The 143,881-nt window shown below is 44.8% G+C and overlaps 4 protein-coding genes and 1 pseudogene across 14 annotated transcripts; 2 read left to right on the forward strand and 3 right to left on the reverse strand.

Moving 5' to 3' along the window:
- Positions 1-9,184: 9,184 nt before the first annotated feature.
- OTOP1 (otopetrin 1) lies at positions 9,185-53,275 on the reverse strand. The gene is made up of 6 exons (XM_027103363.1): positions 52,732-53,275; positions 40,313-40,449; positions 35,084-35,142; positions 28,713-28,843; positions 24,808-25,736; positions 9,185-10,584 (listed from the first exon to the last, which is right to left on the reverse strand). The coding sequence occupies exons 1-6, from the start codon at positions 53,135-53,137 to the stop codon at positions 10,414-10,416; spliced, it is 1,833 nt and encodes a 610-aa protein (XP_026959164.1). The 5' UTR covers positions 53,138-53,275; the 3' UTR covers positions 9,185-10,413.
- TMEM128 (transmembrane protein 128) lies at positions 40,364-70,543 on the reverse strand. 4 transcript variants are annotated; one of them, XM_027103360.1, is made up of 5 exons: positions 70,413-70,543; positions 68,631-68,772; positions 65,289-65,447; positions 63,119-63,227; positions 40,364-40,449 (listed from the first exon to the last, which is right to left on the reverse strand). In XM_027103360.1, the coding sequence occupies exons 1-4, from the start codon at positions 70,507-70,509 to the stop codon at positions 63,128-63,130; spliced, it is 498 nt and encodes a 165-aa protein (XP_026959161.1). In that variant the 5' UTR covers positions 70,510-70,543; the 3' UTR covers positions 40,364-40,449; positions 63,119-63,127. The 4 variants fall into 4 exon arrangements, with proteins under 4 accessions (XP_026959161.1, XP_026959160.1, XP_026959162.1 ...); XM_027103359.1 differs by lacking the exon at positions 40,364-40,449 and adding an exon at positions 61,224-61,877; XM_027103361.1 differs by lacking the exons at positions 40,364-40,449; positions 63,119-63,227 and adding an exon at positions 61,224-61,877.
- LOC113618952 (transmembrane protein 126A pseudogene) lies at positions 65,456-66,039 on the forward strand (annotated as a pseudogene).
- A 20,969-nt stretch (positions 70,544-91,512) lies between the features above and the next one.
- Positions 91,513-109,895, reverse strand: LYAR (Ly1 antibody reactive). Its single transcript, XM_027103364.1, has 9 exons — positions 109,751-109,895; positions 104,751-104,926; positions 103,249-103,363; positions 100,065-100,172; positions 99,865-99,948; positions 96,243-96,669; positions 95,277-95,363; positions 92,334-92,419; positions 91,513-91,836 (listed from the first exon to the last, which is right to left on the reverse strand). Exons 2-9 carry the CDS (start codon positions 104,870-104,872, stop codon positions 91,702-91,704), a joined length of 1,164 nt encoding a protein of 387 aa, XP_026959165.1. The 5' UTR covers positions 104,873-104,926; positions 109,751-109,895; the 3' UTR covers positions 91,513-91,701.
- A 76-nt stretch (positions 109,896-109,971) lies between these two features.
- On the forward strand, positions 109,972-133,954 carry ZBTB49 (zinc finger and BTB domain containing 49). 8 transcript variants are annotated; one of them, XM_027103367.1, is made up of 9 exons: positions 109,980-110,071; positions 113,147-113,266; positions 115,577-115,747; positions 117,904-119,006; positions 121,967-122,013; positions 128,070-128,143; positions 129,614-129,696; positions 129,788-129,949; positions 132,886-133,550. In XM_027103367.1, exons 2-9 carry the CDS (start codon positions 113,193-113,195, stop codon positions 133,548-133,550), a joined length of 2,379 nt encoding a protein of 792 aa, XP_026959168.1. In that variant the 5' UTR covers positions 109,980-110,071; positions 113,147-113,192. The 8 variants fall into 8 exon arrangements, with proteins under 8 accessions (XP_026959169.1, XP_026959168.1, XP_026959170.1 ...); XM_027103369.1 differs by lacking the exon at positions 109,980-110,071 and adding an exon at positions 116,034-116,062 and having other exon boundaries at positions 112,460-113,266; positions 132,886-133,954; XM_027103368.1 differs by lacking the exon at positions 113,147-113,266 and having other exon boundaries at positions 109,972-110,071.
- The last annotated feature ends 9,927 nt before the right edge of the window (positions 133,955-143,881 follow it).

Consider the following 143,881-nt stretch of genomic DNA (forward strand, 5'->3'; position numbering starts at 1 on the left):
AGGAGAGGATCTATAACAGATCACATCAGATCAGGCCATATATGCAGTAGAGACATGGTCAAGAACAATTGGTGCATCTGGGTAAAGGGTAAATGAAAGTTCTTTGTCTTATTACTCTTCTGTAAGCTTGAAATGATTTCAAGATAAAAAAAATTTTACGGAAGCAACCTAAATATCCATCAACAGATGAATGGATAAAGAAGACGTGGTACATATACACAATGGAATATTACTCAGCCATAAAAAAGAATGAAATTATGCCATTTGTAGCAACATGGAGGGACCTAGAGATTATCATACTAAGTGAAGTAAATCAGACAAAGACAAATATCATATGATATCACTTATATGTGGAATCTAAAAAAAAAATGATACAAATGAACTTATTTACAAAACAGAAATAGACCCACATAGAAAACAAACTTATTACCAAAGGGGATGGGGGAGGGATAAATTGGGGATTGGGGTTTAACAGATACACACTACTATATATAAAATAGATAAACAACAAGGACCTACTGTATAGCACAAGCAACTGTATTCGATATTTTATAATAACCTATAATGGAAAAGAATCTGAAAAAATATATGTATGTATGTATGTATAACTGAATCATTTTGCTGTATATCTGAAACACTGTAAATCAACTATACTTCAATTAAATTTTTAATTAATTAATTGTTTTAAAAAGAAATTTTAAATAAATATATTGATTAAGGGTGCTATCAGCTGTGCATAACGGAAAGCCTGACTATTCGTGTTTTATGCACTCAAGACATACATAACAGGAAATTCAGAGGGAGCTGGCAAGGGCTGGTACAAAAGCTCAGTGATACAACTGAGGACCCAGAATCTTTTCATCTTTTTATCCAAATGCTCCACCTTCTCAAGGCTGTGGCTTTGTGCCCTTGGAGCCTCATGGCCACAGGATGGCTGTTACAGCTTTAGGCATCATGACCAAGTTCAAACTCCAGGAGAAAAATGGGGGGAGACGATGTCAGCAGGACTTTTCTTGATGTGTCTCTCACCTGTCACCAGTGAAGAAAATCTTAGAAGGACCTTATGTCTCCTTAGCCAGAAGGGAACCACGTGGCCACCCCTAGCTACAAGGCAGACTGCAAAATGTTTCCAGTATCAGGGTAAAGGGAAAAAACTGCCCATGCTAGGCTTCAACAGACCGTGAGTCATCACCTGAGACCGGGCACTTTGAGTCCCCAACCAAAGTCAGGGTTTTCTTAGCAAGCAAAGGAATTGTTCTCGGAAAGCAATTAGCAGTGTGTGTCATCATTGATATTTGCTAAATACCTGCTCGGTCGACATTGTACTGAACATCAGAGATGAATTAAAGAGATGAAGACTCAGTCCCCATCCCTGGAGCTCACAGTCTGTAATTCCCCCATCACAGCCCTCCATCTGGAGTGTGGAAGCCCCTTCACAGTTCAGTTAGGAAGTGGTACCAAGAAAAGGTGACCTCACAAAGTTTATCTGAGTTTTTCCATAGCAAATAAGTAAATAACTTTTTAACCGTCCTAGCCAAATATCAAACAAATACATGTTTTCTTACTGAGTTTTCCACAGTATTGAAACTATCTTCCAGTTCCCCATTTTTGTCTTAAAAGATCTTTAAGCATTCATTCATTTATTTTTTCATTTGACAATGATTATGGCGCTCCTCCTTTCCTGGACTGAGGACACAGTCCTCAGGAAAAAAAAAAAACTCTCCCTCTTGAGGCTTACAGTTAAGTGGTTTTAAAAAAAAAGGACCACTGTTCAAACAATCTTACACATAATTGTATGATTAAAAGGTACGATAGACACAGTGAAGGAAAGCTAAATGGTGTTGCAAAAGTTCATAGGGACACCAGACCTGGTCTAGGGATGAGTGAAGACTTCCCTGAGAAACCATTGTTTGGATGGAGATCTGAAAGATGAGTAGGAATTAACTAACTGAAAGGAAGAGGAAGCAGCAAGTGCAAAGGTCCTGGGGCAGGAGGGAACATAACACATTCAAAACACTAAAGAAGCTAGTCAGTGTGATGGAGCACAGAGGAAAAGTGAAGCACAAGGAAAGTGATATGAGATCAGGCTGGAGAGGTGGTCAAGAAAGACCATGCGGGACCCGGGGCCAAGGTAAATTTCTCTGTCTCAGCAGTGAGGGGAGGCCACCGGAGGATGTTGGGCAGGGGAGGGACAGGAGCATCTTGGCCTTTCTCAAACACCACTCCTGCCATAGCATGAAGGACAGACTGGTAGAGGCAAGGGATGCACTGGAGAAAGGAGTGAGGAAGCTACTTCAGAAGACCAAGATGGAGACGATGGTGGCTTGGAGTAGGTGGTGGGGTTGGAAGTGGGGAGAAGTGGATGCAACCAAGGTATTTGGGGGTAGAAGTGACAGGTGTGGCCACTGATTGGAAATGAGGCATAACGGTGGTGTAAAGACAGCCCTTGTATGTCTGACTTGAATAACAGACAGAGGCTGGAACAATCCATGGGGATGGAAAATATGAAGGGAGAAGTAGCCAGAGGAGTGGGATATCTTGAGTTTGGTGTTGGACACATTCAGTATAAAATACCTTTGAGACATCCAAGTATGCTGCTAGAAATAACCAGCCTGCAGTTGAGAGGTCAGGCTGAAAATGTGAATTTCAGAGCCAACAGTACCTGTACAGTAGGCAAGCCCTTGGCCATGAACTAGACCACCAAGAAGAGCAGTGAGAAGCCAAGAGGACCCAGTATAGCCCCGCAGAAATTCCAACACCAAATGGCCAAGAAGAGGGCCATGAGCCTGCAAACAGCTCTGAGAAGGGAGGCCAGAGAAATAGAACCAACCCAGAGGAGGTGTGTCATTGAAGCCAAGACCCGATTCATGCTGCTCACCCACTCCATCTGCAGACAGCGAAACCAAGACACAGACGGCTCGGTAGTGCCCTGGACCATCCAGCTTTTTCCGGTGCAAAGGGAAAAAGCATTTCCTATGCATGCTATAACGAACTGCCACAAACTTTGTGGCTTAAAACATAAATTTATTATCTTACCGTTCTGGACATCAAAAGATCAAAATGAGTCTTACAGGACTGAAATGAAGGCATTGGCAGAGCCATCAACACAGGCCTGAAGGAGAATCCCATCCCTGCCTCTTCCAGCTTCTGGTGGCTGCTGGCACTCCTTGGCTTGTGGCCACATCAGTTCAATCTCTGCCTCTGTGATCACATTGCCTCCTCCTCTTCCATAGCCAAGTCTTCCTTTTATAAGGACATTTGTGATTACACTGAGGGCCTGCCCTGATATTCCACGAGAATCTCCCACCTTAATATCCTTGACTTAATCACATCTGCAAAGTCCCTTTTGCCTTCTAAGGTGACCTATTCACAGGTTCCAGGGATTAGGACGTGTGGACATCTTTAGGGGGCATTGTCTTTCCTCCTACGGGCTCTCTGGGCCATGTTGAGGACCAGCAATCTGAGAATTCTCGGAGCAGCGCTTGTGTGCAAAGAGAGACATCTGGTCCACACTCGGCAGCATCCCTGGAGGCAGAGACCTGAAATTGTCCGTGTAGCCAGAATAATAACTTGCTGCCAGGGCTTCCCTGGTGGCGCAGTGGTTGAGAGTCCACCTGCCGATGCAGGGGACACGGGTTCGTGCCCTGGTCCGGGAAGATCCCACATGCCGCGGAGCGGCTGGGCCCGTGAGCCATGGCCGCTGAGCCTGTGCGTCCGGAGCCTGTACTCCGCAACGGGAGAGGCCACAGCAGTGAGAGGCCCGCGTACCCCCCAAAAAAAAAAAAAAAAACTTTCAAAAATGTAAAAACCATTCTTAGCTCACAGGCATAGGTTACCCCCAACTGGTCTAGAGCTATTCACATGCCCACCTCCATACCGTCCATACCGATGCCCAGCGAAGGGGAGGAGGGTGTCACTATGCTTGGCCTAGACCAATCACCCAAGACGGGTGTTCTAGAAACATCTGCCAAGACATGTAGGCAGCCCTTGCGGCTGTCAGTCTGTCGGGGAGACGGTCGGATCACTTCCTGTCCCGGCGGGAAGAAGCGATTGGCCGCTGGTTCCTCCCTACGGAGGAGAACAGACCCCACCTACAGGCCTCCGCAGAACTGGGTGCCCCTGCTTAGCTCCTGATGCAGAGCAGGAAGAGGTGAGCACATCCTAATGCACGGTCTTGTCTGGACCCTTTATCAAGCACCAGGCTTAAAGCGCCCTCTTGTGCCTTAAAGGCGAACGAGGGTCCGCAGATGTGGACTAGAATCGGGCAGAGAAGTTCTGCCAGGTCTGAAACAGGCCAATCACAAGCCTTCCCGGGGTCTCCCCACGCCCTGCGATAGTCTGGGGTCCTGAGAGCAGCACATGTGGTCATGCAACCCACGTGGTGAGGCCCTGGGAGAGAAAGAGGCAAAGCCCCACCCTCCCAAGAGAAAAGCACAAAAAAACGAGTAACTAACTATGCAAGTAACCGTAAAGGGCACCGAGGTGAAGCACAACAGAGGGTCTGTTTAGACAGATGATCAAGGAGGGGTGGGAAGCACTGCAAAAGTCCTGAGGAGCAGAAGAGCTTGGAATATTCAAGGACGTGCCCTGGGAGACGGCTGTGGCTGGAGCAGTGCAGGCAGGCGGGGGTGGCTGGGGGAGGGGGAGGCAGAGGGAGGGCCTGGCTTGAGAAGAAGATGGAGCTGCAGAGGCCAGCTCCTGAAGATCCCAACAGACCACGGTTAGGAGTTTGTACATTCTTCTAAAAGCAACGGGAAGCCGTTGAAGGGTTTTTAGCAGGTGACTTGATTTGATTTACTTTTTTTAGACAATTAACATACCGTCATCACTGTGGTGTTTCCTATGTTATTAATGCAGCTGAAACACCACACCAGAACTACCATCCGTTTTGAGCATTAAAACACTACACTCATCATTCTCCTGTCTCCTCACCACGGTCCCCTCGGCTCTGCTTTTAGGACAAACTAATGTCTCGGTCATTCCCCATCAGACCCCACAGAGTGCCCTCCCGCCAGCTGCCCTGACCAAGTTGCACCCCAGCCTCATAACACCCTGCATACACCCTGTTCCTCCAAACCTCCCCCAGGAAGTGGGAGGTGGTGAGGGCACGTGGAAGGAGCATCCTCGTTGAAACGAACTAGTTCTCAGCTTCCCTGTGAGAACTCAGAATTTTCCCAGCCCTCCGCTAGGATGGTGACAGCCATCTCTGACACATCGCAGGAACCCAGAGCTATGGATAGAGTACAATCGGGGCATTTTTACCCTTAGGCTGCTACCACAACATCTCCCCTCACTTTGGCCTGAAAGTGCAAGTGAAGTGGGCTCAGAAGGAAAGGCACCAGCGCCCCCTGCTGGTCACCTCTTCCACAGCAACGTTCGTAATCCCAGGGAACAACCAGCTGTTTGCAGCAGCTTCCGCTCACTCTTCACCCTGTGAAGCTAAATGTAGCAATTTACAGCTGGGAGAAAAGGGAGATGTTCTGTCCGTGGATGCATTGGCCTGTACACACATCCTCAAGCAACTGTTTGAATGATATTTTTACCGAATTGGCTGTCTTTTTTTTTTTTTTTGGGGGGGGGGCTTTCTTTTTAAGATGATATGTCTAATAGAGAGGAAAGGCAATGGGTTTTTAAAAGGCTCAGTGGTCCAAATGCTACAACTTCCTCGTGATGTAGGAATGGTCAAAGGTTCCCTGAATTTTTTTTGGCCGCACCGCGTAGCATGCGGGATCTTAGTTCCACGACCGGGAATCGAACCCCATGTCCCCTGCAGTGGAAGCACAGATTCTTAATCACTGGATTGCCAGGGAAGTCCTACCCCCCATTCTAATACAGTAGTAATGCTTATCCAGTGAGGTCAGCTGGGAGCTGAGACTTCATAGACAGAGACAGACATGAGGAGCTTGGTGAATTTGAAGGGTTATGCAGTGAGCAGGCGACAGTAGTAATTACTCCAACTGGGCTTCATGTTCCCTGTGGGGAGACAAAGGAGGCTAATTTGACCTCCAGGCAAGGACGACTAGGCAGATGCTGGTGCGGTTTAGTCCAGCAGTTCATAAAAGGTCTTGTGGAAGGGAAATCTTTTCTAAGGCACACCCAGGTTCCATGGGGCTAGTTGTGACCCTGGGTGTCCAGCTCCAAAGTTTTTGCCCTTCGATTCAGCCTCACCAAGAGCCATGGTACCCAAAACTCATGAGTTCAAATCCTGCCTTGACCAGGGTCAGGGATGAATGAGCTCAAGCTACCAAATGCATAGGCTCTTCCCTGATCAGGTTGCCACAGGTGGGAACAGATGAGAAAGAGATTATCCTGGTAACTTGAGCGCCAAAGGCACCGGTTCCCACAGTTCAGAACCACATGGGAAAACAAATCCATGTCGGGTTTCCTGACGAGCAGGGAATCATCCCTGGGGAGCGAGTCGGGTGATGTTTACAGCTAATGGCATTGAGTTACTCCACCTCTGGGATCTACCTGCCCAGGAGACCACACAGCAGTAGCCTTGACACCCTCGTCCCAGCAATGGTGGATGAATATTGCAAGTTCACCTTCTCTGATGACTCTGAGTTCATCTTCCTTAGGTTGACTTTCTTTTCTCTTTCTTTCAAATGTTTTTATTATGAAATATCTTGTGCATATCAAAAAGCACAGAAGAAACTATAATGAATACTTTTATACCGATCACTTTGTCTAAGACATCAAACATTTCAGGCACTGCATGCACTCAGCCGTTTGTCTCCACTCCAGACCTCCCTCCCAGCCCACAGGTAACCACCACACTGAACTTGGGATGCATCCTATCTTCATGTGTGTTTATAATTTTACTGTGTACGGATGTATCCCCTAAATACGAGGAATTGTTTTGTCTGTTTTGAAACATTATATTAAGGGTATCATACTAATTATACCTTCATGCTACTTCATTCTTAATTCAGCATTGCCTTGAGGGATTACCCAGGTTGATACATGTTTTTCTGGCCCATTCATTTTTTTCACTCCTGTGAAAAAATATTCCATTGTAGGACTAGTCCATAATTTACCTATTCATACTCCTAACTGATGGACATTTAGGCTGTTTTCAGTTTTTCCCAATGACAAGCACTATTGCTGTAGACATTTCTGAACACATCTCCTATGTGTGACGAACACGTGTGAGTGAGGGTACCTCTGGGGCACACACACACCAAGTGGTATTGCTAGGTCTTAAGGAATATGCACCTGTAGCCCTAGTCAATATTGCCAATTGTTCTTCCACGTGGCTTTATCAATATACTCTCCTACCACCCGTGTATGTGAATTCCCTTTCTTTCACATCTTGCCAACCAACCCTTGCCAATCTGATGAATGGGAAATAGTATCTCACTGTTATTTTAATTTGCATTGCTCTTATTCTAGCCCTGAGATCTGGACACTTGTTAACTGCACACTCTGGTTCCTTTTCTGTGAATTGCATTAAGGTAATAAATTTTCCTTGGTGCCTCAACTGGTGAGTCGGGATGCTTAACTACTTGTGGGTAGAAGCTGCCTGGCTGGAATAGCCACCCTTGAGGCTGTGGGCTCTTCTTGTTCAGGGACATCTTTAAGATCCCTCCTCAAAAGCCCTGAGCCCAGCAAGGCTATGCTGACTTTTCTGAGCTCTGATGGTGCCCCATGCCCACCCCAAAACCACCACACCTGGACCAGTTGTTCCCAGCATTACTGTGATTCCCTATATCTCTTTGGCAGGGCCTAAAACTCACAGGCTGAGGCCCTAGGGCTGTACTGATGTGCTTAGAACAGGGGGAAATTAATAATGACCAAAATGGGATCTTTTGGAGAAATTGGCATTCACGTGTAGTAATCTCACACAGTGTCGTTTACCAATGTGCACAAAAACTCAGCAGAAGATGCTTGCCATGGTGTCATTTATAATAGCAAACAAACAAAGAAGCAAACCACTTAAATGTCTCTAAATGTCCAACATCAGGGTTTCACTACATGAGGAATGGTACCTCCCTCCAGGGAATGTACTTTGAAGCCGTGCAAAGTCACATAGCAGAAGAGAGCACAATGTCGAGGAATGTCCTTCAGGAGTCTTAACTTGAGGTGCGTGGACTCCTGAGATGCTTCTGGAAGGGAGTTGGCATCACCTGAGATGCTTATTTAAGCATCCAGGACCCTGCTGTAGACCAACGGAAGCTGACCTTCTAGCTGGGAAGGCAGGAATCCTAACAGGCTCCCTAAATGATTCTAATGCATTCAGAAGTGTGAGAATCAATGCCGGAGGACCCTAAAATAGTTACAAAGCTTGCTGGTGTATTAAGATTTCAAAAGCAAGTTACATGCAAATACAATATATATAAAAGCAATCCCGTTTGGGCCTGTGTGACTGTGTGTGTGTCTGTGTGTGTACTTATAGGTACCAAAAATTAACAGCAGTAACCTCTAGATTGTAATTTCTCAACCTAGGCACTGTTAACATTTGGATCAGAATAATTCTTTGTGGTGGAAACAGTCCCGTCCTGTGTACTGGAGGATGTTTAACAGCTTCCCTGGCCTCTACCCATTAGATGCCAGTAACGCCCCTAGCGGTAACAAAAATATCTCCAGACATTGTCGAAAGTCCCCTGGAAGACGAGATCACCCACGGTTGAGAACCACTGCCCTAGATGGAAAGTATGATAGATAATGTTTTACTTTGCTTTTAGTCTATCTGCCCATTTCCTACTTTTTCCAAAAATGAATATAAAGTATTTCAGTTATTTAAAAATTTTGGTGTTTCTTATGTCCCTCTTTGTTGTCAAAAAAAAAAAAATATATATATATATACACTCAGATGAAAAGATGTTCACATTAGTACTTACAGTAAGTTAACTAATTTTATTATGATTTTAAAAGAATTAAGAAAAAGCATATACAAAGCCACCCCAAATGTCAATATTCCTTCAGAGGCTTTAAACTATTTATAACCTTTGGATATGGCATCCTGATTTTAAGGATATATCTTTTTTTTTTTTTTCTTTGCGGTACGCGGGCCTCTCATGGTTGTGGCCTCTCCCTTTGAGGAGCACAGGCTCCGGACGCGCAGGCTCAGCGGCCATGGCTCACGGGCCCAGCAGCTCCGCGGCATGTGGGATCTTCCCGGACCGGGGCACGAACCCACGTCCCCTGCATCGGCAGGCGGACTCTCAACCACTGCGCCACCAGGGAAGCCCTTAAGGATATATCTTAAGAAGCAATTCTAAATATAGAAAATGTTTTACATATATGGTGGATTTTTGCAGAGTCACTGATAAAAACAAAAAGTTATAAACACTCTAAAACCAACAATAGGAAACAAAGTTAATTACGGTACTCAATAGAATAGAATATAGTATGAAAATTATATTTACAAAGAGTTTATAACAGTGTGGGTGGGAAGGTTTGTGCCATATTGTTGAGGGGAAACTGCATACAAAATTGAATATGTCGCATCATCTCTGGCAAGTATAACAAAACAACAATGAAAAGAATCCTGTGCATCCAACACGGTTAAAAGAAACACATCAAGATGTTTAAAAAATGACTGTCAAGATCCTTATCTTTAATTTTACATCTATATGAGATGACGAGTGTTCACGAAGCTTATTGTGATAATCATTTCATGATGTAAGCCAAATCATTAATGTACACCTTAAACTTATACAGTGCTATATGTCAATTACATCTCAATTAAACTGGAAGAAAAACATGACTGTCAATTGAACAATGGCATCTTAGGGGATTTTTCTCTCTACTCTTCTGAAATGTCCTAATTTTCTAAAATAATCATATATATATATTTATAGTGAAAGATACTAATGTATTAAAAAAAACTTTACAAATGAAAATATACCAAAATTTCAGGTGAGAAATATGTCTTTATATTGATCTATACACAAATTTCCATCCAGACGATAAAAATAACTTTGTTCAAAAAATGAAACGTATTCAGAAAGTACAATATAAACTAAATGTGATTTTAGCTACATTCATCAGCTCTGGGAAAGATAAAATTTAAAGGTGATTAGACTATGCAGATGGTCAGGAAAAGGTTGTATATAGTAACATGATAACAGAAAATATTTTAATGAAAAACAAACTGGATATATTTTTTTCCAACCTGAAATCACATTATTCTAAAACAGAGGATCTCATTTCAAAGGAGATCAAATAATTTAGGTTCAATTAGAATTAACTAACCAAGGGCAGACTTCAGCCATCTCAGATTTTGATCTAACTGGTTTACACTCATCCAGGGTGATGGGCAATTCCAGCTCATGGGAAAAACAATTATCACAGACAAAAGGCAGCCCTTCTCACATTAGTAAGGCAATATTTGCCCGACCTCACCTTTCCCAGGTGGCTCCACTGAATTCTCTTGTTAGCTCTCTCCTCAGTCTTTGATGTGGACACAGATTATATCTTACAATAGACCTCAAAGAGGGAGGCAGCTGCGTGCATTCGGTAGAAAATAGAAAAAGGCATGGCCAGGTTGACCACTATTATCCAGGGTTCAAAGCCAAAGACAATTTCCTCCAATCCGTTGTCATACTCGGGGCGGCAGCCAAAGGCGGGAGGGATCCAGAGCTGCAAGAGAAGAGGAGGTGGTCCTAGCAGCCGCCCGGGGGGCCCCCACAAACCCAGGCGCTGACTTGGTGGACTCAGGGAGACCAAGTCACACCTGTCACAGGGGTAAGCAGCCCCTGCGTGTTTCCCATCTCTATGGAGTCCACTGAGCCAGTCCACTGAGCCCCGATCCTGCCTGAATGCTCTTCACACCTACCTGGTTCTCTCCATCCCCACAGCCCTCACCTTGGTCTGGTCCTCCGTCTCCTCTTCCCCGAACTGCTGCAATGCCTCCCATGATCCCCCCGACTACGGTGGGTGCCTTTGATTCCCCCCCCCACCCCGCTCCAGCACATCACGTGGCTTCAGAGTGATCTTTATAAAGCACACATCTGACCTTGTCACTGCTCTGCTGACCACTCACCAGGGCTCCAAATGCCTTCAGGAGACAGTCCAAATTCCCTCAGTGATCGGGAACACGTCCACGTCTCCACATCTCTCGTCACACCCTTCACTCTGGCCCTCCCGGACTGTGCACAGCCCCCAAATGTGCCTTTCCCCAGCCTTCAGGGTTTTGCTCCTGCCTCTTCCTCTATCAGGGACTCCCTGTCTTCCTTCTGCTAAGTCCTACCTTCTTCCAAGTCCTGAGACACCTCCCCTTCCAGGAAGCCCTCCTTGATCTAACCAGTCAGGCAGGAACTCCCTGTGTGTTCCCATAGCCCCCAGTGTTTTCCTACAGTGGTGCTCCCTGTTTCCCACACCCGTCTTTACATTTCACCATTGGTGCTCGGGGGTCCCAGCCACGTGGGTCTGGGCTGGTGAGTTCCGTGGTCCTTTTTCTGCCTTGTTCTTGGCTTAGAGAGGCAGCCCAGGCCCTGCCCACATCCCCCTGATCGGGAAGAGAAGCACATGCCGTGGAACCAGCCCTGGGTTCCTGCCACTTACAGACTATAATTTAACATCTCCAAGCCACAGTTTCCTCACCTATAAGATGGGAATACTAACACCTGTCTCAGAGGGCTCAGGTGAGAATAAGATGGCAACTAAGTCTGCAAAACATAAAGCAATAACCTATTATTTTTGGTGCTCATGGAACCTACACACTGGTTCCCCCTTCTCAGCCTCCCTGTCCCAGTTCCTCCTCCTCTACCTCCCCCTAAATTGTTGGGCTCCTAGACCTGCTTCCCTCTTACAATGACATTTCTACAACTTTCTCCACCCCTACACTGTGGCAGGCAGCCTCTCGGGTGACCCCCAATGGTCCCACCACCTGGGAATCTTGTGGAGCCCTGTCCCCTTGAGTTGGACTGAATCTAGTGACTCTCTTCTAACCAACAGAATATGACACAAGTCATGGGATGTCACTTCTGAGATTAGGTTACAAAAGGACTCTGGAGTCCATCTTGCTCACCCCCTCTTGCAAGAGAGGAAGCTGGCTGCCATGTGAGCCAGCCTATGGAGAGGCCCCATGGCCAGGAACTGAGGGGGATCTCAGGCCCGCAGCCAGCAAGGAACTCAAACCCTCAGCCTAACAGCCCACCAGGAACTGAATCCTTCCAACAGCCACATAATCGAGTTTAGAAACAGAACCCCTTCCCCTCCAAAATCCAGCCATGAAATGACTGCAGCCCCAGTGGGCACTTTGACCACAGCCTGTAAGGGACCCTGAGCAGAGCCACCCAGCTAAGTCACACTCAGATTCCTGACCCAGAGAAGCTGTGAAATAAGAAACGTCTGTTGTTTTAAGTTGCCAAGTTTAGGGCTCATTTCTTACACAGCAATGGGTATCTGATACACGTGGCTTTCATTAACATCTCCATATAGAACACTCGTGGGCTTATATCTCTAGCCCACTGTGTTCTCTGTGTCCTGGGTCCTTAAGCATCATCCTCCCACGCCAGCTGGTTCTTCCCACCCTCCTTAGCTGGTTCCTCCTCCTTTGCTCAGTCTCTTAATGTTGTCTGGTCCCAGGGCTCATTCATTCCTGGGTCCTCTTCTCTACCCTATACCCATGATCCTTGATGATCCCACCCAGTTCTGGTTGTAAATACCAGCTATGGGCCTACGACTTCCCAATCTAAATCACCAGCCTGGTCCACCCTTGAGAATTGCAGGCTCGTATATCCCACCGGCTACTTGGTTGTCTAAAATGCATCTCAAACTCAACATTACATTCCCATTTCTCCCCGTCTCCTCAGCAACATCTTCCTCCCAGAGGCTCAATCAAAATTTCAGGCATCATCCTCATCTTCTCACTCATTCTCATAACAATCCGCCTGCCACCCAATCCATCAATTCTCAATCCACCCGTTTCTCTCCACTCCACCTGCCAGGCCACCACCCCCATCTCTCACCTGGACCATTGCAGTGGCCCCTTGCTTAAGCTCTCAGCCTACAGTCTATTCACCACTCATCGCCAGATTAATTGTTTATGTAAGATGGTGTCCCTTTCCTGGTTAAACACCCAAGGGCTTCACAGCACATCTAAAATAAAATCTACCTGCTACATGGGATGGCAGAGCCCTCTGTTAGATGGTCCCTTACCACCCCCCAGCCCAGCTCCCCAGATTGTCCCCCCCCCACCCACCCCAGTCACATGGCCTTCCTCCTCTTCTCAAAGGAGGAAAGCTCCTCCCACCCAGGGTTTTGCACCGGCTGATTCCTCTGCCTGGAGCACCCATGGCTCCTTCTGCCATCCAGCTCTGGTCTCTAATCCCACCGCCTGAGAAAGCCCTTCCCACCAACTTGGCCATGTGATCTACCATGGCCATCCAAGCACCACCTCACGCCCATCTTTTCTTACTTCCCTGCAGGGCACGCAGCACTATAGGCATTTCTGCTGTTTGATTTTTTGTTGCTAGTCCTGCCATCTGGTTTATAGGCCCCATAGGAGGAAGACCAGAGCTCTGGGGCATGTTGCACCCTCATCACTCACAGCACTGCTGGCCCTCAGTGGGCACACAGAGGATATATTGTCAAGAAGCCAGGGAAAATTAGAAGAAAAGGAAGAGACCTTCAAGATGGCAGACGAGTAAGACGTGGAGATCACCTTCCTCCCCATAAATACATCAAAAACACAGCTGCATGTGGAACAACTCCTACAGAACAACTACTGAATGCTGACAGAAGACCTCAGACTTCCCAAAAGGCAAGAAACTCCCCACATACCTAGGTAGGGCAAAAGAAAAAACAGAGAGAAAAGAATAGGGGTGAGATCTGCCCCTCTGGGAGGGAGCTGTGAAGGAGGAAAGGTTTCCACACACTAGGAAGCCCCTTCGCGGGCGGAGACTGCGGGAAGCGGAGTGCGGAGCTTCGGAGCCACGAGGAGAGCGCAGCAACAGGCGTGCAGAGGGAAGAGTGGAGAGATTCCTGCACAGAGTATCGGTGCCGACCAGCACTCACCAGCCCGACAGGCTTGTCTGCTCACCCGCCGGGGAGGGCAGGGACTGGGAGCTGAGGCTCAGGCTTCGGAGGTCAGACCCCAGGGAAAGGACTGGGGTTGGCGGCGTGAACACAGCCTGAAGGGGCTAGTGCGCCAGAGCTAGCTGGAAGGGAGTCCAGGAAAAAGTCTGGACCTGCCGGAGAGGCAAGAGACCATTGTTTCAGGGTGCACAAGGAGAGGAGATTCCTCCCCTGTCTGCACACAGGGGGCAGAGCACCACCTAAATGAGCTCCAGATACAGGCGTAATCTGCGGCTAACAGCTCAGACACCAGAGACAGGCATGAACCACTAACACTGCTGCTGCTGCCACCAAGAATCCTGTGTGTAAGCACAGGTCACTACCCATACCCACCCTGGGAGCCTGGGCAGCCCGCCACTGCCAGGGTCCCATGATCCAGGGACAAGTTCCCCAGGAGAACGCACGGCACAGCTCAGGCTATTGTAACATCACACCAGTCTCTGCTGCCTCAGGTTCGCCCCACATCCCAATTATGACTACTGTACCCCTGCCTCCCCCTGTCTGGGCGGGTAACAGACTCCTGAGGGCAGCCTACACACAGAGGCAGGGCCTAAACCAAAGTTGAACCCCAGGGGCTGTGCTAATAAAGAAGAGAAAGGAAAATTTCTCCATGCAGCCCCAGAGCAGCAAATTAAATCCCCACAATCAACTTGATAAACCCTGCATCTGAAGAGTACCTGAATAGACAATGAGTGTTCCCAAAATTGAGGCAGTGGATTTTGGGAGCAACTGTAGACTTGGAGTTTGCTTTCTACATCTAATTTGTTTCTGGTTTTATGTTTATCTTAGTTTAGTATTTAGTACTTATTATCATTGGTGGATTTGTTTATTGGTTTGGTTGCTCTCTTCCATTTTTTTTTTAATATATTGGTTTGGTTGCTCTCTTCCTTTTTTTTTAATATATATATATTTTTTCCTTTTTCTCTTTTTGTGAGTGTGTATGCTTCTTTGTGTGATTTTGTCTGTACAGGTTTGCGTTTACCATTTGACCGAGGGTTCTGTCTGTTCATTTTTTGTTTGTTTTTGTTTTTGTTTTTTTTCTCTCTTCCTTTTCTTCTGAGCCATGTGACTGGCAGGGTCTTGGTGCTCAGGCCAGGTGTTGGGCCTGAGCCTCTGAGGTGGGAGGACCTAGTCCAGCACATTGGACCACCAGAAACCTCCCAGCCCCACGTAATATCAATTGGCAAGAGCTCTCCCAGAGATCTCCATCTCAACACTAAGACCCAGCTCCACCCAACGGCCAGCAAATTCCAGTGCTGGACACCCCATGCCAAACAACTAGCAAGACAGGAACACAGCCCCATCCATTAGCAGAGAGGCTGCCTAAAATCATATTAAGTTCAAAGACACTCCAAAACATACCACTGGACATGGCCCTCCCCACCAGAAGGACAAGATACAGTCCCACCCACCAGAACACAGGCACCAGTCCCCCCCACCAGGAAGCCTACACAGCCACTGAACCAACCTCACCCACTGGGGGGAGACACCAAAAATAATGGGAACTAAGGACCTGAGGCCTGCGAAAAGGAGACCCCAAACACAGTAAGTTAAACAAAATGAGAAAACAGAGAAATAGGCAGCAGATGAAGGAGCACGGTAAAAACCCAGCAGACCTAACAAATGAAGAGAAAATAGGCAGTCTATCTGAAAAAGAATTCAGAGTAATGATAGTAAAGATGATCCAAAATCTCGGAACTAGAATGGAGAAAATACAAGAAATGTTTAACAAGGACCTAGAAGCACTAAAGAGCAAACAAACTATGATGAACAACACAATAAATGAAATTAAAAATACTCTAGAAGGAATCAACAGCAGAATAACGGAGGCAGAAAAATGGATAAGTGGCCTGGAAGATAAAATAGTGGAAATAACGACTGCAGAGCAGAATAAATAAAAAAGAATGAAAAGAATTGAGGACAGTCTCAGAGACCTCTGGGACAACATTAAACGCACCAACATTCGAATTATAGGGGTCCCAGAAGAAGAAGAGAAAAAAGAAAGGGACTGAGAAAATATTTGAAGAGATTAGAGTTGAAAATTTCCCTAATATGGGAAAGGAAATAGTCAATCAAGTCCAGGAAGCACAGAGAGTCCCATACCGGATAAATCCAAGGAGAAACATGCCAAGACACATATTAATCAAACTATCAAAAATTAACTTCAAAGAAAAAATATTAAAAGCAGCAAGGGAAAAGTGACAAATAACATAAGAGGGATACCCAATAAGGTTAACAGCTGATCTTTAAGCAGAAACTCTGCAAGCCAGAAGACAGTGGCAGGACATATTTAAAGTGATGAAAGGGAACAACCTGCAACCAAGATTACTCTACCCAGCAAGGATCTCATTCAGGTTCGATGGAGAAATTAAAACTTTTACAGACAAGCAAAAGTTAAGAGAATTCAGCACCACCAAACCAGTTTTATCACAAATTCTAAAGGAACTTCTCTAGGCAGGAAACAGAAGAGAAGGAAAAGACCTACAATAACAAATCCAAAACAATTAGGAAAATGGTAATAGGAACATACATATCAATAATTACCTTAAATGTAAATGGATTAAATGCTCCAACCAAAAGACATACACTGGCTGAATGGATACAAAAACAAGACCTGTATATATGCTGTCTACAAAAGACCACACTTCAGACCTAGGGACACGTACAGACGGAAAGTGAGGGGATGGAAAAAGATATTCCATGCAAGTGGAAATCTAAAGAAAGCTGGAGTAGCTATACTCATATCAGACAAAATAGACTTTAAAATAAAGACTATTACAAGAGACAAAGAAGGACACTACATAATGATCAAGGGATTAATCCAAGAAGAAGATATAACAATTGTAAATATTTTTGCACTCAACATAGGTGCACCTCAATACATAAGGCAAATGCTAACAGCCATAAAAGGGGAAGTCGACAGTAACACAATTATAGTAGGGGACTTTAACACCCCACTTTTACCAATGGACAGATCATCCAAAATGAAAATAAATAAGGAAACACAAGCTTTAAAAGACATATTAGACCAGACTTAATTGATATTTATAGGACATTCCATCCAAAAACAACAGAATACACATTCTTCTCAAGTGCTCATGGAACATTCTCCAGGATAGATCATATCTTGGGTCACAAATCAAGCCTTGGTATAAATTTAAGAAAACTGAAATTGTATCAAGTATCTTTTCCAACCACAACGTATGAGACTAGATATCAATTACAGGAAAAAAAAAACTGTAAAAAAAACAAACACATGGAGGCTAACCATTACACTCCTAAATAAGCAAGAGATCACTGAAGAAATCAAAGAGGAAATCAAAAAATACCTAGAAACAAATGACAATGAAAACACGATGACCCAAAACCTATGGGATGCAGCAAAGGCAGTTCTAAGAGGGAAGTTTATAGCAATACAATCCTACCTCAAGAAACAAGAAAAATCTCAAATAAACAACCTAACCTTACACCTAAAACAATTAGAGAAAGAAGGACAAAGAAAACCCCAAAGTTAGCAGAAGGAAAGAAATCATAAAGATCAGATCGGAAATAAATGAAAAAGAAATGAAGGAAATAATAGCAAAGATCAATAAAATTAAAAGCTGGGTCTTTGAGAAGATAAACAAAATTGATAAACCATTAGCCAGAATCATCAAGAAAAAAAAAGGGACAGGACTCAAATCAGCAGAATTAGAAATGAAAAAGAAGTAACAACTGATACTGCAGAAATACAAAGGATCATGAGAGACAACTACAAGCAACTATATGCCAATAAAATGGACAACCTGGAAGAAATGGACAAATTCTTAGAAAAGTACAAACTTCCAAGACTAAACCAGGAAGAAATAGAAAATATGAACAGACCAATCATAAGCACTGAAATTGAAACTGTGATTAAAAATCTTCCAACAAACCAAAGCCCAGGACCAGATGACTTCACAGGTGAATTCTATCAAACATTTAGAGAAGAGCTAACACCTATCCTTCTCAAACTCTTCCAAAGTATAGCAGAGGGAGGAACACTCCCAAACTCATTCTATGAGGCCACCATCACCCTGATAGCAAAACCAGACAATGATATCACAAAAAAAGAAAACTACAAAAAAGAAAGCCATTATCACCAATGAACATACATGAAAAAATCCTCAACAAAATACTAGCAAACAGAATCCAACAACACATTAAAAAGATCATAGACCATGATCAAGTGGGGTTTATCCCAGGAATGCAAGGATTCTTCAATACACACAAATCAATGTGATACACTATATTAACAAACTGAAGGCTAAAAACCATATGATCATCTCAATAGATGCAGAAAAAGCTTTCAAAAAAATTCAACACCGATTTATGAAAAAAACTCTCCAGGGCTTCCCTGGTGGCACAGTGGTTGAGAGTCCGCCTGCCAATGCAGGGGACATGGGTTCGTGCCCTGGGCCAGGAGGATCCCACATGCTGCGGAGCGGCTGGGCCCATGAGCCATGGCTGCTGGGCCTGCGCGTCCGGAGCCTGTGCTCTGCAACGGGAGGGGCCGTGGCAGTGAGAGGCCCGTGTACCGCAAAAACAAAACAAAACAAAACAAAACAAAAAAAAACCTCTCCAGAAAGTAGGCATAGAGGGAACTTAACTCAACATAATGAAGGCCATATATGACAAACCCACAGCCAACATCACTCTCAATGGTGAAAAACTGAAACCATTTCCTCTAAAATCAGGAACAAGACAAGGATGCCCACTCTCACCACTATTATTCAACATAGTTTTGAAAGTTTTAGCCACAGCACTCAGAGAAGTAAAAGAAATAAAAGGAATCCAAATCACAAAAGAAGAAGTAAAGCTGTCACTGTTTGCAGATGACATGATACTATACATAAAGAATCCTAAAGTTGCTACCAGAAAACTACTAGAGCTAATCAATGAATTTGGTAAAGTAGCAGGATACAAAATTAATGCACAGAAATCTCTTGCATTCCTATACACTAATGATAAAAAATATGAAAGATAAATTAAGGAAACCCTCCCATTTACCATTGCAACAAAAATAATAAAATACCTAGGAATAAACCTACCTAAGGAGACAAAAGACCTGTATGTAGATAAGACACTGATGAAAGCAATTAAAGGTGATACAACCAGATGGAGAGATATACCATGTTCTTGGATTGAAAGAATCAACATTGTGGAAATGACTATACTACCCAAAGCAATCTACAGATTCAGTGTAATCCCTATCAAGCTACCAATGGCATTTTTCACAGAACTAGAATAAAAAATTTTAAAGTTTGTATGGAAATACAAAAGACCCCGAATAGCCAAAGCAATCCTGAGAAAGAAAAACGGAGCCGGAGGAATCAGGCTCCCTGACTTCAGACTATACTACAAACCTACAGTAATCAAGACAGTATGGTACTGGCACAAAAACAGAAATATAGATCAATGGAACAGGATAGAAAGCTCAGAGATAAACCCACACAAATATGGTCACCTTATCTCTGACAAAGGAGGCAAGAATATACAATAGAGAAAAGACAGTCTCTTCAATAAGTGGTGCTGGGATAACTGGACAGCTACATGTAAAAGAATGAAATTAGAACACTACCTAACACCACACACAAAAATAAACTCAAAATGGATTAAAGACCTAAATGTAAGGCCAGACACTATAAAACTCTTAGAGGAAAATATAGGCAGAACACTCTATGACATAAATCACAGCAAGATTCTTTCTGACCCACCTCCTAGAGAAATGGAAATAAAAACAAAAATAAACAAATGGGACCTAATGAAACTTAAAAGCTTTTGCACAGCAAAGGAAACCATAAACAAGACAAAAAGACAACCCTCAGAATGGGAGAAAATAGTTGCAAATGAAGCAACTGACAAAGGATTAATCTCCAAAATATACAAGCAGCTCATGCAGCTCAATATCAAAAAAACAAACGACCCAATACAAAAATGGGCAGAAGACCTAAACAGACATTTCTCCAAAGAAGATATACAGATTGCCAACAAACACATGAAAGGATGCTCAACATCACTAATCATTAGAGAAATGCAAATCAAAACCACAGTGAGGTATCACCTCACACCAGTCAGAATGCCCATCATCAAAAAATCTACAAACAATAAATGCTGGAGAAGGTGTGGAGAAAACAGAACCCTCTTGCACTGTTGGTGGGAATGTTGATACAGCCACTATGGAGAACAGTATGGAGCTTCCTTAAAAAACTAAAAATAGAACTACCTTATGACCCAGCAATCGCACTACTGGGCATACACCCTGAGAAAACCATAATTCAAAAAGAGTCATGTACCACAATGTTCATTGCAGCTCTATTTACAATAGCCAGGACATGGAAGCAACCTAAGTGTCCATCGACAGATGAATGGATAAAGAAGATGTGGCACATGTATACAATGGAATATTACTCAGCCATAAAAAGAAACGAAACTGAGTTATTTGTAGTGAGGTGGATGGACCTAGAGTCCGTCATACAGAGTGAAGTAAGTCAGAAAGAGAAAAACAAATACCATACGCTAACACATATATATGGAATCTAAAAAAAAAAAGAAATGGCTCTGATGAACCTAAGGGCAGGACAGGAATAAAGACACAGACATAGAGAATGGACTTGAGGACACGGGGAGGTGAAAGGGTAAGCTGGGATGAAGTGAAAGAGTAGCATTGGCATATATACACTACCAAATGTAAAACAGATAGCTAGTGGGAAGTAGCTGCATAGCACAGGGAGATCAGCTCGGTGCTTTGTGACCACCTAGAGGGGTGGGATAGGGAGGGTGGGAGGGAGACACAAGAGTGAGGAGATACGGGGATATATGTATATGTATAGCTGATTCACTTTGTTATACAGCAGAAACTAACACAACATTGTAAAGCAAATTATACTCCATTAAATATGTTAAAAAGGAAATAAAAAGAAAGAAAATGAGAATAAAAGAAGAAGAGTTTATGGACTTCTTTCCTGAAATCCAGATCTTTCCATCTGCTGTGAAGTTGGCTATAATTCTTGCTACTCATCCCCTTGAAAGGCAACCTATGCCCCCTTCCCTTGAATCTGGGTGGACGCTATCACTGCTGGACCCATAAAATATGGCAGAAATGGTGCCGTGCAATGTCCACGCCCAGACCTTAAGAGACTGGCACTTCCAGTCCTTTGGAAGCCTGGCTCTGGGTCCTAAGCCATCACCTAAGAAGTCCACCTCCCCTGAGACCGCCGTGCTGGAGAGTCCCCATGAATACATTGCAGCCAGAGTCCCCACTGAGTCCAGCCTTTCAGCCTCCCCAACCCAAGGCACCAGATCGTGGACTTTCCAACCCACGCAGCCCATCCAGTAGCTTCAGTCAGTTTCATTAGGAACAGAAGTGTCCAGCCAAGCCCTGCCAGAATTCCTAACCCACAAGTTCCTGAGACATAGTAAAATGGTGGTTGTTTTTGTCATGCATTTGGGGTCACTGGTTACACAGCAATAGAAAACCAAAATATCTGCCTGTTGGTTATGTCCACTTGGATGTCCTTACCACCGAATGTGTCCAGTACTAAACTCACGTGCTTCCTTCCCCTGAGCCCCTCCCAAGCCTGCTCCCCCTCCAGAGACCCCAATCTCCATAAGCAGCATCACCATGTGTCAGGAACTCAAGGCAGAACCTGGGAGCCGCTCTTGGCATCCCTCTCCCTCCGCAGCCTACAACATGGATGAACCCGAAGGTCCTTGCACCACGTGAGATAAATCCCGTATGATTCCACTTATATGAGATACCCAGAGTCAAACTCATAGAGAAAGAGAGTAGAACGGTGGTTGCCAGGGGATTGGGGTGGAGGGAATGGAGAGTTGTTTCATGAGTACAAAATTTTGGTTTTGCAAAGTGAAAAAGTTTTAGAGGTGGGTGGCGGTGATGGTAGCACAATCATGTGAATGCACGAAATGCTACAGAATCGTACACTGGAAAATGGTTAAAATGGTAAATTTTAGGTTATGTGTTCGTTACCACCATTAAAATTTAATTTAATTTAAAAGAATAAAAACACGAATCAGATCTTGTCACTCAGAGCATAAAACCCTTAGATGGTTTTCTGTTGCATTTAGGATTAAGTCCTGGCTTGTGGCCATGGCTTACCAGGCCACGCCTCTCTCTTCTTGCTCTCCGAGTTCTAGCCACATGGGTTTCCTTCCAGTTCTTGAGCACATCCAGCAAGCCCTACCTTGCTCTGCATCCGTGCCTTCCCCGTACCTGCTGCTTCGCCCAGACTGCTCCACTCCACCAAGAGGAGGCCTCCCCTGAACCCCAGTGTTCCCACAGCACCCAAAGTCTTCCATCATCACACCCACCACTCTTTACTGTCCACCCCACAGCTGCCAATTGCCCCACGTGGTCGTGCACACCAGCACCTCCAGCTGCTGCCTCTGCGCCAGCTCCTGGTCCCGGACAGAAACAGTTCCTGCCTCTGCCTGATGCCTTTGGCACAACATGGGATGAAGTGCAGGGTTCCACAGTGCTGCCCGTGGAGTTGGCTCAGGTCATCCTAAGACATCAGCCTACAATGATTTCCGTCCTCTGGCTCACTCCCCAGGGAACGGAGGCAGTGCCTGGGGCCATCAGGGGCAGAGCACAGAGATGAAGAGATAAAACGTGTCCTTCTCCTGGTCCAGAGCCCTGGACCTGGCCTTCGGGTCCCAAGAGACCCTCAGTTGCCACTCGATTCTAGTATAGCAGTGCTATTCTCGGTCAGGCTGGTCCAAAAAAGCAAGCCAAGTATACAGCCTGGTGATCAAGCAAAAAACCAACACAGGGAAAGTGGTCTTTCTGAACTCACTGAAAAGAGAGATCTTCATACTTTGGGGTGCATAAAATAAAATACGCTTTAGGGGCTTTCTAGAACCAACTCTGACTTTATAAGAATCTAAGCTGATACACCCCTCTCTGGAATGTAAGCCTTATATAAAATGCAGCCCCATTGTAGTTATTAATATCTCTCTCTCTTGTTTTCCTGTTTTAAGTCCTTTGTTCACTGCTGCACCCACATAGTTCCTGACACAGAGCAGGTGCCCCATAAATGTCTATAAGATGAAAGAAGAGGGCGCACCTGGAGCCACACTCTTCTGGGACCCCTTCTCCCTTCAGAACTCCCCATAACTGTCTGCCAATCTGGAGGGGGACCAAGGTCCAGGTGACCCAAAGCAAGAATCAGATTAGGTTGGCAGACACATGGCCCTTTCAGCTTCAGATGGAACCCCCAATTTTGTGGCCTTAGGGTAATATCAAAAGTTGCAGTCCCTGGACATGCACCAACTGATATTAGGGAGAGGAAGCTAAAAATCAGTAAGCTTCTGGGGAAACAGAGCAGCCCTGATGATACGGAGGCTGGTAGCAGAGAGTTGGCTGCGATGATGGGCGGGCCCCGTGGGCTGCAGCATCGTCACCATTCCACCAGCCACAGTCACTGCCGATGCCTGTGTGCACCAAAGGCTGCTTCTCCCTCCTTTTTACCCAGACCTGCCACCCTTCTATGTACCTCTAGAACAAATCCCAACAACACACAATGCTTTGTATTCCTTTTCCTTCTCACCATCCCCACCAGCACTGCCCTGGTTCAAGTTTCCATCATTTCCTATCTGGGCAGCTCTGTGGGGCTTCTGTTCCGGTTTCCCTGACTTTGATCTTACCTCCCTCCATCCTTCCTGCACGTTGCTGCTAGATCATTCTAAAACACAAATCTGAGAGGGTCCTCTACTGCCCTCAGCGTGAAGACCAGACTCAGGCAGGCTTATGAAGCTCTGCTCAAGCCAGACCCGTCTAACCAGACCCTCCATCCTGCTTCCCGCCCTGCTTCACGTGTATGGAATTCACGACAAGCTGCTCGTGCTACTCAAATAGGCCATGGTGTCCTTTGCCTCTGTGTCTTTGCACAGCACGTGCCCTCTGCCCCAAGCCTTTCTTTTTCTTGCCTTGATCACAGTTGGTAAATTTCCAACGGTTCCTTGAGGCTGAGGCAGACAATATTGAGTGGCTGATTGCACACCTTTTTCTACCTTGTTACCGTCCATTATAGAGGCTAGAAAGCAAACCATCCACTTCCCCCTCCTCCCTTGCAGTTAGGGGTGGTCACATCAATTGTAGACATTGCCTGGCACCAATCCTTCCCTCTGTCTTCCTGTCTTGAACCCAGATGTGATGCCTGGTGCTGCTGCAGCCATCCTATGACCATGTGCCAACCACATTCCGTAGAAAGGTGAACAGTGCCTGGATCCTTGATGATAGGGTTCAGCAGCCAGGCCAACCCTGAATAGCCAACTTCCAGAATTCTTGTCTTTAAGACTGAAGATACTGCTGATCAAGCTATCTGTTATTTGCAGCCAAAATCACTCCTAATTGAGTCTCTGTCTCACCGCAAGTATCCCCTACTTATTGAAGTCCCTCTTTGACTCCATGCTCCCATTCCACCTTGCAGATAGCCCTGTCCCAGCATTTGCCATATTCACTCTATTATATTTTTTCCTTGTCTCCCTCTCCCACTAATACTGTGACCTTTTTGAGGAAAGAGATTACGTCTTCTCACCTTTAATTCTTAGTTCCCACCCCAGTCCATGGCATATAGATACTCAGTCAGCAAATTTGTAGAATATAAGCCTATGTTCCAGTCTAATATTTTAACCTTACGTTTAAATTATTTTGATTAAAAGCTGCCTTTATTCCTTATTTGAAAACGGCAAGGAAAACAGATTAATCAGTATTTTTAAATAAAGAAATAACTTGCAGATTACCGAAATATTGCAGAGGAACAAAAAGGCTGCAATATTCCTTAAGACTCTTCTCTGGGCATTGCCCTGCAGGAGATGGGCGTGGCAGGCTGGGCCCAGGGCCCCTTCCCAGCTCTTCTCCTCTTCCTCTTTGCTACCAACTTCTCTCAGACACATATTTCCATTGGCCGCATGTGGCATCTCACTGTCCTGGGGAGCCATGTCCCCGGCTGCAGGTCTGCTCTCGAAGCAAGAAGAAGGGAGGGATGTGGCATTGCCATTGTAGACTGTGACCACCTGCAGGGTTCTGATGTCCTTGGAGAGCTTCTCTGGCTCTCGGTGAATGGACTCAATGATGAAGAGGTTCTGGATGTACTTCTCAACAACCACCAGGATGGAGTAGGGCAGGTTGTACCAGGTGTACAGGGGGCAGGACTCGGCACAGAGGATGGCCAGGATGGAGCCCCAGGAGATGAGCCAGGAGCCGGAGGCAGTGCCCACCAACAGGTCTGCGTCCAGTTTGCGGGCCGGATTTTTGGACTCGTCTAGTGATTGCTCATCTAGCCTATAAATCCGGATCCCAGCCAGCCCCGCCGCCCCCATGAGTACGAGCAAGATGATGGCATACAGGTAGAACATGATGAGTGCTGACTCGCTCCCGGTTTTGGAACGCCCGATCCAAATCAGATACACCACCACGACCCCAATGGTGGCAGCCAGTGCGGTCAGGCCCAGTACCGAGCCCAGCATGACCCCGTGAGACCTGAACTGCATCTTCTGACGCTGATGACTGTCAACTTTGCGCCCGATGTTTTTCCACAGGACGTAGAGCATCGTGGAGGCCAGTATCTGATATTCTATGTTGAAAGGGTAGAGGTAGTAGATCCCGTGGGAGATGGCAGAGCAGAGGGTCGGGGGTGTGCAGTTACATGGAGGCGTGTGGTCATCTAAAACTAGCGGGGAGACAGACCACAGGGGAGGACAATTAGAACATTCAGTGGCGAAGCAGAAAACCACAAACAAATACTCTCACTGTGGATTCATGCTTGGGTTTGCCATTGAATTAAAAGCTTTATTTCATGGCTTTTTGTCATGTTTCATATCATGGCTAAATTGACAGCCATGAATACTCCCCAAAGTATTACACGAATTAGATCTTATCCATACATCAGAATATTGTCCAGCCATTGCAAATGGTATTTTAGAAATTTACTCATCAGCATATAAAGACGTTCAGAAGACACTGTTGAACAAAAGCAGCTGCGAAAGAGGCTGGAGTACGGCTCCGTTTTTATCAATTATAGATATCTTGGTGATGTATACATACAGAGACAGAGAGATAGGGAGGTAGACAGACACAGAAAAAAATTGGAAGGACATAAACTAAAATGTTAACAATGGTTATCTCTGGGCGGGAAAATGGCAGGTGAATTTTTTTTTTCAGCAAAAGAAACTTCTATTGAGATATAATTGACATACAACCTTCTGTAAGTTTCCCTCTAGATTTTGCTTCGCTGTATTTTCTAAACTTTCTATATCAATATGATTGACCTGTGTGGTTTTTAAATTACTTTTTAAAAACAACTTTGTGAGGGAAAATGCCCCTTATCAGCAAAAATTTTCCTCTTGAGAATATCCGAAGCCAGCAAGTGTGGCACGAGACAGGCCCCACCTTCTGAAAGACACTTGGCAATGGTATAAAGGACCATTTCATAACAAGGAGGGGAAAAGCTGTAAGTAATTAATGAAATATGCAACAAAAGCCTTAAAGATGATATAAAGTCTCTGGCCTATAATTCCAATCTATTCTAAAGGACAAGTCAAAAATATAGTCAAAGCATTAGGTAAAATTTTGTTGTGAGTTTTTGAGAAAGAAAGAGAAACACCTCAATGTGTAACAATTTAGAAAGTGTTAAATGAATTTTGGTACATCCTTACAATAGAATAGTAGGCAGCCATTAAAAATTATAATTGTGTTTTAATGATACAAGAAAATAACTGTTACAATAACAATGGGAAAAAAGTAAGAACAAATTGTATATCCAGTATTTTTAAATGCATACCACAACACAGAACTCAGTTGTGAAATCAATTTAGAGGGTAGCGACCAATATATTTTTTAATGGAATTGCAATGGAATAAAACAGGATTGAATGAATGGAATCAAATACAATAGAAATTTGAGTGTCTCTGATATAGTAAGATTGTTATTTCATGTGTACACACAGGTATGTGTTCATTTGGGTTGCAATGTAAAATCTATTTCTTATTGTATGTTGTAGAAAAAAATGATTGAATATGTACAGTATGATCTCAACTATAAAAAAATAAATAGCACAAGGACCAAAAAATAACCAGATGTTAACAGCATTTAAGTGCACTTCTGTGTAGGTGCTATTGTGGATTTTTTCTTTACGTTTTGTCATTGTTTTAATTTATGATATGTTTTAATTTATATGATACTATTTATAAAATCAGACAAAAAAGCTTAGCATTAATTACCCTCACTTTTGCAGAATTAATTACCTTAGTATTAATTACCCTCACTTTTGCAGAATACTGCAATTTTCAATTCAAAAGGAGTTTCCCCAACACTTGTAACACAATACAATACAATGCAAAAGACAAGGGAAATACTCAGGAGAAAAGGTTCAGATTAACAGAATGTTAGAGCTGACAGAGTCCTTTTTTATAAATTAATCTAATCCCATCTTCACCAAGGTCTCTGGAGCCAGATTGCTGGAATTCAAATCCCAGCTCAATCGTCCATCTGCTGTGTGATCTTGGGTTAGTCACTTAACTTCTCTCTGGCTCAATGGCTTCACCCATATAATGAGGTCACTGTTGCCTACCTCAGAGTGTTGGGACAAGAGTTTAATGTGCCAGCCACTCAGAAAATGCTTAACAAAACTTTTTGTTATTGTCGTCACTGCTGTTACTGTTATTGATACCAGTGAGGAGACAGGTCCCAAAGAGAATGGCCTTCCCAAGAGTGGGCTGCTTGTTAGGGGTGGTGAAGAAATGTAGTGTGTCCCCCTAATTTTGTCATCCCCACCGCACTGGTGAGGAAACGGGTTTAAAATTGCTCTCTGGGACTGACCTGGGTTTGTGCAGAGAGGATAGATGTGCATTACATTAAAGCTGGAAGGACTCATGGAAAGTACATGGTTCAAGTCCCTTCACTTCATAAAAGAGAAAAGGGAGGCTCGGAGTGGTTGAATATTTTCCAAAGGTCACACAGCTAGAAGGTGATGGGAACAAGACCCAAACCTGAGACATCAGTCCCCTGTACATTGCACCTTCCCTACCCCACATTCTTCTCAACCCCAGTGCTCTAATATAGAAGCAACAGGTCACAAATGCTAAAGAATTTTGGAAGAAAATGAAGAGTCATGAGACAGGCACTCCAATAGGAACAAGGGGGGGATAAAGATGGGCCAAAATTATAAACTAAGTAGAGTTAAATAAAAACTTCAAATGAACGAAAACCAATTAACCACAACATACCATTAGACTTCTATGGACTTTTTAAAGCTATACTTTTAGTAGAAAGAACTGGTAATAGAAGTTTAATTAAAAACACAAACAGAAACAACCACCAATCTTCCAAGGTTGTAAACAAAGACATTCATTTCCATACCAAACTGGACCATGAGAAATGGTGATCAAAATGATGACCCCTGGATCTGACAAGTCCCTGAGTCACTGAAGAAACCTTTAATTATGCTCAGCACACCCTACTTATGGAAGCAGGATGAGAGACTTAGGAGGTTTTGAAAGATTTTCAACAACAGAGGATTGTCTGGCCGATGTTGCATTGGGTGGACCCTGCAGGTCTTTGAAACCCGTACCTCCATCTATGGACATTCTGGTCTCTGCAGGTTTCCGAGCTGTTCCAAGATGGCAGCTGGGCAACTCTTGCCACTCACCTATTGTTATGTTCCCGAAGCCCAGGGTGATGAGCCGTTCCTTGTGCTCGTTAAGTTGGTGCTTTGACTCATTCAGGATGCTGTTCGCCCAAAGAAGCAGGTTGGTGAACACTGAGTGGATCACCCCAAACCTGAAAAACACAAGGACCCACTTCCTGAGCAGCCCTGGGAAGCTCCTAGCCCCGTGAGGTGAGATGGAGGCACTGCACACATGTACACGGGCACACACACAAGCCTCCTTCTTAGCAGTGATTGTGATGTCATCTGGCAGCTCAGGCTCTGGTCCTGAGGGTCCCCTGTCTGGCAGTTCCATGGGACCTTCCAAAACCACAGCCTTGGCATCCTGCCTTAATCTTGAACCTGCCAGTACTCAACTCATTGTCTACGGGACAAAACAAAACAAATAAAAATCTGGGTCTTGGAAGCAGGGATACAGGGATGGAAATTTACTAAAAACGGGCAACCTACCCCACCATACCCCGAACCCTTTCTTCCAAAAGGGAATAGAACAATGAAGGAAAGATGAAAGGGCTACTTTGGAAATCTGGAGAACGGGGTACGCCTTTACTGTTGGGTTGCCAACCCAATGATCATTATCCACGCCCTCTGTCTTACCACTTACTTCTAAAGACACCAAAACCAACCAGAAGCTCACCATCTGGCCTCCCTTGAAGTTAAGCATGGCCACTGTGGCCAGTAGGATGTGAGACGAGGTCTACTGGGCACTACTGAAAAGCTTTTGCTTTCTTGATGGAAGAGATCAGAATGAGAAAAGCCTACTTCTTCTTCTCCCCCTTTTTTCCAGCCTTCAATGCAGACATGAAGGCTGGAGTTTTGGCAGCTATCTTGTGACCATGAAGCAACAAGCATGGGATGAAACCCTCACCCACTGAGGGTGGCAGAGTGGAAACATAGAAAGATCCTGCTCTGTGACGACACTGTTGAGCTGCTGGAGTCTCGGACAGGTTCAGGAATTAGGCCATATTATTTACAAACAGAATATGTAGCTGCATTTGGGGTTTGAAAGTTAGGAAGCGACAAGGCTGTTCTAGTCTGACCTCAGAGTTCGGTCCCTGCCTCTGACCACACTGCCTCCTAAAGAAGAAGAAAAGAAATGACATGGAGGGTGGACTCTGGAGAACAGAGGAGGGATCTGGGGCAATATGGTTCCAATGGAGTCACTGTCTGCTTCAAAACCTCCAAAGATTCCCCATGGCTGCCAGTTTAAGATGTATTCACTTTGGTAGCTTCCAGGGTGCTTAACAATGGGCCTTGCATGGAGCAGGTGCAGCAAGTACAGGTGATTTGAGAGAGGAATTCCTTGAAACCTGTGTGTAACTGATCACTTCTCAGTTGGAGAGCAGAGGCCCAGAGGATGTGAGCCCCCTCCCCATGTAACCAAGAGCACCCTTGTGCATAATCTCCCTACAGGAAGAATGGTACAGTTGGGTCCTCAACCCTGACCTTGCCTCTCCTCTGAGTTTTAACCCCAGATGACCCCCTGGGGTTCCCACAAGCAACCGCAAGCAAAGTCTTTCCTCATTGGAACTCCAGCTTCCTTTGGCAACTTCCCAGTGTCGAGGCACAAGTGGGGAAGGAAACAGCCACCTGGGGGTGTCTGAGTCAGCTGTTTGCCCATCTGCTTGCCCCTCATGCTTGCCCAGTTGCTATAGATTGTGGCCAGCCTTCCCCGGGACATCTGGGAGGCATTGTATAAAGCCTTTGACAAATGCAGACAATGCTGTTTGCCTCCGGCTGGCTGGCTTTTCTTTTACTTATAATGCACACAGCTCCCCTTTCTTCTCCTCTTTCCTGGTCCAAATGGCGTTGTCTCATCCCAGGTCCACTGAACCTGAGCAGGTAATACTAATGCCGCCCACAGCTGCTGGCTGTTCTGCCACAAACGCTCCCTGCGAGCTGGCAGCCTCCTGTTGATTTGATCTGGAAATTGTCCTACCAACTAAAGGCAGGCGTTGTTTCCTCATGCCAAGCTGCCTTTCTCACACTTGGATCCGATAACCCCAGACCACAATAAAGAAGGGTTCTGTGAGCCATTCTCTAATCTCAATTTATGTTTCCAGGTCTTTTTTCAGAACTGCTGCTCCTCAAAACTTCACTCTTGAGAAAAGAAAAGGACTCAAACCAGTAAGAGGAATTCTCACACCAGGAGAAAAGTCCTTGTATGTACTAAAAGCATGGATAGTGGAATATTGGCTCGAAAGATCAGAAAAAAGGGTAAGTCCAGGAGAGGGAAGTTTTGAAAACTCCAGGGCATAGCAAGAAATGTCAATGAATAAAGCAGGCCTGGGATAACATTAGGGAGTGCTGGGGACTGTAGCTAACTGAGCAGCCACCACCCCCCCCCCATCTGGAGGGAACAACCCCAACTTGGCTCTAGCTCTTTGTTGCCATGCACATTTTGGATTATCAAACCTCCCAATTTTTCTAGAGACATCTAAATCTAAAACTGAAAGGTGGGATTTCCCTGGTGGCGCAGTGGTTAAGAATTTGCCTGCCAATGCAGGGGACACGGGTGCGAGCCCTGGTCCAGGAAGATCCCACATGCCGCGGAGCGGCTAGGCCCGTGAGCCACAACTGCTGAACCTGCGCTCTAGAGCCCACAATCCACAACTACTGAGTCCGCGTGCCACAACTACTGAAGCCCACGTGCCTAGAGCCCGTGCTCCGCAACAAGAGAAGCCACCGTGATGAGAAGCCCATGCACCACAACGAAGAGTAGACCCCACTCACCACAACTAGAGAAAGCCTGTGTGCAACAACAAAGACCCAGTGCAACGAAAAATACAAATTAAAAAAAAAAAACTGAAAGGTAGTAACTCAAAAATGGTTAACACTTTGCCCTATTTAAAAAAAAAAAAAACAAAAAAACAGGCTAAATCAAGTTATAAGCATATCTGGTTCAAACCACTCACTATCCAGTTTAGGAAAGATGCCCAGAGACAGGAAGAGACTTGTCTCCAATTGCTCAACAAGCAAGGCCAAGGCAGGACTAGGCCCCAGTCCTATAGGGACTTTTTCAGATGAAAAATCCTGGTAGGAAATGTCTGCGTACATGGCCTAGGACAGCATCATCCCCCAAAAGATAATGCAAGACACTGATGTGAGCCACATATGTAATTTTTAATTTCTTAGTAGCCACATTTAAAGAATAGTAAAAAGGAACAGGTGAAAATAATTTTAATGATATTTTGTTAATCCCAATATATCTAATATACTGTGATGTCAACTAATCAAAGAGAAAGATTTCACCCAGCAAACCCTGCTGGCCACTGCAGCCACTGCAATGCCATGGAAATAGCAGTAGATTTAAAGTCAGCATTCAGATCCTGCCCAGCTATGCACAGGGGAGCTGCCTGACCTTGGACATTTACTTCATTTCTCAGTTTCCTCATCTCAAAGTGGGATCATGATCATACCTACTGTCCCTGACAGGGCTACTGTGAGAGGTTCTCATAAGTAACACATGTAAAAGAAAATGCTTTATGAATGGGAAAGCCCATTTCATTCAGCCAGGAGTTCCCAGTAGGTCAAACTACCCAATATACATTTGTTGGAAACATCTCACCCTTTATCCCCACAATCCTACTTCTAGGAATTTAACTCAAGAAAATAACCAGAGGATAAACAACAAGGTCCTACTGTATAGCACAGGGAACTACGTTCAATATCCTGCAATAAATTGTAATGGAAAAGGAATATACACAACTGAATCACTTTCCTAGACAGCAGAAATTAACACAACATTGTAAATCAACTATACTGCAATAAAATAATTTAAAAAAAGAAAAGAATCAGAGAGGTTCAAAAATATTTTTAGCCAAAGATGTTCATCACAGTACTATTTATAATAACAACAAAAACTTTCAGAAAAATTCGATGTCCAACAAGATGTGTTATGGACTGGATTGTGGCCCCTCAAAATGTATATGTTGAAGCCCTAACCCCCAATGTGACTGTACTTGGAGATGGGGTCTAAGGAGGTAATTAAGGTTAAATGAGGTCATAAGGGTGGGGCCCTGATCCAATAGGACTTGTGTCCTTATAAGAAGAGGAAGAGACACCAGAGAGGTCTCTCTCTCCCTGCCCAGAGAAAAGGCCATGTGAGGACATGGCAAGAAGGCAGCACCTGAAAGTCAGGAAGAGAGCCTCACCAGGACCACAATTGTAAAAAGGAAAAAAGAAAAAAATGTATATATCTATTCACCAAAAAAAGACTGGAAGAAAACAGACCAAAGTGTGAATAGTAGTGACCTCTGGGTAGCGGCTGTCTGAGCTGTGGTTGCTATAACAAAGCAACAGATATTTATTTCTCACAGTTCTAGAGGCTCAAAGTCCAAGAGCAAGGTGCCAGCAGAGTTGGTCTCTGGTGATGCCTCTCTTCTTGGCTTGCACATGGCTGCCTGTCACTGTGTCTTCACGTGGCCTTTCCTCTAGGTGCGCTTTGTGCAGGGGTCGAGGAGGGGGGAGATCTGGTGTCTCTTCCTCTTCTATAAGAACACTAATCCCATCATGGGGAATTAGTGGGACCTAATGACCTAACTACTTCCCAAAGGCACCACCTAATACCGTCACATTGGGAGTTAGGGCTTCAACATATGCATTTGGGGGGGACACAAACATTCAGTCCATAACAGTGGCATTATGATGATTTTTAATTACACTGTACCCTTACAAGTTTTATCAGGAAAAAAAAAAGTGACATTTTTTTAAAGAATGTCTATGGAATAGATGAAGTGAAACCCATGCCCCAGAACAAAATCAGCAAGTGTTCTCCTCAAGCTGCGAGTGGAGCCCAGGCTCACTGATGGAAGGAGGACCAGGTCACCTGGTCCAGCACACAAAATGGGAGAAACTAGATGGGAATCCCCAGCTGGCCACTTGCACTCTGGAGACCCAGCTAAGTCCCCTAACCTGCCACATCCATTTAATGCAGAGAAGAATAGTTACCATAGTTACCCTGGCATTTAATGCAGAGAAGAATAGTTACCATAGTTACCCTGGCAGAGCCTGGATTAAATGTGAGGATGGATGTGGAAGTCTTTGTCCTGCCCTAAGGCACAATTAAAGCTGCCTTTGCTGGGTCATCGGGGCCTGGACTTCATTTGTCCCTGACTTATCCATTGGACCCCATTTGTCCATTCTCCTCCCCTGGAGGCAGAGCAGTGGTGCCTTCTGCCAGGAGGCGTGGCTTCTCGTGTTAAGATGGGAGTTAAAGATCACTGCCAAGGCCACTGCTTGGGGCTGCACAGGGGAGAGCACAGGCTGCACATTCCTGGAATGATGCTCAGATGCCTGGATATCTCAGCCCATTACCTCTGCATATCACCACCAGTGCCTGGCAGCAGGCTCTGCACACAGTAGGAGCTCAATAGATGCCTCACTCCTTGTCGAAGCTGATCCTTTTTGCGTAATGAGGTTGGTGAAAGTTATTTCTAATTCAATAGTCTGTTAAAATAGTTCCAACCAGTGGTCTTACATAAGTCACTCTCTTAAATAGCAGATTTCATTTCAAAAGGTACTGGGGGACTTTTCTGTTCCTCACTGACAGTTTATATGATGAGGGATCTTTCTAGAAACCAAATAGTGATCCCTTGATTCCCCTGTATGTGTGCACAGAGGCTTTCTTACATGATAATCATACCATGCGTTTAGGTAATTCACCCTCTTATCCCGTAGATTCTCTGCCTTGATCTTCACAATCATCTCGAGGGAGAGGTGACCAGAGATAATAATAGAGCCAACACTTGCTGAGTCCTTGTTCTATGCCAGGAACAAGCTTCACATCAGTTATTTCATCCAGTCCCCAGAGGTTGGCTATGCTATTATCTCCATTTTACAGATGAGAAAAACTGAAGCTCATAAAGGGGAAGTTTCTAAGACAGCAGAAGTGAAATCCAACCCACAACACCCTACTTCCAGAGATGTCCCAGAGAGGGCAAAGCGGAGGGTCCCCTTCCCAGGCCACAAATGAAGGCTTTGCTTGTCAGGATGGAGAGGAGCTTCGGTCTCATTTAAAACCCAAGCAAGCTAGTTGGCAGAGTCCAGACTGTTGCTTTTTCGCCACGGCTGACACCGTATCATAACTCAGAAGACACAACGTCCACCAGTGACCAGGAAACCGAGGGCTTGCAGTGTGCTCAGAGCCGTTTCAGGAGGTGAAATCCATTACAAACAAACAAGAAGATGTGATCGTTCATTATAAAGCACTTTGTAAAATTCACATTTACAGAATAATAAAGTCAGTTCAAACCCCACCCCCCCAAAACCCCAATCAAGATGGCAGTGATGAGTTTTGTTTGTTTCAAATGAACATTAAATTCAACACGTAAGCAATTACCCATGATTTTTACCTTTCCAGTGTTTTGAAAGATTGGATGATATCCTTTGCGTGCCCCCAAAGAAAGTACACCTAAACGGAAATAAAGGAAGAAAAGAAGGATACATCAATGGGAAAGCCATCACTGTATTTGCACCCTTGAGAAGCTATAAAACCTAAGGGAGGGCTTCCCTGGTGGCGCAGTGGTTGAGAATCCGCCTGCCGGTGCAGGGGACACGGGTTCGTGCCCCGGTCCGGGAGGATCCCACGTGCCGCGGAGCGGCTGGGCCCGTGAGCCATGGCCGCTGAGCCTGCGCGTCCGGATCCTGTGCTCCGCAGCGGGAGAGGCCAAAACAGTGAGAGGCCCGGACACAAAAAAAAAAAAAAAAAAAAAAAAAACCTAAGGGAAAGGTGTGAAAAATTTTGGGAAAGTCAGTGCAGTGACCTCCCCCGCCCCCAAATGGCAAGTCACTATCCTCATCTCAGGTGGCAGTGCCATTCCCGGGGCTGTTGGGGGGAACAGTGCTGCAGGGGCACTGCCATGAGAATCAGATGAGGCCTCCAGGTTTAGGAGGAAATAGTGACGAGTCTGCCGTGGGGTGGGGCTTGGGGAGTGGCAGCCTGCCTACCATAACCCCTGTTCACGTGTTTATGTCATCCTTATCGGGCTTCATTTGAGAAATATTCACTGAACTGTTACTACGTCAGTGGCCGGAAACCAGATTCTGAGTGCTTTCAATGAGGAACAGAATTAGTTCAAGCTGATCTTTTATTTCACTCTGTTATATACGCTGCCCAGGGCCCTGGCCACGCAGTCACTAGAAGCAACTCAGGATGGGGGCCGTATCGGACCCATGTGCAAATCCTGGCTCTCTCGGCCTCGGGCAGGTTTGTTTTCCCATCTATGAAATGGGTATGATAGTGGAACCTACCTTGGAGGGTGCTGTGAGCAGTGAAATAGGATAATCCATGTCAACTACTTAGAACAGTGCCTGGAGCAGGTACCTTTTCAGGAAAATCTCTCTGCTCTCAACTCATTCATTTGTGGACATTGAATGAGCACCTCCTCTGTCCCAGGCACTTTCTGAGCTCTAGAAGCATGTGGGGCCTTATTTAGACACAGACACATGTTGAGCACCTACTACGTGCCAAACACAGCTGGGCACTTTATAAATTTGTCTCATTTAGCCTTCATTTCCAATTAAGTGTCATAAAAAAGAAAATCAAACAACACACAAGAAATTACACTTACACATACTCTCTCTTCCACATCGTTTCACCTAAGATTTACTATCCTGCTCTGGAAAACACTTTCAGGCATGATTCTCAAAACACCTAACAATTTAAAAAACAGATAGTAGTGACTCCTGGTAAAGAGGACATTCAACCCAACAATAGGGAAACACTGAAGTGAATTAGCTTTTATCTATGAATTCTAAGTTAGAGGACCACTTATCTGATGCCTTGATAAAGACTACATAGCAACACAAAAAATGTTTATGATTTTTTAAGTGAAACACTCAAAACAGTAAATTCTGCACCTTACATGTAGAACTTTGCCCAGAATGTACACTTGAGTACAAAGAATGGAGGGAACACATAAAGACAGCAACAAATATTTCAGTTAATGGGCTTACAGACACTTTTTTAGTCTCTTTTTCAATTTTTTGAGTAATGTTATACTTCTTTTTTTTTTTTTTTTTTTGCGGTACGCGGGCCTCTCACTGTTGTGGCCTCTCCCGTTGTGGAGCACAGGCTCCGGACGCGCAGGCTCAGCGGCCATGGCTCACGGGCCCAGCCGCTCCGCGGCATGTGGGATCTTCCCGGACCGGGGCACGAACCCGTGTCCCCTGCATCGGCAGGCGGACTCTCAACCACTGCGCCACTAGGGAAGCCCTATACTATATTTTTTAAATAAATATTTTTTTAATTACCATACAACCCAGCAATCCCACTTCTGGGTACAAATCCAAAAGAACTGAAAGCAGGGTCTCAAAAAGATATTTGTACACCCATATCCACAGCAGCATTATTCACAATGGTCAAAAGATAGAAGTAACCCAAGTGTCCACACAACACGTGGTCCATCCACACAACGGAATAGTATTCAGCCTTAACAAGGAAGAAAATTCTGACACATTACGACATGGATGAACCTTGAGGACATTATGCTAAGTGAAGTAAGCCAGTCACAGAAGGACAGATCCTGTAGGATTCCACTTGTCTGATTCAAAGAGACAGAAAGTAGTCAAATTCATAGACATGGAAAGTTGAATGGCAGTTGCCAGGGGCTAAGGGTGGTGGGAATCAGGAGTTAGCGTTTAAAGAGGACAGAACTTCCTTTGCAAGATGAAAGAGTTCTGCTGATTGGTTGCACAGCAATGTGAATATACTTAACACTGCTGAACCATACACATAAAAATGGCTAAGGTGGCAAATGTTATGGTATGTGTACTCTACCACAATTTAAAAATAAATAGTATGTTTTAGAAAGTAATGTTTTGTATTCTCCCATCATCTAATGTCGCAAATGCACGTAGTAAGTGTCCAATAGGTATAGGAAGATTGATTAATTGACCTACTGACCAAATGCCTTAACTAAGGAAGAGAGAGATCCTCAACCCACCAAGTAACAGTTTTTGAAAACTCACTTCTGTCCAGGTCCTTCCTCTGCCCAGAACCTTCAATGGCTCCCCATTGCCCTCAAGGTAAAGTCGAAGCTGCTAAGTGGCTGTCAGCCTTGACCAAGCGCTCACTGCAAAGTGCTCTACACACAGCACCTTAATCCTCACAACGACCCCGTGAAGGAGGCATTTTTACAGATGAGACCCATGAGGCCTAGAGAGGTTAACACATTTGCCTGAGGTCACACTGCTGGTGTGAGCCAAAGCCAGGTAGTCTGACCAGAGTCCATGCTTATAAGCCCTGCACTAAACCATGGCTCCAGTCCGGGCCCGTCACCCCTGCTCACCACCCCCCACAGGCCACACATCTTCCCCCCATCTGGTGGAGAGACTTCATAGCCCCAGATGTCCTTTGTAATAGTGTCTGACACACCACACCCCTCTCTCCTTGACAACCACCCCGTACCCCAAAGCTAGTGAGAGGCCCTCCCTGGCACCTGCTCTGGGCGATTATGTCAAAGCATTGACAGTGCAGACAGAGTCTGTTTTGGTGATTGTCTCCCGCTCTGACACCTCCACAGGGCACAGACCACGGCTTTTCAACCCTGGACTCACAGTACTGAACACAGGGTTTTGCCCCGTGTGGAAGGAAGGCAGGGAGGGAGAGAGAGAGAGAGCAGAGTGGAAGGAGGGAGGAAGCGGGGGGAGGAAGGAGGGAAGCGGGAAGGGAGGGAGGAAGGAAGTTCTTTCTGGTCCCCTAAGGCTTTCCATGTTGTCACTGGCATCACTATAAGACTGTCATCATGGGATTGGACGCCCCTGGAATAAATAACCAGTTAACTCTTGTATTCCTTTACCGGCATTTCCAGAACAAAGTACCACAGACTGGATGGCTTAAAACAACCAAAATTAATTTTCCCATAGTTCTAGAAGCCGTAAGTCCGAGATCAAGGTATTGGCAGGTTGGTTCCTCCTGAGGCCCCTCTCCTTGCCCTGCAGATGGCCACCGCCCTCCAGCATCCTCACACTGTGTGTCTGGGTCCTTCCCTCCTCCTCTCATAAAGATGCCAGTCCTACTGGATTAGGGACCACCCTCATGACCTTATTTAGCCTTAATTACTGCCGTCAAGACCCTATCTGCACACAGTCACATTGTGAGGTCCTGGAGGTTAGGACTTCAACATCTGAATGCAGGGGACACAATTCAGCCCTCAACAACTCTCAAAACGCAAGGCGACCCGTTCAAACAAGTCTCCCTGGAAGCTGCCACCCTGTTCCACCAATGTTGCCACCCTGTTCCTCCTGCAGAGGCAAACTGCTGTCAGGCTCGTCTCTCACAGAGCTTCACTTGTGAGTGTGTTGATCTCAAGAAACACCGTTAAGGTCACCAAGAGCTGACTGGCAGTCACCTGCGTGCAGAGCGGAGACCACTTTCTTATAAAAGACTGAGATTAAAAATGGCATCCTTGGCATTCGCAGGTGAGAAATTGGTCCTGGAGGATGTTCCTAAATTGGGAATGCAGAAATATTTTGAGCAATAACAGTATGCCTGGACCAAGTTCATGGTCTTTCTGGGTGACTTCTGTGGAGAAGAACCATGGACAATGTAATATATATATATATATATATATATATATATATATATGCTTAAGATTGTGTGTGTGTGTATATATATATAAAGAACGTATTCAATATGTCTGTAAAAGAATGTGTGTATATATATATATCAAGAATGTATACATATATATGTATAACTGAATCACTTTGCGGTACAGCAGAAATTAACACAACGTTGTAAATCAACCATACTTCAATTAAAAAAAAAGAATCACGGCATCTTGGCTGTGACTTAGGGCAAGTCATTTGTCCCCTCTCCTTCCTTAGTGTGACAATCTGACAGTTGTTCTCGTGGTGTTGTTGAAAGCATTACACGAAGTGAAAATGAAAAGTACTTTGCAAAAGTCCTATAGACATACTACTTATTACTTTTACTGTTATCTCAACTCTGATAGCCATTTCCAGGGATTTCTGCCAAGGATGGAAGCTACACTGGAGATCCATCTAAGGTTTTTTTCAAACATGAGATTTTTCTGATTCTAAGCTATAGGTTTAAATTATGTATCAAATCCTTATTTCTTACCCACACCAAGTTGACCAAGGCTGAGAATGAACCTCTCATTCATTTCTAAAGAATTTAATCCATAAGTAAGCAAACAACAAATGAACAAAGAAAAGGTCTCAGTGACTCAGAGGAGGGACTGTAATGGCACAAAGTTTCTTTTGGTGGTGATGAAAATGCTCTAAAATGGACTGTGGTAACGGTAGCACAACCCTATGAAAATACTAAACCACTGAAATGTACACTTTAAATCAGTGAATTGTATAGTATGTGAATTATATCTCAATAAAACTGTTAATTAAAATTCCCCAGAGCCTTTTCTGGTGGACTCTGACTTCGCCGAGTTTCCTGATTCTTCATCAGTGTAAGTTCTGCCACTTAAGATTCCCACAAAAATGGCCAAGAGGACACAGTCCCACTTTACAGTGCAGGCAGCTGAAGGACTGTTTTATATACCCTGGGATACACTTAACAGGAATCCAGGCAACAACGAACAAGCAACAAGTGTCGTGTGGTTTACCTGCAACAGAGTATGTACCGCATGGGTAACAGGGAAAACTCCTTCTGTGGCTGATAAACATTCAGAAAATCCAACGAAGTACCCAATTTTAAGGCATCCCAGGATGACGGTAATGACTGCAAACAACGTGATACTACCTAAATTGGGGGAGGGGGAAGGGTAGAAATACACACATATAAGTGTTAATATGCACTAATATCATTTCAAAATAAATTATATTAAACCTTCACATAAATGGTCAAATGATTTTTGACAAGAGTGCCAAGACAATTCGATGGGGAAAGTACATTTATTTCAACAACTAGTGCTAGGAAACTGGGTATCCATATGCAGAAGAATGAAGCTGGATGCTTACCTTACAGTGTATCAAAAATTACCTCAAAATGAATCAAAGACTTAAATGTAAAACCTAAATCTATAAAAATCTTAGACGAAAACATAGGGGGAAATCTTTATAATGTTGGATTTGGCAGTGACTTATTGGATATGACACCAAAAGCACAAGCCACAAAAGTAAGAAATAGGTAACTTGGGCTACATCAAAATGAAAAGAAATTATGCATCAGAGGACACTATCAACCCACAGAATGGAGAAAATGTTCACAAATCGTATATCTGATAAGGTGTGAGGGTCCAGACTCTATACAGAACGACAATTTAACCATTAATTTAAAAAAAATAAAAAATAAACAAAGGATTTGAACAGACATTTCTCCAAAGAACATATGTAAATGGATAATTAATACATGAAAAGATGCTCAACATCACTAATCATTAGGGAAATGAAAATCACTATGAAATACCACCTCAGGGACTTCCCCAGTGGTCCAGTGGTTAAGACTCCATGCTTCCACTGCAGGGGGTGCGGTTCGATCCCTGGTCAGGGAACTAAGATCCCACATGCTGTGTGCCATGGCCAAAAAAAAAGAAAAGAAATACCACTTCACGTGCATTAGCATGGCTGCTACCCAAAAAACAGAAAAAAAAAGGGATGGGGGGAGGGGGAAGGAGAGGGGGAGGGGAGACGGGAAAGGAAGGAAGGGAGGGAGGGAGAGAGGGAGGGAGGGAGAGAAGGCGTGGGGAGAGAAGTAAAACAATAACAAGTGCTGGCAAAGATGTGGAGAAATTGGAACCCTTATACACTGTTGATGGAATGTAAAATGGTGTAGCCACTATGGAAAACAGTACGGCAGTTTCTCAAAAATTTAAAAACAGTAACTCCACATGGTCCAGCAATATACCCAAGAGGATCAAAAGCAGGTACAAAAGCATGTACACCCATGTTCATGGCAGCATTATTCACAATAGCCTAAAGGTGAAAGCAACCCAAGTGTCCATCAATGGATGAACAGATAAAGCGTGGCAGCGACTTCCCTGGTGGTGCAGTGGTTGAGAATCCGCCTGCCAATGCAGGGGACGAGGTTCAAGCCCTGGTCAGGGAAGATCCCACATGCCGCGGAGCAACAAAGTTCGTGAGCCACAACTACTGAGCCCTTGTGCCACAACTACTGAAACCCGCACACCTAGAGCCCATGCTCTGCAACAACAGAAGCCACCGCAATGAGAAGCCCGCGCACTGCAACAAAGGGTAGCCCCTGCTCGCCGCAACTAGAGAAAACCCACGCGCAGCAACGAAGACCCAATGCAGCCAAAAATAAATAAATAAATATTTAATAAATAAATAAATTTATTTTTTAATTGCCCTTTTTTTTAAAAAAAAAAGTGTGGCATATCTGTGCAATGGAATATGATTCCGTTTTAAAAAGGAAAGGCATTCCGACCCCTGCTACACCGTGGATGAACCTTGAGGACATTATGCCAAGTGAAACAAGCCAGTCACAGAAGGACAGATGCTGCATGACTGTGCTCCTAGAAGATGCCTTAGAATAGTTCAATTCATAGGGGGAAAAAGCAACATGGTGGCTACCAGGGGCTGGGGTGAGGGGGAAATGGGGAGTTATTTAATGATACAGACTTTTAGTTTTACAAGATGAAAGAGTGTTGGACATTACAATTGTAATGAATTCACAATATGAATGTACTTAACACCACTGAACTGTACACTTAAATGATTAAGTTGGTAAATTGTACGTTATGTCTATTTTATCACAATTTTAAAAGTTTTAAATATATATAAAGCAAATTCTACTATTGGCCTCACAAGCTGAAAGTAGAAGACAATATTATGTCTTGTTTAATCACTGGACCGACCTCATGCATATTCCAGGGTCTGATAAGGGACGTACATTCAACAAAGTTTGGCCAAAACAACACAAGTCCTCTAGAAGTTTTCCCCCCAAAATGATCCATCTAAGAGTGTCACTGTTCTGCTCAAAAATCTCAGTTCTCTGATCCTAAATTCCTGCTCTAAATAATAAAAGTAAGGGGCATAAGGTATACAGGAACTTTCTGTACTATCTTTGCAATTCGTCTGTAGAATAGAAAGTTTATTTTTTCAAAATGATAGGGAGGGGTCTAGAGCAGTGGCATGAAAAGGGCTGTGCTAGTGAAGTGAAGAAAGGCAAGTTCTCTGATGGTACATCCAGCATAATTGACAACAAATTAAACAAACAAGAAATATGCATATGAATAAGACTGGGAAGGAATATGCAAAATACATTAAAAAGAAACTCGTAACCAAATGAAAAAAAATAGCAAGAAAACCATAATGATGGTGGGGACTTGATCGATGTTACAGTCCCTAATCCCCCTTCTGGGCCAACATTAACCACCATTCATACATTCTCTCCCACGAACAGAGGAAACTGGATCGTGTTTGACATGAATTATGGCAAGAGAAGAGAGAAGGGCATGAGCCATAACAGGGAGCTATAATATTACAGCTCTGGCCTAAGAAGCCTCCAGTGAAGAGTAATGCAATCGCCTGGCTCCTTTCCATTGCTCAAAGCATTATAGAAACAACTCTAAGTCACATTTTCTTAAATCCTGGAAATGCCCCAGTGAAATCAGAAACTTCGTAAGAGTGGAGAATCAATCCCAGGGCTTTGAAATGGTTTGATAAATGCATGGTTCGTTTTGATTACAAAGAGAAATAGCAAGATGAGGTGAGGCAGCCTGGTTGGGTGGCAAGGGCACAGGCTGTAACTCTGGGAACCTGGCTCTGCCACCAATGGAACACGGGAGTTCAGACAGGTCACTTCCATGCTCCCGGCCTTGGTTTTCCCATCTATAAAATGAGATTGGTCCACAGCAGTGGCTCACAAACTGCAACAGAATCACCTGGAGGGCTTGTTAAACCACAGAGTGCTGGGCCGCACCCCCAGAGTTTCTGATTCAATAGATCTGGGGTGGGGCCCCCAAATTTGCATCTCTAACAAGTTCACAGGTGGGGTGATGCTGGTGATCTGGGACCCCACCTTGAGAAACACTGATCTTTGCCACTGACATTTCAAGAGTTGTAACAAACACATCACGTGCCTTCTCACGCTCTTAAAGCCCTTCCTTCCTTCATCCATCCTTCCATCCATTTATTTGTACAACAAATATTTTAGGGACTCATACTGTGCATGAGGCATTTTGCCAGGGGCTCAAAGGTCAACAAGTAAGATTGCTGGAGAAACAAAAATACACACATATAGTGTTGCATAAATTGTGGAGTACACAAAACATAGAGCGATGAGCTGGCACCAGACTTCTCATCTGCATCGTGGGAAACCAGAAGCCAGTGGAAGAGTAGCTAGAGTCCACTGCAAGGAAAGGACTGCATCTCAAGAACCCTATTCCCAGCCAAGATGGTACCCACTTGTCAGGGCAAAAGACAGAAAGATATTTGAAGGTATGCCAAATATAATTGTTTGACAACTATTTGTTGTTCAACTATGATCCAGGTACTTGGGATATTAAAATGCCAGTAAAATAAAGTACCTGTCCTTGATGAGTTTAACATGGAGTGGGGAAGCAGAAAAATAAACAAATAAATAATAAACATAGAAGAAATGTCAGGAAGTGCTAAGTGCATGAAGGAAAGTAAAGCAGGGAAGAGGACTGAGGTTGACGGTGGTGTTCAGAAAAGGATTCTCTGAGAAGGTGACAGTTGAACAGACAAAAAAGGACAGGGAGAAAAATATCATCCACATAACTCACCTGAAAAAGGGCTTTAACCAAACAACCAGTGAATTAGGAGAGAGTCCTCTCAATGAGAGAAGACGAAGAGGAGAGGCAACGATAGTGAGCAACAAACTTTGCAACAGAATGAAGAGGTAGATGGACATATAAGGGAAGGAAGGAGAGAAGGAAGGGAGGGAGGGTGTAAATGAATGTATGATGGATGGATGGATAGATGGATGGATGATGGATGGAAGGATGATGGATGGAAGGATGATGGATGGATGATGGATGGATGAATGAGTGAATGGGTGAATAGTCCAGTAGATAAACAGACTAATAGAAAAGAAAGCAAGATAAGAGAGGTTAAATCCGAATGGATGAAGATAAACTGTCTGGAAATGTGTCATTTACATGCTATATAAAGACTTGTGATACAGAATAAAATTGGGGATGACTGAGTAGGGAGCAGAGATGAAAAACCTTTCAAAGTTCTCATGGTAAAAAGATGGGTACTAGGGGAAAAGAGGGAAACAAATGTATACTCTAAAGGTCTTGTCTCATTGGAATAGAGAGTGGGTGGGAGGATCTTGGAGTGGGAAGCAATGTGTCTTGCTGGGGGAAATGTTGCGTATTTTGTTTTCAGGTAAGAATGGAGTAATATGTATCTGGTTATGAGAATGAGAAAAGGGAATCTAGCCATTAATGGAATAGAAAAACACAATAAAATGTTCAAAGTGCTCCAAAAAGCAAACGTGGAAAAGGCACATGAGGCAACAAAATGTAAAATAAATCATTATAATCAACATAAAGAAAAATAGAAATAATAAAGTCTGGGATATAAGTCATTACAATTAGAATGATTTAAGTCTCGCATTAATTAAGGGATGGGAATATTGAATTAAGAACAAAACCTAGCTATATGTTCTTTTTACGAAACACACTTTTAACTAAGTGATAATAGTGGAAAATAGAGGGGTGGACAAAGAGGAAGTAGCAATGCAAACGAATAGAAAGAAGGAACAGCAATATTAATATCAGACCACTTGGGATTTAGGGTTCAATGTAATAAATAGGATAAAGAATCCTTCCACCCTTATCACTACACATGAAAAAAAACCATAATGTATGAGGAAGATATAATAATCAACTAGCCCATATAAAATCATTTAAAAGAGTGGAAGATTTCAGAACTAGACAGATCTAGTGGACATAAGATATGACACAGAAACAGAAGAATTGAATCACACAATTGATAAACTTGGTTTTATAATACCACCTTGCATATTGATAAAAATCAATTATGCTATAAAAACACAGTACACAGAGTATAGAGGTAGGTACTGACTGCCTGGCTTCAAATCCTTTTTCTACCACTTATTGTAGTTGATGACCTTGAGCAATTACTTAACTTCTCTGTGCCTCAGTTTCCTCATCTGTAAAATGTGGATAATAAGATTGACTATCTCCTAGGGATTTAGAGGAGATTAAATGAGTCATAACATGAAAATCACCTAGAACAGTGCCCCACCAATAGAAAATTCTATAAACGGGATGTTATCATCATCATCATCACTCAACCACAAAGAAACACTTAATGAATTAGAACCAGTTAGAAAGTTCCCCAGCCACATTCCTTGAGAATAATCCTAAAATGTCTAGTGTTGGCAGAGGGGAGACTCCTCCTCTGTGTTAGGCTCCCAGATCCCTTCTAGGAGTCTAGAATCTTGAACCATAAGCTCTTAGAGGTGGAAGGTTCCACAAAGTTAGTTTACATCTCCCATCTCATGCAAGGATGCTTCCCAGTGCATCATGACCAGCGGCCATCTGGTCTCCACCTGGACATGCCCAGGGCTGGGAGGCTCACCCTTCCCTCACCAGCTGGTGCTTAGATTACAATGCTCTTCCCCACAGTGCACTGCAGTCAGCCTCCCAGAACTGCCATCCCCTTCCCTGGAGATTCTGCCATGGTTCACTCATTCCTTCATCCATTCATCCATGCATTCACCCATTTGATGATTCAGTAAATATCAACTTGTTACATGTTAGGCACAGTGCCAGGAGCTCAGGTTATAATGGTAATTACATTCAGACAGGGTCTTTGCCTTCAAGAGCTCACCATCTGGTCAGATCAACAAACAAACTGAATGACACAATCTCCTGCTTGAGAAGTGCTAGGAAGAAAACAGGGTGTTATGAGAACATACAACCCGGAAGCCACACCTGGTCTGAAGGCATCGGGAAAGGCTTCCCTGAAGAAGTGACTCTCGTTTGCTGACCTGGAGCTGAAGGGGGTGGGCCTGCAGCATTTTCCACCCCACATCTCCACATCCTCTCTCTCCTGGACTGGACATCCTTTCGTTCCTCCTGGGGCCGCCCTCCTGCAGGCACCCATGTGATGCTCAAAGGGGGACGTGACACTCCATGTGCAGCCTGACCTCCTTTCCAATCAATGCCCGACCAGCATCGGCTTTTTGGGCAGCTACATCATGAGGCTGAAATCCTGACATCAGGTTTACATTTTCTACTAGAGCAGAAATCCCATCCCAAAACCCCAAACATGCACGATAATGCATGCAGCTAGGCAAGACTCTCTCACGGTGACCCCAGGCTGGATCACGGCTCCCTTTCCTGAGGGAATTGCTCAAAACTCCCTGCATCTTGACCTGCTCCAGAATTTTGCTGGGGTGTTGCTGTTATGCTCAGTTCTCTATATTCTGTGTATTCTTTTATAATTTTTAAAATTCAGGGTAGCTTCCTGAGACCCTACATATTCTCCCTAAGTCCACTTAATTCCTAACTGACCTCTCAGCCTCCTGTTTTACTCCTCTGAAAACCAGATCCCAACCTGCAGATGGAGTGATCATTCTGAAATACAAGTATGATCACATCATTCCCTTTGTTCAAAACCTTCAATGGCTCCCCACTACCCACTGGACAAAACCAAGATCTGAAGCCTGCAGATAGGGTTCCAGCTAACTCAGATCTTGCTGACATCTCTGGACTCACTTCCAGACTCCAGCAAAAGCAGAAGGTCCTCCTCTGGGACCTCTCCCTAAACCCCCAAACCCCTTGCCCCAGGCTACCCTTCTGCCGACCCACCCATCCCCTGCACATCATAACACTGAATCATTTAGTGAATAATGTATTTCTCTTACTAAATGCCATAGGTTTCTCTAAGCATTTTATATGTACAAACTCACTGATTCTCATACAACCCTATGTGATGGTTGGGGGGTATCATCCTCCCCATTTTACAGATGAGGAAACCGGGGCAGAAAAGTGAGGCTACATGGGTTGGAGTGGGGTTTGGTGGGGAGCTCTTAGCCATCGTGCTCTGCTGCCCCTCATTGTCTGCACCGTCTTTGCCCCCTCCTGCAGCCCTCCACACAGGGCCAAACCTAAGCATCCTGCTGTCCCCAGGGCTCAGCCAGCGCCTGGCACAGAATGGGAGCTCGGTCCAGACTGCTGAACAAAACCAGACCAAAGTTTCTGCCCCGACGTCACAAAAGTTGTCCCCATGCAGTGTGCTTGGCCACCTTCTCTGTTGTTCCCTGCAAGTTCCAAAGGCCCCTCTGCTCGATGAAGAGGACAGAAACCAAATGGAAGTTAAAGGTTTTGCCTTCTCTGTCACCTGCTAATATCACACCCTCTGTCCCGAAGCCAGGAACTTATCTCTCTTCTCTTTCTCACTCTCTCCGAATATTTCTGGTGACAGGGGCTCAACCCTCCTCCTGATGCCCTTTCAGCTTCCTGGTCTAGAAAATGAGGGTGATAACACCCACCCCAAGAACCGCTGGGAGACTGAAAACGTTACGCTCAGTGAATGAAGCCAGTCGCCAAGATGACATATTATGTGATTCCATTTATAAAAATGTCCAGACCAGGCGAGCTTAGAGACATAAAGTAGATCCACGGTTGTCTATTCCTGGGGAGGGTCTGGGGGGTGATAGCTAAAGGGCACAGTGTTTCTTTTGTTTTGTTTTGTTTTGTTTTGTTTTTGCGGTACGCGGGCCTCTCACTGCTGTGGCCTCTCCCGTTGCGGAGCACAGGCTCCGGACGCGCAGGCTCAGCGGCCATGGCTCACGGGCCCAGCCGCTCCGCGGCATGTGGGATCTTCCCGGACCGGGGCACGAACCCGTGTGCCCTGCATCGGCAGGCGGACCCTCAACCACTGCGCCACCAGGGAAGCCCCACAGTGTTTCTTTTTGAGATGAGAAAATGTTCTAAAAATTGACTGTGGTGATGTTTGCACATCTCTGCGAATATCCTACAAACCATCGGCTTGTGCACCTTAAATGGGTGAACTGTAGACGATGTGGACTACATCTCAAGAAAACTATTGTTTTAAGGAAAGGAGGAGAATTGCTAGGCACACTGACATGGGCTCACTATACCCAGAGCAGGGACAGAAGCCCAAGGAAATGAGGAGTATCTGGAGAGGCCGTGTCTGCAGAGGAGTGACGTGATCAAACTGAGATGAGCGTGCGTTCTGAGGAGGGAAACAAGGTGAAGCCCAGACCCATGTTCATGAACTTGCTGCATCTGCCCCGAAGTCAGCCGGGTGGGCTGGAATACCACGGTGGCCCACCCTGACCACTCCCTCCTTGGCCACACCAGACGCTGCCACAGGACTGCACACCAGGTTTTGCAATCCTGTCAGTCATCCTCCAGTGGTTTCTGTGAGTCCTGGCTGCACTCCTAGACTGTGGGCTCCCCTGGGTGCAGGGGCGGTTGCATCCTCGTGTCCTGCAGCCTTCCTCCTTCCCCTCTCCCTCCTCTTCTGCTCTCCGCCACCATCCTGCATGGCAGCCCGCCTCTCTTCACACGTGCATTTGGAACCATTTCTTTTAGCAACCTTCACTTTCTCACACATTGGACCGCCTGTTTCTAAAACCCATCACTGTGTCCCAATCTTTATCTCTACAGCCTGTACAGCCACCTGTCCTGGGCAGATCTTACAAAAGCAACTCACGTCTGCCCCTTTACTTGCAGCCCCTTAGGGATAAGGAACACAGTGCTCTGAGCAGCCCTTTTCCAAGGATGGTGCACTGGACAGAGATGGAATGTGTCGTATACGTGGACGTGCCTCATTTTAAGTAAAAAGCACTTTGTAAAAATCTGATCTCATGAAAGTAGATTTGGGAGTGATTATTCACACGCACAAAGAAAGCCTCACTGTGACAAACAACTGGGACAATGCTTCTAATGTACCAGCATTCCAAACGCACTCAATAACTGTGGCTATTAGTCATACTGTCGTCATTGCCATGATTTTGTGTTAATAACACTTCTCTGGGCTTGAGACAGGCCAGAAACAAGGAAAAGGACTACCTTCACCACTGCGGTCTTTTAAGAGACCAGAAACAGAACAGAAGCAGGACCCTGGTAATTAACAGGAAGAAATGGCTATTCATTAGGTTTTCACGTCACTGGACACACGGGACTGGCATGAGATATCCCAGCTGCTGCCACTTCCTCCAGAAGAAATCAATTTCTTTACTTAGCAAACAGAGGATCTGGATGAATAATCCACCATTTCCACTCATTTTTAAAAATTAGTCTATATATTTTGTTCCAAAGAAAGTCTTCACTTTCTCACACCCAGTAGGTGGGACAGAATGTTTTCCTGCTCAAAGAAATGCCTCACAGCCCGTACCAAGACCCAAAAACTTTCTCTGGAAAACCTCAGTGCCCAGAATTCCACAGGGTGGCTCTTTCTCAGAGCCCCAGACTTCTAAGACCATCACAGAAGCCAGGGCAGAGCTAAGTCAAACCTGTTTTTCCAGCTAGGATTCCAGGGAAATCCTCAGTCCCTGCTGGGGCTGAAGGTACTTCCCTTGGCATTATGGCCTCCTGGGGTACTTTGGGGATAATTAGGCTCTTGCTTCTTTGATAAACTGCAGCTCATTCACAGGGATAGACAGTGCTTTGCACACAGCTTTCACTCGACCTCTCCCAGCTCCTCCCTGAGAGGTGGCCAGTATTCTTATTTTACTGATGAGGAAACCGGGACTCAGAAAGGCGAAGGTAACAGAGCCGAGACATCAAGCCAAGACTTCCAGGGTCAGCACCACTTCCGTCATCCACATAGCTCACTTGAATAGTTATGTTATTATGGGGTAACTTGCTGAGTGTCTAAACAGCTACCCCCTTTACTGAACACCTACTATGTGCTCCCCTACACTGCCTCATTTGCTCCAGCTCTACCTGGTGTCTAATGGACATCTCAGCTGTAACACGTCCACAAGAGGAATCCTGGTTCTGCATCCCCACCCTTACTCCTCCTCCTGTCTTCCCAGTCTTGGGAAATGGCACGACCATTCACCCATTGACTGGGGTCCCAGGGCTTAGAGTCTTCCTGGAAAGAGGGAGAGAGAGAGGAGGGAAGAGTGAGGAAGAACAGGGTGGGGGAGGGAGAGAGGAAGGAAGGGAGAAAGGAGAGAGGGAGAGAGGAAGGTAGGATGAGGGGAGGGCAGGAGAGAGAAAAAGAGGAAGGAGGGAGAGAGGGAGGGAGGGCGAGAGAAAGGAAAGGAGGGAGGAGGGGGAGGATGGAACAGGGAGGAGTAACACAGAAAGGAAGGGATGGATGAGGAGAGAAGAAGAAGGGAAGAAGAGAAGAAAGAAGAAAAGAAGGATGGAGTAGGAAGGAAGTGAGGGAAAGACCAAGGAAGGATCCTGCCACTACAGGAAAGCATAGGTCAAAAGCCTCTGTATGCAATATTTTTTTAGCCCGTTTAAGTCAACAACCTCAAAATAACATTTTATTCTTGTTTGCTTGTTTGCTGTGACACTGGATTCACTGCCATTTATAGGGTCACAAAACCACGAACCTCCCTGAAACAACTACTTTCAGAGCAGGAATCTGGGCCACGCTGCAGTTGTGTGCAGTTTTTCCAAAGGCAAGATGAGCAGTCCCTGAGCCTAAGAAACCTAAAATCTCATCCAGATGACAAGGCTTATATCCACTAGTCATAAGACAAGGCAGAAATTGACAAGTGCCAAAGATCTCTACACAGAGAGAGCTGTGGCAGCCCATGGGAGTGAGGAGTAATTCCTGCCAGGTGTGTAGAGAAGGTGTCCTTGGGGCAGACCTTTGAAGGGAGTGTGGGTGGGAGGGAGAGTGACTGTGTGCTGGGCGCCCACCCTGTACCCAGCAGTCACTGGTCCTACACGTGTGATTTCCATTCTACACATGCTGAAACTAGGGGAGTGGGAAGACTAAATAACGTGCCCAAGAGCATGCAAGGAAAATGACAGCCACACTCTGAGATTTAAATTCAGATCGAGCATGAGAATTCAAGCAGAGACCTGTGATGTGTCTGGACCACACAGAGTGAAATGTACCCGGCCCCTCCCAGGAAGATTTCTCAGGCACCCGCTTTCTCCACAGACTCCCCACCACCTCTTCCCTTTGACCTGCATCATGTCTATCTCCCTTCCAACAGTGCAAGGTCCTTGAGGAGAGAAGGGTTCCTGTCTTGACAACGTTTCAATCAATGTGTTGTGGGTACCTAGCAAGTGCTTCTATGCCCCGCTGCCTGAACATTTATCCACTCATTGATTACATCATTCATCTCAACCGCATTTTCTTAGCACCCACTCTATGCCAGGCCCTGAGTTGGCTCTAGGACGAAGAGATGAGCATCTTAGAGTTCCCCCAGTGTGGTGGAGGGGACAGAAGTGTCAACAAGAAGCACAGTGCCTTCCCAGGACGCAGTGAGGGGTGAAGGAGTGCAGTCAGAACCCCAAAGGGTGAGAGAGGGGGTCTGAAAAGCATCACTGGGGAGCACGGGGTGGGGCCTGAGCCCTATCTCCTAAAGCAAGGCAGGTGGGAGGCATTCCAGGAAGAGGGAACAGAATGTGCAAAGGCAGATAAGCATGAAATATTGTGATGGGAACTAAAAGCCTTTGAGACTGGAGCACAGAATGCAGGCCAAGGAGAGGATTAAACTAAAGAGGCATCTGAGCTCAGATCTTAGCGGGCCTTGAATGCCAGGATAAGGAGTGTGGCCTCCATCATGGGGTCCGTGGAACCATGGCAGGGCTTTAAACAAGGAAAGATGTGAATAGGTTTGTGTAACCGTAGTTCCAACGATGGCATGTAAGGCAAGAGCCTGAAGGCGGAGAGAGGAGACTATGGCAATAATCCAGCCTTAAGAAAGAGAGAGAAGGGAAGGTGGGCGGAGGCGGGCAGAAAAGATGTGCAGGAAGATGGAGGCAGAAAAAGACTAAAGGAGATAAGTCAGAGGAGGAAAGGGCACAGAGCTGCTGTCGGGCTGCGGCTAGCGGGCGAGCAGGCTGGGTTCGCTGGGCACTCACCCGCCGGCCGGCTCGCTGCTTCGGGGACTCACCGCGGAGCCAGCGCGCGCCGGCGTGCGTGTCCTTGAGGCGGCGGTGCGCGGAGCTGCGGCCCACGTACCACAGCATCCAGAGCAGCTGCAGCAGCATGAGCGCCGTGAGGAAGCACAGCAGGTCGCTCTTGCCCACGCCCGAGGCGTGCACGGCCCAGGCCAGCAGGAACAGCAGCCCCGCCACGAACACGTTCAGCCCATACTGGCTGCTCAGCGCCTCCGCCAGCTTCTGCGGGAAGCTGGCGCGGATGGCGCCCCGACGAGGGGCCGGGGACTCCGGGGACTCCGGGGGCCCCGGGGCCGGGAGCTGGGGCGGCGGGCAGGCTGCGGGTCCCGACGAGCCCCTGTCCGGGCTGCTCCGAAACGCCTGGGGAGAGGCAGGCGCCCCCTGGCCCTCGGGCATCATTGAGGGACCCGCACTGAGTCTAGTCCCGGGGGCGGCTGCGACCCGGGCCCCACCCGCTGCCCCTGTCTTCTGCCCTAGCCCCGACGCCCTCTGCCAAACAGCCCGCTGTCCTGATCACCCTCGGACGCCTGATCTCCCGCCTTCTGCCCCCTACCCTCGGTCAAGGTACCCACCCGATCCACTTACCACCATCCCCCCCCCCGCCCCCCGCCGACCCGGGCTGACCCCGGCTTCTTCGCGCTCCCCAATTCGCACCGCCCACCTTCTCTCCCTCCTCAATGTCCGGGGCAACACTTCCGCCCACTCTGGACCCACGCGGGCCGCTCCCCGCCCCTGGTGCCTCGGCCTGGGGCCAACCCTGCCCCGATGGCCGCGCGTCCTCCCGCTCCCCGACCCGCGCGCCCGGACCCGCCCGCTATCCTCAGCTCTGTCCCCTGAGCCGATGACGGATGACAGGTGCCTCCCACCGGCTCCCAGAGGTGGGATGGCGGGCAAGGTGTCGCCCTGAACCGGCCCGAGGGTGTGGGCGCGGAGGCGTGGCCGCGGCGGAGCGGCGCGTCTAGGGCCCCGCGGGTGAGTGCGCTCCTCTGGTGCCCCGGAGCGTCTCCGTAGCGGACCACGGAGGTCTAGGTGAGCCCGGACGAACGCGTCCGTGTGCATGAGTGTCTGCCTGTCCTCGTCTCTGCGTATTTCTACGGTCTGTTTTCTCTGTTGCGTGTTGCTGTGTCTCTCTGGAGGTCAGTCTTTGGGTGTGTCTGGTTGGGTCGGGGAGGACGGGAGGGGGTGGCAGCCCCTGTCCCTAGATCTATGAATAGGGGGAGAGGGTGTCCTTTTCGTTTGTGTCTATGTTTGTCTGTCCGTCTGGTGTACCTGGGTGTCTGCCAGGAGATGCCCAGATGCGGACAAGACAGAAGCCACCTTCCAAGAAAAGAGAACATCTCTCTCCCTCCTCCAAGGGAATGGGGAGCTACTTCTAGACTGAGCTGAGCTGGGGCTGGGGGCTGGCAGGAATCCTCCCTGGAGCCGGGGGAACCGGAGCATCTCCCTCTGCTCCCCCAGGCCCCCCAAGCTGACCTGGTCCGCCAGAGTGCCCCTCTCAGGAGGTCTTAAGGGCTGGCGTGGCTGAGATCAGGGCTGGAGCGGGAAGCTGGGAGGGAGCTGCTGGGGGATGGAGCCCAGGAAAGGGTAGGCAGGGCTCACAGCGAGCCCCTTGTGTAGTAGCATAGGGCCCAGCATTCAGGAGACACCCTTTCCCCCTTGGTTTAACATCCTGCTGTTGCCGTTCTGAAATCCTTAATTTTTGAACAGGGGGACCCACATTTTCATTTTTGCAGTGGATCCAGCAAATTACTTAGCTGGTTCTGATTGCCAGAAGGTCCTGGCTGTGAGGGAGCCCTGGGCTGGGAGGGAGTCAACCTGAGGACTTGCCATCATTCACTTTGGTCATTCATTTATGTGGTCAACACTCATTTATACTACACTGAATCATTTCAGGCTCTGTTCTAGGTGCCAGGAATTCAGTTATGAAAGACTGCCCTCACGGAGCTGACATTCTGGTGGAGACACACTCAATGGATAACTATTTAACTCGCTGAGAAGCTATAGAGTATCAAACATGAGACTCAGCCCTGCCTTCCAGGAGCCCTAGGGCGGGAGGGTTGGGCAAGCCCTGAGTCTGCCAAGAAGGGTGAGAGGTTCCCGGAGGAGGCACCAACTGTACAGTTGCTTTTGTGGGGGTTTTTTTAACATCTTAATTGGAGTGTAACTGCTTTACAATGGTGTGTTAGTTTCTGCTTAATAACAAAGTGAATCAGCTATACATGTACATATATCCCCATATCTCCTCCCTCTTGCGTCTCCCTCCCACCCTCCCTATCCCACCCCCCGTACACTTTTTTTTTTTTTTGTGGTACGCGGGCCTCTCACTGCTGTGGCCTCTCCCATTGCGGAGCACAGGCTCCGGACGCGCAGGTTCAGCGGCCATGGCTCACGGGCCCAGCCGCTCCGCGGCATGTGGGATCCTCCCAGACCGGGGCACGAACCCATGTCCCCTGCATCGGCAGGCGGACTCTCAACCACTGCGCCACCAGGGAAGCCCTCATTGTAGTTTTGATTTGCATTTCTCTAATGATTAGTGATGTTGAGCATTCTTTCATGTTTGTTGGCAGTCTGTATATCTTCTTTGGAGAAATGTCTATTTAGGTCTTCTGCCCATTTTTGGATTGGGTTGTTTTTTTGTTATTGAGCTGCATGAGCTGCTTATAAATTTTGGAGATTAATCCTTTGTCACTTGCTTCATTGGCAAATATTTTCTCCCTTTCTGAGAGTTGTCTTTTTGTCTTGTTTATGGTTTCCTTTGCAGTGCAAAAGCTTTGAAATTTCATTAGGTCGCATTTGTTCATTTTTGTTTTTATTTCCATTTCTCTAGGAGGTGGGTCAAAAAGGATCTTGCTGTGATTTATGTCATAGAGTGTTCTGCCTATGTTTTCCTCTAAGAGTTTGATAGTTTCGGGCCTTACATTTAGGTCTTTAATCCATTTTGAGCTTATTTTTGGGTATGGTGTTAGGGAGTAATCTAATCTCATACTTTTATATGTACCTGTCCAGTTTTCCCAGCAACACTTATTGAAGAGGCTGTCCTTTCTCCACAGTACATTCCTGCCTCCTTTATAAAAAATAAGGTGACCATATGTGCGTGGGTTTATCTCTGGGCTTTCTATCCTGTTCCATTGATCTATATTTCTGTTTTTGTGCCAGTACCATACTGTCTTGATTACTGTAGCTTTGTAGTATAGTCTGAATTCAGGGAGCCTGATTCCTCCAGCTCTGTTTTTCGTTCTCAAGACTGCTTTGGCTATTCGGGGTCTTTTGTGTTTCCATACAAATTGTGAAATTTTTTGTTCTAGTTCTGTGAAAAATGCCATTGGTAGTTTGATAGGGATTGCATTGAATCTGTAGATTGCTTTGGGTAATAGAGTCATTTTCACAATGTTGATTCTTCCAATCCAAGAACATGGTATATCTCTCCATCTATTTGTATCATATTTAATTTCTTTCATCAGTGTCCTATAATTTTCTGCATACAGGTCTTTTGTCTCCTTAGGTAGGTTTATTCCTAGGTATTTTATGCTTTTTGTCTGATGAGGCACCTTTTATTGATTTAGATGATGAGATCCGGGAGCTCGAGCCTGAACCTGATGCTGTAATGGGATGAAACTTCAGTGATTCCTGGAAGATAAATGACTTTTGCATGTGGAAGGAATCTAGAGAATTTATGAACAGAGATTAGACTGTGGCAATTTTCACTTTTCTTTTTTTTTATTGAAGTATAGTTGATTTACAATGTTAGTTTCTATTGTACAGCAAAGTGAATCTCATATATATATATAATTCTTTTTCATATTCTTTTCCTTAGGGTTTATACAAGATATTGAATATAGCTCCTTGTGCTATACAGTAGGCTTTGTTGTTTATCTATTTTACATAGAGTAGTGTGTACCTGTTAATCCCAAACTCCTAATTTATTCCTCCCCCATCCCCATTCCCCTTTGGTAACCGTATATTTGTTTTCTATGTCTGTCTGTTTTTGTTTTGTAAATAAGTTCATTTGTATCATATTTTAGATTCCACACATAAGTGATATCATATGACATTGATATTTGTCTTTTTCTGACTTACTTCACTTAGTATGATAATCTCTAGGTCCATCCATGTTGCTGCAAACGGCATTATCTCATTCTTTTTTATGGCTGAGCAGTATTCCATTGTATTTATACACATCTTCTTTATCCATTCGTCTGTTGATGGACATTTAGGTTGCTTCCATGACTTGGCTGTTGTGAATAGTGATGCTATGAGCACTGGGGTGCATGTACCTTTTAGAATTCAAGTTTTCTCAGGATATATGCCCAGGAGTGGGATTGCTGGATCATATGGCAACTCTATTTTTAGTTTTTTAAGGAAACTCCCTACTGCTCTCCACAGTGGCTGCTAGACTATGGCAATTTTAAAACACGACCTCCAAATTTTTTGGTACTCCTCCTTTAGGATGGGGCAAAGCCATGTCCCCCTCCCCTTAAATAGGGGATCTGTGACTGCTTGACCAGTAGCATAGGATGGAAGTGACACTCAGCTCCTGAGCCCACACTTTAAGCAGTAGCTTCCTTTTCCTGTCTCTAGGAACACCGTGGTAGGTGGAGTAATGGCCCCAAAGATGTCCACACCCTATTCCCTGGAACCTATAAATATGTTGTTACCTGGCAAAAGGAACACTGAAATGAAGTAAGGATTTTAAAACACGGAGATGATGTTGGGTGGCCCAGGTGGGTGGGCCCAATGTATTCACACAGACCCTTAGGAGTGAAGGAGGCAGCAGAAGAGTGGGTCAGAGCAATGTGGCAATGGAAGAAGAGGCAGGAGAATTTCAAAGTATAAGAGGGATGTGTTGACCCACTGTCCTAGGCTTTGAAGATGGAGGAAGAAAGCTACACGAGCAAGAAATGCACGTGGCTGGCGTCTCCAAGCTGAGAACGGCCCTCAGCTGCCAGCCAGCTGGGAAATGGGGATCTCAGTCCTTCAGCTGCAAGGGACTGAATTCTGCCAACAGCCTGAAAGAACAAGGACATGGATTCTCCCCTAAGAGCCTCCAGAAAGGGATGCAGCCCTGCCGAGAGCCATATTAGACTTCTAACCAAGGAACCGTGAGATAATCAATTTCTGTCATTTTTAGCGCTATTGGTGGCAATCTGTTACAGCAGCAACAGAAAACTAATGTAAAAGCTCACCCTTGAATCCCAGCTACTATGCCATGAGGACACCCAAGCTGCCCATGAAGATGTCCAGGCGGAGTGAAATTGGGGGCCAGCACCATCTCACCAACCACAAGGGAACCACCTTGGAAGTGGACCGTCCAGTCCCAGTTGAGTCACCCCATACATAACAAGCTGTTCCTATCAATTCCTGCTCAAATTTCAGATTCCTGAGCAAAATAAAGGGTGGTGGTTGTCCTAAGGCACTTAGTTTTGGCGTGGTTTGTTATGCAGTGATAGGTGATAACCGGGACATACAGACAGATGCACGTGGAAGTCAGCCCAGGGTATGAGAAGGAATCCCAGGTTTTGTGGCGGCACCATGACAGGGGTGGAGGGATTACAAGGAGTCCTGCTGGTCCTGAGAGACAGTGGGGATCAGGCTGCGGGCTGGGCGCACAGGAGCAAGGGAAGCAGTGAGCTGAGTGAACTCCAGGATCCACTCCTACCCGAGTGTGGGCTGGGGAGGGACCAAGTTCCTGACATCCTTTTGGACCCTATTTTTATACATAAAGGAACATTACACACACTCTTTTGCGTCCATACGTCCTAATACAATTTTTTTTTAATGAGGAACACAATTGGATATCATAAGCCTGGAGAATTCTTCGGTGGAGTTTTGCTGTAAAGGGGACCCAAAAAGTGGTTAATAACTGGAGAAGCTTGAGGGAGCCCTATCTTGGGTGTTTGTTTGAAGATGGTAAATAGTACAACACATTTGTATGTGGATAGGAATGATGCATCTCAAGGCATCATGAATATACCCAAAGTGAGGTATAATAAGGTTTGCCAAAGCTACAGCTCTACCAAAAGCTAGTTGCTCACATTGCTTTAGAAATAAAATAGCTACACATTACATTTCTGCCGAATTGGGAAAATCCCATTCCTCAACTTCAAAACTGAATCTGAGAGACTTAGAAGAGATCTTTGTGGTCTTTTTAGGAATAATTTACTCTTCTGTTCAACTCCCAATCTTCCCTTGACCCGGAGCCTGAAATTTGGCTTCTTTCAAATTAGTCCTTAGTGTATGCGAAATATTCCTGATTGTTATTTATTTTTATGAATTCTATGTAAACATTTCTTAAAATCTACCAAGCTCTTTCGCACCTCAAGAAACACTGAGCTGAATTAAAGTCTTTAAAAATTTTTAAGTGAAGGGCAGTTATCCTAACTGTGGCCACGGAAGAGGGCATCTATTAACCCCTATTACCTAGGACCACCCCACCCCACCTCCCCAAATGATTCTACTTATAAAGATGTGGCTCTTAGCTTTTCCCTCGATTCCCTTCCAATGTATTTCTCTTTTGCTTAAGCATAGCCAGAGACCTTTTCTTGTTATTGTTGTATAAAACCAAAGAACCCTGAGACAGCCAGGATGTTAAATGCTATAAAGTCTCCTGGAAAGACCACTGCCTCCCAAGCTAGGTCCCAGACACAGATTTGGAGAGAGCCTCAATCTGGTTTTTACCCTAGGGAGCTAAGTTCGATTCTGCTATCTCTGTGTTCCCTGACAATTCGAACATTCTAGCTTCTGCAGAGACATCTCTGCCCAAAGTGATTGGAACAGGATAGTTCTGGAACGAGGCTGAACGTTAGAATCACCTGGAGGACTCTTCACAAGACAGCCTTGTCACCAGCTGCAATGGGAACCTCTGAGCAGCAGGCCTGAGGCAACCAGTGTGCAACCTGGGTGGAAGACTCGGTCTTGACACTTGGGATTGTCAGTCAGGGACATTTTTAAGAACACACACTTGCTTCTACCATATCCCTGACTTTCATGCTAAACATTCACAACGGTTAGTTCCGTTATTCGTTACTATTCTGAGTGGATGCTCCTCCCACAGGCTTGTTTAGAAGCAGCAACAACACTGCTTGACACAGTTTTTATTTAATAATTATAACAAGGGCTTCCCTGGTAGCGCAATGGTTGAGAATTTGCCTGCCAATAAAGGGGACACGGGTTCGAGCCCTGGTCTGGGAAGATCCCACATGCCACGGAGCAACTGGGCCCGTGAGCCACAACTACTGAGCCTGCGCGTCTGGAGCCTGTGCTCCGCAACGAAAGAGGACGCGATAGCGAGAGGCCCGCGCACCACGATGAAGAGTGGCGCCCGCTCGCCGCAACTAGAGAAAGCCCTCGCACAGAAACGAAGACCCAACACAGCCCAAAATAAATAAATAAATAAATAAATTTTAGAAAATAATAATTATAACAATAGGAAAAGACCCACAAATAATCTGCACAGCACTTATTTAATGGGCACAGGGACCAGGCATGATCCTGTTTAAACAAATTTATTCAGATGTCTCTTTGTAACAGGATCATCTCCTTACCACCCTAGCTATACCACAGTATCAGCACTTGGCTAACTGGGTTCTAATGACTGTATTACACAGAAAATCCCAGCCTTAGGTTTCTAACCAAGTATCAACAGTAAAACTACTTTGCAAGAAAAGAAAAATGGAAGGAAGGGAGGGAGGGAAGGAAAGATTTCTTGCAGAATCTGCCCAAAGACTCTGTGGGAGTTGTCACGGGGGGTACGTCCCTTGCCCCGCACCAAGTTCCCTCCAGAGGGTCTGAATCAGTGCTCCCTCTAATCCTACTTCCTGGGTTTGCAACCTCCGCCTTACACTGGACCCTCACATAACTGACTGACTTGGCCACCTGATTCTGACCTTCGCCTGACTTTGCTCCTTACTTTAAATGACTCTCTCTACACACCCTCACACGCATATGTACACCAACTGAGCTTGATTCTGTTTACCGATCATGCCTGCCTCTTCCCATTCCTCTCTTTGATCTACTTTGTCTTTCATTCCCTCTCCATTACCATTTATTGAGTGAGCACCTACTGTGTGCCAGGCACTGTAGTAGGTGTCTCATAAACATTATTCTTATCACCCACAACCCAACAACACAGATAATGTTCCTGCCTCACAGCTGGAGAAAGACTAACTGCTGCTCAAGGTCAAGATTAACTACTACTGCAGGGTGTGATCCGAGCCAGACACAAGTGTTGACTGAAACATATCATCACCTGAAGTCCCTTGTGGGTGGGGAGCGCAGAAACCAACATAAGGTACTTAAAATGTCACAATGCTTACGATGTTTAGGTTTAATGTAAACATATTTGCATCTGAAAGTGCAAATACTGTCTTCCATTGGTCTTTGAAAAGCAGAGTAGCCTTCTCTAAAAAGAAGCCTTATTTCTATAGTGAAAGTGCTAATAGCTGAAGACAGAAACAATTCCAAAGTTTGTATTAACAAAACCCACAAGAAAGTTATAGAAATACTTTATTTAAATATTAAGAAAAAAATTACACGTACTTAAGATGATTAAAAGTTCATATGTTAAACAAATGCTAAAAACCCAGTAATTTACACAGTGATAAATCTTAAGTGATGGGAAAACACAAAATCCTTTCAACTGGTCCTCCTCCTTACAAAGCTATTATAAAAACGGTATTATTAGGAATTGCTGAAGTTGGGTTAAAGGCACATGACACTATCATTCCTTTATATACACAGCCAGTCATCTCAAACACTGAACTGCTCACCCTTAAATGGAAGAGTGAACAACTTCTCTGAACTATCGGGAGTACATTATGCATCTCTAATGAAAATTCATTTAAATTTTTACACCAACAATTTCTCCAATGATCCAAACAGATTAACACTGCAAATTAGTTATTTCTGTCTTGAATAGAATATTTCTACTTTGAATCTGAAAAATTCGATAATGAGTTTAGGAATATACAAATGAAATATAATTTATTCTGATTTCAACTACAGAGCTATAAAGTTACAATTCTTCCAAGGAAACCATTCACTTCATAGATGCAAAAACACACTGTAGCTTTTCCATTATGTCTGCGGTGCTTTCAGCTAGCAGGATATTAATCATTCACTTTAAACTGACATGCCCTTACACCTGAAAGAAAACCCAAGCGAGACATTCTATCTCAGGCTGTTGGATTTAATATTAAAAAGCACAGTTCAATCTCCCTGCCTACAACATTCTCTGGCTCTCTGTTACCAATTAAACGTTGATGTCGGCAGTAAGTCAAAAGCTCCTGAACACGTGGAAAAACTCAATACGGAACAGCCAGAGATTCAAAGCAGACAGGGTCAGATGAGGGAATGTTCTTGTGGCGACAGGTCAACAGGGACAGAGGACATACTGTGAGAGTCCAAACGGTCCTAGACACAGCACAACGTGTGGAGGGGACTCTGCACATCAGCATGTGTGTGCTAGCAGCTATTTTCAGACTAGCAACAATGAGAGGACATCCATTTCTTCTTTACCTGGTTATAGGGACTTTCCTTTAAAACTCCAAAGGGAGAACATGCTGTCTGTGAGCTGAAATGTCAGTTTTCTTTTGCACCCCAATAATTGAGTGCATTAACTTTTTCTTCTCTGGGCCTCAGTTTTCCAAGTTTACTTCTCTGGGTCTCAGTTTTCAAGTTTACAAGTAAGTAAACTGACATATGGAATAGATTTTCTCCAAGTTCTAACGTAAGCAACATGAAGAGAGGGACCGTCTGTCTTTTTCACCATGTCCCTAAGCATGTACAGTGAGTACTCTGAACACATACTTATTCAATAAATGAGTTATCTGACAATTAGCAAATAGACCCCACTGTGAAGGCAGCAGGCCCAGGGACACAGTGGTCTCTGGGGAAGCAGAAATTCTATAAATAACATGGAAGGGAAAGGCTGGTGTGCCATCCATCAGATTTTTATGAGGCAGCCAGGACAGTTAGAAAACAGATTTTTCTTCTCAACTGGGTAAAATTGCCCATTCTTCCCATATTCCCATTAACTAAGAACGATCTAGCCAATAGTCATCAGTATAGAAGTAGATGGAAGTTTACTGCGATAGAAAATGAATCAATGTGTGAACTTATCCATATTGGAAGGTGCAAATACTCTCTTCATGAGATCTTGGAAGGTCAGGGTGCCTTCTCTAAAAAGTAGTCACTTAGAACTAAATTATGCAAATGGAAAGGGATCACAGTCCCTTCTACCTCAGAGTTCAATGGATGAACAACTCTCGTGTAAACATGACTGAAATAATTTACTAGTCCGTTACTGCTATGTCCACTGAAAATTATCATGAAAGACTTTTTCAAATGCATTCATTATTAGAAATACCATTCCAGAAATCTTACCTTTAGAAATCATCCAAGGAGTGAGATCAACATTACAACCCCCATAAACTGGGTAAACAACAGCAGTGGAGTGAAAAATGACCACACATGCCATAAAGCAACATTGAAGCTGAAAAGAAAAGGACAAAATAGCCACACAGTTCACAACTATAGCTATACTCTACACAACTATATTCTACTGCAGAATCTAGATTTAAAGGACTCACTTTTACCCGGTTTGGGAAAGTTCATTCAGCCAGTAACTTTCTATATATAAATCATGTTTCTCAGATATGTGACTTAGCCAATATTGGAAATATCACAATTTCTTCACGAAGTACTCAGAACTGGAATCACTAAAGCTCCTCTAACAAGAGCTGGCCTGGCTTAACAGAGACTTCAGTCTCTTAACATTAGTATCTGTAAAGGAACACGAAATAAAATGACTACAGCCTGCTTTTACTATCTCACACACTACCAAACTATAATGGTAAAAAAAAAAAAAAATAGACGGTTAAAGTATTTTTCTGTTAGAAACAGAATGAAAAAGTAATCATTTATAAGCTGCTATTAAACTTTCCATTGAGAAAAATACTATTCCTGTCACCAGGTAAGAATAACACACTTTCTAAGTGCAATGATTTTTATGAACTGAATTTTTAACAGCAGAAGTTAATAAAGGAAAATTATAGTCAATTAAATAAGTGTTTCAGATAATTAATGACTAACATAATATTTTGAGAAGTAGACATTTAAATAGCTATAATCCTACTGTTCTAAAACATACAATAATATTTCCGGGGGTGACATTAGCCTTATAAGAAATTGTAAAATAAGACAACTGTCTACACTCGTCACCGAAGGGTTAATAAAAAACTGCATCACAATGCAACATATGTCAAACACCCATAAACTTCAACTACAGAAAATACATAATAGAAAAAATACATTTAAACTGAATATGTACAAAGGTGTGTGGTTTTCCCCAAATTAAAATGCAATTAATATAAAGAGAGGGAAAAAACCTAAAAGCCCATACACAATGTTCAGTGTAGTTTTCTCTCTGGTTGGCAGGATCATGGGATTTACTTCCTTTGTGTTTTTCTGTAATTTACAGATTTTTCTTTAATGAGCAAGTTATAAAATACTTTTATAAACATAAAAAAAACTTTTCATTGAGAACCTCTTAGCTTATGAAAAATGATGTTAATTGTGGCATTATTTATAACAGCGAAAGAATAAAAAAACAGGGAGCTGGTTAAATAAATCATGATATGTCCATGCAGTGATAATGATGTAACTGTTAAAAAGAATGAGACACATCTGTATGTACTGGTATGGAAGAATTCCAAACTCAATTTAAAAAAAAAAAAAGATCACTCTGGAAAACAGTTTGGCACTATTTACTAGAGTTGGAGGTATGCATACCCAATGAGCCAATGATTTCCCTTCTAGAGATATGTATATATGTATGCATGTACATATACATCCAACAGAAGCACGCGCAGGCACACAAGACATACACAAGAATGTTCTTAACAGCATCCCTCATGATAACCCCAAACTGGAAACAATCCAAATGCGATCAACAACAGAACAGATAAACTGGGAGTTGGTTATAAGATGGAATGCTGAACAGCAATGAAAACGAGCAACTGTTATGCACAATATGGACAAATCATACATAATATTGCATGTAAACAGTCAAAAGTAAAAGAATACATACTATATGAACCCATTTCTATAAGAGATGCAAAAGAAAGCAGTTACCATGAAGGTGGGGACAGTGTTTACCTGCAGGCAGGAATGAAGGTACAGTGACTGGGAGGGGGCATGGAAGGGGTTAGAGGGGGCCGGCACAGATCTTTCTCGTTAGGGTTTACACCAAGGCTCACTGCATGATAATTCAGCTGTATATTTTAGATTCTTCCACTTTTCTGTCTGCATTATACTTCACAATGAAAATGATTTAGAAAGCAAAATGCAATATATATATATATATATATATATATATATATAGCATGTCACCATTTGTATTTTAAATAACTAAATATGTAAGTAAAGAAAGACACTACTGAAAAGGGAATCAAGAAGACTGTTTTCCCATCATTCCCTTTTTTTTCCCTCTTGAATTTTGTACCATGTACATCATTACCTGATCAAACAAATTTTCATTCCAAAGGTAACTTACCAAATTCCTGCTACAATAAAAGTAGCAGTTGTAATAGGTATCAACGTTGGATACTTGATATCATAATCTTCAATTCCACAATACCATTCCAGATAGACTATGCAGTAAAATGCAATCGATAAGCTAACAAGCAACAAGGTACCGCCAAACAGAAACCAACTGTAGAGACAAAAATAATACCCTTCTATTATCCTCTTTTACATCCTCTGCAGCCTAATAGTAAATAATCTTTTTTGACACATCTGAAATGTGACATAGGCTCATAGCGTTGCTGGCTTACCATACCAATGGCAGTGATCCCATTTTTGACAGTGCATGTATCTGACAAAGGTTTTGTAAGTTTACCTTTGAATACAGGTGATTTGAATTTTGAGTCCTGTCCCATAACACAGGGCCTACCAGCCAGGTATGACTCAGCCCTGCCACTAGAGAAAGGAAGCATCTTAACTTACTGAATCAGAATTTCTATGACTATCTTAAGAAAGATGTTATTTGCAATTTTGTTCCAGACTGTGTGCAGCATACCTTGGGTCTAGACAATATAAACTACTTTTAAAGGCTCTTCAGATACCTGAAGCTGACTAGAAATTCAGTGATTGTTAAGCAAATATGTACACAAAAATAAAGTGGTTTAAAAAAAAAAGTGCTAATTGACAGCACTTAACAAATCAGGTATCTTAACATTAATAGACTAAATATCTATTTCTAAGAAGAATATCAACTGGAGAAGGGGCAGAGGGACCCACAGTTACTCAATCCCAGCTTGCAGAAAGTCTAGATCTAATAGGAGATGGGTAGGTAAAGATGAGAGTGAGACACATGAAAGGATGAAAAAGTAAGACTTTAAACACACACACACACACACACACACACACACACACACACACACTTTCATAAACTAACTGACAAAAAAGGACGTTTTCTTTAAACATACAGGAAAGCGAGCGGCTTTCTGGTTGTTTCTGAAGTTTTGAGCGTGAGACTAATAAAGATTTCAACAGATACCATCAACTCCTCCAAGTTAAGCTGGGTTTCCTGAAATACTGAATATCAATTTGGAAGGAGTTAATTCTTATCGCCTCTCGTAAAAGATTTCTAAATGAAACCCTCCTGTTCCTAGAATATCTCCAGTCCTCCCACAAGGGCCAATGGCTTTTTGCTCCTTCCAACTCCACAGAAGACTTGGCTCAGTGTGTGTGAGAAAAAGCTCATCAGCCCCTTCCTTCCAGTCCCTGCTGGTCATGGGAGGAGGCCAGATTTGGAAAATCAGAGGAATGAACCCTTTTCGAGAAAGCAGAAGGCAGCCTGCACGGACTGCCTCTGGGTAGCGCCCTCCCGCCACAGCTGCCCCAACTCCCCGCTGCTTACCGAGGCCTCAGCAAGAAAGCAACACGACTCTGCTCAAAATCCTCAGCCTTCGGCCATGCGTTTCTGTCTCTTTTCCTCTAAGATGACACTTCTTTGAGGACAGCCCTATGACTCCCACTTTCTTTTCATGCCCCCCAGTCCTGGTCCGGAGGCTGAGTCCAGGCTCTGTCACACACCACCGGTGGGCTACTGTGTGCCGCTACTCCTGTGGGTGCCCCCAAACACCTTACAGTGTAGTGAGTTATTCCTTACCTCACCATCTCCTTTAACTACTAAGAATACTTAGTATTCTCATATACGAGGATACATAGGACACAAATGGATAAATCCTGTCATCTCTCCTGAAACCTCAAAAAGGCCTACCTCCTGAGGCTGGGCTGGACTGGGTGCCCCTTCTAGGTGCATTCACGGCATCCTGCACATACCCTCGCACACGCAAACAGTACGCACCACATGACTTACTCATCTATCACAGCCTAAAATGAGCTGGTGGAGGGTGAGAAATGTGCCTTGTTCATCACTGTGACCATAACTGGATACATCTCAGGCTCTCATGAGATATTTCATGAACAAAGCAGCAGGTGCTACTGATGGTGTCTGAAACAACCATTGCTTCTTTTCCCAGCCCAAGTTCTAGACCAATTGAAAGACACAAAGAAACCAAACTGATAAAGACCAACTGTCAGCTTCTTTACTGATAGAGCTACGAAAAGAAGATAGCTTTGGTGAATGGTGACAACGTGCTTCCTCACACTGAAACCCAGAAAGAGACAGACTTACCCACTGGGTTTCAAGTCACAGTGAAAACCTAAAGACCTTCTCATGTCAGGGTCGCCCCATAAAACAATGGTGCAGAAAAGCAGCCCAGAATCTGTGCTTCTCATGGGCAGCTGGCTCCCAAGAGGAAGAAGGTGCTGAGCTACACGCCTGGTTCTTCATCCCAAACCCTATCAGGAGGTCTAGCACCTCCCAGGGGAGAAGCCAGTGAGGGGAAGGGCCACAAGATGGGAGTGTTTAGGGAAAGCTCCTGCTTGTGGAAATAAGGAAGGCGAACAAGCTCTCTCCCTGCTATAGTTTACATAACACCCCCCCCCCCCCCCCGCCTGCTTTCCCCGGACCACCTGCTCCCTCACTCTCCTCAGGTGCCCCTCCAGCAGTCACTGCTCTTCCTAAGGGCCTCTGCGGGAGAGACTGTGTGTTCCCCAACCCCCAACGATATCACCAGATCAAACAGTCCCGTCTGCATCTTTCTAGCCCTGCTGGTACTTCCAAACAATTACACTCGCACTTTAAGCAAATCACCCCTCTCGATGCCAGCTCCGATGCTCACCAACACGTCTCCCTCTTTTTCTGTTATCTAGGGGCCTCCAGAACACTCTCCAATGCCCAGTGAGGACTCAGGAGTGTGATGAACAACCTTCCCCTCCATGTCAACTCCTAGATTTTATACTAAAGAGATTTCAATCCTCATGAACGATGGACTATTTGACATCCTGCCTCAAAGCTCCTGACTCCTCCCACCAGTGACCTCAACTCTAATTCAATCACAGCCTGTACATGTGGTTACCTTGTTGGCTGTAACTATTCTCTGAAAACAAGCTCTGAGACCCAATTCCCACCCACCACAATTCTCATTCCCTCCTCCCAATGCTCTTGTACTTGATCTTATTAAAGACCTTCAGTCATTCTCTCTGCGTGGTTTACAAATGGATTAGGTCCTTCTTAAATTCACTACCGTCCTCATCCTACAAAACACCTGTGCTGAGAAAGCCCACTGAAATAATTTCCAGCCTCACCCACTCTGCGGTACGTGCCCAGAACACACACTCTCTTTTTCAACTCTGCGTCACCAGCACCTCCAACACCATGCCCGGCAGAAAGTAGGCGCCTACTAAGCGTTTGAAGAAGTCGGCTCACAAAACGTGAAAAATAAAACAAGTGTGTTTAACTTACGAAGCAATAAAGTTTTCTTACCTGCTGGTGTGAAAGTTTTCTTTAACGGTTTGAAAGAAATCAACGTAATAGGTCACAGCAATGGATGCCAAAATCCAGAATCCAGAATGGATATTAAGTCTTGGAAGAGGTTTCTCCTTTTTCTCAACAGGTGTAGAGGTTTCTGCAAATAACAGAGAGTTCAACTTCTGAAGTAACCATTAACGTCACAGGAAAAATTATACCTTTTTTTTGGCCACGCCGTGCTGCTTACAGGATCTTAGTTCCCCGACCAGGGGCTGAACCTGCTCCCTCGGCAGTGAAAGCGCAGAGTCCTAACTACTGGACTGCCAGGGAATTCCTTTTTTTTTTTTTAAATTACACCTATTTTAAGTCAAATAAAATAATTTCCTAGAGCTTTCTAAGAACCACATTCTCTCCCATTATAGTACCAATTTCTTCTGTAAAACCACCAAAATAGGTTTATATTTTTAGAAATAATTAATAGGAGCCTGCCATAAAACCTGTCCAATATAGTCAACTTGTTTTGCTGCTAAATGAGTTTTGCAACCAAATTTATTTATATAGTCTTTTGGAAAGAATAATGCCATCTGGTAGTATAGGAATTTTAATGCTATGCTTCACATGTAGTCTAGGAAAGTCATTAGTCCTGTTAATTAAGAAAAATGCAAGTGGCAAACATTAGAACACAAAATGGACTTGATTTTCCAAAAGCACTACTTACAACTACATATTTTAATTTTTTAAACAAACACAACCTTTTGGGGCAGCTCAAAAGTGGAAAGGGCACACTGGAGGTCCAGTCCCAACATGGTACTTGTCTTAGACAGGTGATGGACAAGTCAAATTCCTTCCATTTGGGACCCAATCTGAAAGAATGGGTCAAATGGGGTCTAACAAGTTCCCCATGTGACTGACATGCCCTCTCTATCAGTTCATGTGAGAACCACTAGTATGTAGCCAAGGTTCCCGAGCTTTTAGCTGATCATCAGAATTCCTGGGAAGCTTATTCATAATAGAAATTCTGCGAGACACTCTCAAAATTTATAAACCAGCATGCCTGCACATGTTGTTTTCTGCGTTTACTTTTTAAAAGTAATAAATACACAAGATTTACAACATACAGGACAAAAAGATCTAAGGTGAAATCACTCTCTTTATCCTTAACCCCAGTTCCCCAGCCCCAAAGCAGCTACCAGTAATAACGTCTACTGAATTCTTGCATATTCTATGCATCTACAGGTGAACACACACCGCATGTTATCTGGTTTGAACACAAATGGTGGCATACCATACGTTGTTCTGCGCCTCCCTTTGAAAAGCATCCACATTGGTTCATAAAAGTCTGCCTGCTGTGTCATGTATAAACAGCCAAGTGTATTTAACCAGCTCCCTGCTGACGGACAATTAGATGTTTCCAGTCGTTCGCTATTACAAGCAAAGCTGAGATGAAAGACTTGGCACACACGCCCTTGTGTACTGCTACGAGTGCGCTCCTTTGTTAGGTTCTTAGAAATACAATCTGTGGATATTTTTTATTTTAATGGATATGGCCAAACAGGTGTTAAACCAGCTCTCCTGGGAATCCTGAAGACCAAGATGCGCAGGGCTACCTGATCTCTAAGGGTCTTTTACGACAGTAAATACCCGACTTGCAAAACTACTTGGTAAGCCTTGAAAAAACGAAACCCTGTCCCTCCTGACTGGGTAGGGCTGCGAGAGGCCCGCGGGGCCGGCCGTGTCCGGCGCCTCGCCTCTGGGAACCTCTGCGCGACTCGGAGCGCGCCACGGCGGGTGCCTCACCCGGCCCGGCGTAGCCCTCGCGGTCCTGCTGGACCACCACGTCCCGCGGGAACAGGTATCTCCGCCGGAGTCTCTCCCGAGCCTGTAGAGCGTCCATCTTAGCACCGCCCAGAAACTGGGCGGTAGTGACGTCAAGCCCACCGGAACTTCCGGCCTCGGTTCGCCGGAGGAGGGGGGGATTTCCTTTTGTGAAGAGGAGAGGGTGTGTTGTCTTCGCAGTTTTAGTTCGTGAGAACGTACGGAGGGTTAGGCTTTGCTGTCTCAGTGCTCAAATCCGGAAACATGATTTGAATTTCAAAATATTTATCCTTCCCCATCTAGAGATATCCAGTTTGTTACGAACTACGGAAGCCCAGAAGGGTCAAGCTTACCGATGCCGGCGAATGCGCGCGAGTGGGTGTGCTAGGCCCTACGGGGGCACTTCGTTGCTTTTGTGCTCTGCGTCCTGAACCCTGTGGCTCCTGTATGCCCAAAGCATCTCACCCCCGCCCCCAGCTTCTTTCCTCCTTCTCCTCCTCAGGAGTCGCCCAGCTAGACGTGAAAGAGTCAGAGGCCACCCAGGAGGAGGAAAAGACCGCTGGGCCGGGCCCGGGAACCTGCGGTGGAGTCTGGGCCTGGCGCTGACCGCTCAGGTGGGCTCAGGCAAGAAATAAACCATTCTGGGCCTGTTTCCTCTTCTGTACAACGGGGATTATACCTGCCTCATGGATTTGTTCTGGGGTTTTAAATGTGAAGCACCCGTATATGGTTCGTGTTAGCCCCCTTCTTACGGCTTGTGAGAAATTACCCCCAGCCAGAAACGTGAAAGCTAAATTTGTACTTTGCCAGAAATCCGTCAGTTCCCATCACTCACGCTCATAAACTGAAAAAGACTGTGTCACTAATTCACAAGTGTTCCTCCATCAGTAACCCTGTTTGCTACTCTCTTGCCTCCTTCCTACCGTGTCATATGTTGAGAAATTTTGTGCTTAATTAACCCTTCAAACTTTTGCTGAGCACCTACTGTCTGCTAGGAACTGTTAGGCACCATGCGAGGCAATGGAGATAAGATGGATAAGACATGACGTTGCCCTTGAGGAGCTCCTGGGCCAAAAATGACCACAGAGACCTAGTACAGTAGAAAGCACTATTTATAAATGTATGGAAGCGTTTCATTAATTCAGTCAACATTTTCTGAGCAGCTACATCTGCTAAAATGCTGAGGACAGGGACAAGTTAGAATCTAGTGGTGGAGACGATTTCCATCCAGTGCCATAACAGAGATACTGCATATGAGGTTATGAGAGCACCGAATAAAGGGCAGCCCTTCATTCTGCTGTGGTACGTGGGGACCAGGGAGAGGGGCTTGAGGTAGGTTGAATACAGGGATGGATAGTCCAGAAAGCCACCCAGGAAGTAAAATCTGAATTAGTAGGCACTCTTTAATATCACTATGTGTTGTGAGTGTTTGCAGAAGAAACGCAATAAATATGCAAGAAAAGAATGTCAAGTTTCTACGGGTTTATTTCTATCATTTCTTCAGCCCTTGTAGCAAACCCTTTGGAGCAAAGGATTTAACAACTGGGTGGATCATATGGCCTTTCTACACAATACCTCCTTTTTCCCGTTTTGTTTTTTTCTTTTTCTTTTCAGACTCCTAAAGAACCAGGGTTTATCTCTTCAGAGCCACCTGGGGTCTTTGCCCTCCCTTCTCCTTTTGCTTGTACAGGGTTAGAAGCCTTGTTAACAGGAAGTGAATTCCTCTTATCAAATACAGTCTTCTGTTGATTGTCTCCTTGTAAAAAGGTCAGTGCTGGGTCTCCCTTGTAATTGAATATTCCCGAGAGCATCGCAACCATTCCAGGGTTTCCATATGTAGTATGTTCGGGTCAGATCAGTTTCCCCTTTGGTGGTTTCAGGGCCTTTGTATCTGGATCTGAATGCCTTTCAGCTTTTTTTCCCCCCTGATATTTTAAATGCACTTCTTGCAGACCATATTGATGATTCTTAAAAGCAGGTTGGAAAAAATCCGGTATTTAATGACCACATCTTCATTGCTAGGGCCCATTAAATAAGTTCTTCAATGTGTGTACTGTGCACCAAAATGATAGACGTATGATATCAGTTTGCTACCAACCAAGAAATTTCATTTTGATTGTGGATTACTTTTGGGGAAAAAATGAATTTGACTGTGACCTTTGCTGGCCTTCCCTTAGCAATGTGGTTAAATCCAAGGTGTTCATAGACTATTGAATCCTGGCTCCATCACTATGGATTCCTTGAGCAAGTTATTTCATTGTTCTAAGTATCAGTTTCCTCATCTGTGACACAGTAGGTACCAGAGTGAAGATAAGTGTATACTAATTGTTTAGGCTAGTGCCTCGCATGTTCAAGCAGTGGTAGTTGGTAGTTATTAATTGGTCTTGCCAGGCTTTCTGGATTTGGTTCCTGCTTACCTCCTCATCAGTTATTCCCTTCTCCTTGGGCTCCAGTTACTCTTTTTTTTTTTTTTTTTTTTTTGTGGTACGCGGGCCTCTCACTGTTGTGGCCTCTCCCGTTGCAGAGCACAGGCTCAGGACGCGCAGGCTCAGCGGCCATGGCTCACGGGCCCAGCCGCTCCGCGGCATGTGGGGTCTTCCCGGAACCGGGGCAGGAACCCGTGTCCCCTGCATTGGCAGGTGGACTCTCAACAACTGCGCCACCAGGGAAGCCCTCCAGTTACTCTTTGTTGCAATTTTCCTTTTGCTTGTGCTCTCCCAGTTGACGGGGGGCTACAACCATGTCATAGCTGCTCCCCAATGCCTTGCAAACACCTGGCACATAGCAGGTGATAAAAGAAATTTTTACATATTGAGATATAGGGAAATCATTCTGGCTTCTACATGAGTTAACTAGAATTTTATGCTAACTAAAATAGCCTGTTTCTGGCCTATCAAACCTACTTTGTACATCTGTTTTATTTTTTTTAATTAAATTATTTATTTATTTATTTTTGGCTGCGTTGGGTCTTTGTTGCTGTGCGCGGGCATTCTTTAGTTGCAGCAAGCGGGGGCTACTCTTCGTTGTGGTGTGTGGGCTTCTCATTGCGGTGGCTTCTCTTGTTGTGGAGCACAGGCTCTAGGTGCAAGGGCTTCAGTAGTTGTGGCACGTGTGCTTAGTAGTTGTGGCTCGTGGGCCCTAGAGCGCAGGCTCAGTAGCTGTGGCACACAGGCTTAGTTGCTCCGCGACATGTGGAATCTTCCTGGACCAGGGCTTGAACCCGTGTCCCCTGCATTGGCAGGCGGATTCTTACCACTGCACCACCAGGGAAGCCCTGTACATCTGCTTTAATTATTAAAGAAAAGGGCACATTGACCAGATGTAAAGAATGTCCATTTTAAAAATAAAGATTAAAAAAAAAATAAAAATAAAGATTAAATGCTCCTCTTCCTGGGACACCAATGCTGGTCCTCCTTTGATGATAAGACTCCCTTCCCAGGTGCCAAGGCCATTACTGTATGTGCTGTATGTGTATGCATTGGTGTTTTTTTGAAACCTTGAAGAAATGTATCCCTGACTTGTTTAATGTTCTTTGTTCTGACAAGATACAAAACTGTGCTGAAAACCTGCTTCTCCAGAGCAGTTTCTTAGAGTAATCTGGGAACCAGGCTTCTGGGCTAGTCCTCAGTTTGGCGCAAATAAAACTCTTTTCTAATTATTGATTGTTTATTGATTATTTTCGTCGACATAGGAATTCCATTACCCAGTTTTCACTTTGACCCTTGGTCACAATTAACCCTGGTCTTTGGTGTAGACATCCCTTCCTCTGAGAAAACACTTTTTCTCCCTTCTATAGCAGTCCTGCAGTGTTCTCAGGAGGCTGACCCTGCCCTAGGAGAGGGCACATGACCCAGACCAGACCTGTCAGTCCCCAGGACTTAGGCTAGAGCTGTTGGGAAGACCTGTCTGAGGTCCGTGTGGGCTTGTCACCATGGAGACACACAGAGGAGCCCACCTTAGGAAGGAAGCTCTGAGATGCAAGCCAAGCCAAGCAGTCTCACAGCACTGTTTCAACCCCTGAATCCAGCCAAGCCCTACTTAAGCTAGTTAAGAACATGAACTCTGGAGCCAGCTGCCTGGCCAGCTGTCATTACTGGTTCTGTCATTACTGGCTGTTTCAACCTTGGGCAAGCCAGGGATCCTCTCTTTTGTCTACAAGATTGGGTAAAGATTAAAACTACTAATACATGTAGGGATTCGTTCAAGATGGTAGAATAGAAGGACGTGCACTCCTTCTTGCGAGAGCACCAGAATCACAGCTAACTGTTGAACAATCATCGACAGGAAGACACTGGAACTCACCAAAAAAGAAACCCCACATCCAAAGACAAAGGAGAAGCCGCAGTGAGACAGTAGGAGGGGCGCCATCACAATAAAATCAAATCCCATAACCACTGGGTGGGTGACTCACAAACTGGAGAACAGTTATACCACAGAAGTCCGCCCACTGGAGTAAAGGTTCTGAGCCGCATGTCAGGCTTCCCAACCTGGGGGTCCGGCAATGGGAGGAGGAATTCCCAGAGAATCAGACTTTGAAGGCTAACAGGATTTGATTGCAGGACTTCGACAGAACTAGGGGAAACAGAGACTCCACTCATGGAGGGTACACACAAAGTAGTGTGTGCATTAGGACCCGGGGGAAGGAGCAGTGACCCCAAAGGAGACTGAACCAGACCTACCTGCTACTGTTGGAGGGTCTCCTGCAGAGGCGGGGGGCAGCTGTGGCTCACTGCAGGAACAAGGACACAGGCAGGAGAAGTTCTGGGAAGTACTCCTTGGCATGAGCCCTCCTGGAGTCTGCCATTAGTGCCACCAAAAAGACTATAGCCTCCCGTGCTGGGTCCCCTCAGGCCAAACAACCAACAGGGAGGGAACTCAACCCCACCCATCAGCAGACAAGCAGATTAAAGTTTTACTGAGCTCCACCAACCAGAGCAACACCCAGCTCTACCCACCACTAGTCCCTCCCATCAGGAAGCTTGCACAAGCCTCTTAGATAACCTCATCCACCAGAGGGCAGACAGCAGAAGCAAGAAGAACTACAGTCCTGCAGCCTGTGGAACAAAAACCACATTCACAGAAAGGTAGACAAGATGAAAAGGCAGAGGACTATGTACCAGATGAATGAATAAGATAAAACCTCAGAAAAACAATTAAATGAAGTGGAGGTAGGCAACCTTCCAAAAAAAGAATTGAGAATAATGTTAGTGAAGATGGTCCAGGACCCTGGAAAAAGAATGGAGGCAAAGATTGAGAAGATGCAAGAAATGTTTAACAAAGACCTAGAAGAATTAAAGAACAAACACCTAGAAGAATTAAAGAGCAAACAAACAGAGATGAACAATACAATAAATGAAATGAAGAATACACTAGAAGGAATCAATAGCAGAATAACTGAGGCAGAACGGATAAGTGACCTGGAAGACAGAATGGTGGAATTCACTGCCATGGAACAGAATAAAGAAAAAAGAATGAAAAGAAATGAAAACAGCCTAAGAGACCTCTGGGACGACATTAACACACCAACATTCACATTATAGGGATCCCAGAAGGAGAAGAGAGAGAGAAAGGACCTGAGAAAACATTTGAAGAGATTATAGTCAAAAACTTCCCTAACACGGAAAAGGAAATAGCCACCCAAGTCCAGGAAGCACAGAGAGTCCCAGGCAGGATAAACCCAAGGAGAGACACACTGAGACACATAGTAATCAAACTGACAAGAATTAAAGCCAAGGAAAAATCATTAAAAGTAACAGGGGAAAAATGACAAATAAAATACAAGGGAACTCCCATAAGGTTAGCAGCTGATTTATCAGCAGAAACTCTACAAGCCAGAAGAGAGTGGCACAATATATTTAAAGTGATGAGAGGGAAGAACCAAGATTACTCTACCTGGCAAGGATCTCATTCAGATTCAATGGAGAAATCAAAAGCTTTACAGACAAGCAAAAGCTAAGAGAATTCAGCACCACCAAACCAGCCCTACAACAATAGTAAAAGAACTTCTCTGTGCAGGAAACACAAGAGAAGAAAAGGACCTTCAAAAACAAACCCAAATCAATTAAGAAAATGGTAATAGGAACATACATATCAATAATTACCTTAAATGTAAATGGATTAAATGCTCCAACCAAAAGACACAGGCTCGCTGAATGGATACAAAAACAAGACCTATATATATGCTGTCTACAAGAGACCCACTTCAGACCTAGGGACACATACAGACTGAAAGTGAGGGGATGGAAAAAGATATTCCATGCAAATGGAAATCAAAAGAAAGCTGGAGTAGCAATACTCGTATCAGACAAAATAGACTTTAAAATAAAGGATGTTACAAGAGACAAGCAAGGACACTACATAATGATCAAGGGATCAATCCAAGAGGAAGATATAACAATTCTAAATAAATATGCACCCAACAGAGGAGCACCTCAATACACAAGGCAAATGCCAACAGCTATAAAAGAGGAAATTGACAGTAACACATTAATAGTGGGGGACTTTAACACCTCACTTACACCAATGGACAGATCATCCAGACAGAAAATAAATAAGGAAACACAAGCTTTAAATGACATAATAGACCAGATAGATTTAATTGATATTTATAGGACACTCCATCCAAAAACAGCAGATTACACTTTCTTCTCAAGTGCGCACGGAACATTCTCCACGATAGATCACATCTTGGGTCAACAAATCAAGCCTCAGCAAATTTAAGAAAATTGAAATCATATCAAGCGTCTTTTCTGACCACAGTGCTATGAGATTAGAAATCAATTGCAGGGGAAAAAAACATAAAAAACACAAACACATGAAGGCTAAACAATACGTTACTAAATAACCAAGAGATCACTGAAGAAATCAAAGAGGAAATCAAAAAATACCTAGAGACAAATGAAAACAAAAACACAACGATCCAAAACCTATGGGATGCAGCAAAAGCAGTTTAAGAGGGAAGTTTAGGGGCTTCCCTGATGGTGCAGTGGTTGAGAGTCCGCCTGCCGATGCAGGGGACACGGGTTCATACCCCGGGCCGGGAAGATCCCACATGCCACGGAGCGGCTGGGCCCGTGAGCCATGGCCGCTGAGCCTGCGCGTCCGGAGCCTGTGCTCCGCAACGGGAGAGGCCACAACAGTGTGAGGCCCACGTACCGCAAAAAAAAAAAAAAAAAAAAAAAAAGAGGGAAGTTTATAGCAATACTATCCTACCTCAAGAAACAAGAAAAATCTCAAATAGACAATCTAACCTTACACCTAAAGGAACTAGAGAAAGAACAGCAAACAAAACCCAAAGTTAGTAGAAGGAAAGAAATCATAAATATCCGAGCAGAAATAAATGACATAGAAACAAAGAAAACAATAGCAAACATCAATAAAACTAAAAGATGGTTCTTTGAGAAGATAAACAAAATTGATAAACCTTTAGCCAGACTCATCAAGAAAAAGAGGAAGAGGATTCAAATCAATAAAATTAGAAATGAAAAAGGAGAAGTTACAATGGACACCACCGAAATACAAAGTATCCTAAGACGCTACTACAAGCAACTCTATGCCAATAAAATGGACAAACTGGAAGAAATGGACAAATTCTTAGAAAGGTATAAACTTCCAAGACTGAACCAGGAAGAAATAGAAAATATGAACAGACCAATCACACGTAATGAAATTGAAACTGTGATTAAAAATCTTCCAACAAACAAAGTCCAGGACCAGATGGCTTCATAGGTGAATTCTATCAAACATTTAGAGAAGAGCTAACACCCATCCTTCTCAAACTCTTCCAAAAATTGCAGAGGAAGGATCACTTCCAAAGTCATTCTACGAGGCCACCATCACCCTTATACCAAAACCAAACAAAGATACTACAGAAAAAAAAAATTACAGACCAATATCACTGGTGAATATAGATGCAAAAATCCTCAACAAAATACTAGCAAACAGAATCCAGCAACACATTAAAAGGATCATACACCATGATCAAGTGGAATTTATCCCGGGATGGAAGGATTCTTCAATATATGCAAATCAATCAATGTGATACACCATATTAACAAACTGAAGAATGAAAACCATATGATCAACTCAATAGATGCAGGAAAAGCTTTTGACAAAATTCAACACCCATTTATGATAAAAACTCTCCAGAAAGTGGGCATAGAGGGAACCTACCTCAACATAATAAAGGCCATATATGGCAAGCCCACAGCAAACATCAGTCTCAATGGTGAAAAACTGTAAGCATTTCCTCTAAGATCAGGAACAAGACAAGTATGTCCACTCTCTCCACTATTATTCAATATAGTTTTGGAAGTCCTAGCCATGGAAATCAAAGAAGAAAAAGAAATAAAAGGAATCCAAATTGGAAAAGAAGAAGTAAAACTGTCACTATTTGCAGATGACATGATACGATACAAAGAAAATCCTAAAGATGCCACCAGAAAACTACTAGAGCTCATCAATGCATTTGGTAAAGTTGCAGGATACAAAATTAATGCACAGAAATCTCTTGCATTCCTATACACTAAGGATGAAAGATCAGAAAGAGAAATTAAGGAAACAATTCCATTCACCATTGCAACAAAAATAATAAAATACCTAGGAATAAACCTACCTAAGGAGGTAGAAGACCTGTACTCAGAAAACTATAAGATACTGATGAAAGAAATCAAAGATGACACAAACAGATGGAGAGATATACCATGTTCTTGGATTGGAAGAATCAATATTGTGAAAATGACTATACTACCCAAAGCAATCTACAGATTCAATGCAATCACTATAAAATTACCAATGGCATTTTTACAGAACTGGAACAAAAAATCTTAAAATTTGTATGGAGACACAAAAGACCCCAAATAGCCAAAGCAATCTTGAGGGGAAAAAAAAAAAAAACGGAGCTGGAGGAATCAGACTCCCTGACTTCAGAGTATACTAAAAGCTACAGTAATCAAGACAATATGGTACTGGCACAGAAACAGAAATATAGATCAATGGAACAGGAGAGAAAGCCCAGAGATAAACCCACCCACCTGTGGTCAACTAATCTATGACAAAGGAGTCAAGTATATAAAATGGAGAAAAGACAGTCTCCACCATAAGTGGTGCTGGGAAAACTGGACAGCTACATGTAAAAGAATGAAATTAGAACACTCCCTAACACCGTACACAAAAATAAACTCAAAATCTATCAAAGACCTAAAAAATGTAAGACCAGACACTATAAAACTCTTAGAGAAAAACATAGGAAGAACACTCTTTGACATAAATCACAGGAAGATCTTTTTTGACCCACCTCCTAGAGTAAAGGAAATAAAAACAAAAATAAAGAAATGGGACCTAATGAAACTTAAAAGGTTTTACACAGCAAAGGAAACTATAAACAAGACGAAAAGACAACCCTCAGAATGGGAGAAAATATTTGCAAACGAATCAACAGACAAAGGATTAATCTCCAAAATATATAAACAGCTCATGCAGCTCAATATTAAAGAAACAAACAACCCAATCCAAAAATGGGCAGAAGACCTAAATAGACATTTCTCCAAAGAAGACATTCAGATGGCCAAGAGGCACATGAAAAGCTGCTCATCATCACTAATTATTAGAGTAATGCAAATCAAAACTACCATGAAGTATCACCTCACGCCGGTTAGAATGGGCATCATCAGAAAATCTGTGAACAACAAATGCTAGAGAGGGTGTGGAGACAACAGGACCCTCTTGCACTGTTGGTGGGAATGTAAATTGATACAGCCACTATGCAGAACAATATGGAGGTTCCTTAAAAAACTAAAAATAGGGCTTCCCTGGTGGCGCAGTGGTTGAGAGTCCGCCTGCCGATGCAGGGGACGCGGGTTCGTGCCCCGGTCCGAGAAGATCCCACGTGCCGCGGAGCGGCTGGGCCCGTGAGCCATGGCCCTAAGCCTGTGCGTCCGGAGCCTGTGCTCCGCAACAGGAGAGGCCACAACAGTGAGAGGCCCAAGTACCGCAAAAAAAAAAAAAAAAAAAACTAAAAATAGAATTACCATATGACCCAGCAACCCCACTACTGGGCATATACCCCAGAGAAGACCATAATTCAAAAAGACACATGCACCCCAATGTTCATTGCAGCACTATTTACAATAGCCAGGTCATGGAAGCAACCTAAATGCCCATCGACAGACGTATGGATAAAGAAGATGTGGTACATATATACAATGGAATATTACTCAGCCACATTTGTAGAGATGTGGATGGACGTAGAGACTGTCATACAGAGTGAAGTAAGTCACAAAGAGGAAAAAAAATATCGTATATTAATGCATATATGTGGAATCTAGAAAAACGGTACAAATGAACCAGTTTGCAAGGCAGAAATACACACACAGATGTAGAGAACAAACATATGGACACAAAGTGGGGAAAGCAGGAGGGCAGGGTGGTGGTGGTGGTAGGAACTGGGAGATTGGGATTGACATATATACACTAATATGTGTAAAATAGATAACTAATAAGAACCTGCTGTATAAAAAATAAATTAAAAAATGCATGCAAACTGCTTAGTACAGTGCCTGGCCCATAGAAAACTCTCAATAAGTCTTTTTAATTGAAGTATAGTTGATTTACAATGTTGTGTGTGTTTCTGGTGTACAGCAAAGTGATTCAGTCATACATATATATATTGTGTATATATATATATATTCTTATTCAAATTCTCATCCATTATGGTTTATTACAGAATATTGAATATAGTTCCCCCAGTAAGTCTTAGCTGTTATGCTTATCCATTGCTGAGACTTCACAGATTTCTGAGCCAAAAAACAAAAAGGATTTTTATTTTTCAAATGCATGCTAATTTGAGCGGGTTTCTGTTACTTGCAACACTGAGGCCTGACCAATACCACCCGATTCTCCCGTTGTACCATGTACCTGCCCCCATTGGTCCCTAGCTGGACTGCGAGTGCCTCCAAGAGTGACTTCACACATGTGAAGCCCTTAGAAAAGCGCCTGACATGTGAAAAATGCTCAGTAAATGTTAATATCTATCACTTGGGATACTGTAACCAAAAGTGGGGTCCAGCCGCTCGCTGCTCAAAAGCCAATAAAGAGGCAAGGTTGGTGGAAAGGAAAGTTTGCTTTACGTCAGATGCCGGCAACCGGGGGAGGGGATGGGGCAGATGGCTGTCCACAGGCCCACTGCCCCCCACGCACACAATCGGGGGCAAGAGCTTTTCTAAGTGGAGGGAGGGGGCTACATGCAGAAACGGCACAGTCAGCTCCGACAGTCATCTGGAGACTGGTCACGCGGTTGTCTGATCAGCGTCATCTTGATTGTTTTAAGTACAGTTGATCTTCAGTTCCAGGGTTGGTTTGTTCTCATTTATTTGAGGCCAATTCTCGGAATTATAGGCAGGCTGAGGACATGGGGCAGCTTATGTCATGGCTACGGTCTGGTCATCGTGTAGTTAACTTCTTCTACCTGGTAGGGGTTTCAGGATCTACAAAACAGCTCGCAGGATATGGCTGAGAATATTATCTATAGCCTTTGAGAAGGAACTAAATGTCCTCAATAAAGCAAGTCTTCCGGGGAGCAGTTCAGTGTTCAGCCTCTCAATACCGGCCAGGATGCACGAGATAGGTCATCAACAACATCAAGAAGCGTTTATTCAGCATGTATTGGTATGTGGTGCTAGGTTCTGTTCAGATCAAAGAGAACAGTCTAGACATGGCCCTTTCCTAGCCGTACCTTTCAACACACACAGAATGATAATGATCCCTGTCAGTGCTATGGGCCTCTTTGGTTTACAGAGACCTTTCAGCAACTCAGTGAATTAGGTAGGGAAGGTATGAAAATTATTTTCATTTTAGAGGTGAAGGAACCTCAGACAGGTTAAGTGTCTTGCCCAAGGTCACACAGCTCATAAGGGTCAAAGATCCATTTCAGAGCAGGAATCGCACACTCAAAGGGGTAAATGAAGAAGGTTCAATGAAAGGATTCTTTAACAAGCTAGGAGCAGGGCTAAGGGAACTGACAGTGGACTAGGAAGCAACCCTGAGTGTTATGGGTTGAAGTGTGTCCCTCAAAGATGCTTTGTTGAAGCCCTAGCCGCCAGTACCTCAGAATGTGACCTTATTTGGAAATAGGGTCATTGCAGATGTAATTAGCAAAGATGGGATTATCCTGGAGAAGGGTGGGCTTAATCCAAAGTGACTATTGTCCTTATATGAAGAAGAGAGACACAGAGAGGCAAGGGGACAATGCCCTGTGACCAGGAAGGCAGAGACTGAAATACTGCATATACTGTGAGCCGAGGAGGGCAGAGGAGCTTGGAGGAGCGCCAGGATCGCCAACCAGCCACCAGAAGCCAGGAGGAGGGAAGAAGAATGGATTCTCCTCCACAGGCTTCAGAGGGAGCTCCGCCCTGCCATCACTTTAATTTTGAACTTCTAGCCTCCAGAACTGTGGGAGAATGCATTTCTATTGTTTTAAAAAATAAATAAAGCGAGTCACATGAATTCTCTAGTTTCCTGGTGCATCTAAAAGTTATGTTTACACTATGCTGTAGTCTATTACGTGTGCAATAGCATTATGTCTAAAAAAAGCAATGTACATACTTGAATTTTAAATGCAAGACAAAAAATTACAATAGTAACATGAAAGATCACCGATCACAATAGCAAATATAATAATAATGAAAAAGTTTGAACTATGGCGAGAATTACCAAAATGTGACACAGAGACACAAGGTGAGCAAATGCTCTTGGGAGAATGGCACCGATAGACTTGCCTGATGCAGGGTTGCCACACAACTTCAATTTGTAAAAAATGCAGATGTCTGCAAATTACGGTAAAACGAGGTTTGAGTGTAATTGAACTACCCGTTTGGCAGTTTAATTGTAATTGCTGAGTGAATACCTAGTTTCCCAGAGTGTAAATGTCTCTGCCAAGACTCACAGCTAGTGAAGTGGAGCTGGGATTTGAACCCACGGAGGTTTAGGCTCCCAGCCTAAACAGTGAGCTGCCGTGCTAATGACTCAGAGCTTCTCAGAACAGAAGCTGTGGAAAAGTCAGAGTGCCCGGAGGACTCATTCTCGCTGAATGCTGGCTCCCTGGTGCCAGAGTCCCTCATCCTGTTAGAAACCCAGAAGGGAACATGTGGTGGCCCCTTCCCTACCCAACCCATGGCAGGCATTGCTAATAGGAAACAGCATTTCTTCCCCTTCCTAAGAGAGGGATAAGGCCTCAAATCCTCAAGAACACCAGAAAACCACCCGCAATTAACTGGAGTTGATAGGTCAGATACAATCTATTTGCTGTTATTAGCTTGAGGGCTTGGGACATGCCAGACAACAGTACAGTATGCTAGCTGGGGACTGCTTTTATATCAGTAAGAATCTTCGTGTCATTCCCTAAAAGACTCACTTCACTCATCTAGATGAACTGAAAATCACTAAAGTAAATATGCAAACATACATATATTAAACAGAATCCATAGGGAGACCCCCCTGCCAATCTTAGGAAAATCAAGGTGTTTCACGGTTGTATTGGTGGGCAAATCCTGATCACAAAGGGTCACCTGGGCTCTGTGACCTCCCCTCGGGCATCACCTCCACCAGCACGGCCACAACTCCTGAGGAACCTGCAGGCCCTCGGGTTAAGAAAACAACAAGGGGGAGAAAACACCAGCCTGGCAACGGAGAGGGGGGTGGGGGAGGGATAAATTAGGAAACTGGGATTAACATATACACACTACTAGATAAAACAGATAACCAACAAGGACCTACTGTATAGCACAGGGAACTATACTCAATATTTTGTAATAACCTATATATACAGGTTATTAACATATATATACCTATAAAACTGAATCACTGTGCTGTACACCTGAAACTAACATGATATTGTAAATCAACTTAAAAAAAAAAAATTGGCAATGGGAGCAGAACTGGGTGAAAGGGAAGGGCGGCCACACCATGAAACCCAGCATCAGGCTGGGTGAAACTGGAGGCCGGACATTAGGGACCTACACACAGTACCTGCCACCACAACAATGCTTTGGAACCACCATCTCTCCTTCCAGACTCACTATTCTCAAACATCCTCATACAGTAGAGCACCAAACACTTTTGGGGGATATCATGAAATATGGATAAATTAAGCAAAACATAACCAAGTGCTATAAAAGTTTATGCCAGCTTTCACAGCATCTAAACTAGAATCAAGTGGTGACAAGGGCCAAGAAGCTTAAGAAATTTTATGCAGGGACACCTTAAAATTGAGAAAATTCTATTACCTTAAACTTTTTCTAAAACTGAGAGATTGCCGTTTAAATTTTAGCTGTAAAATACCTCTCTGTTCAGGATAAAATTGGTTGGAGCAGAGCTATCCTATTACACTACTATTAGTATCCCGAGGTAAACTCGATGCCAGATCCCAAGAAACTACCCAGTAGGACCGAGTCTTTACCTACCTTTGATCTACAGTGGAGAAATCTAATATATGGACGACCACAGGCCGCCAACAGAAGTTGGCCTGAGGTCGCCAGGAAGGCACAGCAGCAAAGGTCGTATTTCAGCAGCTCACAATACTGGCTCTGTGGCCAAACAATGGCCTGACCTTCCCAGCGATGTCTGACCTTTCAACTCTGACAAACACATGTATTTACTCAGCAATTACAATTTAAGCTACTAAAAGGGCAGTTTAATGACTTATATCAAAGGGAATAAATTAAAGCTTCCCTGGATCCCAGAAGAAAAAAAGCTACATTAGCCTTTGACCTCTAAAACAAAGAAACTTTTCTTTTTCACCAGGGCATACAGTGGTTTCTCCGAAATCCTCATTGTCTGTAACCAAGACAGACAGAAGGAAGGTTCAGCCCCAAATTACAAGTTAAAAAATCTGAAATCTAAAAGGACAGTCGTAGAGTATCTAAGTAGTTGTCATTTTTTAAGCTGAGGGAAATTGCTATTCTGATTTATTTTTAACATCATTCGAGACTGAAATCTGAAAACTTGGAGATGACATTTTCCAGTTTTATAATCTAGTGGTAACCCCCGGGGATTATACTTGACAGCATTGAATTCAACAGCTATTTAGAGGAGCTAGATACAGAGATAGAAATTTGAGAAATATTCAATTTCAGCGCATTTTGGGGCAAAATAAACACATATCTCCTCACACACTGAGGGTGGCAATGTAAACTGGGAAACACACCCTGGAAAACAGTTTGGCTGTATCTATTACAGCTGAAATCCACCTGATGATTCAGCAATTCCACTCCACCAAGGCAGGCACTCAGCAGAAATGAGAAAGTGTATGTACCAGTATATGTGTAGATGTTGATTTCATTAGACATTCAGCTGCCCTCCCCCACCCCCGCCCCACAGGAAAAGCTGAACATCTCATTGACAGTAGAATGGAGAAATACTATACAACAATAAAGACAGCATAAGCTCCTGTTACAAAGCAACATGGATGAATCTCATGGAATCTTTTTTTTTTTAAATAAATTTATTTATTTATTTATTGGCCGTGTTGGGTCTTCCTTGCTGTGCACGGGCTTTCTCTAGTTGCGGCGAGCGGGGGCTGCTCTTCATTGTGGTGCACGGGCTTCTCATTGTCGTGGCTTGTCTTGTGCACAGCATGGGCTCTAGGCGCGCGGGCTTCAGCAGTTGTGGCGCACGCGGGTTCAGCAGCTGTGGCTCGCGGGCTCTTGAGCACAGGCTCAGTAGTTGTGGTGCACGGGCTTAGTGGCTCTGCGGCAGGTGGGATCTTCCTGGGCCAGGGTTCGAACCCGTGTCCCCTGCATTGGCAGGCGGATTCTTAACCACTGCGCCACCAGGGAAGTCCTCTCATGGAATCTTAAGTGAAAGAAGCCAGACACCGAAGGGTACACGCCTATGATTCCATTTACATAAAATTCAAAACCAGGCTAAATCAATCCATGCTGACAGAAGTAAGGACATGCTTACCCTTCGGCTAGAGTCTATTTCTTTGATTTGGGTAGTAACGGCATTTAAGTGTGTGCACTCTGTGAAATGCTTTGAGCTGTCCATGAAAGTTTTTATGTTTCTGTATGTATAGACTTCAATAGAAACTTTTATCAAAAATATAGGTTTGTGTGACAGTCTTATGGCTGTATCTGTATCTTGAAAAATGATTATATATAACTGAAAACTAGAGAATTACTTCAGAATTAAAGTGGATTTCTACATTAAAACATGCTGCCTTACCGCTCGGTTTGGCCACTGTGGTTCTTTTTGCTTTAACAGTCCAGTCACTTGGAAAGCCATGTGCTGGAAAAAAGCAAGGTATCTAGAGGATGTGGCCTCTCCCTGGGGCCAGTGCCTCAGACAATCCATGGAAGACAGTGCAGTCTGGGCAGACTTCACACACTGGAAGATGAAATATTATCAGATACTTACTATGTGCCGGACACCTCATGTACAATATTTTAATTTCACTCTGTCTACCCTACGAAGGCAGTATAATAGACAAAACCCCTGAGGTTCAGGGAGGCTACATAACCTGCCCTTGGCTAATAAGATGAAGTCAGATTCAATGTCAAGTCTCATTCTGGCACATGGAGCCCTGTCTAGCGTTTACCGCCTCCCACCGTCTCCCTTGTGGGTGGGAAAGAGAGTCAGGGTGAAAGTAGGTGATGTTGCCGAAATTCGGCCTCTGTTCACCAGGGACAAATAGAAACGCAGCCACAGTTCTGGGTGAAGTAGAAAAGAATAGCTTTATTGCTTTGCCAGGCAAAGGGGGCCACAGCAGGCTAACACCCTGAAAACTGTGTGTTCCCCACTGGAGCGTGTAGTGAGAGGTCTTACAGTGTTCAAGGAGCAGGACATGATCAGCTCATGGATGTTCTTCTGATCGGTTGGTGGTGAAGTAATCAGGAATCAGCATCATCAACCTTCAGGTTCCAACGGGTTTGGGGTCTACGTGGCTTGTGGGCAGCACACAGTTAATTTCTTCCACCTGGTGAGGGTTTTAATCTGCAAAACAGCTCAAAGGACACGGCTCAGAATATTATCTACAGTCCTTGAGGAAGAACTTGACTTTGTTTAAAGGCTCTTGACTTTGTTTAATGGCTAAAGAATGAGTATTTTGTCCTGCCTGTTTTCCTTTCTTTCTGCATTTTCTCACTTCTCTGATTAAATTTATTCTTTGACTAAAGTTTTTCTAAGACAAAAGGCAGGTGGAGCACGTGGGTGGGGATCTCTTCAGGGAAGGCCTCACAGGGTCCTCCTTACAGTGAGGTGGCAAGAGTAAGAGAAAGATGACCCGAGTCCGCAAGGAGTTAGTAAATACCTGTCACTCAATCTAGAGGGCCAGTAATAACCTAACGGCCTCCATCCCCACCCTAAGCGGAATGACTCCCTCCCCCCTGGGTGTACCTTACAACTGGTTCATCCCCAGGACTTCTTACTGTGCTTGCCTTGAGGTTGTCTGTTTCCCTCTCCCTGAAGACAGGGCAGAGCCTGGCCCAGGGCAGGCACTCTGGAATTATCTCATTAGTCCCTGTGACTTAACATAATTTTAACAACAAGAGGGCTTAGAGCAGAACTGCAGGCTCTTAGGGTACTGGAGGATTCAGGTCCAAACATATGTTTGTGAGGAAAGGCAAAAATCAGTGCACACAACTTCCCAACAGAATCTCCTTAATTGTGAAATCCCACTGCACGCTTATGATCAATGATTCCTCTTCCGAACCTGAAAGGGGCGAGGTTCTCACGTGTACCAACTCTTCTGCCAAAATCCAGCTTACTTGAGAGAGAACGAGGATTAACTACACAACCCACCTCCTGCCCATGTGTCATTCAGGAATCAACATAAAGTTAACACTGCTGTACCTAGGAAATGAGAAATACAATACACTCTCCTTGGCTAAGGAGAAAAGAAACTTAGAAGGCCTATTCTAGCCATCTTGAAAGCTTAATTAGAAGGGATAAAGGCTGAACGTACGCTGAGTTCCAGTAACCACAAAGTACTGGTAAGTACATATAAAATGCCTTTTCTCCTATCTGAGCATAACTGATCTCTAATTTCCTTCCACAAGGAAGGAATTATAATCTTAAGAGTGCTATGGTGTCATGGTTCTATATCCAGGTAAAAGTCAACAATATACAATTATCTACTTTATGCGGGAGTCCACAAAAAAACACCTAGGAGGATCAGTTTTCAGTGGTGGAATAAAGAACTATACATGTTTTCACCAATGGAGGTGAACTGAATAAAACTACTGATTTCTTAAAACTTTCCTTATTCAACTGCAATCTAAAAGAAAACAATCTACACCAAAGATTGCTTCTTCTTTTTCTTTTTCTCCCCAAGTCCTAGAAATCTATTTCGGAAAAGAGAGGAAATTCAGGCTGCTTTGATACTGGGTTGGCCAACAAGTCTGTTCAGGTTTTTCTGCAAGATGTTAAGGATAGACCTGAACGAACTTTTTGGCCAACCCAATACTATCAAAGTAAATTGCTTTAATAGGACCTGATCAGCTCAAGGTTTAACTCTGAAAGAAAAATGACGTGCTTAGAAGGATAATACAATAACTTTTTAAGGATATTCATAAAAATTTGCAGACCTGTTACAATGCGATTAACCTTGACTTTTATTAGTTTATTCTTACAACCACCCTGTGAGGTGGGTTTAAACAGAGAACTAGGAACAGGGTCTTTGAAAGCCTCTTTTTTCTTACTTCACACCGAGGTAACAAACCACTCGTACCTGCCTGGAGCAAGATTAACCTGGGGAAACTTGAGTGGTTTTGCAATTTTTCAACTCTCTCCACCTAAATGCCCCCTGCCTTCAGCTGCCTGAATACTTAGACTTCTGCATCAGCACAAGTCTGGCTGTCACAGCCAATCAGAAGAAAGGGCAGCCCTGGGTTCACTCCTGCTTGGCCTCCCTTTCACTGTTCTGAGCCTCAGTTTCCTCATCAGACTGCAAAATGCCTTGTGTGTCTGACATAAAGGAGGACCCCAGCCGGCAACACGTCTTAATCTTTTGGCGGGCAGAATACAGCCCACCTTCTCCCAAATCCTATTTGCAAACAGCATCACAGAAAATGGCCAGTGCATACAGTTGACAAATACCAGGAATGCCAGAAAGGAAGGTATCAAAAAAAAATTTTTTTTAAGTGTGTCAAAATGCATACCTGGCAGGTTTGGGGAAACCCAAGTGCCAGACCCATCAGACCAGCAGAGGGACAGGCGGAACACGGTAGAATCCAATCTTACACCCAACTTAGACAAAATGAAGCTGTAAAGCCCAAAACAAATGTCATTAGATTGGTTCCGAAGTCCCCAGAGTTCCAATATCGTCTGTGTTTGAGGTCAAGTCAGGCAGGCAATCGCCAAAACCAAAGGGTGGCCTCTGTGCCAAGGCCTTGGGAAGGAGCTGTAGATTGTGCTTTGCAGCCAGGCATGGGGAGACGTTCCTGCCACCAACTGCAGTTTCCAACGAAGAGACCTGCCCATGACACTGACCATCAGAATCGCCATTTGCTGGCCTTGCTTCGTCTGGGAGCTGAGGGGTTACCTCCTCCGGCCCAATGTTCTGCTAGCATTCTGGAACAGCCTTAAACGCATGACAGTAAAACTGACGGAAAAATAAAAATCAACACAAATCCTGAAATACTGTGGTGCTTGTAGTACCCCCTGGGAGTAGTGCTGTAGCCCCACCCCCACCCCCGGAGGACGGCGGTGCTCGCTTCTGCTCCCTGGAGTGCTCGGACAGGGACGTCCTGGACTGGACTCAGGGCTTTGCTTTGTCCCTCTGTGTGTTCTGGGTCAAGCTTCACTTTCCCACTTTTTCCCCCCTTTGCTTCCAAAACATCTAAAGCCTCTCGTGGCTCAGAAACCGTTCCTGCTAACAGTAGCGATGGCAACCACTGAATGGGTGTCTCTGGGCTTAGGTATGGTGTTGTGGCTTTACACAAATTAGTCCCTTCACTCACAACCCAAGAGGGACCTTTACTGTTCCACTGTCCAGATGAAAAGAGTGAGGTTCAGAGCAGTTAACTATGAAGGGACCAAGCCAGGGCCTGACTCCAGGCCTGATTCTAAAGCCTGGGTCCTCATTGCTCCCGACACAGTGCCACTGAATCCCGCCATGACACAGCAGCACATCCCCAAATCAGAACAGAACACAGTGCAGGAGGAAAGCTGGCTCGTCTGGGACTCAGAGGCTCACAGCGTATCTCCGTCTGCCCTGTTGCCCCCCTGCTCCTATTAATGCCCCCCCCAATCCTTTTAACACTCGTTCCATGCCCCATTCTTGCTTTCACCTGTAGTAAGAGGTATTAACGATGATAGTTAACACTGGTTAAAGGGGTGATTCTTACCACACACACCAGCTGTGAAGGGACTTGTGGGCAAAACCTACTCAAATATCAAAGAGTGGCCTGGCTCTCCTCCTGCACAATAAACTAGGATTTAGAGGACCAGTTCTGAAAGCATGTCAATCCAACTGGAGCACCGAATAATGGATTCAGTTTCCAACGAGCCGGTTCCCTATACCTGGTCACAGGCCACACCCCAAAATCTAGTCACCGACAAATCTGCCATCTGTGGCCAAAGATGGACTGGGCCAGAGTGGATGGGCCAAACTGTTACAGAGAAACCCCCTCTAAAGAGCAGAACTTCTGGCTGCGCAAGGATTATGACACACAAAAGACTGTTTCGACTGTTCCTGGATGAAATACTACAATTCACATGTACATTAAACCACGCAAAAAACTAACCCACAAAACCCTCTAATTGAAAATGTGTAGAAGTGATGTAGGTAAAACAACTGCTTTCTAGTCTGACCAAGTTATTTATTTTTGTTTTGTTTTGTTTTTTTGCGGTACGTGGGCCTCTCACCGTTGTGGCCTCTCCCGCTGCGGAGCACAGGCTCCGGACGCGCAGGCCCAGCGGCCACGGCTCACGGGCCCAGCCGCCCTGCGGCATGTGCGATCCTCCCGGACCGGGGCACGAACCCGCGTCCCCTGCATCGGCAGGCGGACACTCAACCACTGCGCCACCAGGGCAGCCCTCAAGTTATTTTTTGACCTGTCACATTTAAAAATATTTTCACTACCACAAATTTAGAACTTGGGACAAGAATATATTTTATTTTCTCATATAAGTTCTACCAAAAATATATTTTTTTCTTAACTTAAAAATACAGCTTTGGAAAGCAAAATTTGAGTTGTTATCATCATTACATGTTTTACAAACAGTTGTGAAAGGAGAAGATCAATGGAATGGATTCAATTTTTAAATATAAAAATGTTCATTTTAAAAGCTTGACCTTGTCCTTTAATAACTTCAAGGTGGGGTTCTTGCTGATTTTCTTGTTAAAGATGACCAGGAGTTCCTCTTCAGATTTGTGATGTTCATTTGTCACTGCATAATACTGAGCTAAAACCTTCACAAAGGAAAACAACTGTCAAATGGGTGTATTTGTCCTGAAAATTGACCTACAATGTTCTTTCTCTGACCCACAATAAGGCCGACAGTGACAAATGAAAGAACCCAGGTACCGGTTACACAAGGGTGTCCTGCTCGTGACAATTCATGTAGCTGTACACGTGTGAGCACTTGGCTGCATGTTTCAGACACTGATAAAAAGTTACAATGAGAAAAAACCATTGTTCTGCAATAATCAGAAGACAGCAACATACGTAGAGCAGTAATTTTCATATTTAATGTAGGCTCTGCTCTGGCTGAGGAAGTGTGGATGGGGTCTGGCTCCATCCCTTCCCCACAAGCCCTGAGGGGCTAAAAGGAGCAACTTGAAAGTCACTGAGACACACACATACACACGACAGTATTTCAGATTTAGAAAAACAGAACAAAACTGTACATTTTAAAATAAAGAACTGATTCTCCCCAGCTTATATATACCTGGTTCATACTTCATACCTTTTTCCTTAGCTTTTTGATTGTTATTTCGTTGTCTGGGGCCTGTTTCAGAACAGCTTTAATAGTTCCCTTCCAGTTGAATTTACCTACGATATAGAGAATTATATGTAAAACACTGTATTTTGTTGTACTACCAAAAGGGTTAAGAAACCATTTCTGCACCATCTATTTGCTGCTACCCAGGAATGAAGAAGCCCAGAACGGACAGGATGCCGCAGTACCGTGCTGCAGACACCTGACCTGTCCAATCACAGTGGCCAAGAAGCGCTGACTACCATCCACAGAACTCATTCTTAGAGTGAGCAGGTTAACTAAGTACCATTAAGTACCACCATCCTATAAATTCCTATAAAAAAGATAGGGCTTGTATCTAATGAACTTAAGATTTACTAAGGATCCACTAAGATCAAGGGGCTTTCTAAGCACAGTAAGCAAGGCAAAGATGAGCAAAAGGAGCTGAACCTTGAACCAGAGAGGACAGAGGACAGCCACAAATAATCACTGTCAGCAGGTTAGGACTCATCTCGGGAACCTCTGCTTCTGGGGAGATGAAGACATGTAGGCTGAAGATACATAATGCTAATGAAAGAAATCAAAGATTTAAATACACGGAAAGACATGCTATGTTCATGGCGCAGAAGACTCAACACAGTAAAGTGATCAATTCTCCCCAGATCAATATACAGGTGTAATGCAAATCCTATATAAATCACAGCAAGATTCTTTGCAGACATAGGCAAGATTATTCTAAATCTTCTAATTCTGAAAAAGAATAAAGCGAGAGGAATAAGCCTACCCAATTTCAAAACTTTGGCTATAACTACTCTAGTCAAGAATGTGTGGTGGAGGGACGGATACACAAACCAATGAGACAGAACCCAGAACAGAACTACACAAATATGCCCAACAGATATTTGACAAAGGTGCAAAAGCAATTCACTGAGGGAAAAGACAGCATTTTCAACAAATGGTGTGGACCAACTGGACGTTGATGAGCAAAGAAATGAACCTTGAACCAAGTCTCATACCTCATAAAAATTAACTCAAAGTGGATCATGGACTTGGGTGTAAAAAGCTAAAACTGTAAGACATTTCGGGAAAAAACAGAAAAAAAGTCTTTGGGATTTAGGGCTGGCAAAAAGAGTTCTTAGATGACATCAAAAGTATCATCTCTTAAAGGAAAAACTGACAAGTGAGGCTTCATCAAAATCAAAAACTTTTGCTCTACAAAAAGATACTGTTAAGAGGATAAAAGGACAAGCTACAGACTGAACAAAAACTTGCAAACCACATAGCTCACAAAGGACTAGTATTTAGAATACATAAAGAACTCTCAAATCTCAACAGTTAAAAAAGAAAATCAAACAATTCAATTAGAAAATGGGCAAAGAACGAGAACAGACAATTTAATGAAGAGATAGACAAACGGGAAATAAGTACATGAAAAGATATTCAACGTCATTAGGGATATACAAATTAAAACCACTGTGAGCTATTACCACATACCCATTGAAATGGCTAAAATAAAAAACAGTAACACCAAATGTTGGCCAGGGTGTGGGGAAACTGGACCCCTCACACATTGCTGGAGGGAATAGCAAACGGTACAGCCACTCTGAGAAAGTGGGCAGTTTCTTAAAAAACTAAACATGCAACTACCGTACTAGACAGCCATTGCACTCCTGAACATTTGTTCCAGAAAACATGACGCATGTCCACAGAAAAACCTGTACATGCACTTTATTCATAATAACCCTGAACTGGAAATAACCTAGATGTCTGTCAACAGATGAATGGATAACCAAATCGTGGTACAGTCACACCAGGCCACTGCTCACAATGAAGAGGAATGGATTACTGAGATGTGCAGCAACCTGGATGAATCTCCTGAGAACAACGCTGAGTGAAAAGAGCCGATCTCAAAAGGTTACAGACTAAATGACGCCATTTATGTCACATTCTGAAATTATAAAATTATAGAAATGGAGAGGTAAACGGAGAGGTAAATGGAGGTAAACGGACAGTGTTGACCTGTGGGGTAAAGGAGGGGGTGGGGCGAGAGGAAAGTGGGTGTGGCTATTAAGAGGGCAGCAGGAGGGTCCTCGTGGGGACGGGAATGTTTGTCTCTTGACTGTACGAGGTCAACGGCCCAGTGGCGTTCTGTCCTACAGTTGTGTGAGGGATCAGCCTCGGAGGAAATGGGGTAAAGGCTACAGAAGGACCCGTAAGTCTGTATTATTTCTTACAACTGCACATGAATCTACAATTATCTCAAAACTGAAAATTTAACTTAAAAAAAAAAAGAGAAGCTTCACATAATCAAAGTTACAAGCTAAGAAATCTAACCCAACTCGAGCAGTTACTGAAGTTCTGTGAATAAAGTCTTGATTCCCATCGAGTCCTCGGGCCTGTTCTTGACTGGCAGGACCCTAGGGAGTGCTCTAGGCCTGAGCAGTGGGAACAGCTCTGCGGAGGGGGCAGTGCTTAAGAGGAACCTTGGAGCTGACAAGTGCGCACTCTGGCTGAGGGACGGGGTGGCCGTGGGGCTCTGAGCGCGGGGACAGCAGGGACAGACCCAGAGACGGAAGGAGGAAAAGCCAAGCCCGGCTGGACCTCAGGGTACTTCTAGGAGAGGATGAGAGGCAGGGACAAGGAAGCAGGGAGAGCGAACAGGGCCTCAGAACCAGGGTTTATTTTAAGCTCCAAAGATAACACATGCTTCCAATCCAGACAGCTTTACATTCCATCCTCAAGGCTGGACAGACCCTGTACGACCAACTCACACGGCTCTTGCTCATTACTTAGCAGTCACACCCTAGAGAACGGATTTTGCTTCAAGTTCTTCCACGTGCCTCCGGAGGGCATGACCATCGGACGGGCCCAGCTCTCCTCCTCCTCCCCCAGCCTAAAGAGGGCAGAGCTTCCAAATGATGGCAGCCATACCTTTTGCAGAAGTCTCATGGTTTTCCGGTTCTCCGTCCTCAGAATGTTCCAGGAGCTTAATCTTTTTCTTCTTAGAATCTGCTTCAACTAAGTAATTAGAAAGATTTAAAAAAATATTTCGCATTTATACTAGCGGCTACCATTTAATGAGAAGCCTACATGGCCAGGCCCCTCACATCCATCACCCCGCTCATTCCCCAAGCACCCCAGCCCCGTGGGGTTTCTCCTCCAAGGCAGATGACAAAATGGGCAGTTGCGAGGTGATGGCATCTGCCCAGACTAAGCCCAGGACGGCTGATCCCAAACCTTATGCTCTTTGCCTTACGTGGTTCAAAATGCAAGGTCTAACAGATTTTAGACATCCCAAACTCACAGCTTAAAAAGTATTTAACAGGGGCTTCCCTGGTGGCGCAGTGGTTGAGAGTCCACCTGCCGATGCAGGCGACACGGGTTCGTGCCCCGGTCCAGGAAGATCCCACATGCCGCGGAGCGGCTGGGACCGTGAGCCGTGGCCGCTAAGCCTGCGCGTCCGGAGCCTGTGCTCCACAACGGGAGAGGCCACAACAGTGAGAGGCCCGCGTACCGCAAAACAAAAACAAAACCAAAAACAAAACAACAAAAAAAAGAATCCGCCTGCCAAAGCAGGGGACACGGGTTCGAGCCCTGGTCCGGGAAGATCCCACATGCCGTGGAGCAACTAAGCCCGTGCGTCACAACCACTGAGCCTGCGCGCCACAACTGCTGAAGCCCGAGCACCTAGAGCCCGTGCTCCACAACAAGAGAAGCCACCGCAGTGAGAAGCTCATGCACCACAACGAAGAGGAGCCCCCGCTCGCTGCAACTAGAGAAAGCCGGCACGCAGCAACGAAGACCCAACGCAGCCAAAGGTAAACAAAAATAAATAAATTTATAAAAAAAACAAAGCAAAACAAAAAACAAACCCTGGAGCATAAGCTAGCCACAAACCTTCCGAATGCTTCTGCTTTCTTTTCCCTAGACTGGTTTTTGTCTCCCCTTCCCGCTCCGCGCCTCTATCCACCGCCCCGTCCTGGGTGCACTCAGCCTTGCTCCTCTGGCTCTTCTTCCCTGCAGAGCTGGCGGCCTCGAAGACGGGCTCCCCTGCAGCCTCCTGCTCGGCCTCCTGTCCTGCTTTGCGCTTCTTAGGCTTCTGACTCTTTGAATTCTCTTGGTGGTTTTCTAATTTTAGTTCTTTCTTTTCCTTTTTTCTCTTCTTCTGCCGTTCTTCCTTCCTTTCTCTCTTATTCTTCTTCGTCTCTGCCGGCTCTTCCACGCTGTCATTTGCTTTGGAGGACGCGACCTTGGCGTTGTTCTCTGCACATGGTTTGGCTGCTTGCTCCAGCGGCTGCTGATCTTGCCCCTTACTGACTGGTTCCTTATTATTAAGCGAAACCAAGAAACACATGAATTCTCATTCCAGACACATATCATCTCATGTATCTACTGAATAAATTCTTCTAAGGAAATTTTTATTACTTACCATTTTACAACTGTGACCCCCCCCCCAAACAGTTAACATGTGGCAGTAAATATACAAAAATGGAAAAAACTACCCACAGCCCACATTCCTCTCTGCACTTAACATTTTCATTCCACTGGAAAAGTGAAGAATCCGTATGCCATGTAAAAGCCAGACCTTTAATTCTGGCTCGCTATTTGCCTTTTTGGTAGAAGATGAGCATGTAGGTGCGGCAGAAACCACCAGATTTATGCATCTGCAGACCTGGGTTCAAGTTCCAGCTCTGTTCATTACTAGCCAGGTAACTCAGGGCAAGTTATTTACCTGCTCCAAACCTATTTCCTCATCTGTGAAAAGAAAGCTAGTGATAGCTACCTGATACAGTTCATGTACAAATAAAAGGAGAAAAGCGACGCTCAATAAAGCAGGCAGATGTACGGGAAGAGTTTTGTAAACGACTGAGTACTAGACAGAGGTGTTGTTACCATCATCAGTGTTTAGATTGATGGTTACCCTTAGTGGACAGTCAGGGACACCTGGACAGAGTATAAAGTGGAGAGTAAGGAACCATGGAAACGTGAGCTGGAATAAGATAAACTTCCCATTTACTGCACCACCTTACTCAAACCAGCACACAGACTGTTTTAAAAAATGACTTCAGCAAAGCCAGCCCCATTGCCTGCTGTCGTCTGACTATAAATATGCTGCAGTCTCTAGGCCTGCCCTTTCTCAAGAGAAGATGTGGAGCAATTCACTGAACTGCTCAAGGAGCCCTGATGCATCTGGAGGGACAGGGCCAAGGTCAGTGCTGGTGGCTCCGGGGCTGCTGCAGGTGTGGTGGACAGTCCGAGGCCAGGGCCCACGTTCCATCTCTGTTAGTTAACGGCCAGGTGACTGGCACAAGTCACCGCAGTCCTTCTCCTTTGAGAGGCGAGGCCACAAGGGGGGAATGCTGCCCCCAACCTGGACCAAATGAAGGACTGGCTTTCACTGACAAACAAGAACTCTACTGAGCTCCCGCCTCAGGCAACCCTCAATGCCCAGCCCCGGGCTCAAAGAGTAGCATTTAGGATATTAATACTAAAGATTAAACTAAATAGTTGGAGTTTTCTCAGAAGTTCAGAGAAGTCAAGTCGTCCATGTACATGCGGGCGAGGCAGGGGATGAGTTCAGAAAGGATCTCAGGGAAGAGGGACACCCTGTCCTACAAGCTCCTTCCTAGGGTACAGTGTGTAGTGAGCATGATCACACCAGGGTCTGAGTGCCGCAGCCCTGAGACCGACCCGTTCAGCTAAGTCTCTAGCTGCTGCCTCGCCTCCACTTCCAAACCAATCCCCCAGCTGCTGGAAGAAGGTGGAGAGAGGGAGGGGAGAGAGCGAGGAAAGGAAGGAGGGAGGGAGACACACATTCACCCACCCAGCAGCTACTCAATAAATGAGTGAACAAATTCACTCCCCATCTACTTCCTATTTCATTCCAGGCTCTCCTCCAACGTGGTCCCCTCAGGGACGACTTCACCGACTCTCTCCTGACAGAGCACCCTCCTTTACTCTCTGCCCCGTCTCCTGCCTCCCATTGTTTCCTGGCCCATATCACCACCTGACACCATAGCATCAACCCTTATACGCAGCTGTCTGTCTGTCTCCCCCACTAGAATACAGCTCTGGAGGGCAGGACTTGGGCCTGAGGATGGCTGCATCCACAGTGACCAGGTGCGATGGACACCAGGGTACAGAGAGTGTTGCAACTGAGAAGAATATAAAGTCTCCAGCCCAACAGCTCCGGGGCCTCTGAACTGTTTGCACCACAATCTCTAGGCACATGCTGGGACATTTACTGCACAAAGGCAATGCAATAACAAGCCTCGTTTTACAGAGCTCAGAGTTTACCACGAGCTGCTTACTGGTTATTTTATTTAATTCTTAGTATGTTCACAGCTTTAAAAAGGAAAGTGGAAAACCCTTTTTTTTTGAACCCTGGAGTTAAACTAAGTAATTTTAAACTTTTGATTTTAGTTAAAATGTAAATAACCTTTAAAAAGCAGGTGCCACATAACTGCCAATTAAATGATTGGTTGTAAGGTTTCAAAGGCCTAGTTTGTATGTTTAGAGACAAATGCTAGATATACTGCCAAGAGAAAGTTTCATTTTTATCCCAATCTGTGGCCAAAACTATTCTCTCTACATAAAAAAGCAAATCAATTGCTGACAAGGTGACTAGAATAAAAGACCAGTCAGACCCCACTGTTTTTTTTGAAACACTAACAATATGTCTCCAGATGGGACTTAAGCTCCAAGTAGGAGCTAAGTGCAACTGAATTAATGAGAAAAATGTTTAACAATGTAACCAAGAATGTGCCTACAAGATATCAAAGTAAGACTCTCTGCATGTGTATTCCACGTCTGGGGCCTCTCTGATCAAACCATTTTGACTGAAGGTGGTTGACTCATTTACTCTCATGACTTCTCCGTCCAGCAGAAGGAAGGAGACCAGCACTTACCGAGTGCCCCCTACCTGCTGGGCATGAGCTGGGATGCCTGTATACCCTCATTTGCCTTCCGTGACCCCTCACCCCACACCTAAAAGAACACCTAGTCACCCTCTCTGTCCTCACCCTGTTTATTTTTCTTGGTGGCACTATCACACCTGAGATATTTTCTATTTTTTGTTTGGGGCCTGACACACATCAGGTACCCAGTAAGTACTGAGTATAAATACCCACTTTTATTTAAGATAAGGAAACTCAGGCTCAGAGAGGTTAAATAACATGCTCAAGATCAAACGCTTGGCAAACAGCACAGCAGGGATTCCAAACCAGCTCTGTCAGAAACCCGAAGGTCCTGTTCTTTCTAACACTTCCTGCTGCCTGATTTCTAAACGGATCAATTCATGTTAGCTGGTACCATTATCAAACATTGGGATTAAATACCTTTCTCTGCACAATAAGGAAATCTTCTCTGCAGTGCACTGTTTATTCCTTCCCATTAATGAAGGCACAGAGAGGCTCTCTGAAAAAGAAGGCTGCCTTGACCTCCAAAAATAAGACATTCCCGTTTCATTATTACCAATCATTTTTGCCACACTGCAAGTCTAGAGTGAGATCTGACTTACATTGCTGGAAGCTTCAGAAAAGATATTCCACACCTGCTCCAGGATGGATTCATTATGAACTTTTAAACTGTTCTTCATCCAATTCTGTATGAAAAAAAAAAGAAAAAACCTCACTTATCCCATATTTTGACAGGTATACATAAGCTGTCACCAATAGGCCCATATCCCTTCCATTCAAGGAAGTCATATCAAATACATACCTGAAATTTCGCCCTTTTCCTGGGAACGTTGTCAAAACCACTAATTTGCCCTAAAAGTTCCCTCACTTTGGGGCCGACATTGGGTCTTTTTATTAATTCATTAATTTTCTACAAAAAATGAAGATAAAACAAAAACAATAAATAATTGACAGATGAGTTTCATGAAAGTCAAACTCGTGGGTTCACACGTCACGTACAGATTTTGTATTAATGTCTATGTTTACAAATTCAACATAGTACTGAAAGTCCAGAGCAATTAGGCAAGAAATACAAAGCATCCACACTGGAAAGGAAGAAGTAAAATAATCTCTGTTCGCAGATAACATAGTCTTACACGGTGCAAACCCAAAAGATTCCACAAAAAGAATCTTCAGGGCCAATTAACAAGTTCAGCAGTCACAGGATACAAAATCAACACTCAGAAATCAAGTTGCATTTATATACACTAACAGTAAACAAATCGAAAAAGAAATTAAGAAAACAATTCCATTTATAATACCATCAAAACGAATAAAATGCTTAGGAACAAACTAAACCAACCAAGGGGCTGAAAGACATATACTGAAAACTACAAAACACTGCTGAGAGAAATTAAAGATACAGATAAATGGAAAGATATCCCATGTCCATGAATTGAAGACAATATTATTAAGATGTCAGTACTACCCAAAGAGAGCTACAGATTCAAATGTAATCCCTACCAAAAAATGAAAAAGCTCTGAAGATAGATGGTTGCACAACATTGTGCATGTACTTAGTTGTATATACTTTCAAATGGTAAACTATATGTCATGTATAATCTATCACAATTTTTAAAAACTGAAAGAAAAAAGTATAAACAAACCAAAAGTGATCAAAAGAATAAGACAAAAGTGGATATTCTAGGGACTAAATTTAAGATCAAGACAACAATATTAAAATCGAACAAACAAACATGACATAGCAAGAACAAGAGATGAAAAATAAATAAGTGATCTAGAGAAAGGGCTTATGGCAATCACAGTGAAGGCAGAGGAAAAAGGTAATTATTAAAGTTAGGGAGATGGCAATCCATAAGAAAGATGGTCACTTATGAGCCAACAAATAAAGACAAATAATGCAGCTAAACAGATATAGTGCAGGAAAGGGTCCCTGCATTAGGGAAGAACTGCAGCTATATATAAACAGACCAGAAAAAAACTGATACAGGATACAAAGAGGATAAGGCACCCAGGCAGAAAAACAAATCAAGAAAGCATGAACGAGGAAGAAGTCAGGCTAGCTCAGCACAGGCCAGAGCCGCGTGCTGAACCAGAGGAGAAGCGCACCAGCGACCGAGTTTGGAGGAAAACACTGAGATCCATGCCAAACAGGGTATTTCTCCCTGACCCACTATCCACTCTCTGTGTGTAAGCACAGAGACATTGGGAAGGATGCTTGGTGAACATTAACACTGATGGGATTCCAAAATTCAATCTTTAAAAATGGAGAATTTAAGGATTTAAGGAACAGAATAAATACCCAAATCCATGTCTGTTGGACAGGTCGCAGCAGGACCCGTGCACTCTCCCAGCAGACCACATTCGGTCTCAGGTGTCTGCTAACGATGCCAGCTAGCGAGCTAGAGAGGACTTGGATGGGGAGCGGACCGGTGCACCAGGACAGAATCCGGAACAAAGTCCTCGGATCTCTAATACAGTGGCACGGCTGCTGAAGCCTGACAGTTTAGAACAAGGGTGGGCAAACCTTTTCTGAAAAGATTTGAGGCTTTGCAGACCATTTAGTTTCTGTCCTAACTACTCAGTGCAGTCCTTGTAGCACTAAAGCAACCATAGACAACGTGTAAACAAATGGGTATGGCTGGGTGTCAATAAAACTTTACAAAGAGGCAGTGGGCCGGATCTGACCTGTGGGCTGTACTTTGCTGACCTCTGCTCTAGAGGATTTCATTCAAGATGTGATGTCAACAGACACAGAACTCACACACCAGGTACCTCCAGCTCAGGGGCCTAGGAATGTTATCCGGTACTCAGGGAGAGCAGACATAGGGTCCCAAAGTATGGCTGATGGCCACCGGCCCAAATATCTCAGTTAAGACAAGGGGTCTCACTAGCTTCTCAATCTGCACTGGCAGACTTTGTTAGTCCTTCGTGAACCGATTTTCCCTCCCAGGAGTTTTCTAACTCAATAAGCTAGTCAATATCAGAAAATTCACATTTAAACTCTGTCATCAAAGAGAGTAACTATTTATTTGATTTCCAGGAAAATACAGAGTTTCCACACAGATGACATGTCTTTTCATTCTCCTACCTTCCTTTCTGAATCTCTCCTCCTGCTACTCTTCTGTAAATGGTGAATAACATACTGGAAGCTATACCTCAGTAAACTAGGGATTTCGCTGCTTTTGCCACTTTTATAATGTATGCTTTCATTCTATTTTAGAAGTAGAAAATTCCTCACATTTATGAAAATGTCTCTGTTTTGCCCGACTCTGATGACAGACACCACAGCTTAACATAGTTTGAGTTATAAAAGATGCATCTTCACTAGATGCAGATACAGATTAGAAAGGTTCCGTTCGGTTTCGTAGCCAAGGGAAAGTCAGTGAGAATTTGGAAATATTTTTGCAAGAAATCTGCAAAACGTGTAGATTAAAGACAAAATACACTGCAGTTGCACTGAAAGAGAAATAAAGAGCTCTATCCGAAGACGTGATGTTTCTGGGTCTTGCCTGCACGGATGATAACATTTATTCTTGGTTTCTTAGGTGTCCCAAGAAACTAGAAGATGTCAGATGAAGCTTTTTGATGAATTAGATCTTACAGGGCTTCCCTGGTGGCGCAGTGGTTAAGAATCCGCCTGCCAATGCAGAGGACACGGGTTCGAGCCCTGGTCCGGGAAGATCCCACATGCCGCAGAGCAACTAAGCCCATGCGCTACAACTACTGAGCCCGCGCACCTAGAGCCCGTGCTCCGCAACAACAGAAGCCACCGCAATGAGAAGCCTGCACACCGCAATGAAGAGTAGCCCCCGCTCTCCGCAACTAGAAGAAGCCCGCGTGCAGCAACAAAGACCCAATGCAGCCAAAAATAAATAAAAATAAAAACAAATTAAAAAAAAACAAAGCAGTTGAAGTCTTTAAGAAAAAAAGAGATACAGTCCAAGTAAAATAATAATAAAAAGAAAAGAAAAGGAAGACCTTACCTGAATCCATGCCTGCTGTTTAACATCACCTTTGTGGGTTTTACCTTCATACCCTTTGCCACCATACTTCTGATTTTCGCTTATGCATTTCACATGGTTTTTATAGTCGTCACCCCTTAAAGTGAGAAAGTTCCACCGTTAGATTGATTCTCAAATTGGAGTCTCTGTCTAAAGCTAGCACGCTGCCCCAGCCTTCTGCCATCCACACTTACATTCACATCTGTGCTCTGTACAGCCATCTCACCTCTTTCACTTACTATACTGGTAACCTCCTGGTCACATCACATTTTCCTTCTTCCCAACTGTTCAAAACCCACCACCAAACTTTCCACCCATTTTTATATACAAATGTCTTAAAATCAAATTGATAGGCAGCATTTTTTTTTTTTAGTCACATGTGAATATATACTAAATAAAAAAGGAAAGAACTCTCTACAACAGGGTGGCTTTATCTTAAATTACAAAACCTGTAGGACTTCCTGGTAATATAGTAGGCAATCAATAATCAGTTGTAGACTAAGTTAAAAGGTGGTGTAAAATGGTGGTATCAGGTCACAAAAAAGATCTAGGAGTCTTGGAAAAAAAGGAAACTTGATTCTGTCTCAAACGATCTTTCTAAAGCTCTATGGGGTCCTCAGGGAAATGTGGGAGCAAGGTTGAGGGCAAAGTCCCCTAAGGAGAAACCACCCAATTTTCACCTGTTCTATATATCCCTCCTCCTAGGATTAGGTATGAACGAAGACTTTAGCAGTTTCCAAACTTTTTTTTTTCTTTTTTTAAATATCACTGCTTTAGAAAGAAATTAAAAGGGACTGTCAGCAAGTATCCCCCAAATGCCATAGAGGCCATTAGGACGGATGCACCAAAAATGACCTTTTTACCTGAACCCTCTGAAGCTGAAGGGAATCGGTATGAGGCTGAGGTTGGCCAACTACAAATGACCCTCCCGAAGAAATAGTGGACGAGCAAGATCCATCCTGCCCCTCCCCTCAGTCCTCCCCTTTCCAGAGACCCTCTCAGTGGAAGCACCTGACACACGGGGGGCCAGGAGCTTCACTGCCACCATCACCGCCGAGGGAGGGCCGAGGGAGGGCCGAGCCTCTTCTCCCAGATAGCTCCTCCACTGTGAATTAATAAATTCATTTTCCGGTCTATAAATCCATTTCTTCACTGTGATCAGCACACCACACCCCTGAAACCCTACTCCACGTGGTCACCTCCCTGGGTCTGGTAACGGTGCCAAGGACACAACAGCAAGTGTCACAGACTGATCAGATTATGACCGAACCCATAATTCCCTTTCCCTGAGTCTTCTCTTTACATCACCCTTAAAAGGCAAATGGTCTTATAAGGCACTTTTAATTTTTTTTCTTAATTTCTTTTCTCAAATTTGCCTCTTGCTTATTCTTTTTTTTTTTTTTTTTTACTGCTTTGTGGGACCAGGGGTTCCATAATTGGTCTGGACCTTTACTATGGATCTACCTGAATTCTGTGGAACTTACCAGAAGTCTTTACCGCAGTCAATGCAGGAAAGACATTCACAGTTTCGGCAAAGAGCCACATGCTTTTCTACTTGTATTTTCTTCACTGATTCACCACATGCATTGCATGTAAAAAATACCATTTTTAGCTAAATGATTAAATATTTTTTTATCCAAGACAGGTTTTAAGTCTTATCCTAAAAGAAAAATCAAAAAGGAAAAAAGATAATTATCATTGTAGTCTGAAACTGCTTTTCCAAATATATGATTCAGACAGCTAGCTTTTCACATGAAAACAACACAACAGAATCAAAGCTGATTAGCAATCTACATAAACCTCTACCACCACATAAGTAAAATTATAATCAACAATAATATGGCTAACTTTTGTTGAGTGCTTACCATGTGCTGGGCTCTATTCTAACAGCTTTAAGCTAACGAACTTATTTAATCCTCACAGCAACCCTATGAGGTAAGGACTATTACTGTTCACAATTTACACGAGGTATTGGGACTCAGAGAGATTAAGTAATTTGCCCAAGGTCACACAGTAGCGGAACCAGGATTTAAGCTTCACAGGCTGTCTCTAGAGATGAAGAGTTTTGGGGGCGTTAAATGAAATATCCTACCTTTCCCAATAACTTAAAGTGCATACATGCGTTCTCTTTCTCTCTAATGCCTCTAGGTATGCGCTGCAAATTATTTCAAGTCCCCAAATACAATAAGAACACAGCAAAAGGGGAACCGAGGAAGGTTTGGAAAGTGGAGAAGAGGCCTAAAAATAATTTCTATAAGCACAAAAAGCACTCCTATAGGCATAACGATGTACCCACCAGATGTTAAAAATGAGGATGTGCCTCTCAGTTTTAATGGACAGGAGTAGGTGTGGCTCCCTGTCAGATCAATAAGAAAGAAACGGGACCATATTCAGGTGTCCCAATGCTGGGTGCTGCATTACTGGAGGGTGTTCCCAAACCCAAGTGTCCCGAGCACTGCCCCATGATCAAGTGGGTCCACACCTACACATAACTACCATTTAAAAAGTTCACGGAGATGCTATTGTGCTTAACAAAACATGAATTCACCTAAAAGTGTGACAGAAGTCATAGTAACTTTCCAGGGTTATATAATTTTTTATCACTAGATTCTAAGAGTGTTGTCATTTTACATTATAAATAAGTTTCACATTATAAATAAGTTTCACAGCAAAAATATTGAGAACAATTGTTTAACCCAGCACTTTCTTCCTCATGGTGAAGGTAAGGATCAAGTAAACTGATACAATTTGTTTCCAGATAAGACTTCATTTGAGAATCCTTCAGCACAAATGAGTGACTCCTGGGTCGTGGAAAATTCTCATGTATGAAATCACTGTCTCTCCTCCACTCCCACGTTCTGAGTCACTGCTGGAGAGGACATACCTAAGCAAGGATCAGGGCTATTCCCATCCATTCAACCCTGAATGGAAATGTACATCCTGGCTGCAACTCCAGGGTTTACAGAGGCCCAGCTGATCTCTCTTGGGGGTCTCTTGCCCCACCGAGCACTGCTGGATGTCAGTTTGCCTGATGTGCTACACACAAAACGCGGGTCCCTGACCCCAGGACCCCTTCCTCAGCTCACCATCAGGGTTACATGTGGTCAGCTACAGCCTAGCAGAGAATCCAGAGGAAAACAAACCTGACTGTTCTGGGATGCGCACCAACAAAGACCATCTTCTCACCTGGTTATGGTAAAGATGTGAAACAGTCACAAGTCCTGGGGGGCTGGCATCACTTGGACTATGACCTATTCCCCCAAAGCCAGCATTCTGTACCCAGCAGAAGGATGATAGATTACTGGCAGGCAACAGAGAAGCCACCCTGCCTCACAAGGAGAACAAGGCCAGAACAAAAGCCCACACCACACTGTCAAATAAACAGTCTCTAGCGGCACTTTGGTCTAAGAATGACAGTAAACCATTAATTAAGCACCCAGAAATGGACTGTCATTGTACACACAAGGTAGAAGCAGCTGCGATGAGCCAAATTACCTGCTGGAAAATTTAAAAGTACTTTCATAAGGAGATTCAACCATGAAAAAAGTACCCCCTCAAACTGAAGCTATGGACTGGAGCTTTCCAACCTTCATTTTTGAGGTCTATTCTGTATCTTAATCAAGGGGGAGAGGGGAGGGGAGGAGGCTTAGGCAAGCTTTGAGATCCAGTTGGGTGGTGCAGGCTGCAGTGGAAGGTCAGGAATTAAAGGCCTGAAGAGGACCGCTGGAGACAAAATTTATCAACTCAAAGCCAGTGATGTTGACAAAAAAGATAATCGGAATATCTGTGTAAAACATGTTTTTACCTCTGGGGATTAACCATACACAGTGTAAACATCAGTTCAGGCGAGGATTAGAACTTGGTCACGTGTCCGTCAGAAAAATACCCCTCCAAACGTTTTCATTTGGTTTTTCGTGGCATATGTTTACATTTAGAAATCTGTTGCGATTCTTTAAAAGGTAGAATGGGTAGCTTGCACAGTAAGCCAGAACTCAGTCTCACAGTGCCTCTGGATTTTTAGAGCCATCACTGCATTTTTAGAGTTGATGAGCAATGGGGGCAGTGTGGCCACCTGCTTGCTAAGGAGGTAAGGTCTGTAAGGAGCTTACCCCTTTCTTTTATGCAGTAAACACTTGCCTGTGTGCCTGTGTGGGGAGAGGAGGGAGGGGCTGCAAAACAGCAAGCCCAAAACCACCCTAACTGCACAGCCTGCCTGGCAAGCCTGAGCGCAGGGCTGACAATTTCAGAAGTGCAAACGCTACAAACTTACAAGAAGACACCCTGTGAAAATTCAGCTCCTCTAATTGAAGATAGCACTGCACTTCCTGAAACAAAAGACTCAACTCATTCAAACTTCACAAGACTAAATAAATGTGGAAGAAATTTAAATAATTAAACTTTCAAATGATGTTTTTGGTAAATTTGTAACATTTGTAGCTCAGAGGTTAGAAAAGCTAAAAACATGCTGCATTAAGACTTTTAGGACACCTGTCTACTGGGTTCAGGTGCCATATATGTCATGACCGTCCATTTAAAGGAAATCTAAGTCTTTAGCCTAAAGCCAGGCCACACTGGGCAAGGAGACCACCCTTGTCACAGCAGAGTATGATGGGTATTGGACAGTAGCGCTGAGTTGATGGGCAACAGACAGCATCAGTATGGGGCCGGGAACTTGTGAAGCAATCCGGGCACCTCAGTCTCCTCTTATCAAGACGGTGGCCGAGTTCTGTTGACCTGGGCCTGGAGTCAGGGCCAGAGGATCTGAGCTGGAGCCCGCATCTGCCAAGTGAAAACTAAATGACCTCGAGGTACCTAAACTTCGCAGATTCCGTTTATCTGTAAAATGGGTCTATTATCTATCGTAGAGCACTGTGTGGAAAGTTAAACAAGATCCCAGATGTCAGTGATGGATCCTTACCCAATGGTAGAATTTCTTGTGATCTATTAATCTGCACGTCAGTGACATGGCTCCCAGTCCCCTCCAAACACATGCTTCTTTAAATGTGACCCTCAGTCCATCCATCCATCTTCATAAACTCTCTCTAGTCTCCTATGGCTCCCCACCCCATGGGTGCCCACGCTACTGCCCTGTTCCCTGATGACATGAACTCAGGTTTGTTCTGGGATTGTATTTGGGGTGATTTTTTACCTTCCTCCCTACACATTTTTGTATTGTTTATTAAAAAAAAAACAACTATGCTTAAAACGTTCCTTCGCATACACACACAGACCTAAACCCCATTGCCACCATCACACACCGAAACAGCCCACCTGAGGGGCCAAGCTGTCAACAGCCCCCAGTGAGCTGTGGCCTTGAGCACTCAACCCTCAGAACTTAAATTCTCCCATCTGTGAAACAATGCGTCTGGTCATCTAGGCCAGCCCTGAGCCCCTTGGGGGGTGGCGGGGAGGAGGGAGAATTCCAAGAAACGAAGGGTATGGTGAAAGGGAAGGACAGACAAGTACAAACTGTCCACCATCACACCTAAACCTCTGAATGTGGGGTGATGAGGGTCTGGATGTGCACTCAGGGAGGACCTCTCCCTTGCTCTGCAAAAACTCTAGTTGGCAGGTACACCCATCTCCACTGGACAGATGAGCCAGCTGAGGCTGGGAGAAGCTGAGCCGTGTCTCTCTGCCTCCCAGTTCCAGTCTCACACCCTCCCCACACACTACATCACCAGCACGGGTTTAAACACTGGTGTAATAACTATCTGTGCAAGCCTACCTGTCAGGCACTATGCTAGGCACTGGTGGGGAAGGCTGGGGCCGCTCTTTGAATAAGTCCCAGATGGGCCCTCTGCAGGAAAGGCAGCCTTGTACGCACTCACACCCCACTTCATGCCCCTAATCTCTCCTCAGAGGCAGGGGCTGCAGAAAATCCTGACATTTATTGAGCATCTACTATGTGCCAAGCCCTATCATAGGCGGTTAACACGTTTGGGCTCATGTAATCCTTACAAGAATTCTCTGAGTTAGATTCTGTATTATTCCCTTTTGACAGACCAGGCACGAAGTGGTTCAGTAACCTGCAGCAGGTCACACGTACAGTTAGTGGCAAACCTGGATTCACACGCAGCTATTCTGGCCCTAAGTCCCGGGCTCTCAACCACTATGCCCTAAGGCCTCCTCCTTTGGGACCCAGCTCCCCAAGACTCAAAGAAGGCAAGCGCCTCGTCCCCAACATGCCTTGTAGCCCAGTCCAGCGGTGACCAACCATCCTGGCTGCAAACCCCACTGTGGGTTCAAGGCACGGGGGCCTTTCCATTTTAAAACCCGGAGAGATTGGTCATCCCAAGTCCGGAACTCCTTCCACTTCCCCAGAGTACGAATGGGACCTGAATGCATTTCCTCCTTCCATGCGTATACGCCAAAGGAGAGACTCTCTAACGGTGGAAACGCAGGCATCGGCCACAGCGCGTCCCCCGCCCCACTCTCTGAGCCCCAGCCTCCTAGGTCAGACCTCTGGGCCACCGCCCCTCACCTCTGAGCCAGCGCCCGCCAAAGGTTTCAACCAGCCGCGAGAGCACGTGGAATCGCCACCGCCCGCCCAGCGGAGCCGTCACCTCCCTCCAGAGATTCCCCCAGCAAAACTCGCTTCTGCGCCTTCCCGCGCGCCTGCGCGCCGCGGCCACACCTCCTGGCGGAAGTGACGCAACCGGAAGCCGGAGGCGGATCGTGCTGGACGAGGGGGCGTTGTCTGGGTGGTTCGGCTGCCGGCGGAACCCGGCTAGCGGCGCTGAGGGCGGCGGCGGCGGCAAGAGAAGAGAAGGCGGCGGGGCGTGGATCGGCCTCCGAGGGGAAGGTAGGCGCCGGGCCAGGAGGCCGGCCTCTTAAGGGCGTGCGGGTTCGGCGCGGTGGGAGCACCCCGGAACCCACGCTGGGTTCCCGAGGGTCGGGCAGAGCATGGAACCACTGCCGCCCTCGCATCCCCGGGCACCGCGAGGGTCAGTGGAGCTGCCGGGTCAGTCGTGTTAACCCGTGGCCGCGCGGTGCTCTGGCTCAGAGACCAAGACCGGTCCGGGGCCTCGAGCGGGGCCTTCCCCTTCGTGCAGCTCCCTCGGCATGGAAACCCCACCCGCGTCCCCTCCCGGCCTCCTCCGGCTAGTCGCTGTCGGCCGCCCGGGCACCGCCCGCGGGAAGAAGCGGGTCCCTCCCCGCCCCGGCTCGCTGCATCACGCTGTAGTTGATAATAGTGCTTAAGACTACAGAGCTCCTAGCCCCCCCCCGCCAGCCCCACTGGCGTAAGACCTCTCCGTGCCTCGGTTCCGCGTCTGTAAAACGGGTGTAATAACGGTTCCTACGTGGTGGGGTTCTTGTAGGATTTCAGGAGTTGGTGAATGTAAAGCACTCAGAGTGCCTACGGCTTAATCGCTTGGCTGCTCTTCGCAGCCCTTAAGACAGGTCGCGCACACAGAGGTGGAGACTAAGTGTGTGTTGCTTCAATGAGTGAATGAAGGTTGAACGGGGTTTGAACAGGGAATTGTGAGAAGCATTAGGCCTAGAGTGGGCCTGTGTGGGTGATAAGGAGGCTTTCTTTCTGGAGGTGAGCAGGGTTGGGAATGGAACAGAGGGTGTATGTGAGGGCTGCTATAACAAAATACCGCAGCCTGGTGGGGACCTTGAACAGTAGACATTTATTTTCTCACAGTTCTGGGAACTAGAAGTCCAAGATCAAGGTGTCAGCAAGATAGTAATCTATACTATCTTGGTATAAATTTGTAGCATTTAGAACAGGAGGATACCTTAGAGATTATCTGACCCAATGGGGGAACCCCTCCACTTTCACAGAGGAAAAAACTGAGGCCCAGAATCTCCATCCATCCTGAAACCATGTATTGAGCACCTACTGTGTCGAAGGCACTCTTCTAGGTACCAGAGATACGCTGATCAACAAGACAGAAGATTTTTTTACCTTGTGACAAAGTGAGTTAGCTGAAAATATATAGAGAGCCCCGTGCCTCTTGTATCACAACACAGCGCCTGTGTTGCACGTGTTCATCCTCATGTGTGCTGTGCTGTGCTTTACTTTGGTGCTTATCTCTGGGATCACCTGGATAGTCAGGTATAGGTAGTAGACTGAAGAGGCTACTGACTTATTCCAAGGAAGGCCTTTGAGCTATTGCATGTAACTTGGAGAAGTGGTTAAGCATGTGGACTTTGGAGTCAGATTCCCTGGGTTTAAATCCCAATTCTGTGCCTTATTGATTACCTATTACTTATTAGCTGTGTTTGTCCTCTGTAACTCTGTTCAGGTTATCTATTGCTGTGTGACAAACTATCCCAAAACTTGGTGACTTAAAAACTGTTTTGTTTTATCTCACGGTTTTGTGGGTCAGGAATTCAGTCAGGGCCGTGCTGGGTGGTTCTTCAGCTCCACATGTGTGGACTGGGAGTGGTGATCAGCTGGAAGGGCTGGTGTGGAGCATTCATTGTGGCTTTGCTCCCACATCTGGTACCTGGGAAGGAATGGCTGGAAGGCTGGGCTCAGCTGAGCCCTTCTCCTGCCCCATGTGCTCTCTCCAGCTGGGTGTCTGACAGTCCTGCTATTGACTCAGGCCTTCTAGAGCCTGTGTCCAAAACGTGGAAGGTGGAAGCTGTCGGCTTGTAGGGCTTGGGCCCAGAAATGGGCACAGCTTTACACCCTTCCTTTTACCTGTTCTGTTGATTAAGGTAGAGGCTGTTCAGATTCAAGGAGACCTAGATCCCACCTCGCCTTGGGAAGAGGGTCAGAGAAGTTGTGGACCTCTTTTATCCACCAAATGCCTCATTGTTCTCGTCTGTAAAATGAGGCTAATAGTATGTAGTATCTATTTTACAGTTATTCTGAGGATTAAATGAGTTAATATGTGTAAAGAGCTTCAAATACTGCCTGGCATAGAGGAAACATTTGATAAATATTTGTTATTGTTACTAGGTACATGATACATTATTATTCATAGCTGTTATTCATAGGACACATAAGAAATACAAGATGCAAATTCGTTTTCTGGAGTTTTTTATAATCTTATTGGAGAGGCACAGGATTGACATCATGAAGCAATTAGAGAACTATATTAAGTAATATAGAATAGTTACAATTTTTATAGTCAAAGTAAACTGTGGAATGGTTCATAACTTTGCATGTCACTTCTCTATAGCTAGAGAATGTCTAATATAGATTCAGAATATTTTCTGTATTTTAACATTTAAGTCTTTGGAGGAAGGTTCTATGTTGTGTTTTTAATGTCCTTTTTCTCATGGGCATAAGAGCATGGGCTCCATCCAGGGTTTAGGAACCAGGAGGTGAGATGATGGGAGATGAGATGTGGAGATTCTGAGTTGAAGGGTCATACGGTTGGAGATGTTCAGCAGAAAGCTGGACATTTGGAACTGGTGGCTGAAGCTGGAGTTTCAAATTTAGAAATTGTCTGCTCTGAGCAGGTGAAAGCCAAGAATAGATGTGATGGTGATGGGAAAGAGAAGAGGGCCCAGGTGCTGAATCTTAAGGGACATTAACGTGTGGGGGGCTCACAGGGGAAGAAGTGCAGCCTGGAGATGGGACAGATCAGGGACATGGAGAACCGGGAGCCTTCTGGGCAGGAGGAGTTCCACAGTGGAGGTGGGCAGGCTGCACCACCACCTGTTGTGGGAAAGCTTGGGGGGAAGGGACTGAGGGCAGGCCACTGTGGGGAGTCTGTTTCAGCACAGTGAGAAGGGCAGCAGGTTGTAAGGTGAAAAAAGGAGTGGTGAGAAAGTAAAGTAGGGTGTGTAGATTGCTCTTTCAAACGTGTGAGAGGGGGGCCCTGTGATGACTAGATATACCTGGGGGAAAGGTTTGTTGTCCTGTTTTGTTTTGTTTTGCTTTTTTCAACACGGGGCCATCTTGGCGTGTTTACAGGGACTGGTGAACCAGTGGAGGACAGAGTGGAGCACTGAAAGGGGTGATGAAGCAGAGTCCTAGAAGGGGAGGAGAAGGGAAGTCAGCTTTGGAAGGAGAAGGCGCGCTTCATCCTTTGAGGTGAAGGGATTGAGGGGGGTGAGCGGGAAATTTGGAATCACAAAAGGAATTTAAAGGCACTCAGGGTATAGTAAGTCATTCATGGAATCAACCTGAGTGAAGTCAGCGTCACAGTCATTTTTATGGAAGAGGGAGACAGACGTGGTGAGAATGAAGAGAATGGAAAGGATTCAGAAGCACTGTTGTGGGGAATGTAGACGGAGTTGAAAAGAAACAAATAGAAAACGTTACTAACCAGCAGCAGAGATCAGCTAGCGTGCATTTTAGTGGTTGAGTATCTGCTGTGTGCCAGGTGAAGGTGGATAAGATGGTACCTTCAGAACTCACGGCAGAGTTGGAGACACAGGTGATAGGACATAATGACAGGGTATCTTACTGAAGTATTTATGCGGTAAGATCGCACAGATGTGACCCCAAAGTCAGACTTGAGGAAGGAACGGTGGGGAAGGGGAAACGTGGCCGGAAAGACTTCAGGAGCAGGTGACAGCTCAGCCAAACCGTGTTCAGAGCGTGGGCGTTATCTGGAAGGTGGGAGAGTCATTTGTCAATAAAGTATTCCCAGGGCAGGAAGTATCAGAACCAGAGACTTCTGAGGAGAGAGCAAGGCAGAGGTCTGCAGTCCACCTGCTTCAGAATCACCTGGATGCGCACAGTGCAGATGCCTCGGCCCCAGGACTCTGCATTTTAACTGGCTCTCTAGGTGTTCCTTCTAGATAACATGAGTTGAATACTTAATACATTGCCAGGGGCTATATTAAATGTTCACACGGGTTCTCACAATTATCTCAATAACTGAGATAGGATGAGGAAAGTAGGACACAGAGAAGTCATTTGCCCAGTCGTATAGCTAGTGAGTAGTGGGCTGGGGGTCCAAAACTGGCCAGGAACACAGCTTGTTTGGGGAGCTGCAGGTAGTTTATTTTGGAGGGCACACCTGGGATTAATAGGAAGTAAGCCTAATAATAATAATAATAACAATAATAACAGTAATAGAAGTAGAGGCCATGTTAAAAAGATTTTGCCTTCATGGTTTAGTGACTTCTTCAGTAATGCTTATGTATTGAGAATGAAAGCAAAGAAAGCAGGTAATGGCTTTTTAGTTTTTACTACCAAACTGCCATTTTAACTTCCATAGTCTCACCTCAGTCTGACTCCATTTCTCCCCACTTTTCCTCTTCCAAACACCATCTCTTACTAGACTGAGCTCCTCATCATCAGAGCCCGTGTCTTAACTCATGAAGTATCTAGCTCAGACTGTTTGGCTTCATTGTCATGTACTTGTGTGTGTGTTTCCTCCCCTAGAATGTAAGCTTCAGGAGGGTGGGGACCTGGGGTGTTTTGCTTACCGCTGTAGCCCTTGAGCCTGGCACAGAGGAGTCAGTAAGTAGATGATGAGTGGTGAAATTTTCTGTATCCATATAATGGCTTCCGTCTCATTCAGAGTCAAAGTCAAGGTTCTTAAAAGGCCCTGCAAGGCTCTACGTGGTCTGGCCCTCTGCTTGTCCTTCCCCTCCCTGCCTCTCCCTTCCCCCTGGTGTCAGGTCCTCCCTCTCCCTTGGCTTCAGCTGCCCACTCAGCTCCGGCTCACACTTCATGATTGCCAGTGTTTCTGTTCCAGGAGCCCCGGCTCATTCCCGTTCCTTCCTCAGGTCTCTGCTAAAGTAGCGCCTTGTCAGAGAGGCTGGAGGGACGAATGGATGGAGGTGCTGCCTTGTGGTACCTCTCTTATTGCCGTCTTATGGTGTGTGTTCATTTATTTTGGCTTGTGTCTTATCTCCCCAAATAGGCTCGTAATTTTCCTCAACTTCTACTTCAGTGCCCCATATACAGCTGCTCAATAAGTATTGATTTCATCTTATCCAGTTGGCCATTTTCCAACCTCATAAGTGTTTATATATGTATATTTTTTCATTGAAGTAATCTAAGTAGAAATGAGAGACGTGCATGTAGTATTAGCATGGTCATATTCTGGATTTGCACTGCCAAATATGGTGACTATTTAAGTATAAATTACATTACATGTTCAGTTCCTCGGTCGTACTCACCACATTCCCAGCGTTCAGCGGCCCTGTGTGGCTCACGGCTGCTGTATTGAGCAGTGCACATAAGGAACATGTCCATCATTGCTGATGGTTCTGTTGAACAGCGTTGGTCTAGATGCTTCAGAAGCTATGTTTTTTGCTCGTTTTTTTAAACTGTTGTGACAGGGAATCATGACAGTGAAGCACAGGTCAGCCACTGGGTTTGGGTGCCATTTGATTTCTGGTGATGGCGTCAGGAATCACAACTTATCCATGTCCTTTGTCCTAGGTCTCCTGGATGGTGGAGCATGGACCCAGTTGCTACTCACAGCTGCCATCTCCTCCAGCAGCTGCATGAGCAGCGTATTCAAGGCCTGCTTTGTGACTGTATGTTGGTGGTGAAAGGAGTCTGCTTTAAAGCACATAAGAATGTTCTAGCAGCTTTCAGCCAGTACTTTAGGTACATATTTTAGACTTTGTTCTTCCAATTGTACGGAGAGAAAGCTCTTCTAGAATGGAACTATTTTGACTAAATTTTATTTTCTCCTTGGATTTCACTCTCCTTATCTTTTGTAGCACATTGTGGGTTTTTTGCTTTTGTATTGAATATTTAGAGTAACCTGAGAGGGAAAGAGCCTTTTAACTAAAATATATTTGGGGCACTTGAAACTATTTTGGCACTTTGTCTTTGATTTTAATAGTTCCAATTAACGTCCGTCTTCTGTATACATTTCTTATCCTTTCAGGATAAGAAGATTGAGAAATAGAATTTCTGGTAAGAACATTTCTTTGATAAGAAATCAGAGAGCATTCTATACGCTATTTTTTTTAAATTAAAACATTTTAGTTTTTGTTTCTCATTTGACTATTCTAAGAAAACAGGTTTGAACTCAGTTTACTTACCCCTGTAATCATTTTTGCCTCAGTGAAAGATTTACTTATAAATAGTAATATCAAGCGATAGTATTTCATTTATTTTTAACATTAGATTATGTATTCTGCATACATTTTCTGATTAACTAGATTTATCTCTCTTTAAGCACTAAAGCTTCTTTTTCAGTACCTTTTTTCCCCTAAAATTCATACTATTTTATTGCTCTAGTAAACAACATATGGAACAGGATTTACTCATTCCTTGATAATCCTGAATCATCAAATTAAATCCCAGCTGTCATACATGCTACAAGTTGTATTATAGTGGATTGGCTCACTGAGGTAGGCAGCACTTTTTGCCCGTGTGCAAAATGGTCCCCTACTTGGTCTTTGCCTGTTCTGTTTTCATAGAACAGTTAGGTTTAGATGTTGTGATACATTGGCTATTTTGAGTTTTCCCCACTCTACTTCTGATATGTACTTTCCTTAAGTACATATTAGAACAGAACTGAAGGCTGTTTGGGGGATGCAGGTGATTGCATTTGATAAAAAGTCTTTAACAAACTTGCAAGACAATTTACCTGACTCAACTTGGTAGTTTTACATGCGACAAATTCATTCACCAGTGAACTTGACTTGTGCCCAGAACAAAGTGCCTGGGCTTTATGGTGCCTTTTGCCCCCGTTAACTTATAGGGCTCTCTCACTGCTGGTTTATGGACCATTGGGTTGCTGAGAAACATCTGACAGCCAGATAAATTACCGCTTAAAAAATGAGTATCTGTCAAGTACCTAGAGTAGTCAGATTCCTAGAGACAGAAAGCAGAATGGTGGTTTCCAGGGGCTGAGGGGATGGGGATAATGGGAGTTATTGTTTCACAGGTATAGAGTTTTTGTTTGGGATGTTGAAAAGGTCCTGGAAATGGTTAGTAGTGATGGTTGTACAACAACATGAATGTACTTAATGCCACTGAATTTATCGTATGAACCATAGTCAAGTGTTTGACATTATGTGTATTTTGCCACAATTAACAAATTGAAATTTTAAAAAATTAGTGTAGGGCTTCCCTGGTGGCGCAGTGGTTGAGAGTCTGCCTGCCGATGGAGAGGACACGGGTTCGTGACCCGGTCCGGGAGGATCCCACATGCCACGGAGCCGCTGGAACCGTGAGCCATGGCCGCTGAGCCTGCCCGTCCGGAGCCTGTGCTCCGCAACGGGAGAGGCCGCAACAGTGAGAGGCCCGTGTACCGCAAAAAAAAAAAAAAAAAAAAAAAATTACTGTATATCTAGGGTTGGTTTATTATAGCTATTTTTATTTTCAGATGTTTTTAAGACAGATATGGAAATATTTTTGTATGTGTTTTATGGTCTGAGATATGTACTTTGTCAGACTAAACACAAAATATTGAAAAATGTGTGTTCTTTAGTTTTCTATACTCTGCAATTAGTATTACATTTAGATAATTGCATTTTGAAAAAAAGAACAATGAGTATATTTCAAAATTTTATGTTGAGATTTCCTTGGAAGTTTGGACATTCAACACACTAATTCAGTGCGTCCGAGTTGCTTTATTGGATGGCTTGCCAAAACCTTTTAAAGGATTAAAGCATACTTAATTTTAAAACCTTGGCATTTATAGAAGGATGGTAATTTTGAATATTAACATGGATATTATTTATAAAAAAAGCTATCAGAATGTATGAACTGTTAACACTGTAAGCAGATATCCTTTCTTTTATCAGGAGCCTCTTTCAGAATTCTTCAGGTCAGAAGAATGATGTTTTTCACTTGGATATTAAAAATGTAAGCGGCATCGGGCAGATCCTGGACTTCATGTACACATCGCATCTGGATCTTAACCAGGACAATATACAAGTCATGCTGGACACGGCACAGTGTTTGCAAGTTCAGAATGTTCTGAATCTGTGTCACACATTCTTAAAGTCAGCCGGTGTAGACCAGCCACCCGGCCTGCCTTGTCACAGTACATTCTCCCTGCAAAGTGCTTTGACTCCTGACGCTAATTGTGTTATCAGTGAAAACTACGCCCCTCATTTGCTGCAGGAGTGCTCAGCAGGTGTTCAGCAGGGTAGAGTTGTGGATGAATCACATTCTCATGCCCCACCCTCAGTTGGTCTTCATACTTCCACAGCTGAAACCTCAAAACAAGCCCCTGATACGTTAGATGGCAGCTGCACAGAACTGCCTTTCAAACAGCCAAACTATTACTACAAGCTCAGAAACTTGTACAGTAAGCAGTACTATAAACAAGCCACCTGTCCCAGTCATGAGAGAATAATCAAGCAGCCTTTCACTTTCAGCACATCCTCAGACCTTCATGCCGCGGAACACCAGCCCTGTGCTGTTGGTCACGCCGAGTGTGTCCTGGAGTCCTCCGAGCACTTGCCTTCCAACTTCCTGGCCCAGCCTTTGAGTGAACCTACCCCAGACCCTGAGCCAGACCACGCAAGCCAACAACCTACCAGACAGATGAGGCTCAAGAAGGCCATTCACCTTAAGAAGCTAAATTTCCTAAAGTCACAGAAATCTGCAGAGCAGACATCTGAACCCAAGTCAGATGACAGGTTAACCAAGAGGATAGAATCTGCCAGTGACCATAGTGTAGAGAAAGTTAACAGCCAAAGTGCTGAAGAAAAAGAAAGTGAAGAACTCATCAGTTCTGAGAATTTTAATTGCATGAATGAGATGGAGAGGCCCGAAGACACTGCGGCCCTGGAAGACCAATCCCAGACACTTCAATCACAGAGACAGTATGCGTGTGAATTGTGTGGAAAACCTTTTAAACATCCCAGCAATTTGGAGCTTCACAAACGGTCTCATACAGGTACACTGATTCGGTCCCCGCAGGCAAAAGGAAAGGAAATAATGCAGACGATCAGACACCACTGCCTGCTCCTGTTTTTGTAAGAAGTTTTGCTATTGCTTGATGACGTCATTGATATTTACCCCAAAAAATCAAAGAGTGTTAGCTATTTTTTATTTTATACTTTTGGTGATGCCTTTTAAAGAATAATCTTCATTTCTGTAAATGCTTTCATAGAGCCAGTTTAAAAGAATGGTACACGTTTCATTTTAACTTTAATTGCGGTTGTATATGGGAAACTTTCCATCTCTACAGTATGGCAAATTATTTTGATGCACTCAGAGTTTCAAATTAATTCTAAAACAGATAAGCAATATTTAGTTCTCTCTTTAGAATTAGATTGTTTATTTTTTAAAAGCATAAGGTAGGTTAATTCAGACTGAAGTAATTTAGTTTGAGTAATCCTGAAAGCTTTGGAAGGTAATTTGAATATCAGATTTAAAAAATTGTGATTTGGGAGGCAGGAGGCAAACTTTTTAATAAGGATCAGCTTTAACCATTTGATATTTTCAAGTGAAAATCTTTCCATCTGAACATTGAATTTTCAAAGTTTTGTTACCTTAATTCATACCTTAGTTCATGTAATTCATACCTCCCCTTTCCAAAATGTTTATTTTTTCCAAAAGCTTTAAAAGAAAGTGTTATACAGTATGTGTACATTATGTAATATAATACATATATATTACTTTCCTTCCTGCATTTAAGCATGATGACTCTAGTACACATTACAAATTAATGGCAATTATCTTAGAGGCATGAGAAGGAATATGTTATAGGATGCTTCTAAAGTAACTGCTTTTCAAGGTACTTGTGTAATTGTGACCATTGATGTGATGTCCTGTTATCACTTTTGATTCCCTGTTTGCTTAGGTGTTTACTACCTCATTGCACTGTTGAGACTGAATTAATATTTATGAAAGCCCTTTATAAATTTTGGTGTATTTGAATATAAGATGCTATCATTATTATTACTCCATATGAAGACAGTATCATTGACTCAGTTTTGCCCTGTAAAAACTTAATTTAGGTCATTCTGTAATTTTCTGGAGTCTAATGATCACTATAATTTTTATTTGAGAAACTTACCTATTTAGCTTTAAAGGAAACAAGAATTGTTTATTCTGCAAGAACATCTTTGGTTAATAGTAGTCATACAGTTATATGGCACAGCTGCTTCCTGGGACATAAATATATTGAGAAGGGCAGCAGTTCTCAAAGTATGATCTGGGGAACCCTTTCAGGGGGTCATTGAGGCCAAAACTATTTGTATCATAATGTAGGATGCTCCTTGCCTTTTCCTTCTCCTTCTCCCACAAGTGTACAGTGGAGTTGGCTAAAGGCTGCAGATCTGTGATGAGGCCTTCACTCTGGAGGCCAGTGAAAAATGTCTAGTCGTGTGTTTCAAAAATCACTCAGTTTTGATTTCTAATATGGACTATACTGCCAAATATGGCCCATATGAACAAAAGCTCTTAGGGTCCTCAGTTGTTAAGAGCGTAAAGAGGTCCTGAGAACAAAAAGTTTGAGAACCACTGGAGTAGGGTTGTTAACCCTGGTCACTTGAGAGTCTTAGGAACTAGTGATCTCTTTTTTCAGACTCTCATATCTCATAGGGCGGACTTTAACGTAACATCTATTATCCCTTAACTTCAGACATAAATGTAGTCCAAAATACAGCATCCATATGATTATAATTACAGTTGACCCTTGAACAACGCAGGGCTGAGGGGCACTGACCCTCTGAGCAGTTGAAAATCCTAGTCTAACTTATAGTTGGTCCTCCATGTACTGGTTCCGCCACATCTGCAGACTCAGCCAACTTCCATCATGTAGTACTGTAATATTTACTACTGAAAAAAATCCATGTATGAGTGGACCTGTGCAGTTAAAACCCTGTTGTCCAAGCGTCAACTGTACTTGGGGTCAGAAGCTCCCCCCTTATCCTTGAGGAAGCCATTAAATAGTTTTTAGGAAAAGATCAAAATAAAAGTACCTTAGCAGAAGCCCATAAAGCTGGCACACCCCAGCAATACAGTAGGAAGGGAAACATTTGTGTTATTTTTTTTAAAAGGCTCTTAATGAAAGCACTTGATTTGAGGGGAGTGGGAAAAATGGAAGGTTCTTGGTCTTAACAGTCTGTTTATTAGGGTTCTAGAGGTGTTAAAGGCAGTACCTGAAGTATGTTTTTAAACAGATTATTTTCTAGAGACTGTCTTCAGAATTGCTGTGGTTTCTTTGTAGTAGAGTCCATTCTCTCCATCTATTCTGTACCAAAGTGTAATTATTCAGAGTTGCTGAAGTCGGGGGGCCAAGCAGTCAGCAGGGGAACATGTCTCATCATGGAATCTTCTTTTCCCCTGTCAGCACGTTGCAACCAAGGCTGAAAGGCAGTGGGGAGGGGATTTTTCCCATCACACTTTCAGGAGATCCCGCTCTGCTTTGGGCTGTCCCAGGTTCATACCTCATGTGGTGTGAATGAGTCACCCTGGTTCTGTTAGGAATCGGTGGTCATTGCAGGAGTCAGGCTGAGGACGGGTGACCAGGTTCATGTTGTTCAGCCAGAAAACTCACATTTGATTTTCACCTGAAGGAAAAGTATGTGTCCAAAGCCTAAATATGGTTTAAATGCAGATAAATACGTTTGATTTCAACACAGGTGTAAATTTGGAGAACAATTTAATTTTTTAGAGAAAAGTAAATATAGATTTCACTTTTATCATCTCTGCCTGTCATCTAAGGGTGCGAGAGATGATGAGGATGAGGACAGAGGCTCCCGTTTTCATAGTCTGATGATAAAGTATGTAATGCTGTGGTTTGGAAGGTGGGACAAAAGAGACAGCTTAAACATTTTACACAGAAAACTATCCTGCAGATGTTACCCATGGTTTTACAAGTTGTTGTTTTGTTTTGTTTTGTTTTAGGTGAGAAACCTTTTGAATGTAACATTTGTGGGAAACATTTCTCTCAGGTGGGAATTCTTTTATTTACTGTTAATAATTGGAAACCTGAAACCCAGTGTTTATTTTTATTACAGATAAGACATACTTTTGGACTTGGGAGAGAAGCCTCTGATGATATCTGTAACTTAAAAGACTTCAGACTAAATCAAGAAAAAAATAATTCTCAAGAAAAGAAATTTCTAGTTCATTGGGCGGAAAATACCATTTTTTATAAGTGTGTGAACTCTCACAATACCTTTTTCCCCCATTAAGGATGGGTCCATTTCTAGCATATTTCTTTTCTTCCACAAGTGATGTAAACCGTATTGAGCACCACTTGGGGGCTGCACGTTGTGCTGGGCTGGACCCAAGACAAATGTCCTTATTCTTACTGAGACACTAGGTGTTAGGGTGTTGGAGAAAAGACCAAACACATTTCATTCCCTGCTTTCACTACCATTACACATGTATTCTCTCACTCAGCCGGCATGTGTTGTGTCCTCCTGTGGGCTCTGTACTGATCTGGGCACTAGAAGTAGAGAAACCTAGAGATTGAATGTTCTAAAGAAAATTTTGAACATGATAGAATGGCTGTGGGATCCTGCTTTTCCTTCTGAAATGGAAGGTAACTCTTCCCTTACCACGTGCCGGGCATTGGCATTCCAGAAGCTTCTCGCAGGGTCCCAGTGCACAGTCCTGCAGAGGAAGCAGTCACCCCACAACTGTTTTTTACACACGCATGCTAATCCTGGAGTAACAGCATGTGCAAATGCTGTCTTACTGGCGAAGGACCTTGGGGCTGGGCCTCAACGGAGGACTCGAGCCCTCTATTGTGGAGAGAGCGGGGCAGCGTGGCCCCGTGGAGCACGGCAACAGCAGGAGTGAGGCCCCTGCTTTTGTCACATCCCCCCGGAGCCGGCTCTTCCAGTTTACCCTTCATCAGTCTCCCACACACCCAAACCTGCCATCTAATTACTTCTCACTCTTCCTACTGGCTGCAAGCAGTGATTCACCTCATCCTAACGTGTTCCTGTGTATTACTAGTCCAGGCAGGGTCCGTGCACCCACCAAGTGTTCAGTGAGCTTCTGCTGAACTGAGTGGAGGGGTCGTTGCTCCACCTGCCTCTCTCGTTGAGGCCTGTGCTTCTTCCTACCAGCCTCACCTGGGGGTCAGAGCTTGGCCTCTAGAGCCAGACAGTCTGGATTTGGATCCAGCCTCTGGTTTACTGCTCTGACCTTGGACAAGCTAGCTAACCATTTGGCACTCAGCTTTCTTATCTATAGAGCAAGGGTGTGAGACCCTTGACCCCCATGGTGTGTGAGGAGCCAGTGAGTTCATAAGATGATTAGCATCTCACCTGGCTCATGGTGAGTCCTCAGGACACGTCACTAGTCCCTCTCCTGTTGCCATTGCCTCCCTTCTCTCTCTGTCCTCTCTGCTCTTGTAGACCAGTCTTCCTAAGGTGCACTTTCTCCACCCCACATCCCACCATTTTAACCTTTCTAGTTTTGGTGTAGTGGGAAAGCGTAAAACCTGGATTAATGACCGTTAATAGTTAGCAATCTCTACTCTGGGCCTCATTTTTCTAATTCTTAAAAATAGGGATAATACCACCTCATGGGACTATTAGAATTAAATGAAAAAATGGACATGAAAGTCCTTTATACGTTTACGTTGTGATAACAATTTAGGTTCTGTCCTTTTCTTGCTTGGAACCCTTCCTTGACTCTTCAGTGCTAACCAAATAAAGTGTACCCAGACATTCAAGCATCGCGTCTGCCTTCGGCCTTCTCTCCTGGCGTTAATGCCGGGCTCACCCTCAGAGATTCTGACTCTGTTGGTTGGGGCTGGGGCTTGAGTGTTGGTACTTTTTAATACAGTGGTTTGGATGGCAGCCCTGTCCACTGCTTCAGACCTTGTCCTACACTTTCCCTCTCGAGTCCCACGAAGGGCGGCCCTGTCTGATAAACGTTACAGAAATCCTCCTCTTCTGTGTTGGTGTCTGTATGTTTACCAGATTTTTATGACTGTAAAGTTATGTATAATTATAGTTTACAGATGTATATCGCTGTTTTATTTCATAATGAAGTAACGAAAGTTTTGTGAATAAGCTCTGCCATGTGCTAGGGCACAAAGACAAGTAAAAGCTTCAAGGAGCTTTGCGTTTAGAGGAAGAAACTGTTGTATAAACTGATAAAGCACAATGAAACGCTGCAAGTGCCGTGACACTTGTATAGGCAACGGTATGAAGAGGAGAGTAGTCATTTCTACCTGAAAGTTGGCGGGGGCGGGGTGGGCACTGAAGACGGAGTCATTGATCAGCCTAGAGTCTCTGGCATTCCAGGTGGAGAGAGCAGTGGTGGCGTTTACACACGAATACTCAGTAACCTGTCCTTCATTTCTCATACGAACTGGAATACGTGTGGTTACAATGGACTGGAAGTATTTTCCTTTCTGGAAGATTTAGAAAACAGACCTACCAATAAGAATTAATCTTTTATGCTGTGTAGTATTTCGTAGTGTTAGTCTTTTTTAAAAAAAAAAAAGGTCAGCCACAACCTTAATTATGAGTCAGCAAGCAGTTTGAGACCTCAGCTTTAAAACGCTGTGATAAGCCTGGATTGTGACAACAAACTATGCACGTATTAATATAATTCTGGACACTGTATGGGCCTGGATCTCAGCAAGTAAGGGTCACGCAGTACTTTAGAGTATGAATGAGGCTCCATTTGGAGCCACGTGTCTCCCGTGTGGAGGAGAACCTGAGCCATTTGGTGCATCAAGGGGAGAAAACTAAGATAGTGACAGGTCTGGAGTGCCTGTTACATGAGAAACAGGAAAAGGGAAACAGTGTATTTAGCTGTCTTTGGGGAGAGGAATGGAGTTGCTTTGTCTCTCCAAGGAGGCAGAATAGAAACACTGAGCAGCTGCTGCAGAAGGACAGGTTCTGAGAGGCTCGGTGCCCTCCCAGCAGCTCCTGTGTTGTGTCCAGGGCATGACTGACGGGATACAGCATCCGATAGGAGGCTGCTTAGACACATTCCAGGGCAGTGATGTGACCCGATGCCAGGGGTGGCAAAGTTTCATCCCATCCATGGTGAAAATGCAAAAAATAAGAATATTTTAATGAACTTTTCTTAAATTTTTAAGTTTTCAGCTCTGAGGTGATATTTCCCACATTTTCAGTGTTAAATGTCCTTTTATCAATATAATGATCATTGTTCTTTAGGTGATATCTCAGTGTAAATCTCCATATTTTTTTTGTTTTGTTTCAAAGTCTTAAAACTTCTGAACTAGATTGCTTTTAAGATCTGAGTTCTCTTTCTCTAAAGTTTTACGGTTCTCTATTTTTTTATATAAACAATCAGCAGCCACTAGAAGAGTACTCTGCCAGAGAATCTCTGCCTGGTTTGATCATGTTTAAATACTGAGTTTCAGGTACCTATTAGAAGGAGTTTATTTTTTAAACTGCTCAACAAATCAGGTGTTAACTTCTTTTCTACAACAGAGTTTTTCACTTCAAAATTCTGACAACTCCATCCTAATTTAAAATGGTACCACTTAGAAGGGGTGGAACTTCCTTTTGTGCAGATATTTTTCAGCCCAACAGCAGCACAAGCTTTTGAGTCCACAGACGAAGCTGAATTAGAATATTCCATCCCAGCTATGGGGGCTGAGGCTGCTTCCCTCCCAGAGCCTCTGTTTACTTCCTGTAATGTGTGAATTATACTTTATGAGGACATTGTGACGACTCACTGAAACACTATTTGCAACTGCTTAGCAAAGTGTTCCATTCATAGTAAACTCTTCATAACTGAGGGCTACTAGTATTAGCACTTACTGGAGTTTTCATGGATCCAACTATAGATGATTTCTAAGTTGTGTAATAAAGCATAGCAAAGTTTACCAAAAATAAAGACTCTTGACTAAAGGGCAAATAATCTGGGCCCCACTGTGCTATGTAATTCGGTATAAATTATCTGAATGCATTATTGGATGTTTTTGCCTGAATCTTTCCATTATTTAATCTACTTTTATACCATTTATCAGACTAATTTGTGCTCCTTTATTTGGGGGAATGATAATTACTTTCATTAGACATGTCCAGTATTAAATAGCTAAGGAAACATCTTAAAGTTTGTTTTACTGTTGTGTACTATAATATTAAGTGGAAGATCATTCAGTTTGAAAACAAGTAATTGTTTACTTTGAAAACCAAAGTAATTGTTTACTTGTTTACTTTGAAAATAAGTAATTGTTACGCTTTATTTAAAAAAGAAAGATGCAGCATTGCTAAGAATCAAATCAGAATGCATTTCAATCATAATACATAGTTTACAAAATAACTTGAAACAAGAGGGATCTAATTTAACTGTTGAGCAGATGGTGCTATTCAAATTGTTATTTAAATGAAAAGCTTTTCTGAAATTTGGAAATGACTGATTTAAAGCCCTCAGTGGTGCATTATCTCCACTCCAGTGAACTGGTTCCTGTATGGCAAAGTGACTGCTTGTCATACTGAATTCAGCACAAGCTAGTTTATTCACAGAAACTTGCACGCCCTCATGTAAGACAAGAGTTTAAACTCAGACAAACTAATATTAATTTCTGGCCTACCATGTAACTAGAGCAACTAATTTATTTATCTGAATCTCAGTTTTACACCTAGAAAACAGAGATAATACCAATTTCTAAGAGTAATTTAGTTATACTGTACTTGTAAAGGCCTGAGTAGACCAAATATCTATTGCTGTTGACATTTGCTGTTTTATTACTGTTATTAATAGTCATTCAGTTAAAAGCTGGGTATTTCCCAGTGTTTTGCCAGATTCTTTCTCTTTGGTTATCTAAAATAAACAAGTTTTTTCCTAAGCTATATTTATCATATTCTGAAATGTAGTCTCTAACTTAGTGTTTCCCAGAGTCTGATAGACATAAAGAATCTTCTGTGTTATATAACATAAAATCTACAGACAACATTCTTTATACCTGTCCACGGGTTCAGAACCACCTTCAAACCTATAACCATGAACTATCTTTGCATTTTGTTTAAAATATACATAGCAAATTTGTAAATTTACATAGCCAAGTTTGTGAGTTGGGTATTACTGTTCATTCTCTTTTTTTGGCTAATTTTGTGCATAAGGCCTGCAACATTATTACCCTTAGATATAGTCATCCTGCTCAGTGTTTTTTTGTAACAGAACACTATAAAAAAATTAAGTTGGGAAATGACAGATTGAGAGTATTATATTATAACAATGGAAGATTGTGTTTCCAAATCCTAATTTGAAACATTTGCCAGTAGCTTTTGTAATATCTGAGGCATTTGCAGGTTTGATTTCACTGTACTTTAGGCAATTTAATATTGATTTCCTCTTGATTAGTACATGGAAATCTATTTTGTGATCTCCATTTAAATCAGTTATTCTTCGTAAAGCCCTGCTAGTTTCAGAGATTAGAAACGTAAAAGGCCTGCAGCTGAAGGACTACTGTGAATCTCCTGATTGGCTTTTTTGCACGAAGGTGAAAATGACCAACCTGTCAGGCAGAACAACTGTACTGCCAAGAAGAAATACTTTTTGGAAATGTCTTACTTTCTTTATAAACAAAAGCTGTTTTTCAGGAAGAAACAATGAATACTGAAATAACCAAGTACAAGTGCTACCTTTTTTTCAAATGATGTTGCGTATAGGTGGTCCAGGTTTTAAAAAAAAAAATGAAATAAAATACATCAAGAGCTGTTTACAACACAAGCTTAGCGACCCCTAAAGCAGCCTCCACAGTGTGTCGGGCCCATTTTAGAGGGGTGCGACACCGTGGACGGACCAGGGGCTGGCGTGGAGCAGAGCTGAGAGGCTCCCCTGTTCAGCTCACTGCTGGGCGGGGCTGCTCCTGACTCAGAACCAGGCCGGACCTTGATCTCCTTGCATGTGGCTGCGTCTGTCTGAGTCGTGCATCCGGAGTCTTCATTTGGAAGTTGGACTGGAACCTGGCTAAATCTGCCAGTTTTCCTTTTGAATTTATGTGCTCTTAAAATTTTTTTTTCACTATTGGCATGTTTTTTCTTTTCCTTTTTTACAGGCGGGTAATTTGCAGACTCACTTACGTCGGCATTCTGGGGAGAAACCATACATCTGCGAGATCTGCGGGAAGAGGTCAGTGCTGGGCTCGTTCATTCGCACGTCAGGAGCAGTCTTGGCATCTCTGAGCCACGTAGGGGCTCACTGTCACTCAGGAACACAGTAAAGCCAAACCCTCTGGCTTTTCTTGTGACACACATGAGAATAGCAAAAAGAAATGGAAATGTTAATTAAAGGAAAGAGAATCTAGGACACAAGTCTTAGGAAATGGGATTTTACATGAAACAAAATTATGCTAAAATTTCCATTCATTCCAAAAATGTCTGTTAAAATAGATGACTGGCCCCCACGGAGGTGACTGTCTGGTAGGGGTAATGAGACTCGCAGCCTGAATGCCTGGAATCAGGAGAGGAGGTGGTAGGAGGCACCCCAGCTGCGCACCCAGACCTGTGAAGGGCCGAGAGTTCAGCCACAGGAAGGCCTGGCAAGCCTGAGGGCTGGGGAGGCCTTGGACTTGGAAAGTGAGGCTTGACTTGGTGACAGTCTCCCTCTGGAGGTGGAGAGCAGTATGAGGAGATGGTCCCTCCTCTAGGCACACCGGCCTGCAGCGTGGACTCCCCGCCCTCACTGGGGGTGTTTGTCGGGAGTCCACATACTCTATGATCTATTGGTTGGTCATTCTAGGACAGCAGGCAACAACCAGGACTATACCAGTCACACAGTGTTTTCTTCATTCGTTTAACCAGTCATTCATTCAGCATTTATTAGCCACCTACTGTGTGCTAAATGCTGTGTTGGGAACATACAGATTCTCGGCCCCTGATAAGTTCGTACTCAGGAGTTGGGGGCGGGGTGGGATGGGCATAGGACAGCTATGGTCACAGTCCTCTGCTAGGATGGGACAGCACTCTTGATTCGGTTCCAGGAAGACAGTTACCTTTGCAGATGGTAGAAAACAAAGAAGTGAAAGCTACCTAGCCTGACATGTCTCCCTTTCTGCCATAGCTGCCCAGGTTTAGTGCCCAGGTCACATGTACTGCCTGTTTGAGGCGCCTCTTAGCATAAGCCCCCTGCTGCTTTGCTTGGGGTCCCTGTTTTGCAGGATGTTTTAAATGTGAGCCTTCTGAGCTCCATGCATTTAAAATCATGTCTCTATGCAACACCTTCCCCCAAATGCAACCTCTTATCCTGCTATCGAGTGTGGTGGGAAGGAAAGAGCATAGAGCTTCATACTGGGGGTTGGGTTGGAGTTACTCCCCAAGCCAACTTAGTGATCACCTCTGAAGAAGAAAGGTTAGTGAAAGTAGGTAAGAAAAAATGTTTTAGAAACAAAACACTTGGATCATTTTCTACTTTCCTTTAAAAAGAGAATAAAAGTAAACTTTTTTGTTTTTTTTTAAATCTCTGAAATGAAATCAGGCCACTCCTCATCACATTCCGAAGTAATAGAGGGAGCAGCTCATCTCCTCCCGCAGCGACTTGCAATTAGAAAGATTTGCAGTGACGTAGAAAGGCTCTTAATTGAATTTCCAAATTGCATTACAGGTTTGCAGCCTCTGGTGATGTCCAGCGTCACATCATTATTCACTCAGGAGAAAAACCACACTTATGTGACATCTGTGGTCGAGGTATAGCTGAGGGTTTCCCTTTTCTTCCTTGAAAATTTCTGATTAAAATGTTCTCAGCCCTTCAATTTAACCCCTGTTGTGGTCTCTCTAGGGTTCAGTAACTTCAGTAATTTGAAGGAGCACAAAAAGACACACACGGCTGATAAAGTCTTCACCTGTGATGAGTGTGGAAAGTCTTTTAACATGCAGAGGAAGTTGGTAAAGCACAGAGTTCGGCACACGGGTGAGCGGCCTTACAGCTGCTCTGCCTGTGGTAAGTTCCTGCCCACCGCAGACCCGCGGTCACCTGGTCATCCGTGTGGGGAGGGCACCGGGGTCTGTGCCCACTCCGTCCTGGGCTGTTAGGGGTCTCAGATAAGTCGTCCCTTTTTTCATGGGTAAAATGGAAGTGATGCTGTTTCTTAACCACCTTGGTCCTCTGATTCGTCTGCATTTGTGTAGCAGGCATTTACTGAGTGTCTTCAAGGTATCAGGAACCGTCCTGGGTGCTCCAGTTACACAGATGACTGATACTGAGTCCCAGGTGCCCTGTGCTCCTGGTCTGGGCCCGTGGAGGGTTGGCAGTTGGAAAAGCGGGGGAGAGCGTGGGGTGCAGCAGCAGGGGCTAGAGCATGGTGGCCTGCTGGGGCCTCGGGGGCACACGGTAGGCTCAAGAGGGAGGGCTTCTTGAGATCATATTGTGTATCATGAAGCAAAGGTCGTTTCTACGGCATTTGACGCCTCAGAAAAGTCATCAGGAAGGAAAGGGAAGGCTGGCAGCTCTCAGTTTCCAGGCACGTCACTGCACAGATGAGGAAACTGGGATTGCAAGTTAGGTCACCTGGTACCTGTGATAACAGAGTGTTGGAACCTCTGAAGAACTGGGAGGGCCTGTATGCATGTGTGGTGCAGCTGTGCACACGTGCACACGTGTGCCCCTGACAATGTGGATTGAATCGCAGGCAAATGAGTGAATAACCATTTTTACGATTACCTGTTTAGAACAAATAGGAAAAATGCTCAGAGTCAGGCTGTGGGGAGCCTGGAATTGGGGCATCCTCGGAGTGGCTTGTTCTAGTTGTGGTTGGTATCTAAATTAGGGCAGGACGCGTGGGATGTAACCAAAGGGAGGCAGCTTTGTTTGTATCTCCCACTTACACTGTGTACAGATCTCCTGGACACCAATGTCGGCAGCTCCGTTACTATTAAAGGGTAAAATTGCATCACTTTAAATCACAAATGCAGTCTCAAATCACTAGTTTAAAATGTCAGTTCTAAATTATTATTACAACTGTGAACTTGATTTCAGGTTCACTCTTCTCTTCCTTCCCCAGCCAGGCCTGCTGCTGGCTAAGACCCTGTAGAGAAAGCAGTGCAGCAGGACCCTCTCTTCCCCCCACTTCGTTTCCACCCCTCCAGCCACTCACTGACCATGGTTTCTGACCCTAACAAGGTCAGCTTTCAGGGAAAGGGGGAGGGAGAAAGGGAGCAGGAATGGTCTTTCATGACAGGTTCAAAGCTTTATAACACCTTTATTGAGATAAATCCCGTACTGTAAAATCTAGCCATTTAAAGTGAACGGTTCAGCGGTTTGGGTGTATCCAGTGTTGTGCTACCCTCACCACCATGTAATCTTAGAACCTTTTCCTCACCCTAAAAAAGAAACCCCACACCCATTAGCAGTCACTCCCCATCCCCTCCCGCCAACCCGAGGTAACCCTTAATCTACTCTCGGTCCCTATAGATTTGCCTGTTGCAGACATTTCATATAAATGGAAACATGTAATACGTGATCTTTTGTAACTGACTTCATTTCACTTAGCAAATCTGCTCTGAGCATTCATGTACATGTTTATGTGTGGATGTATGTTTTCATTTTCTTGGATTCAAAAGACAGTTTCCGTTTTAAGGTGGCTTCCCATTCTGAGCTTTGCTGAGTTTAAAGCTTGGTCCTCTCTCTGCCCCTTCCTTCCCTCCTTCCCCCGTCCCTGTCCCTGTCCCTGTCTCTCCAGCATTTCATGCTTCTTCTAAAGACAGCCTTCCCTTCCACTCTGTCCTCCTTCCCCAGCACTCAGCTGTACTTTTCCGAGATGGAAAGGTGCATTTTCTTTCAGCGGGACTTCCTTTAGCACTTGGTTTTGTAAAAGCAGTTTCCTCCGAGGAGACTTTCTCTGTTGGCACCCCGACGCCTCTCTAGGCAGTCCTCTTAGGCCCCAGGCTGGCTCATTTCCCATCTGGGGACATACTCACATTCCATGCTCTGGGGGATTGCAGGCCCACACCTGGAGGCAAGCGCTGCCCCACCGTGACCTCCCGATGGACACACGTCGAGCCTGGCTGCCCTGTCTTGACTTGAGGGCAGAGGGGAGACCCCTCCCATATCCCCTGCCTCGCTGGGAACTCTACTGTGGCTGAAGTTTATACACGTTAAGGACCCTGAAAATAGTTAACACCTTTTGCCTACTAATTCCACTACTGAGAATTTATCTTAAGGAAACAATGAAAAGAAAGATGTTAGTCGAACCTCAGGTATAGTAGCAAACAGCTGGAAGCAGCCCAGATAGCCCACTGTTGCTTGACCAGGGCTGGATAGCTGAGAATTCAAATATAATGACATAGGAATAAGTGAAAAGTTCTAAAATATGTGTCCATGTAAATTGTGTAGTTTGTTTCAGACCTTGGTAAATGTGTTATGACTTCTATAAGGTTATTTATTGGTTTTTCTCTTCCGATCTTCTAACCTACTCTCATGACGGGACTAGATCCCCTACCTCTAGCTTATACCCAGAGAAAGGAAATAGGACCTGGAGAAGGATGCGTAAAATTATGTTAAAAGCTGAATACATAAGTACCTTCAGAAAAGATGCTTCTAAACTATAGATTGGCTGTGTTAGATTTGTGAAAATCTGAACAAATCTGATGCGGTTTCCCAGTGTGGGCGTTTGGGGCAGGCGCCCAGGCCCACCCAGCGAGTACTCCCGTGCAGGGAGACGGGGCTCCAGAGCCCTCGCACGAGACGCCCAGACCAAGGCTGCAGGTTGGAGGGGCTACAGCCGGAGAAGAGTGGAAGAGTCTGGAATCAGAGCGAGCAGGTGACAGCAGGGCTCAGCTGAGTTCACATGGAAGCAGAGTCCTTTGGGGTTTAGCAGGGGTGGAGGGGACTCCTTCCAGAATGTTCTCCTCTGAAAAGATCCCTTTTTCTTCTTCCAGGAAAATGTTTCGGAGGATCCGGCGACCTCCGCAGGCACGTCCGCACTCACACAGGGGAGAAGCCGTACACGTGTGACATCTGCAACAAGTGCTTCACCCGCTCTGCCGTGCTGCGGCGGCACAAGAAGATGCACTGCAGGGCTGATGACCAGGGGCAGGACGCTCTGGAGGAGCTCACGCAGGCCATCGAGACCTCGGACCTGGAGAAATCTCAGAGCTCGGATTCTTTTTCTCAGGACGTGTCCTTAACTTTGATGCCCGTGTCTGTTAAAATCCCCGTCCACCCAGTGGAAGAAGACTCAGTGGCAGAATTTGACGGCCACTGTAAGTTCCGGTCCCTGGTTCAGTCTCACGGAGCAAGTGAGCAGGAGAAGCTCAGCTTGGGTCCCCTCAAGCTCGCCAAGCCTCATGTGCCGCAGGCGCAGCACCAGGCCTACAGCTACTCGGGCGTGGAGGCCTCGGCTGGCACGGAGCCGCTGCAAGCCGACGGTATGGCCGCGATCCGCTCGTCCCTGGCTGCCCTGGACCATCACTGCGCCGACCCCCTGGGCAGCCGCGCGTCCGCCCCTGCGTACAGGAACTCGGAGGGACAGTTCTTCTCCAGCATGACCCTCTGGGGGCTGGCGATGAAGACGCTGCAGAATGAAAGCGAGCTGGACCAGTGAGGTCCTCTGTCAGCAGCTCAGCATCAGAGGCGGCTTTAGCCCGAGAGGCTAGACTCTGTCCCTCCTGACAGGGGGTGGTCGTCGGAAGTGCCTTGAGCTCAGCGTGTGGGAAGAAAGGCCTCCTGACACATCGTGGAAGTGGATGAGGGACTGAACAAGCCTTGTGCCCCAGAAGGCTTGAGAGACCGTCTCCCAGACGTGGTGTGAACTGCGTGTAACTACTGTACATTTTGGTCGTGGTAAAGGGAAAATATATGGGTATAATAATACAGATATTATTTTTGCATTTTTACATGACTGAAATTTGTAGCATTTTGTATTTTTATTTACAAAAAGATTTTATTTGTATAGGAAACTCATACTATAATTTAATTTGAATAAATAAAAGTTGCCTTTCTGTATAATATTGTGTTTCCACAAATATTTTTATTAACCCAAAGACCATAGTGGTATGAAAAGAGACATCAACGAGGGCTCACCCTGCAGGGATAAGTGCCAGGTTCAGTTCTTGTGCCATCTTGGACAGTGGGCTTTGGGAGCCCTCAGAACGGAGCCTGAGTCCTGGCTGCCACTTCCTGGTCAGGTCATGGGCAAGCTCCTCAACCTCCTAGAACCTTCTCTGGGTTTGCTTTTCTGCAGCATGAGATGAATAACTTTCAGCATTCTTACAAGGCTCAAATGATCTCCTCGTCCACTTGAAAATACCTGCCCAGGGTCTGGTTGCTGACAGAGCTTCTAAGCGCGTCCAGTCTCTCAGCCGCCCAGCAGACCTGCAGGCCTCTGCGGGACAGTGAGTCGCGCCTGTAGCGCTGTCGCGGGAAGGTCAAAGTGAGAGCAAGTGCACTGAAAGTGCGGTTACCTGTGTGGGCCGCGGAAGTCACTGGCCTGTAGAACTGCTTGCACAAAGGACTAGGATGCTTGAGGGTGCCGTCGTCATCAGCTCTGGCCCGGAAATAAAATATGACAAACGAGAGAGGCACGGGTAGGTGAGGATTTTCATGGAAAACCCGTGGTTGCAGAATAGGACGTCAGCTCTGAAGTCAGATTCAGGTTCAGCTCCTGACGTTCCCAACCGTTAAGGGCGCTGCAGTCCCGCAAGGCTGCCCTGAAGATGGAAGAGCCTGAGGTCGCGGGGGGCTGCAGCCTGCACGAGGACATGCGGCTGGTAAAGCTGAGACCCACGGTCTCCTTGGGGCCGCACCTGGCTCAGAACTTGATGCCTGGCAGTCGCACATGGATGGTCATCGCCCTCTGCCTTCCCGCTTGTCCCCTTTCTCATCCCCGCCATCTCTTTCCAGCTCCTCCCTCTAGTACTCCAGCCCCAGCAGCCCTGCATCCCCACCAGGACCTGGAGCCCATTGGTCAGCTCATCTTCTCACTGCCCCTCACCCCCCATGTCCCTGTCTACCTCTTTCCCAGGCTGCACCCCATGGGCCAACATGCTGTGATCCACCTGCCGGCCTCTTTATCAAGCTTCCCTGGTAAAGCCTTGCCCTCTCCTCCTGCACGTGGGGAGCTGAGCCAGGCTGGTGAGAAGCAGCCATCCTCTGGTTTCTACCACAAATTCCTGGTGAGCCCAGGGTCCGTGTGGCCTCCTTCCTCACTGATCGAGGCCCTGTGCCATCCTGGACACCTCCTTCTCAGCCTTCGCAGTGTTCTCCATCCTCCTGCCCATGAGCTTGCTTCCTGTTTCTCTGGGGACTTAGAAGCAAATAGGAAGGCCTCCTCAACCTCCCCCCACACCTACCAAATGGCTGTGCCTGTAGATTGTACCCTCACCTAACTGCTGCCTCCCCCCACCCCACCTCTCTATACCCCGGCACCCAGCCTTGTTTTTCTCATTAGGACTTTCCACTTTCTAACCTACTATAGGTTTCTCTTGTTGCCCCACCAGGAAGTAAGCACCTGAGATGTTTGTCTCTTGTTCTCTGCTCTATCACCAGCGCCCGGACAGTGGCTGGCATTTAATAGATGCTCAGTAAATAATTGTCAAAGGAATGATCTTGGAATTCCTTTTAGTCACAATATGGGCCCGCCTGGATGGGTCCTCTAATTTCCTTTCCTCTCTGGCACCCTGTTCAGTCAGTTGACCTTTGTCCCCACTACTCCATTGGAACCCTTTCTGTCCAGGTCTCCATTGCTCACTCAGTGATCAGTTCTCAGTCCCCATCTCAGTTGACTGTTGGGCAGTACTGACAGCTCAGCAGGGAATTGATCCTTCCTCCATGAGACAAGAACCAAGACTTCCTGGAGGACCAGTCGCTCTAGGTTTCCCCTTCCCTCACTGACTGCTCAGTCTCGGGCTCCTGTTCCCCTCCTCACTGGCCCACATTTAAAAGTTGGGGTGCCCCAGAGCACAGGCCTGGACTATTCCTGTCCTTCGTCTCACTAGACCTTCTCCGCATGTCTAATGACCCTAATCCGTTTGCTCATCTCTCCCAGACTTGTGTGTGTCCTGGGCCTCTCCCCAAAACCCTAGAATCCTGTACCCAACTGCCTACCTGTCATCTTTCTCTGAATGTCCAATAGACATCTCCGAAAATTTTCGAAACTAAGCTCGTCATCCTCTCCCCTTCTCTTGCCCACCTCACTAAATGGCAACCCCATTCTTCCGGTGGCTCAGACTAAAAACCCGAAGAGTTACCCACTTCCATCAGTAACATTTATGCAGCGCCTCCCATACACCTGGGTTTTGCCCAAGGGCACAGAGAATAAGATTGCCTAGGCTGGGGTAACCGCAAATAAACCTGCTTGACAAGGACAATAATTTGTTCTTGTACAATAAAAGTATAGGAAAAAATTAAAGCCAAAGCTTTAAAATTCATATTTCCTGCCTCTTTCCTTTTCTCCCCTTATTACTCTGCCCAAAAGACTTAACCTAAGTAAGGAAAAACTTAGGATTAGTGAAAAGGCTTGGAAGTGTGCTAATGTGTTCTTGGATGGAAGGTTATCTTGCAGTAGGCCAGGCTTTGACTTTGTGTTGTGCACATAGCATGGACCATCCTCAGCAAGAATAAGAGAGAGAGAGAGTGTGTGTGTGTGTGTGTGTGTGTGTGTACATGTGTATGCGTGCACATGCACATCATTGACCCCAGAGTCAGGAGACCTGGATTGTGTTCTCAGCTCCATCACCAACTGTGTGACAAATGCCGTCCTCTCTCTGGACTTCAGTATCCAGACAGTGGAATGAGGTTTTCTCAGTTTTATTGTTCTGTGAACATTCTCTAAGGACAGCCCGTGACTAGGTTCCTCTGGAACCTTCCTGGGCCAAGAACTGCCTTTCATTACAGAAGTGGGGTACAGAGGCCAAGAGATTGGGCAGGTCTCCAGAAGAACCCCAGCATCTTAGAATGTCTGAGCTGGAAGAGACCTTAAGAATTATCTCCTGTTTCCATGGGTCTCCACTTTCTATGAGGTCGAATGGAAGCCTTGTTAACAATGCAGATCTTTGGAAATTTTGATTCTGTAGGTCAGGGCCAAGGCCTAGGAGCTGCACTTTAGCAAGTTTCCCAGATGATTCTCAGGCAGGTGGTGTAAGGACAGTAGTTGAAGAAACTCTGCTCTAGTCTGAGTCCCTCATCGGATAGATGCCGTGAGTTGGGAGGTGACTTATGCAGTCATAATAGCAGCATCGTGTCTGTCTTGTGCTAGGCACGATGGAAACGCTTCACCAGTGTCAACTCGTTTAAGCTCCATGACCCCCTGTAAGGTAGATCCTGTGATCGTCCCCATCTACAGATGAGGAACGTGACCCCCGGGAGGTCATGGAACTTGCCCAGTTCTGCCCACCCAGGAGTTTGGGTCCCAAGGTCCTGGGTGAGTTGGTGGCCCCAAAGCCAGGATCAGATCCAGCCCGGCTTGCCTGCCCGGGTGGGTGATGCGTTTTCAGAGAACAACCTACTGCTGTGATATTCATGAAACGTGACCTCGCCTCTGCGGGAGCTTATCACACCCTCTTCTTTTTAATTTCTTTTTTCTAAGTAACATGATCAAAAGAGAAAAATCAGACAATACAACAAGTAACAAGGAAAAATATTTCCATCACCCAGAGATGATGTTAATGACAAATGTGATTCTAGTCCTGACGCCAGCTTGACGCCTGCTGGGACACCCCAGCCTGGGAAACCCCAGCCTCCGTACTTCTCATGCATCTTCTCATTAAGCCCCTTCAACAGCCAAGGAGTTAGAACACCGTTTACATCTTGGCTTGTTTCCTCTGCAATCAGATACAAATAAATTTAGGCACTTCGCCTTTTTTAAAATCAGCTCATACCATACACATATCTTTTTGCTTTTTCACAAAGCAAATTGTCATAAATAATTCTTCTTGTCAAAGAATGTGTTGACCTCACTGCTCTGATTCCTCGTCTCACATCCCATCACGACCCCTGCAGTCTGAAGCTGTTTGTGAAGGGCAGATGCCAGGTGCTCCACAAGAAAAGCCCTCTTTTCCTTGACGTTCCAAGGAAATCTACAGGCCACTCCAGCTGTTTCATGTTGTGTTTTCTTCTCGCCACCAGATGGCAGTATAGCCCCTCACAATAAGCAGAGACCATGACTGGAGGACCTCAAATGCCAAGGCTGGCCCCAGAGGCTGCTGGGGCCGCTTGCGCTCACCTGAGCCCCCCACCCCACATAGAAGCCTGTTGGCAACATAACATTCTCCTCCCCAGTTGGAGGGATGTGTCACTAGGAAGGGAAGTCACTTGCTCATTTATTTTTCAACCTTGCTGAGTGCCAACAACGTCCCAGGCTCCTGGGTTCAAGTGGCTCTAAGAGCAGACGCCACAAAACAGCTGTGTGAACTTGCCACGGTTCTCTGGGTTCTCATGTCTCCTCTGTACGAATGGGCTTTAAAAATAGCTCCAACTCACAGTGACCCGTGAAAACCCGATGCTAAGTAAAGGAAGCCAGACATAGAAGTTCACATGTGATGCATGATTCCATTTATATGAAATGCCCAGAATAGGCAAGTCCATAGAGAAAGAAAGCAGATGAGCAGGTGCCAGGGGCTGGGGGAGGGGGGGATGGGAAGTGACGGCTCATGAGTTTGGGGTTCCCACTTGCGTTGATGAAAAGATTCTAGAACTAGATAGTGGTTGTTAAGGACTGAATTGTGTCTCCCTCCCCAAAAAGTGAGGCCGTAAGTCTGGGACCCGATCCCATAGAACCACGTCCTTATAAGAAGGGACCCCAGAGGTGATCAGGAAGTGGGGACCGGGGCTTCCCAGGTTCCTAAGGGGTGACCTCAGTGAGTTCACCCACAGGATGCCTGAATCAGGATGGGTCTGCTCTCCTCCCTCTGGCTTCAGGACAAAAGTATCCTGTGTCCTGCGCCCCAGAGCGGGTCTCACCATCTCCTGAGAACCCTCTAAACCAGCTGGGCCTGGCCCATGATGTGCTGACAGAGGAGAGAAAGGAATTGTGAAAACCCTGTCTCTCTCACAGAACCCTGGCTCTCCAATCTGTTGTCTTGCTGCAGTATTTGTTCTGCATGCCAACCTCCGAGTAGTACCTGGAGCTTTCTCTCTGCTTCCTCTGTGATCTTCCTGACCCCACCTCCACCCAAGGCAGATAGATGTTTTTGATCATCGTGGAGGAAGTTCTCAGAAGCAAAAGAGAATCAAACTGAATAATTTTCCAAGCAGTACCCTTTAAACATACATAATGCAAAAGCATAAACGTGATTCAGCCTGGGGCCAATAGCAATGCAAAATAATTCTTGTCTACGGACAGGCAGACCCTGTCCTGTCCAGCAGAGGTTCAGCTGGCTTCTCCCCTGATGTAAAAAAACAGCCCTGCCTCCATTTCATATCATTTCAATATTCCTGACCTGAAAATGTGTCGGTTCTTTGGAGTCTCTGTTGAACCAGCTAGAACATCTGCCCAGTTCCCTCCCTGATTAACATGTTAAATAAAATCTACAACACATATTCATTTTTATATCTATGTGAGAGGCATGATTTTTTCCTCTTTTTTTTTTTTTTGAAAATTATTTCTAACAGACTTCTGAAAGTGAAGGTTGATCCAGAATAGACCAAATTTTCTCCTGTTTGTTGTTTAATTTATGCCTGTATTTGGTAGATTTCCAAACATAGAGCATATTAGTTTGCCTGGGCTGCCAAAACAAAGTACCGCAGACTGGGCAGCTGAAACAACAGAAATTAATTTTCTTCCAGTTCTGGAGGCTGGAAGGCTGAGATCAAGGTCTTGGTAGGGTTGGTTCCTTCTGAGGCCTGTCTCCTTGGCTTGTAGATCGCCGTCTTTTCCCTGTGTCATCACAAGGTCGCCCCCTGTGTGTGTCTGTCTCCTAATCTCTTCTCCTAAGGACACCCGTCCTATTGGATCAGGGCCCACCCATATGACCTCATTTTACCTTAATGACCTCTTTAAAGACTCTATCCAAATACAGTCACATTCTGAGGTCCTAGAAGTTAGGACTTCAACATATGAATTTGGTGGGGGGCAGATCATAATTCAGCCCGTAACGTAGCGCAAGAAACAGGACGGGGGGCTGGAGTCCAGGGCATGGAGGGATGGCCAGGAATCCTGCTGGGTGACCTGGTGGAGGCAGCTGTGCCTGTGCCCCCAGGGGCTGCCACCAGAAGTGTGCTGAGTTACCCAGTTCATGAATCTGCCTATGATTCTGAGAGACCACAGCAGCAAGGCCAGTGACAGACAAGTCTGACTGCTAAAGGAACTTGGTCATTTTACTTTTGGTCCCTGAGATTCTCCAATTACCAAGTGATTTTATCAGGGCCCTTGGCTGTAGACAGCCTGACCCTTCAACTGTAGGAGAAAAGAGAGAATGGGCCATCGGCTTTGAGAATAGAGTCTGCTTCCTGCCAGCTGACCTGTTGGGGCTGGTTTAGCCTCAGGGTTTCCCAAGCAGTCCTGGCCATAGGATCTTTCATCCGTCACATGGCAGGTGAAAGCCCAACCCACAGAGCAGAAGAAACCGATTCACAGAGGATGGGGCCAGAGGCTTGTGTGCACGGCCCCTCATCCCTCTATTGCCCACCAGCCTTGACCCCGAGGAGGTTCCATGAGGCCCCTTGGGGACTCCAGTAACCCTTGGGGTTACTGCTGGGAGTGTCACCGCATTTCCTGCCACCCGGCCCCTGCACGGTTCCATTATTTTGTTCTTTATTAAGACTTGCTTTACTCCAAGAAGATTATAGAAATATAAATAAACTTTTATATTTCTAAAGTATACAAGGAGACTGAGACAAAGAGAACACAGAGGCAGGGGTAAGGTGAAACGGGGGTGTGTATATAACATACAATGTACACTGTTCAGGGGTGTTATGGACTGAATGTTCCTGTCCCCCTCCCCAATTCATATGGTGAAGCCCTAGCCCCCAGTATGGCTGTATTGGGGGATGGGGCCTCTAATGAGATGATTAAGGTTAAGTAAGGTCACCAGGGAGGGGCCCTGATCCAATAGGATTAGTATCTTCATGAGAAGAGACACCAGAGATTTCTCTCTCCATGGAAAGGCCATGTAAGGACATAGCAAGAAGACAGCCACATCCTGCCAAAATTCTTATGCTGAAGTCCTAACCCCCAGGATCTCAGAACATGATCCTATTTGGAAATGGGGTCATTCAGATACAATCAGTCAAGTTAAATTAGATCATCCTGGAGTAGGGTGGGCCCTAATCCAATATGACTGGTATCCTTATAAAAGGAGAAATTTGGACACAGACACACAGGAAGAATGCCATGTGATGATTACAGTTCTGCTGCCACGACCAAGAAACTAGGAGAGAGATCTGGACCAGATTCTTCCTTAGCACCTTCAGATGGGCCATAGTCCTGCCATCACCTTGACTTTGACTCTAGCCTCCAGACTTTTGAGGTAGCAAATGTCTGTTAAGCTCCTTGGTGGTGGTCCTTTGTGATGGTAGCCCTAGCAAACTCTCAGTATGCATACAGTCCTGCCAATTTACGCACGTGAGAATCGCCTTCAGCCATGAGATTCCTGGCGGCCAAAGGAAAGAGGGAATCTGTTATTGGAATCTCTGCATTTCTTATGGGCTAAGCTGGCCACCTCAAGAGAAGTGCTGGGTCCAGGGTGCCCAGCACAGTGCCTGACACCCAGGCAGTGCTCAAAAATAAATGTTACCTGGCATTTTTACTTTTTCTTATTTTTAATTTTTTAGCCACTGATTTCTATGCAATCATCACTTTGGGAAATGGCAGACTAAAATCTGAGTTTCCCTCCAGCTCTGTGGTTTGAAGATCTTACAGTCCTCTTGCAGGGGCTGGTGATGGTTTTCATTGCAGAGGAGGAGCTGGTATGGGAATCCGAGGGCCGTGGGCTCGGGCCAAACCACAGGGCCGGGCCAGCCAGGTGCCGGCGGGGAGGAGCCCTGTTCCCAGGCGTGTGCCAGGGGCCATGCCAGCATGTTTGTAGCTGCTTGCCTGCCTGCACCTGCACTGGTGGACAGATCCCAGCATTTTCTCACCGAGCTCACACCAACTTCAGGGTTCCCCCAACCCTGTGCTCCAGGCAAACAGGGCCAACCAGACCAGCTGCACCAAAGAGGAAGGATGAAATGATCCCCAAAGCCCCTTCAGAGTGAATGGTCTAGAATTCCATCACCTGTGTCATGGGCCTCCAGACCGTGCTTCTTTAGCCTTTATGCTTTCATTCTCACAGTCTGGAGGGTCTTTGGGTTGGTCCGAGTGTCCGTCTCTCGCTAGTTCGTGCCCTCCTTGGAGTGGACGTGTAGGGGCGCCTCACAGCCCCTGACAGCATCACTCACCCGCCGAGGCCTCTGCAGGGCACAGACCTTTGCAGTGACACCCAGTGCAGTGTTCATCTTCTCATCCTCCAGCCACCCAAGTGCATCCCCTGGCACCTGGAGCATAGTAAGTTGCTTGACTTTGTCAAGTAGAAAACAAATCTGACCTTATATCATTAGGATAGCTACTATCAAAAAAAAAAAAGAAAATAACAAATGTTGGTAAGGATGTGAAAAAATGGAAACCCTTGTGCAGTGTGGGTGGGAATGTAAAATGGGGCAACCACTATAGAAACAACACAGGGGCTCCTCACATTTTTTTAATTTAAATTTAAAAATTAAAATGTTTTAAATTTTTAAAATTAATTTTTAAAAAATTAAAAATAGACCCAGCAAACCCACTTGTGGGTATATATCCAAAAGAATTGAAAGTAGACAAAATATTTGCACATCCACGTTCATAGCAGCATTATTCACAAGGGTTAAGAGGTGGAAACAACCCAAGTGTCCATCAACAGAAGAATGAATCAACAAAATGTGGTCTAACTCTGTCTATTCAATGGAATATTATTCAGCCCTAAAAAGGAAGGAAACCCTGGTACGTGCTACAACATGGATGGACGTTTGAGGACATTATGCTCAGTGAAATAAGCCAGCATGAAAGGACAAATACTGTAGACTTCCACTAATATGGGTACTTACAGGAGACGAGTTCATAGAGACAGAAAGTAGAATGGTGGTCACCAGGGGCTGAGGGAGGGAAGGATGGGAAGTGGTTTAATGAGGACAGCGTTTCAGTTTTGCAAGATGAAAAAGTTCCGGAGATGGATGGTGGTTGAGGTAGCATAACGATGAACACAACTGAACCGTACACTTAAAAAGGGTGAAGGTGGTAAATTTTACGTTATGTTTTTACTACAACTGAAAAAAAAGGAGACAAGCACATATAGAAAACAAACAAACCAATCTGGACTTAGGTAAGGAGAGACTTTTCCAGATAGGATCTTTGCAAGAGTGGGGAGGGACAATCACATTAGGGTAGAGGCTGAGCAAGCCTCCCAGGGCCAGGCAGGGGAAGGGCCCTTCCTCCACAGGGAGGTGCCAACGTGCCAATGAAGAGCCCGGTGGACAGGGTGGAGGTGGAGTGATGGGCAGTACATCGGAGGACGTCTTTCCTGCCGTCAGCGGAGCGTCCTTGGGAGGCCGCTAAGGGGTGTAGTATGCTGGCCCAGGCCAAGGGCAGCCAGACCTCAGGAGCCTTGGGGGAGGGCAGAAGCTTCACTAAGGTTTGGTGAAGTCGGATGACCAAACATGGACCTGTCCAGCTTGGTCAGTGGGGACAAACAGTTCAGCTAATTATTTTTTATTTTTTTGGCCATGCCACGCGGCATGCGGGATCTTAGTTCCCCGACCAGGGATCAAACCCGTGCCCCCTGCAGTGGAAGTGCAGAGTCCTAACCACTGGACCACCAGGGAATTCCTCAGCTGATCTTTCATGAGCAAAGGATGGTAATTTGGAGGGTCTGACCTTGTCACAGGTAAATAAATGTTGAGGGTGGGGGTCGGATCTGTGAGTTGCAA

Source organism: Aethalodelphis obliquidens, unplaced genomic scaffold (genome assembly GCF_003676395.1).
Source record: "Aethalodelphis obliquidens isolate GAN/ISIS:26980383/991018 unplaced genomic scaffold, ASM367639v1 scaffold6, whole genome shotgun sequence".
NCBI classification, from domain to species: domain Eukaryota; kingdom Metazoa; phylum Chordata; class Mammalia; order Artiodactyla; family Delphinidae; genus Aethalodelphis; species Aethalodelphis obliquidens.

What these genes read in the sequence shown, in the direction of transcription:
- OTOP1 (XM_027103363.1), bottom strand. Translation starts at nt 53,137, where the DNA reads ATGATGCCCGAGGGCCAGGGGGCGCCTGCCTCTCCCCAGGCGTTTCGG. An exon ending in CGGCGCGCGCTGGCTCCGCG is followed by an intron (nt 40,450 to 52,731) that starts GTGAGTCCCCGA and finishes CCCCCAATTTAG; the next exon opens with GTAGTATCACGTTGTTTGCA. An exon ending in CGGTACATACTCTGTTGCAG is followed by an intron (nt 35,143 to 40,312) that starts GTAAACCACACG and finishes ATTTCCGTTTAG; the next exon opens with GTGTACTTTCTTTGGGGGCA.
- TMEM128 (XM_027103360.1), bottom strand. Translation starts at nt 70,509, where the DNA reads ATGGACGCTCTACAGGCTCGGGAGAGACTCCGGCGGAGATACCTGTTC. An exon ending in CGAGGGCTACGCCGGGCCGG is followed by an intron (nt 68,773 to 70,412) that starts GTGAGGCACCCG and finishes TGTTATTTGCAG; the next exon opens with AAACCTCTACACCTGTTGAG. An exon ending in TTTATTGTAGCAGGAATTTG is followed by an intron (nt 63,228 to 65,288) that starts GTAAGTTACCTT and finishes TTTTCTTTTCAG; the next exon opens with CTTCAATGTTGCTTTATGGC.
- LYAR (XM_027103364.1), bottom strand. Translation starts at nt 104,872, where the DNA reads ATGGTATTTTTTACATGCAATGCATGTGGTGAATCAGTGAAGAAAATA. An exon ending in GACTGCGGTAAAGACTTCTG is followed by an intron (nt 103,364 to 104,750) that starts GTAAGTTCCACA and finishes TCTCACTTTAAG; the next exon opens with GGGTGACGACTATAAAAACC. An exon ending in AAAGCAGAAGCATTCGGAAG is followed by an intron (nt 95,364 to 96,242) that starts GTTTGTGGCTAG and finishes CTAATTACTTAG; the next exon opens with TTGAAGCAGATTCTAAGAAG.
- ZBTB49 (XM_027103366.1), top strand. Translation starts at nt 114,655, where the DNA reads ATGATGAGTGGTGAAATTTTCTGTATCCATATAATGGCTTCCGTCTCA. An exon ending in TCTCTTATTGCCGTCTTATG is followed by an intron (nt 115,008 to 115,576) that starts GTGTGTGTTCAT and finishes CCTTTGTCCTAG; the next exon opens with GTCTCCTGGATGGTGGAGCA. An exon ending in TGCGAGATCTGCGGGAAGAG is followed by an intron (nt 128,144 to 129,613) that starts GTCAGTGCTGGG and finishes ATTGCATTACAG; the next exon opens with GTTTGCAGCCTCTGGTGATG.